The sequence below is a fragment of the Megalobrama amblycephala genome, linkage group LG19 (assembly GCF_018812025.1).
Source record: "Megalobrama amblycephala isolate DHTTF-2021 linkage group LG19, ASM1881202v1, whole genome shotgun sequence".
In the NCBI taxonomy this organism is placed as follows: domain Eukaryota; kingdom Metazoa; phylum Chordata; class Actinopteri; order Cypriniformes; family Xenocyprididae; genus Megalobrama; species Megalobrama amblycephala.
In genome coordinates, this window is record NC_063062.1 from 34,364,824 (window position 1) to 34,509,002 (window position 144,179).

The window sequence follows — 144,179 nt, forward strand, 5'->3', positions numbered from 1 at the left end:
GTGACAGATTTTGGTTTCAGTATCATTGGAAATACAGCTGTAACTAATATACCGCGGTCGGTATGTAATACAAACTGAAATTGTCCATGAAGCGGTGAGGATGACATCTGAAACCAGACTGCAGACTTTCTGTCAAGTACATACTCTCCATGTATATACACAGATGCAAAAATTCATATCAGTGTGTAACAATGCGGTCACCGTGATTTTGCCAAGTAAGTCGTGTTCCTGGATCAACACATTTTGTTGATCCTGGAACAACATTCCTGTCCAAAAATTTAGTCCTAACCCTACCCATAACTTACCCCTAAAATCAGAAGGAAATGATAGGTGAATAACACAGATGTATAAGCACCTAACCCTGGTTGTAAGCCTAAATTTGACATAAACTGTAAACTTAAAATCAGTAAATCTGATTGGTTGATTGGAATGTAGTCCCAGGATCATTTTTGTGATTTTGCCAAGTAAGACAAAAGATGTTGATCCAGGAAAAACATAGTCCTGACCCTATCCCTATCCCTACCCCTAAACCTAACCCTACCAATAATGTATGGCACTTTTCCACTGCATGGTATGGCTCGCTTAAATAGTACCACCTCGGTTGAGGTTCCAAGTTCCGTACCGATATTAAAATGTGATGTGTAAACACTGCAGGTCACTGATTGGTCAGAAAGAATTGTAACTACCAGCGTCATTGGATTTGAAACACAAGACACCAAATCCGCTAGATTTAAATAGTCGCTTAAAACGACTTGCTTTAAGCGACCATCGGCCGTATCGTGCTCAGTAGACGAAGTGCAGATGTTCCTCTCGTTGGTAGCCGAGGTGCGGATCCACGGCAGTAGAAGCGGCGCAACAATACTTTAGTACCACTGCGGTACTGAACCAGAAAAGCAAACCGAAAGTAAAGCGAGCCGTGCAGAGTTGTGCCACGCAGTGGAAAAGCGCCATTATTCACTTCATTTCCCTCTGATTTTAGAGATAAGAATGGTGTAGAAGCCCCTAACCCTTGTTGTAAGCCTAAACAATAACTATAAACCTATCCCTCAAATCTTATTGGTTGATTGGAATGTTGTTTCTGGATCAACAAGGATTTTGATCCAGGAACATGTTGTACTGGGTGAAATCACGTTCACTTAGTTGACACACAGGGGGAATTCACCAAGAATCAATTGCACCCACATTGTTTTAACATCTAATTCACTAATTCATTAACCAGGTTATCCAAATCACATAATAGTTGCAATAGTTTGCACGCTACATTTACGCAGGTCGTTCTGAGTTCTAGGTTGTGAAGGATACAGCAGACTACCGTAATCTGGCATACTTTACTGGGAATTTACATACAGGAACTCTATGCATCTGAAAAGTGCGCTCGACTACATGACACTTTGGGATAAAATGCTCTTCACCATCATTTAATCATCATTTGAAGTCATTTGCAAGAAAATTTCCTATGCATTTCTTTTACCGTCTACTTTCTGTAGGCAGTAATAGCAAAACTTTGCGGCAGGCAAATATAGTAGCACTGATTTTTGGTGAAAAGGTACAATAATCTGTCTAATTTACTTTCGTTTTTAGGTTTGCACAAAAAACACAAATGACAACGACATTATTTAAATACAGTTAAACTGGACAGTGGGTGGTTTTTGTGAAATATAGCACGTTAAGGTATAGCGCAACCATTTAGTGAATTCACCCCACAGTGTGTTCTGCATTAACTGAACCATTAAAGTCTCTCTATGCCGCTACATCAGTGACATGCTGTCATCCACTGGAATGTCCATCGAGGAGTCATCTTTTCCAATCACTTCAAGTTTTCTTCTTCTTAGTGGTTTGTTAAGGTATTGATAAGATTGCCTTTGATTTTGATGTCTGGGTCATGGTCAATGATTGCATTGCATTCTGCAAAAAAATGGATGGGAACTTTGCAAATAAGATATAGATAGTTTGTATTCCCGGAGCCGCCCCCTCGCTATCAACAGGTTCTTCCTTCATTTCTCTTCATAGGGGCAGTCGCTGGACCTTCCACTCCCCATCGTGTTTCATCAACCCAGCCTGCTCTTGGCCCTTTAACCTCTCTGATTCAATAAATAAATAAACTGCACTTGGGGAACTCTTTCCACCCCACCGCCCACAAAGCCTTTAAGAGTTCAAAAAGAGAAGCAAATAATGTTAAAAAAGGGTCAGACTGTGCCATGAGATCAGAAGGAGAGAGAACCAAAGAATGAGAATAAAAAATTCTTGTTCTTTAGTTCCTGTCTTGTTTTCTTTTAATACATCAGAAGGGGGCAAGCATTGTGTATTTTCCCTTGTAAATATGCATTCAACTTTTTAGATTTTATATGATTGATTTTATTTTGACTTACATCCTTTAATTATGTTTTTATTTTATAGTTTTTTGTTTTTTTTTGTGTGTGTGTGTGTGTATTTTTTCCAATCGTAGTTGCAACTTTTGGAAGAGTCACTGTGGGTGTCTTGTACAGATGCCTGCATCAGGCTGCGTTTCCTTTACTCTCTACACTGTCTGAAAGGCCTTGCTTTGAGCCGGGACCATGACTCCCGCCGGGATGGCCATGCCCACCGGAGGGTTGGGGGGTCTGAATTTTGGGGTGGCAGGGGGTTCTGGGGTTTTAGCCACGACCTGCGTGTAGGCCGGGGGAGACTGCGGGAAGCCGTGGGGCTGTCCGTTCTCCTTGAGGGCGGCGACAGCGGGTGGCCGTGGACGTTGACCTCGGGCTACGCTGTTGTGCACCATGGACTGTGTAGAGGAAGCACCGGAGCGGGAGCTGCCAGAGCGGGACGAGGAGAGGGAGTTGGGCTTCACCAGCTTGGCTTTTGGAGCTTCTGCATCCTCCCTACAAAAGTAAAGGAAATATAGATATTGGTTAGAGAGGTCAATATTAAAAAATATATATATTTATTTGATTAAAAATACAAACAAAAACAGTAATATTGTGAAATATTATTCCAGTGTAAATCAGCTGTTTTCTATGTCAATATATAGTAAAGTGTAATTTATTTTTTTGATCAAAGCTGAATTTTCAGCATCATTACTCCAGTCTTCAGTGTCACATGATCCTTCAGAAATCATTCTAATATGATGATTTGATGCTCAAGAAACATTCATTATTATTATCAATGTTGAAAACAGTTGTGTACAATTTTTTTTCAAAATTCTTCATTGAATACAAAGTTCAAAAGAACAGCATTTATTTAAAATTATATTAACATTATAATTGTCTTTACTGTAACTTTTGATCAGTTTAACTCATCCTTGATGAATAAAAGTATTGATTAATTTTATTTCTATCCCCCAAAAATAAAATTAAAATTCTTACTGACCCCAAACTGAACGGTAGTGTTTAATATTACAAAAGATTTAGATTTCAGACAAATGCTGTTCTTTTGAACTTTCTATTCATCAAAGCATCATGAAATAAAAATGTAAATAACTTATTTTCAACATTGATAATAATCATAAATGTTTCTTGAGCATCAAATCATCATATTAGAATGATTTCTGAAGGATCATGTGACACTGAAGACTGGAGTAATGATGCTGAAAATTCAGCTTTGATCACAGGAATAAATTACACTTTACTATATATTGACATAGAAAACAGCTGTTTTAAATTGGAATAATATTTCACAATATTACTGTTTTTGTTTGTATTTTTAATCAAATAAATGCAGGCTTGGTGAGCAGAAGATACTTCTTTTAAAACATTAAAAAATCTTACTGACCCCAAACTTTTGAACAGTAGTGTGTGTGTGTGTGTGTGTAGATATAAAATAAAATAAAATAAAATAAAATAAAATAAAATAAAATAAAATAAAATAAAATAAAATAAAATAAAATAAAACCATTGTAGTCTCGACCTGGAGCAGCCATTGTCTGAAAGTGCACTGTCATTTTAAATACATTTAAAATAATTATAAATACATTTAAAATTATGATAAAAATCTAATTAAAAATTTTACACATACATTCATACATGTATACACATGCAAGAAAGAATAAATAAACAAATAAATAAATAAATGCCAGTCTTTATACAGGATTAGTATTTGTGTTTTACATTTAAATATATTAGAATTTTATTTTCAATTTTTGAACATTTACTTAAATATTTAATGCTGATAAACAAAAAAAAAAAAACTTCAAGAACTATTTACTCTATTGATATATTTATTATATCATATTTTATTTTTTAATTTATTTATTTATTTATTTAATGGAACTGATAAAAGAAATTTCAGTTGTATGGTATCAACTGGATAGATTTTTTGACATCATGACAAACATGGCAGGATATAGACATCAGCAATCAATATTTGCAGTGAACTTCCTTACTAAGGTTACCTCCAGTATTACAAAACTAGTAAGTTAGTAGTAAAACTTGCTAAACTGGGATAATACTCCAAAACTGAACATTGTGAGAGATCATGACAGTCAGTGTGCGCAAGAACGCTCCCAGTGTAGAGCTTACTTTTGTTTGTGTGTGCATAATTCAGAGATATAGCCATGGTTTGTGGCTGCATTATTCATGTGAGCACAGACAGTAAAGTTCTGTCACTATAGGCCTGATGTCTGCTGTCTGATGTATTATGAAGATTGTCCTGAAGACAATATGAAGCATATGTTCCATCCTGAACATACACAAAAGCCTAGTTAAAGTCACTGCTCTAGGTAATATTAAGAGTGAAAGTGGAGCTGTAAAAACACAATCGATACTGAGATCTCACCTGATCTCATTAGGTGTCTCCTCCTCCTCATATTTCTTCTTCTCCTTCTTGCGGAAGACCAGCCAGATGATGAGAATGAGAAGCAGAACTCCGAATGAAACGCCAACCACAGCACCAGCCACAACACCCATGCCTCGCACATCTAAACACACAGAAGGACATTTTTGTCAAATTGTCACGCCATTAAATCACATCGCATTTGCCACATTCATATAAGTTAAATTAACTATATTTAAAAAATCATTACAAATTAAAATGAAAATGAACTTTTTACATACAAATATGTTACATTACATATTCATAAATGTGTAACATTGATTTTACTCTGGAAAGGGGTGTTTATAGGCATGATGCAAAGCAGAGAGTCATTTGACTGTGGTAAAATGACTTGTGTCTCAGTTTATATTTATATTGGGGGGAAAAATCCGTACAGCCCTGAACATGTACATCAATAGTAAAATGATTTGCTACAACATAAAATGAGCAATCATTATTCTAAACCTAATTTCAGCTATGACTGAATGTCTACAAGCCATGTTATATTTTATTCAAATGTAATTGTTTGTTTTACACCAATGCACATGGATATAAATCATTTGTGCGCCAACTTGACTCTCAAAATATGTATCTGAAAGTCAGGAACAAATAACATCTGTTTGACATGCAATGCTGTACTAACAAATATTGCATTTAGCCAAGAAAATCACATAAGTTTCATTAAAACCCCCAGTCATATTAAAAGTCTAATAACAAAAAAATGTTGGTAATACTTTACAATAATGTTCCATTTGTTAACATTGGTTAACATTAAACAACAATGAAAACATATTCTAAAGCATTTAATAAGCTTTCAATATTTACTACATCATTAATAACATCAAAAGTTTTACCTGTTAACATGAGATAACTTGAACGGTGAACAGTTGTATTTTTATTAAGTATTAAAACAAAGATTCATTGTTAACAAAGATTAATAAATACTGTAACAAATGTACAGCTCATTGTTAGTTAATGTTGGTTAATGCATAAACTAATGGGACTTTATTGTAAAGTGTTACCATTTTTTTGTTTTACATAGAGCAAGTCACCTCATGGGGGCAGCCAAATTGAGATCACATGACAGTCACATCTGGTTTGTAGTGGTATCCGGAACTATATTGGACGTTACTGAGTGCACTCATTCAATATCACAATGATATGCTCATCGGCTAGAGAATACCCATAATGCATTGTGAGAGTTGTGCGCCAAATGACTTCCCGTGTTAGACCAGAAGATGGTGCCCGCAACTGAATATATATATATATATATATATATATATATATATATATATATATATATATATATATATATATATATATATATAGGCTACCTCAAATAAATACATTTTGAAAAAAAAATGCTCAAACATCCATTGTGTACTGTTGAAAAAACCAGCATATGCTGGTAAGGTAGGTTTTGAAGCTGTATGCTGGTCAAATGCTGGTCCTAAACTGGTCCTACTGGTCCATGCTAGTCCTAAGCTGGTCCTGGACCAGCATAAACCAGCTCACCTGTCACATTCACGTAATACTGCCACAGTCCTATCAGTGGGTACCGAATATACCCGGATTCTCGGTACTACCGGTACTACAGAAATGCGGGTATCGTCACATTTTCAAAATTTCAGTACCGACTTGGTACCGAAGTACCGGTACTTTTGACAACACTAGTGGGTACAGCATAATATCATACAGGTATAAATTCCTTTTTAATTCATTAACAATTGTTTAATTAAGAGCGTAGGCGCTTTATGCACCCGCGTATAGGTGCATATTACTAACACCCCCTTCAAATAACAAAAGAAGAAGAAAAAAAAAAAAAAAACTGAAAACGACTGTGTAATTAAGCAACAAAAAACTGGTCTAAAGTAAATTTTCATTTTCAGTTGCCTCAAAATAGCAACATGCCAACAATGCGCCTGAACACACCTTGTTTTCAGACCAGCACTCCCATGGGCGAACTGATGGGCATGAGTGCATTTGCTATTTAAACAACGTGGCACTGGATGTGAAAATGATAACTGTGTCGGGCTGAAACTATCAAAAAGACACTTGTGTTGTGCCTGGCGTATGATAGGGCCCATCCAGTCTTACTACTGGAGCTGCAAGTTTCAAATAATTATTAAACAGCAAGCACAAAATTTGCCTATTTGTTTTCATTCAATCCTTCAAGTGAACTATATTAGTGGACTAATGCAGGGATTAAGGAATGAGGGTACAAGGGGTGATTTCGGACACAGCCTTTGAGTTAGTTTTAGCACTGTTCTCAGTTCAGTTTCCTGCGTTTTCTTTGTTCATGCTCTTTTGGTTTTTAATTTGCCCTCATGTGTCTCACCTGTGTCTTGGTGTATTTATAGCCCTCAATTTGTGTTCTCAGTTGTCCATTATTGTATACATTTACTGGTTGTTCCATACCTGTTTTTTGTTTATTTATTTTTATATCTGGGTATTTTGTGTTATTTTTGAATTTTGGGTAAATAAAAGACTGCTGCACATAGATCCTGCTGCAACCACCGTTGTGACACTGACCAGCCAAATATTACTTACTTTATCTCAGCAACACTCCTATAATTGGTTATTTCGCTCAGTTAATAAATGAATCATGCCTAACAACTGATAGCACATTTCTACATCCTCTTTTTTGTGATTCTACATTCATGCCACTGGGTGACAGTATTTACTTCTAAGATGATTGCCATATTGGCCAGCACAACATAAATAAAAAATTACTAAGTGCACCTTTAAGAGCCATGAATTTTTGTTTGACAAAGAGCTTTTGATTTGTTCATTGTTTAAACATTATATTAGCAGGGGAGCCCATATGGTAGTTACACTTCATTAGTGTTCTCATGAGATATCTTGCGAGTAAAACTGAATAAGGCAGACCCAAATTAAACTTTGCCAGACACAACTGTGAAATGCCTCTTTCACATTTTATTTCCTGTGTTGTGAAAGACTAGCACAAGGCCTAAATGCAGGACAGTTGTCAAGAGTTTATATAACTCTCTCCATCTTCTCCTCTGGTGAGCATTAAATTCTTCTGCCTCTTCCAAAACCATTACACACAAACACTGAAGGATGGCTATTTGAGCAAGACCAATGACAAATGGCCACATTCTGGCTTTCTGTAGCTCCCAGTGCTCAGTAAAAGAGATAGAGCATGTGTGTGTGTGTGTGTGTGTATGTGTGTGTGTTTACAGGTTTGGATATACTTGTGAAGGCCAAATGTCCTTACTTATATAGTGAAATATTATGACAACCAACTAGTGAGAGTCCTCACTGGTCCTCACTAGTTAAAAGGCTTATAAATTGGCCAAACCATGCATTTTAGTTAAAATTTAGTGTTGTGATGGGCAGGTTTAGGAGTAGGGGACGGGTTTGGCAATAGAAAATATCATTAACCTAATACATTGAAACAAACGTGTGTGTGTGTGTATTTGTGCGTATTTTTGTGACATATCAGGACACAAATTTGTATAATGGGTATGACATAGGTATTACAAGGAGAGGGTGACTTATGAGGACATTACCCCATGTCCCCATTTTTCAAAAGGCTTATAAATCATACAGAATGAGTTTTGGTGAGAAAGTAAAAATGTGCACAGTTCTGTGATGGGTAGGTTTAGGGGTAGGGGTAGTGTAGGGGGATAGAAAATACGGTTTGTACAGTATAAAAACCTTTACGCCTATGGAATGTCCCCACAATTCACAAAAACAAACCTGTGTGTGGTCTTGGTATTCCCTACGTTATGGGGACCAAATGTCCCCACAATGATGGCAATACCTTTATTGCAATAACTTTGATCTTGTGGGGATTTTTTTTTGGTCCCCATGAGGAAAACAGCTTATCTATCATACCGAATGACTTGTTTTAAAAATGTAAAAATGCATAAAGTTTTTTCTCAAGACAACAAAGCAGGAAAATGGTATTGTATTTTTAAGATAGTAACACTAACTAACTAAATAAAACTCCTCGATATTTAAACTGCACGAGCAGTGATGGGAATAACGGCGTTATAAATAACGCGCGTTACTAACGCCGTTACTTTTTTCAGTAACGAGTAATCAAACTAATTACTTTTTCTCCCGTTACAACGCCGTTAGCGTTACTGACAAAAAAATGCCGCGTTACTATAATTGAGCTCACTGAAGCGGTTTTCATTAGAGATGTTCCGATACCCCTTTTCCATTCCCGATACCGATTCCGATACCTGAGCTCAGGGTATCGGCCGATACCGAGTACCGATCCGATACCTGGGTGTGTATCTGTATATATATATATATATACTACTAGCCCTGTATGAATTGATAGAATTATTTATGGTGTGCTTCAGACTTATCCCTTAATAAAACAAGAACAAAATCATACAGTGAACTAGAGTATTTTTATTATCTGACATACATTTGTCAGTTATATTATTTATTTATTTTAAGTGAAAAAGAACTTCAAATGCAGCCACAAATCTAACACTGTAAACTGAAAAAGGTATATTAGTTTTACAATATAACTATAAAAACAGTGCAACAAATAAATCTAGGAATATAATTATATAAGAAAATAATCTCTTTAAAACTTGAAGTCCAGAAACAATTTTGTTAAATAAAAATCTCACGTTTTCGACGACTGACAGCAGCTGGTCATCCAGAACAATAAACCCGACAATTTTGTCGGTTATCTTTATTTGTCTTTTGAAAACTTTTCTCTTTGTTTGAATGAAGCTGGCACGCCTCATCCTTCTCCATCTTAAGCGCGTCAAACGCCCGAATCGCTCAATTCGCACCGCGTCATTCACGCGAATCGCGCCGCAGGGAGTCAATTCGCGTCTTTGCATTGACTTAACATGTAAATCACTCGCGCTTATCGCTTCATTCGCGTCTGGTGTGAACGCAGCATTAGCCTTTATGTAACCATCGTGTTGCGCGGGGTGACGCGTCTTCAAATGCTTTATTAAGTTATTTGTGTTAAAGTTGCCAATACTTGTGCCACTCGAAATTGCAGCATTGCATATGAGACATGTCGCCGTTTTACTGGTCTGAAATACTGCCAAACAGCAGACATACTGCTAGCGCGTTTTCACTTCTCCGCTGCTCTAAACAGTGGTTGCTTGTGGCAACACAGCACAACTTCCTGTGTTTGCATTCTGAGCCGCGAAGAAGAATTGATTTCCGATTTGCTGCGTTAAGCAAAGATAGCGGGCACAACTAGGTATTGTTTAAGAAAATGGTATCGGATCAGTACGTGAGTTTAAATACTCGCCGATACCGATGCCAGAATTTTTTGTGGTATCGGTGGTATTTCCGATATCGGAATCGGAACAACCCTAGTTTTCATCTGAGTAAGCTCTCTCTCAGCCATAGGACCTGCAAAGTTTTTTTCTCTGGTGTGTGCTGCGGTTAGTCATACACAAATATAATTTTAAACTGATAATAATGTATGATGCGCTGTGTGTGTGTCTGTCAGAGCATGCGCGCGAAGCGCGAGCTCAAACCAGAATACCCTTTTTGATGCTTGATCGGAAATATGTGAAATGAGTTTTTTTCTAGTCGACTAGTAGTTGTTCATTTAAGCTATTAGTTGACTAATCACATTTATATTAATTTAATTTCTTAAATATTGGAGAGAATAAACCATAATAAGGAGCGTTTACGTAATATAGGCTATATAGCACTCAAGGGCACGCATAATTGCCATAAAGAACCGGCAAAAGTAATGATTATGAGTGTGACAAAAACAGCAAGGAGACATTTTAATTGTTTATTAATAAAGTAATGTTTTCTGAATCAGTGTCGGCTGCAAAGATGAAGTTGACATTGCTGATTCTCATTGCTGATCATCTGCTCATATGGACGCGCCTAGAGAGATAATGCACATTTCATTCGGATTAGGCTATATAATCAGAGTAGCCTCTTTCTTTTCGTGTTTAATTACTTAATTTTCGTTAAAGTAGATATTTCAAGCATTCTATAGATATATTTCTCATGTCTGCGAGGCAAGCAGCCTCTGAGTTTCGGTTCATTTAGCCTATAAGACGCACTCCAGTTCATGCGCCAGTGATCGCGCCTGCGCCTCCATGTCATGATTTTATTGTCTGCTATATTTGCTTGTTATATATTAAATCCAAGCAATTGGTTGATGAAACATTGATTAAAATTAAGATACAATTTTTACAAAACGAAATTCACTTTAAAGAGAGGCTTTCTATAAAACAAAACTTAATGAAGTGTTTAAAATCATGTCTGACCCACTCCATGTCTCCCGATATATTTGCGCATCTTATGATGCATCTTACTCACGCTGTTCACTTTTCATAATCGAATAAATGGATTTAAAACATAACATAGGACTATTTAAACATAAATATGAAACTACGTTTTCTTTAATGGCTACCAACACAGTACAGAGAAATTTCATGTCGTGAGCAAGAGCGGATCATGAGTCAGGAGTCGCATCAAGAATAATTTATTCTTAGACTTATATGTAATATTGGGGGCATTTAATTTATTTGGCATAGTTTTATATTTATTTTTTTATTTTTTTAAAGTAACGCAATAGTTACTTTCCCTGGTAATTAGTTACTTTTATAATGATGTAACTCAGTTACTAACTCCGTTACTATTTGTGAGAAGTAACTAGTAACTATAACTAATTACTTTTTTAAAGTAACGTGCCCAACACTGTGCACGAGTCAAAACAATGGAAACAATTGTGTCATACCCATGATACCCATAATACACAAATAGAAGCTCTGTGCAGTGTGGAAACAGCCTCCATCCATCACACTGAGGCTCTAGCTCCAAGCTAAAAGCGCCACCACCGACTGATCCGAGATCAGAGTATCATAACATCCACACTAATTACACCCAGAGCACAGGCTGACCTCAGAGCAGAACTCACATTGCATTGTGACCTCGATGATACAGTTCTCCTCTCCTACATCGTTGCTGGCCGTGCATTTGTAGACCCCGGAGCTGTCCTGCGTCAAGTTCCTCAAGGTCACGATCTCTGGGTTCTTCAGATCTGAAAATAGGAAAAAATAAATTATATACCTAAACATATATAAGCTGAGGTATAACTACAATCTATCAGGTAATTAGGCAGACGTCTTGCCAATTGTCACTGTACATTGTACATTATTTAGTCACACAATATAATATAATATAATATAATATAATATAATATAATATAATATAATATAATATAATATAATATAATATAATACTACGTGTATAACTACTTGTTACATTGCGACTTTACTTGTCATATTTTGTTACTTTGTTAGTTTTCTTGTGTATTGTGTTGTGTGCATTGCTCAAGGACACAATGCTGATGAAGCAGGATTATGGTATGAGTAACTCTCCAGTTCCCGACTCACCTGAACCTACAAAACAGTGTTAGCAGTGTTTCCCGTCTTTTATGACTTCCTTTACTACGCTATTTTACAGGTTTCAATCAAACAGAGTGTTTTCATCAGAGAGCAAGCCCAGTAAAGTGTGTGCGCTTATGTGAATGAATTAGTGTTTGTGCGTGTCAGGGTGATTCATAGTTCTGCTGGAACTCCAGCAGACGAGATGAACAGTAAATGTTTCCCTGTAGCCTGTGAGAAAGTATTCGTGTCTTGAGAATCGAGAACCGCGCTTGCATCTTCAACCGAGGAGCGTTTGTCAGCCGGAGTTATTTGAGTCGCCTGCATCATTTACACATCCAGGATGTAATGCCTCCTCTTTCATCCCCACATTCCTGTCCCATCATCCCTCTTCTCATCCAGTGTCTGCAGTGAATTCTGGAGTGGTGGAATGTTTATCGGCCAAAGAAAGCTTATTAGAGTGAGCAGGTGGTCATTGATGAGGGTGGTTAATTGTTGAGCTCGGGCGACGGCACGGTTCATCTCTCTTGCAGCACTGACTGCATACGGCTAAATAGATTGTAAAACAATATGGGGCTCTGATGATCCGGTGTCAGCAGGAGAAATCACTCTGAAACAGAGCATTACTCTGTCCCATCTGCAAAGCCATATTACACTCGAATATTGTGTAGTTCTTGCACTTTTGATACGTTTTTTTTCCCAAGCAGAACCCATTAAGATCAAATTCTAACAACAGCCAAAATCTGTCAAACTTCATCTTTTGTTATGTGGTCTAGACTATGTTAACTCATTGTTTTGCCTACCCAAGGTCTATATGATGCATATTAAAGATTCAGCAGACGTGATTGCTACCCAATGAGTTAAAGGCACAATATGTACATTTTTGCCGCTAGAAGTCGCTTATTCAAAACAAAGGCATAGCTTGATGATGCCAAGACTGAGCAGAACCATTGGAGGTGTTGTCTTCACATCTACAGCTGGTGGAAAAAAATCGGGATGGGACTCGAGCAGAAATTGATGTTCATGGATGATATTATTAACGTTACTGTAGTATGAAGCAGAGCAGGGCGAGTGTTGTGCGAGCAGAAACGAGGCCGCTGGAGCAATTGCTAATGAGAGACGAGCGTGACACACATCTCGAGAGAAGCGGAAATTTTATTATGCCGCAGTGGCTGCTTCCGCTTCTTCCACTCAAGCGGATGTGGGGTAACGCAGCGCTGTTATATCATATTAGATACATTTGTGTGTTGAAAGTCGTTATAATGCTATTCTGCATTCGCTCTACTATGAGACACTTAATGCACACTGCAGTAAGCTAGATCAAAATTAGGCATGGTAAAACATGGTATTCACGGTAAATCAAGAAAACAAGATTTAAACAATAAGACTAAATGTGTTGAGCTATATAGCATGATTAGTTTTCTGTCCATTAATGTATCCAAACAGCTCACTTGTCTAATAAAACACATAATATATTAAAGCATCTTTAGTGTTTTGTGTAATCGTGTTTTAATGTAATCGACGCATGTGTGATGTCATTGATAGGCGACGCACAGACACAGTCTGTATTCTGGTAAAAATTGCTCTAGATTTCTCTAGATTTAAACATTCTTGGAAACATTTGGGATAATGTAAGTACACAAGTCAACAAAATATATAACATTGTTCTAGTGGTTTTTTTATATTTTCATCCAAAAAATTGTGCCTTTAAAGATCTATCAGCCTGCGCCATCTAGAGTTTCATGCCAGAACTAGGTAATTATTTTAAATTGTAAAAATATTTCACAAAATATTACTAATTGTACTGTATTTTTTGATCTAATAAATGCAAAAGAAACTTCTTTCAAAAACATAGCAATAAGTAAAACATTTTTACATTTGAACAGAAGTAAATCTACACACAGTATATAGTATATGTTTGAAGGCATGACTGCAAATCAGATGAATTCAGTTAGCAGAATAGGCTATAGTTTTTTGCTTGAGTTAATAATAATAATAATAATAATAATAATAATAATAATAATACGTTTTATTTACATAGTGCCTTTCCAGGGCTCAAGGACGCTTTACAATCTACATTACTAATACGAATAGACAATGATGAAAAACAATAGTTTGAAGACAAGGAAGCATACAGAAGAATAGAATCAAGCACAATAAAATACAAAACAGGACTTAAGAGACATAACATAACATTCAGAGAGCTATTAGTTAATTAAGCAGAGCAATCAATCCATCAAATCAGAGGTATAACATTCAGAAAACAAGTGAGTTTGGAGTAATGATTTAAATTCAGAGATATTATTAACACAACAGAGTGAGCGGGGGAGAGAATTCCAGAGTTTGGGTGCGATAACACTAAATGATCTGCCCCCCATTGAAGACAGGTGATGCCGAGGGACAACGAGAAGGCCAGAGTCGGAGGAACGTAGTGAGCGAGTCGGGGTGTAGGGGATGAACATATTACAAAGATAATGGGGAGCCAAGCCATGCAAAGATTTAAAAGTGAGCAGGAGAATTTTTAATTTAATACGGTAGGCAACTGGAAGCCAGTGGAGATCATACAAAATTGAGGTGATATGAGCAGAACGCTTGGTATGGGTGAGTATTCTAGCAGCAGAGTTTTGAATGTATTGTAATCTGGAGATGGAGCTGGCAGGTAGACCAATGAAAAGAGCATTACAGTAATCAAGGCGTGAAGTGACAAATGCATGGATGACAGTTTCAGTGTCTTTGGTACTGATGAAGGGACGGAGTTGGACAATGTGACGTAGATGAAACAATGCAGATTACAGATAGAATGCAGTTACATATATATAGATCTGAATCTCTACCATTTGACACATCTCACGTTATGTATCATCAACCCGCAAAACCCTATAATGCATATTGTGGGCTAATATCACTAGAGCTGTTGGAATCTGTTTAAATATCATTGCCTGTTTGACACGCAATGCCTGGGAGTCAATATGCACAGGTTTAATCTGCTACAATCAGCACTTCTGTGGAAGAACTAGGTGATGCATTTGTGTCTGAAGTTTATGGAATCAGATCTTTGAAAGACATTCAACACTATTATTTGAGACAGTTAGCAGCAAGTAACTGTACGAACCCCTTTCTGTCCAGAATAAGGTATGATATGCTCCAGTCTGTTTGGGTGTTTGACTCACCGATGAGGGCGAGGGGAGGCAGTTTTCCCACACTCTTGCCTTTATCCAGTACTCTCTCCCATTTGTACTGAATGGGGTCAGATCCGTCTGAAGACTTACAGCTCAGTTTCACATCACTGCCCTCCAGAAGCCGGCCCTCCATCCAGCACCGGGGTTTGGAGGGCTTCACTGTAAACGAGGAAACACAAATGTGTGTTAATGTTAAGTTAACTAATTAGTCATATAATATTGTTACCCAAAACAGCTTACTATAGAAACAGTTCCCAGGTTCAAGTATCAGTCCTTGTGGTGTTTGAACCAACTACCTTTTAGTTACCAGCCCAGGTTTTTGGTGAATGGGTCACACCACCTAGTAGTTAAAGGGTTATTTCACCCAAAAATGAAAACTCTGTCATTAATTATTCACCCTCATGTCGTTCCAAACCCTTAAGACTTTTGTTCATATTCAGAACACAAATGAAGATCTTTATTATGAAACCTGAGAGCTTTCTGTCCCTCCATAGACAGCTACGCAACTGAAACTTTGACGCTCCAAAATGTTCACAAAGCGATCGTAAAACTAATCCATATTAGTCCATATCTATCTATCTATCTATCTATCTATCTATCTATCTATCTATCTATCTATCTATCTATCTATCTATCTATCTATCTATCTATCTATCTATCTATCTATCTATCTATCTATCTATCTATCTATCTATCTATCTATCTATCTATCTCAATACTGTTTGACACTTTGAAGCAGTATTTTGAAATTATAATTGAAACTAAAACTCGCAAACACAGCACACTGCCATTTTTTTTTTTTTGGAGGGAAATAAATATCAAAGAGGCAATCCATCTTAACTGTGACATTTGGGGAGGCAAGGGGTCAGGGTTTGGGCAAAGGTCAGGAGTTGTTTTCCTGTGCACTGACTGGTTTGAACTCCCCTCTGACCTACGCAGCAAATCTGAATGGACACAGAAGCAAAATCAAAGACCACAATGCCTCACAACAGTTAACAAAGTGACCTCAGACCAGTCCCACTGGCATCCTGCATACCGCAGCACTGCTCTAAACTGTTCTGGGGTCAGTTAGATGAACCTGTCCAGAGGGATCTGTCTGGAGGCTGAATGGCAGTTAAGAGACAGCCTGTAGACCTCTGTGGCCTTTTCTGGCCCTAATGACCCGGTCTATAGACACACAAACACATCAGAAGGACACAGGAACCAATTCAGCTAAGATGTGTCAGGTTATGGAGTTACTGTTAGTGTATATTTCTACGTCTTTGCTCCACAGTCAAAACAGTATTTAACCAACATAGAAAGGATATACTGTTCCAGGATGTGGTCCTCATCTTATAAAATAATCAGCAAACAAGATTTTTCACAGCTTAAGCTCCATACTGAAAATCAATGAACATGCGGATGGACTCCAAGTGAAACAATGAATAAATGAATGAGCCATTTATATAGCGCTTTCCTATGTACTACTGTACACCCAAAGTGCTTTACAATCATATCAGGGGTCTCTCCTCATCCACCACCAGTGTGCAGCATCCACTTGGATGATGCGACGGCAGCCGCAGTACAACGGCACCAGTGCGCTCACCACGGACCAGCTGTAGGTGGAGAGGAGAGAGAGTGAAAGAGCCAATTCAATGGACGAGGCCATGATTGTTAAGGGCCTATGGAGGGAATTTGGCCAGGACACACTCTTTACGAGAAGTGCCATGGGATTTTTAATGACCACAGAGAGTCAGGACCTCGGTTTAACTTCTCATCCGAAGGACAATGCCCATTCGTTTAGCTCTGATAAAAGAAATCTCAGGAAACAAGCAGAGCTTAGTGGGACCATCATTTAGAGTAGCTGCATGAAAAGTTTTAGCCTAGTGATTAACACATGTGTGAATTGCATCATTTCTGCCCGCTCTGATTTTGCAGAGACGCGTTCTAAGGTCAACGTATTTTGTTGATCCTGGAACAACATTCCTGTCCGAAAATGTGGTCCTAAACCTAGCCCTACCCATAACTGATCCCTAAAACCAAAGGGAAATGATAGGTGAATAACACTGATGTAGAAACACCAAACCCTGGTTGTAAGCGTGAACTTGACATAAATTGTAAGCTTGTCCCTCAAATCTGATTAGTTAATTGAAATGTTATTCAAGGATGATGATCCGGGAACATGTTGCACATGTTGAAATCAGATCCTGCGTCATATCCTGTCAACTGCAAATTTCGACAAAAGCATAATACAGGCTGAAGATAACATCATAATTTGAACACTAACTCGCTGTAATGTGTTTATAGAGTGACGGAGAGGAAATATAAAAGAAGAGTAGCGAGAGAGACAGGGGGTGGAGAATGAGGATTATGGGAAGGCAGTATTGAGCTAATCTTCAGTGATATGCTAATACTGTACATGAGAGAAACTCTAGGGTGGAGGCCGGATTTACATCAATTCATCCTCCTATTTCTCTTTCTTTCAACTTTACACCAATATCCTGTCCCTCTGTGGCTAGCGTACTAATCTGGTAATGAAATGATTTAAGAAATAAAATTAGGAAGTGATTTACAACTTCAAACTGCTTGGCGTAAGCTGAGAGTCCTTGAAAATAGGAACTATGCAACAAAAGCATATAAAGATGAGTCTAAATAAATAGAAACATCTTTCTTTCCACTTCTTCTCTTGGCTGAGCGCTGTGGTGTCAGAGATACTGCATTTGAATGACGGCTTGGAAACCCTGCGGTCTAATAATGGAAACCAGACATAGCAAAATATCAAATCATAAGAAGCTCATCTGAACCTCATTTGGGATGACAGTAAACTGTTTTGCTAGAAGAAGAGAAATCACATAAGCTCCTAATTCTGTCTCTTCTGTTTTTAAGAGATAGAGCTCAATCAATGTTCACTCATCCCACCATTTCAAATTAACATCCTCTCGATTTAGCATCCAAAGTGAAGCAAACATAACCGGAGTTGAGAGTGACTGGCCAGCAAATGCAACCAATCATATTTCTAGATTATGTCAATGATGGGCCAAATTTTGTAATCTGTATGATCGTCAAATTGAATCACAGTGAGGCTGGCTGATGGAGGAAATGATTGGGAGCTGATTCCAGGAAGATGAGCCTTACCCAGCACAATGAGGTTGACTTGGCTCCAGTGGTATTTGCCGCCGGTCTTGACCTTACAGTGGTATTCTCCAGAGTCTGTCAGCTGCAGATCACTGATCAGGAGAGAGGCGTCTCCGTTCAGGTAGTCCCCCGCGAAGGACAGACGACTGGCATGGTTGTCGTTGGTGTAGACCTCATTGTTGAAGAATGTGATGATCTGAAATGTAACAGCAAGAGAAACAGAAAGAGTTTTCATCTAAGTAAAAGAAATCAGTGGAATCAATAGGGGTGTAATGGTACATGCATTCATCCCCAACCATCACGGTTCGAACGTCACGGTTCGGTTCATGCAGTCACACGAAAGCTTGGGAATAATATCTCACGTAGCATTATATTTACCTCAGGCATTTAGTATTGACAGCAGGCTAGTTTGCTAGAGAGAAAAAAAATCTAGAGAGGAGCATTTTCATATATATATATATATATATATATATATATATATACACACCCCCCCCAGACATCACAATATCTTTAATAAATACAAATACTGTGAACAAACATTTTTTTTTCCTCTTCTGTTACACATAGATCTACATCAAATTGTCCGGCAATGAATAGAGTAGGCTTTTTCAGAATCACTGTATCATGATACCATCGATATAATGGACAAAATTGTATTACGAGTAGGCTATATTGTAGTTGCGAGTACACCAGAGGCCTATGCAACTATTCTTGCCTCACTAAATGCCGCAAAGTGTCCTCCTTTTTGGTGTTATGGAAATGGCCACCCAATAGAAACTTGGGATGGGCTTGGGACAACCACCTAATCCAACCTAGCAAATCTAGTAGCTACATGCTAAAAACACCACAGAAACACACATAAATGCCCTCGCAACTAAACAAAACAAGCAAATGATCTAGCAACCATCCAGAATACACTAATAGCCACATAGCAAAGGATTAAAAACATGCAGAACACCTCAGAAACGCATAGCAATGCCTCGGCAGCAACCTAAAACACCCTAGCAATGTCCTAGCAAGAGTAGTTGTTGTGGTAGCAGCATGCTAAAAACACACAGAACACATCTGAAACACAAATGACCTAGCAACCACTCAAAACAGCCAATGCCATAGCAACAATGACCTAGCAACCACCTAGAATATACCAACCATATATATAACCATATAGATATATATATATATATATATATATATATATATATATAGAGAGAGAGAGAGAGAGAGAGATAGATAGATAGATAGATAGATAGATAGATAGATAGATAGATAGATTTGAAAGTTGAAATGGTTAAAGCAGTCCATGAACACTCAAGAACAAGATGAGTGTGATTCTGCAATCAAAGTTACACGCAAGTATGAATATCTTTATCAGCATAGACTTCAGCAGATGATTTTAATAGGATTTAATACAACAATACGAAGGCATCAGGTAACATGACATTAAAAAGTTAGTTTAAAAACCTGTAATATTGAGTTGATAAAAACACAAACCAACACATTTCCACCTGTGAAAGGTTATTCTGTTTCTTCGGAACCTTGTGGACTCTACATATACATATGTATGATACTAACAGCAACATATCAACACTGAAAAAAAAGCGACAAAAAAAACCCTCATTAATGCATAGTAGGCCTAATGCCTTAGCGTCCACTGCTAGCAACCCTGTAGCCACAGAATATTCTCAGAAATATTCTCAGAAACCTCCGAAAAACACATAATGCCCTAGCAACAACCCAAAACAACCAAACCTCCCAGAATATATTAATAGTCAAAGAGTGAAAAGCTGAATTCTCAAAACCCATCAGGAACTCATAGCAACGAGCTGACAACTGCCTGCAACACTCTAGTATTGTAGGGTGTAATTTAAAACACTTGTAAAAACACTTTCATTTTCTTCAGAAAATGTACAGATCTGGTTGTTTTTCTTCATTGTTCTTCTTTATCTGATGGTTACTTCGTGACAACTGTACTACTCCGTACAAAAGAGTATTTCTAATATAAAGAACCTCTACCTGAGCTGACTACCCTTGGAAAAGATGCTAAATGGCTGTTGCACACAAACACAGCTGGCAACACACACATTCACACACAGTTTGACTGTGACAGCCTCCTGAATGCCTGAGGTAAAGAACTAAACACTGATGCCACGACACATCAGCAGACCTGCAGTTGGGTTCACCTGCCGAAGCTGTCTGCGCTGACTGCTCGTTTCACACACACACACACACACACACACACATAGACATGAGAAAGCTCCGCTGCAAAACTCATTTGCATTTCTGGCCAAAACATCTGTGATTCTTATTGTGTGTATCCAGTATCACTGACAGTCATGATGCTCTTTGTCATATTTATTTATTTAGATTACAATTGATGCAAGAATAATCTTCTCTAACATAATCTTCTCTAACATGAGTAACATCTGAGTCACGGGTTATGGCTTCACTTCAAAGAAAGAGGTTGTTTGCATTAGCCAAGTATATAGCTGAAGAGAGCTCTGTTAGCATTTCCGTTCATCTCAGTAACAGCTGCATGCATGTCGTATGGATGTATGTGACCTACACGCTACATGGTACCACATGAACATGCAAAGTCAAAGACAAGTACGCATTCTGGTCGAAAACGTCTGGTTTGATAGCAGTTTTTAAATGTTTTTTTGGGGGTTCTATGCTGGGAGACCAACTTAAACCACCTAAGACTAGCAAAATTTGTTTAGGATGGCTTAAGCAGATTTTTTTTTTCAGCAGGAAGGAATCTGTTTCAGCCCTCCAAAAAAGAAAAAAAGAAAAAATGGGTACAACAACAATTTCTAGTATATAACAAAATATCTGCAGTTCACACTAACATTCAAAAGTTTGGGGTCAGTAAGTTTTTTTTTTTTTTTTTCTTGACCAATTGTGAGTGTAAAGACTTATATTTGTACAATAGATCAAATAAAAATGTCACAGATGGTTTCCACAAAAATCAAACACAATCATACATAAATCAGCATATTAGAATGATTTCTGAAGGATTATGTGACACTGAAGAGTGGAGTAATGATGCTGATTTATGTATGCTGAGTAATGATTGATAAAATAAATGCAGCCTTAGTGAGCAAGCATAGAAATCTTGGAATACATGGTTACTTAAAAAAAAAATATGGTGTAGTTACCGCATCTACCAGCAGAGGCTAACTGGGCCATGCTAACCATGTAAACCCATTGACCCACTGGCATTATCAATTGCATTCTTGTGAATACAACCCCTTAGAGTCTACAACACATTGCTAAACAAGCTGTGGCTAAATGTTGACAAGCTGAACGCTTCTAGTTACACAAGCCTTAGAGTGGAACAAAGGAATGACTTATTCATTATGCCAGAGGCTCGGTTTTATTCCTAATCACATTTTCAGACATTTGATTTTAATTAATAACTGTTTAAATCTCAACTGTTATCTTTCCATTAAATATTACATGCGGTGGGCAACCCGTCCCAGAGGTTTCGAAGACTCTTGATGCGAGATTCTTTTTAGGCCTTTCTTTCTTCTGAAATGAAATCTCAACTGATTCTTAACAGATTTGTGTTGACTTTCAAACAAAGGAAAGATCGCTGTCTGTTATGTGGGGGAATAAAAAGTCTTATCGCGATCAGATAATTAAATGAATCTGAAAGTATGTCGCCTGACTGACACGTATTGACTTCCCCCTGATGAATTATTGTGCGCTGCTACATAAAGAGTATCTAAACTTGAAGTGAGTTCAAACAATGTTAGTTTCACAGTAAAAGATTCTGACTTCAGGCAGATAATCCGAAGCTCTTTATCTGAATGTGTTTATGCGAGAGCGAGGGAGAAAGAGAGATGGGTGAAGCGTCTGTTAGGTGTACTGATACATGCGTATACAGACGGGTGTGCATTTCAAAGAGAGATGTGTAGATAAAGCTGATTTAGACCTGTGACAAGACGACAGGAACGCAGAGAGAAGCGCTGTGCTCACAAGCCTCAGACTACGAAACCGTGAAGGCAGTCATTGTGACTGCTGTGTCACCGAGAGAGACGACAGTCAAAACTAGGCGGTTGCTATAGCTGTTCTGAGAGATTGCTTGATGGTATAGCTTGCAAGGTTGAGATTTTATGATTGTTCCCTATTGACAAATAATTAAGAGTTAAGGGGAGACGTTCACTTGTCCCAGAAGAGTATATATATAATAACCACAAACCACAGCTACAGGTTTATTTTACTCTGCCCAAAATAAATGCAGAGAAAAACAGGAAAAAGCGTACATAGACTACTACGGAAGAGGATTAGGGCCAAGCAATAATAAAAAAATAAAACCGTCTAGAGATTAAAGTTGTTAAATTTCGAGAAAAAACTCGTTACATTTTGAGAAAAAAGTCTAAATAAAATGTTGAGAATAAAGTCATTAAATTACGAGAAAAAAGTCGTTAGATCAGTGTTTCTCAACCCTGGTCCTGAAGGACCCCCAACACTGCAAGTTTTGTCTTTCTCCCTAATTAAACAAACCTGATTCAACTCATCAGCTCATTAGAAGAAACTCCACTACCTGAAATGAGTGTGTCAGACACATAGACAGTAAAAGAAATGGACACAGCGACCCCATTGGAACTCAATTGAGACAAGTGAAGCCCATTTTTAGCGATTTTTAGCACTTCCTTTTCTGACGCGCAGACTCAAACTAAGCTTGATGACGTCCGCAACCTGTCTGACAGATGTAAATCTTCTAGTAGCTGTGCGTGAAAACTGCCATCGTTAATCTTGCAGAGACGGCGAGCTTGAGCGGGGAGTTCTTTGGCGTGAGTAAGCAGGAGTAAGTATTCTGATTAATTATTTTGTATAGTATTTTAAAATGTAACGCCAGTACGCCATCTCTCTTGACATCTCCCCGATTGCCTGCGAGCTTCTCCTCCTGTCTGTACGGTAATTTCTCTACTGTGCGACAGAGAGTCGAGTGGTTATGACGCAATCGTTAGCCTATTTTTACAAAAACTGTATCTACGGGGCCATAATGTAACATAGAAGGTAATGGAGCCCTTTATACATTGTCGTGTATCTTTAGAAATAAATAATGGACAAATGGAGTCTTTAAACGCCTCAGATGTAAAGTTATTCACTGTCAAAGTGACGCCAAAATGAATGGGAGTCAATGGGGATGCTAACGCAAGTGAAGTTCTGCTACAAGATGGCGGCACCCGGCCGACTTCAACTTCCGGTCGACTTCCTTGGGCACTGGTCAGACAGAGGAGACTTTCAAAATGTGCAGTGTTGGGGGTCCTCCAGGACCAGGGTTGAGAAACACTGCGTTAGATTATGAGAACAAATTCGTTAAATTTTGAGAAAAAAAGTCTAGTAATTTAACGACTTTTTTCTCGTAATTTAACGACTTTATTCTCAACATTTTATCTCGACTTTTTTCTTGAAATTTAACGACTTTTTTCTCGTAATTTAATGACTTTATTCTCAACATTTTATCTCGACTTTTTTCTTGAAATTTAATGAGTTTTTTCTCATAATTTAATGACTTTATTCTCAACATTTTATCTTGACTTTTTTCTCGAAATTTAACGAGTTTTTTTCTCGTAAATTAAAGGAGTTTATTCTCAACATTTTATTTCGACTTTTTTCTCGTAATTTAACGAGTTTATTCGCAACATTTTATCTTGACCTTTTTCTCTAAATTTAACGAGTTTTTTCTCGTAAATTAAAGGAGTTTATTCTCAACATTTTATTTAGACTTTTTTCTCGAAATTTAACAGCTTTAAAGGTCCCGTTTGCGTGTTTTTTTGAAGCTTTGATTGTGTTTATAGTGTGCAATATAACATGTGTTCATGTTTTTTAAAAAAACACAGTATTTTTCACATAATTTACTTATCTGTATACCGCTGTTTCCACTGTCATAAAAACGGGCTGATGACTTCCTTGTTCTATGAAGTCCCTCCTTCAGAAATACGTAACGAGTTCGGATTGTGCCAGCGGTTCCTGTGTTGTGATTCGACAGCAGCTTAGCGAACCTTGCCCGGAAAGGTCACGCCTCTTACCATAACGTGGAGATGCACGCGCTCAGTGTTATTGTAAACATGTCTTTAATTTTACCCTATCAATTTGAGCCGGAATCAGACCCGGTGATTGGACTTCGGGATGAAAATAACAGCGTTTCGACGACATGGCGACAAACACACTCTACAAACGCAACTCTTGTGTATTCCTGTGGGCGGAGGTTAGTCAAAAAACTGTTTTAGTGACGTCATTAAAGAAGGAAGTAGAGGGATGTAGTCCAAACTGGCCGTTCGATGTAGGCGACTTCTGTTAAATAAAATATCTCGCTTGGCATTGAACTTTGAGCTTTAAAATTTTACAGATTTTATTTATACACTAACAACAACATTACACACTAACTAAAGTTTGAAACATGGGATCACGAAGAACGGGACCTTTAATCTCGAGATGGTTTTATTTTTTTTATTATTGTTTGGCCCTAATCCTCTTTCGTAGACTACAACATAATCAGTTATCAATATTTCGTTGGTTCTAGTTTTTGCATGTGTTCATAATATCTGACAGCCTGGCCAAAAGTACATCTGCACAATTTGCCCTGTTTCATTGTGTTATCACTAATAAAACATTTGACTCCAAGCACGACTTTGCAATATGCTTCCATCATTTTAATGATATTTGAATAAAGGGTGAAGATGTCAGTTTTCCTAGGGCAGACATCACTTTTAGCCACTACTATTTATTTATTTTTGGGGCCGTGAGTACTTTCAGTAGGAAAACAATAGGCCTCTATGTACATTTTTTGTGCATATTTTGCTAATACAGTGAAGACAGTTCAGAAAAATAAATCATTAAAATAAGCTTAGTAGAATATTAGCCCTACAACTTAGTAGTCAAAAAAGATTATGAAACATTTTTTGGAACATTTGAGCAATACGACATCCTGCTACATAGCAAGTAACTCTAGTATTTTTTTCAGTGTGTAGGGACTAAAACGTTGACATTTTATAATACAAAATAAGCTTGCTGACTAGTATCTGTAAGGCTATAATCACCTCACACGTTTCTCAAACAGTTATCATCCAAATAGAACATGGTTTGACCATGCAGGTGACTGGAAGGAGACCAAGAGGACAGACAAAATGCATGAGATGTATAATGCAAAAACAAAACTCATGTCCAGAGAGAGAGAGAGAGAGAAGACAAATTGCGAGAGAGGGTTAAAAGCAAAAGATCCCTCACCACACGCTGTTTGACATTGGGTTTCTGCAGGAGCCACTCGATGTCCAGTGTTTGTCCATTCGACTGCCAGAACTGGTGATGGCAAGGCAATGTGGCGTTGTCCCCGACAACCCGCTTCATCTCGGTCTGAGCCCTAGTCGAGAGCAAACTCAACAGCACTGTAGAGAAAGACACAAACACAACATGTCTGTGAGATCATGCAATGGACTGGTGGGCAATTCCACCATTAGGTTTAAATTATCAAATTATGCATGTTTTGAAACACTTTCCAAGTGAAGCGTCCAATGAGTGGCACTAACAGCGTGTTCGGTTTTATCTGAAACAAATGAATGTGATTGTCAACGTTTTATTACGGTTGTTGTACGCATCACAGCAGTGCAGAAGTGAAATGTGCCACTAAAAAGTTAATGCTCTATTACATTCAAAAATAATGTTCCACCTACACTTACCCTAATCCTAATTGATAGTGCTAAAAAAGCCAATGCGTGATAAAAGCACATTTGTTGAAGCAACCATTCCATTTTAGTCTTTGAGCTCTTTAATTGTAACTTGTGATCACAAATGCAATGCTGTACCAGGTGAGCTACTGAGCAAGTTTACTATGTCAGAAAAGCCACACATATGGAGCTGCGTATAAAATGAGAAAGTCAAAATGTATTAGTTTACAAATCATGCACTATGGTTAAAGGGTTTTGAGGTCGTAACGTAGTATTGTACATGTAACCTATTTTAAAAGTTAAAATATAGCTGCGAGCAGCAATTATCGGGGTTAGAGCATTTTAAGGCCTTTATGCATAAAAAGGTATTATGTTTATACAGGTAGTTTACCAGGAAATATATGGTTTTTAAAGCTTTTTAACAGTTATAGCACCACCTATGGGCCTTAAAAGTTGGTGTGCTTCTTTAGAGTAATATGCTGAATGTGCTCACCTATTTCCGTTAAGTTCCAAGTTTTCGTTTAGAAATAAGGCTTGTACGAGATGCATCGGCGCTGCACAGACCGATGGGCGTGTGACTTCAAAGTACTGCGAGAGCGATTCAACAGCATAGGAGTTGTACGCTCTCCAAACACTCTTGCGGTACTTTGATGTCATAGGCCGATCGATCTGCGCAGCTATGTATCTCAAACAAGCCTATAGGCTTTTGTGTGCACTTGGCCAAGTCCCTTTTGGCCAAAACTGTGTAATCGTATTGTTTTGTGTGCTGTAGCGCCACCGTCAGGCCGATTGGGGCAATACTCTGTGATACTGTGATACTCTCTTCCCAAATTAAGACCTACCATCTGGCCAAGTTTCAAGTCTCTAGCACTTACAATTTGCTCTCCAATAATAATAATAATAATAATCCTTACAATTACAATAGGGTTTCAGCGCTATGTGCTTGAACCCCAAATTAATTGTTAATCTTCCCCTGTAATTATAATTTGTGTAAAAAGGAATAAAAATTGTCTGTGTTTTACTGCCACTAGTGGAAAGGGATACAATTCTCCGCTTGCACTATTTCTCACCAATGTTTCACTTGGGAATGCATTACATTTCAGGACCAACATGTGTTGTGAATGTCATTTCATGTTTTTTTTAACAGGTTCAACAAAATAAAGTTCAACTACAAGACTGGCATGGGCATCAGTATTTATCATGCAGTCTAACAAGAAACATGGTAGGAACACAAAAATACCTTAGTACAACTTTGGAAGGTTAGCAAGTCCCAAAACCCCCAATAGGTACATTTTCACACACTTCTACATTTACAAATGCACCACAAAACGCCAAGTCCACATCAAGTACACTATTTCAGAACCCATAGTTCTTTCTGCCACTGGGATCCTGGCTAATTTACTTGAGACTGTCGGACATTGCCGGAGGCTTGAGTAGTATTACAGTCAGGCGTCGTGGGGATTTGCAGACTAGTTAGGTCCCATGAGGCAGGAATAGGACGAGATGAGCAATTCCTTCCACCTGGTGAGAGGAGCTTGCAATACAAACAATGCAGCATAACTCACAGCTTCACCGGTCTTATACCAACAGATATTTATGGAGCTCCGGCATTAGCATAACATTACACTTAATCTGCTGTCGAATATCACAAATAGCTGCAGACTCTTCACCTATGCAACTGTTGCTAAAATGATGCCAACATACAGATTCATCCTGCATCTGTAAATATTATGACATTTCCTCATTTCAGCTCTTCAACCCAAGGGAATAGGGAAAGGACTGAGCTCTATTGCTAAACACATTGATGGACGTGCCGTTTTAAGTGTGTTTTGTCTGGCAGTGCTCATTTGGCAATCACCACGTCATGGTAAGAATGCATGCGCCACGTGTCGCTAACAAAGCACTCGTGATTAGTTGACTGACATGCATGAGTGACTGTCCACTATCCATGAGGCACCACCAGTGCCAAAACGCTGGTCCTACTGAGTCATGATACAGAATCAACGGCCTATAATGCATCCAATTTATTTTTTGGTCTTCCTGGAGATCACCAGGGCATGCGGCCAAGTGACTGCCACAACACTTCATCACAATACACAAATACACGCTTGAGTTTTAAGTTAAGATTTTGGAACTGGTTGTTAAGATGCAAAGCCAGATTTGCTTCAAAAGTATGCTGGAAATGTATTGAGCCTTCCTATTATTAATGCAAATGTAGGTGACTTGGGTTTGACATTTTTGTTAGCATGTTCGTTAGACATTTTAAGATGTTCAAACAACTATTTTTGGAGCCTGTTGTCAAAATTTAAAGCCAAATACTCTTTAGTACATTGATTTTCAGAGCTGTGGCTTAACAGTTAGAACATGAGATCCAATACATTGAGCTTTAATGCTAATGCTAATGCTAATGCTAACGGAGATGACTTGAGTCTGATACTTTTGTCAGCATTTCATATTCAAACAAACATAGTTTTATGTTAATGTGCAAAGCCACAAACACTTCAAAAGTATGTTGTTTGTCAGATCTGAGGCCTCATTTTTGACATATGCTTTGAAAGTTTTGAGCCTTGATGCTAACATGAGTTACTTGAGTTTGAGTTAGGCAAATGATATTTCCCCATCATCTCTCTCTGTTCCTATAAATACAATTGTATGGTTAAACTATTCTTCAGCATATTGTACCTGCACATATTTTTCTTCAAACAGTAAGAACTAATTTAGCATATGTTGATATATGTAGTACCTGCACTGAGTCAGCCTTTTTGGAGATGCATAATGAGAGAACCCAGAAGAGATCTGCATGGGTCTCTTCAGGGTAAATCCTGAAGTCATTCTCATTAAGGCTGTGTTTCTGATTCAGCTCTATGATCTCAAAGGCCTTAATAGGCTGCAGGCAGTGAGAAGAATTAGAGAATTTACTGCGCTGCCATGGCTCTTTGTCTCTTCACCTGAACTGCCAAACTAAAACAATGAGTCAGCAAAAAAGCAGCATGAAGCTCCCCTGCAGTCAGCCCTGCTCATGATTTTTTAATGCATTGCTTGCATCCTCCATCATCTGGTGTGAGCTTCACAGTCAGGCGTGTGAAACACTGAAGTCAATTGATTTCAGTGGGGATGGTACGGCTCAAGAATGCAAAAGAAAAATACAAGTGTTTGTGAAAGTATTGTTCAAAAGTTACAGAATTTTAAACTAACTAGCTATTTGCATCCATTTCTATCCATCAATCGCTCCATCAGAGCTTTCTTTAGGTGCTCAATGGGACTTACAGGAAAAATGTCAGGAAAGTGGTGTTGTTTGAGTGATTTTGAATTTGTTAATTTGATTTCAACAATACATGTCTTTTGCTAACATATAACACACATATATATAACCATTATTTCAGCCAGAATATTGGCATCAGTTATTGAAAAACCAATTTTAGTTGACCACTATTGATGATTTTTCCTAATTGTCTGTGTTGAGAAGAAGCAGACACAAGAGTGGTTCATTCTGTCAGGCCAGACTGGGTCTCCTGGGACGTTCTCACTGGTTTAGCTCTGTGCTGATAAATGCTAAATGCCCTTATTCTCTCTCACCCGCGTCTGAACTCAGAAATATGTGATTAAAGCTATGCTATAACTATCGTTCCTGTCCTCTTTGCACACCCAGGTCTAGAGGTGAGAGGTGTGTCTCTATGCTCAGACCTTTGACAGCATATTTTCTCAGGCACTTTGTAACTCAGCTTGCTGAGTCATTCCTCGCCTGCTACCGTTACGGATGGACATAATAATGTGTTGGAACAAGCTGGCAAGATATCAAAGAACAGAATGAAAGCAGTTTTAATTTCATCCTCTTTCAAGGAAGGTAAAGCTCAGCAGCAAAAATATCCAGCACACTGCCAGCCAGGTGGTTTAATAGCACTGCTTCACATGTTAGTCTGCTTTATACTTCAGTTCAGGCTGAAATGAAGAGCTAGGTGATGTTGAAATTGGAAACTGTGGTTTTAAAGCACGCTTTTGATGTGCGCATTATTCTTTCCATGATGCAACAAAACAATAAAATGTCAAATGAGATATCTTTGGAATCGCATAAACCAACAAACGGATCAACATCAAGAACACGCAGCATTTTAAAAGGTTATAAGCGTTGCGGTAAAAAGCCCTATTTCTTCTGAATGCTAGGTAGCGTTGCCTTCAAACTTTTCAGTCACCTTCAGGTCATGTTGATGATGAAGTCTACCAATTTGTGTGCCAATTTGTCAAAGAGTTTAAAAAATATGGTGGAAAGGCGATTGGTCAGATTCTGCAAACTTGGTATTAATGGATTCATCATGAACCAAAGATGAACCAAAGAATCTGATTGTTTTTCTGTTTTAGAGTCAATGTAAAATCAGAATGGACCCTTTGTACTTACATGTTTCTCAGCATATTTTGAATGATTCATTGGTAAATATTCTAAAGAGAAAATACTGTTTGTCCTTAAAATCTTTCATCAAAATGCAAAAACTTGCTCCAATTCTGAAATGATTTTCATCACAAATCCCTCCCCTCAACACCCTGGCTCTGGTAATTAAAGACCACTTTCAAATCCAATCAAATCCCATTGTATACAATCAAGTCCTACGTTTGTCCTTGTCAAATATCCTATTTCACTATGGAAGTAAAATGGATTGAGATCAGGGTTTCATGACAACTTTAAGCTTAAATAGCTATACATTCTCACTATTACTGTATATTTTCTGTGTACACTACCTTGCTACCTGACAACTTGGTAAAAATCTACTACACTTTTTTATGTGTGAAGCCCTGACATGAGTGAAAGAGTCTTCAAAGCAAGTATAGTAAGCATAGTAAGCTCCTGGTTTCTTTGGCTTGTGTTCCCACTTCTGCTGCAGGTGTTTAAATCGTCATTTTACTGCATTCAATTGCCCTTTGGACTAAACTACCTCTTAAGAGGAAATGTAACAAAGGAAAATGGAAATGAAATGGATTTTAAGAGAGAAAGAGAGAGAGCGAGTTCTGTGAAAATGCCCTAGGGGGAGTTGTGCTCCATTAAATTCACCCCTCTCTCACACTCAATAAAAAGCATCTCCTTTGCTAGTCACTACACCGTCACCAACCAATACCTCAAAATCTTGTCCTTAAACTCCTTAACCCCTCAACCCTGCAAAAAAAGCCTACAAATCTAATGTACGACCACATTCATCCCTGGATTACATTCAGAGCACAAAGGCAGCAAAGGAGATTCTGTGCTGACCAAAACAATGACTGCTAATAAGCAATAATCTCATAATTCAATCTGAAGCACTAGCCAACAAACAAACTTCCAGGCTAGCCGAGTCAGAATTTAAATTCGATTCTGCAAAGCACTCCCTCTCTAACCCACATGCCATTTTTGTGAATCGGCACAAAAGCAAATCAAACTATGTCCAACATAAGTCTTTCTACATTAGCTTTAGGGTCTAAACTGAGAACTTTTGACCTCTAAGAGCCTTACTTTAAGAACAGATCAAGAAGAGCTTACACGTCTTAATGCTGCTCGTCTTGTTATCTGCGATCTCTCGTGAGCTTTCTGTCTGATGGGAGGCTCAGGGACAATTGCTGGCATGTAAAGTAACACACAATGAAACGGACTTCCTGATGAATTTAACAGAATAATCAATATGTGCTGTTAACTAACATGCTGTTAAGCAAGGCATTGTCTAAACATGTTGTACCTTTACAGCATGTACTAAACATCTCAGATATAATTTAAAATGAAGTTATTCCTGGATCAAAACTGAATTTTCAGCATAATTACTCCAGTCTTCAGTGTCACATAATCCTTCAGAAATCAATCAAATATGCTGATTTGCTGCTCAAGAAACATTTATGATTATTATCAATGTTGAAAACAATGAGTCAAATATCTTTACTGTCACTTCTGTCTTTACTGTTACAAAATAATAATACTAATCGTTAAAGTTCACTTATTAGCCAGGAATCTTACACCAAAATTGTTTAAAATGAGCATTTTCTTTAATTGTTTTAAAAGGATTTTAAAAGGTGATTTTATGTGCTGTACTTTTATAAGACTTTATGTAAATTATGTCTTTTGTGATTGGCTAACCTCCAAGCTCCAGTGTAGTTCACACTGGCAGGCCATGTTTCGAAACACTGAATAGGCAATGATATGTAAATATGCTCAGTCACCCGATCTAATGTCAAGACCAAACTGTTTTCTGAATGACTCATGGTGCAGTTTTCATGAACGATCTCTGACTGAGGAGGGAGGTTTGCGTTGTTAAGTACATCGACATGGCACAAGAAACACTGTATTTCTAAAGAGCAAAGACAATCTTGTTTTCCATGGTCCCTTTAAAAGCTGTTCAACTCTTAAACATCCTCAAACCCCTGATGCTGCTTTGCCCAGTCTTACATCTCAACTGAACTCAATTCAATTCATTTATGAAAATAAATTCATGGGCGCTGCTGACATCTAGCACACATCATCTGATTCTCTCTGACACATGATAATGTGCCGTCGCAGATGAGAAAACATGGAAATATTCAGGCCTGCGGGGCGGTAGAGCTCTACAGCACTTCCAGACAGGTGGCAGAATTAACAGACAAAACAACATTTTTTGTGTCATTTAGAAGCTTGGCTGGATGTGTTTAAGAGGTCATGACAAAACCAGGTGAGAAAAAAAGTACATCAGCAATAGGACTTGTGCATGTCTGTGTGAGGAGAAACCAATACAATATAGTCCAATTATATGATTTCTGAAGGATCATGTGACACTGAAGACAACAAATGACATGTTTAATATATTCAAAAACTGTAAAATTTCACAATATTTCTGTTATTACTGTGATCTAATAAATGCAGACTTCTTTCAAAAACAGAACAATGGTAATGCATTTAAATAAATAAATAAACCTTGATTAAAAAAAACAACAATAATCCACTCATTCATGATTATTCAGATGATTTTGAATGATGCATGAAAGTTAAGTCACACTTGAATGTGCTGGATGTACAGAAATAAGTTGTGCACACACTGTATGCAAGCATAAAGTCACACAAACAGACTTTCCATCTGCTGTTTTGAAGGCTCAGAACTTGTTCTTCAGTGAGATCATCTGTAGCCTTCATCTGTTAGGAAGTTTATTAGCTTCCAACATCATCCTTCCCAGTTTTTAAAATACACATTGCAAGTTCTCTACAGATGATACCAGCAGGCACACCCTTAATCAAAAACATTTCATCAGCCAAACGTCTGCTACGGTTTACACATACACACAGGGCTTTCCATGTTATACTGTACAAACTCTATATTCTATCCCCTAACCCTACCCATCACAGAAAACCTTCTGCATTTTTACATTTTCAAAAAACATAATTCATAATTCATGGGGACCAAAAAATGTCCCCACAAGGTCAAAAATGTATGGTATTAAGGTAGCGAATACCTGAACCACACATACCCACATACTGTAGGGCTCAGTGCAAGTTGGTGTTTGTGGTCCCCCTCTGTCCTTTTGCCATGGGGCCAGTTTGCACCGCCCTAAGGACACCCCTGCACACACATGCTAGCTACTTCTGATTGGATTGAACTATTCCTTCAGAATAAGACGGTCCTTTGATGGGATAATGTACCATAATCCACTTCATGTCATGGGTGGTCACTGTAACCTCAGCAGGGTCCTCTCATTTACACTCCACTAATACCAGCAGAGCTCGTCCTTGAGAAACGACTGTGGGGGTTGTGATAGCTGTAATGCTAATAATGAAGGATATGAATAACAGACTTCAGCAGGGTGACCGGACATTTACCCTGGTTTCACAAGGTGTGTTGTATCCTCAAAGCCTTTCTAGATACTTTTTGGTTGTTTTTTTAGTTTTTTTTTTATCCCATTGTGAAAAAGAAGTGTGCTTAATTGTATTGAATGTGCACTTGTAGTGTACTTCAAATTGTAATAGTATTTAAAAAAACTGTACTAATAAAAGGCCACTTAAGTGCACTTAAAGAGAGTACACTTTCATGACTTAAGTACCTTTTAAAAAAAGTGCACTTTGTAATGATGTCAAAATACAAGTTTTACTTTAAAGTATATTTTAAATGTTTACTTGTAATAATCTTTTATTGTGCCTTAAAGAAGTACACTTATTTTGATTTGTTGACATACTAAAGCACGTGCAATACTTGATTATAATTTGTGTTATTTGATATAAAGTTATTATACATTATTTTAAATGTACTAAATTGCAACTTCATCATTGCAAATGTGTAATTACACACTTATTTAAATGAATGACAAACAAGTTCCAATAGGAATAACATTAAAGTATATTTTTGTTCACCATCAATGCTTTCGACAGTACACTTTAACCAATTTTTTTTAAATTTCCATTAATGTATGGTTTGTTAGGACATGACAATATCTGTCCGAGATACAACTATTTGAAAATATGGAATACGAGGATGCAAAAAAAAAAAAAAAAAGTTTTAAAGTTGTCCAAATGAAGTCCTTAGCAATGCATATCCACTCACAAAATATATATTTTTTAAAATATTTACGGTAAGAAATTTACAAAATATCTTCATGGAACACATTTTCGGCATAAAAGAAAAATCAATAATTTTGACCCATACAATGTATTGTTGGCTATTGCTACAAATATACTCATGCGACTTATGACTGGTTTTGTGGTCCAGGGTCACATATGAAATTATACACTTAAATCTCACTTTAATGGGTCAAAAAAACACTCTTAAGTTGAACTAAATGCAATTAAAAAAATATGAATTTAAACTATAGTACATTTATTTATAAATAATGTGCTTTTAAATGTACGAAAACATTACATTCAGTTAATTTTTTAAAAGTATACTATTTCTGTAATAAGTATTCCTTTGTACTTCCTTTTCTCAAGGGATTGCAAGTTAATTTTCTGAGATTCTCAGTCAGTGAGCTAGGGGAATAAAGGACTAAAGGAGACCTCAAAATGACTTGAAATTATATAAATTATATAATCAAAATAATAAGTCTGATCTAGATCAATTGAAATTTGCCAACTGCTCTCGGTTGTCCCATCTTTTCAGTGCAAGAAGCTCAAGAAACATAACATGAACCCTGACTGAAGTCACTTGTCTTTCTGAGCCTTCATAACAAACACACCCACAACCACTAATAGTGTGGCTTTCTTCGCTGGAACTTTCTAGACTTCATCTGTTTCCCATTAAAACACCAAACCCCCCCCAAAAAAAACAGCACAATACTTTTGCCAAAATCCATTTAGCTCACATCCAATCACTCTTATTGATTAAATACTGAAATAATCAAATATTAATCCAATCTGGATTCAATCTGTAACTAGGAAACCAGTCCATGTTTTTACTGCAATGAATCCAGCAGGAGTCTGTCCCCTCTGGAATGCATCTGGATCATGGAAAACCTGGCCATGTGGTCAAAATTCACGTCACACGGACTGCTTTGTGCACAACTCATATACAACACTCCCAAAAACACCGTCAGACTTCCCATCATGCTTTGGCACACTGCCTTCGTCTCTCTATGTTTGTAAACGTGAAACACGCTCATGACAAAATGGAAAAGGGTAGAGGACATTTGAAGCTCAATCCTCACACCCACGTCCCAGCGCAGAGCTCTCTGCCCACGGTCGTTCGGCTGACGTTTCACTCAAAGCCGGTTAGACGTTTTTTGAAATGGATGTTCGGCATTTACATTTTAATTATGCCTATGAATCTTTGAGTGTTCTGTCAAACTCTGAGACTAATCTGTGGATGCCTTTAAGCTAGGAAAGCTTTGAAACAAATGGCCGCCAAATAATGGCTGGTCAACACAACCTTGTTTTACAGATTTTAAAGCCACAGTGTGTCTTTTCTGCACCAAACCGAACTGCAAGGATATGATGCTCAAAGTTCAATGCAAAGGGAGATATTTGCCTTTAAAGAATTGGCTGTTTAAACACTACAACAAACAGCTGGTAGGGACTACAACGAGCTTCTTCCCAGGATGGTGATAACACTAACTGTAAAATTTACATAAACCCCGCCCCCGAGAACATGCAACAAAGGAGGCGAGGCCATGTTGGGCTGCTTTAGAGAAGAGGAGGAGTTGTTGTAGTAGAGTGTTGTTGTCATGCAGTCATTTTACGCCGGACTGCTTCACAAACGAGGGTCAGTTCAACACTGGATTTGTACAAAAGATTAACATGACGGCACATGCTTGAATCAACTCCACAGCAACTACATAAATTTATCCACTAACCATTCAGAAACGTCCAGTTTCATTCTAAAAGTTGTAACTTCTTCCTGAGTCTCTCCATCAGTGTCGACTCCGGTTTGAACAATGTAAGGCTGAACGCCGTTACTGACGATCCTCATTTTGGCTGCGTGAGATTCTCCAGCTTTGTTGTTGTTGTTGAGCAACCAAAGCACAATCTGTTAAAGCTCCGCCCTCTTCTGGAAAGGGGGGCGGGAGCAGCAGCTCATTTGCATTTAAAGGGACACACACAAAAATGGTGTGTTTTTGCTCACACCCAAATAGAGGCAAATTTGACAAGCTATAATAAATGATCTGTGGGGTATTTTGATCTGAAACTTCACAGACACATTCTGGAGACGTACATTACATCTTGTAAAAGGGGCATTATAGGTCCCCTTTAAAAATATACTCAAAAAAGTTCTTGCAGATAATATAATATTAATGAAATAAAAGCCACTTAAGTGCACTTAAAGATTTTCAAAGTGCACTTTGTAATGTCAAAAGTTTTAAATCATCATTTTAATAATCTTTTGTCATGCTTTAAAGAAGTACACTTATTTTGATGTGTTGACTAACACACTGAGTAACTGTAGTGTGTATTTAAAGTAAATGTACAAAATTGCAACTTCATCATTATAGCAATGTGCAATTTTAATAATATTAAAATGAATGACATACACAATTAAACAGAACAGATATTAAAGTATATTTTAGTCTCCGTAATAAGTGCTCTTTTTAAAAGTATGCTAAAGTGTACTTTTTCACAATGGAAAATATAAAACTATCAAAGCAAACATTTAAACTTAGCTATAATTCAGGTAACCGTGTAAACATGTGTGTGGGTCAGAAGAAATAAAGCTCTGTTTAGAGACTCTCCACATACTCATCATCTGTGTAAACGGTAAGCTTATTTCTGGAAAGGACACATTCCTTTCATCTCCTCCCTGTGACAAAGCAACATTTTTTTCCAGGATATCTAGACACTTTTGTTTTCAGTAAAGCACCACCTCAGGATGACAGTCTGTTATTTTCCCTGGCAGACATTTAGTTTTGTGAAAATGAAAAGTAAATATCCATTACTGGAAGCTTATTGATGAAGGAAAGCTCTACAACAGCCTTTCCATTTCTCACTCCTGGTGTCTTTTTCTCTCTCACACACTTGTCTCTCAAACACGTATGTCCCTGCAAAGTTCAGGTTTATTCTTGACCGTGACACCCAAACAGATGGTCTGGCTCTGAGGAGGACAAAGAGAGCGAAGCACACTCTCCTGCTCACCTGGACTTCACTTGTCAGCCAAAATACTGTTTGGGGGGGATTAGAAAACTAAAATGGAAAGACATAAGAAATATGCATATACCCACATTGCAGGGGGAACAGAAGTTTATTTTCTACACATAATATCTCAGTTGTTTCTCTTAGATAATATAAGTTTTATTTTAGTATTAATTATACTTTTATAGTTGTTATTAATATTTTGAATCAGCTGCTATTTTGATATTTTCAGTTTTTATTTTAATTTTATTAAAATTTGTAGTAATTTTGTTTTGTGCTTCTTTTTAAATATTATTTTATAGGTTATTTATTTTATTTTATTTTTTAATTCAGTATTCAGTTCAGTTTTTACTTATTTCCAGTCAGTCATTTTAGTGCTTTAACTTAAACTTTTTTTTTTTTTTTTTAATTTACGTTTTTCATCTAATATTTATTAGATGATATATTATTTTATTTTACCTATATTTATTTTTACCTAGTTTTAGTTAAAGATAATAACAAGATAGCAAGGTATAGCTCACCAAAGGAAAAAAAAAAAAAAAAAAAAAAAAAAAAAATCACAATTCTGTCATCACTGAAATATAGCACATAAGTCATATTAATCATTTTTTATGATCCTTTTATGGTGCTTTTTTCATAATTTTAGAACTTGACAGCCAATATCCCTTTTAAAGGGTTAGTTCACCCAAAAATGAAAATTATGACATTAATGACCACCCTCATGTCGTTCCAAACCCGTAAGACCTCCGTTCATCTTCAGAACACAGTTTAAGATATTTTAGATTTAGTCCAAGAGCTTTCTGTCCCTCCATTGAAAATGTATGTACGGTATACTGTCCATGTCCAGAAAGGTAATAAAAACATCATCAAAGTAGTCCATGTGACATCAGTGGGTCAGTTAGAAGTTTTTGAAGCATTGAAAATACATTTTGGTCCAAAAATAACAAAAACTACGACTTTATTCAGCATTGTCTTCTCTTCCGGGTCTGTTGTCAATCCGCGTTCACGACTCCGCTTCTTCTTCTTCTTCTTTCCTGTTTTACGGCGGTTGGCATCCAGCTTATTGGTGCATTACCGCCCCCTTCTGCTCCGGAGTGTGGTTCACGACTCCGCAGTGACGCTGCTGACGTGTTATCTGGTGCGCCCGAGCTTCGTTTACAGTCTGAGGGAGACGCACGCTGTATTCAAGCTATTCTACATTGTTTGTATTTTCGTATTGCTATATTTTTTAAAATGGTGCATAAGTGTGCATGTCGCGGATGTCCTAATCACCAAAAACAACGACGTAAAAGTGCATTACCAACGCCGACAGATGAAAGGATTCAGTGGAATCAATTCAATAGAATCAATTCAATGGAAAGGATTCCAGAAGAGAATAAAATGCTGAATAAAGTCGTAGTTTTTGTTATTTTTGGACCAAAATGTATTTTTGATGATTCAAAAACTTCTAACTAACCCTCTGATGTCACATGGACTACTTTGATGATGTTTTTATTACCTTTCTGGACATGGACAGTATACCGTACATACATTTTCAATGGAGGGACAGAAAGCTCTCGGACTAAATCTAAAATATCTTAAACTGTGTTCCGAAGATGAACGGAGGTCTTACGGGTTTGGAACGACATGAGGGTGAGTCATTAATGACATCATTTTCATTTTTGGGTGAACTAACCCTTTAACTCGTTCCCCACCATTGACAGAAATTTCCGGCAATCCATGTTTTCACTGTTATACGGTAGGGGGCGCTATCAAAACGAGCGATATAAGCAAGTGCAGTGCATGCTTCAAAATATCTCCTTTTTCAATGGAAGAAAGTCATAAATGTTTCCAAAACTATGAGGGTGAATGTTTTTTGGGCAAACTATTTCTTTAAATATAGAAAAAATGCAGACCTTTCTCAGATTCATCTCACAAATTAATCTCTACAGTTTCAACAATGTCTGTCTCAAACTGTTCTGAGGATTTCTCAGAGAACTCAACATGACCTCAAACATTTCTCATAAAATTCTTCTGAAACCAAATTTTCTGAGCTACGCTATCCTCATTCATATTACTCTGTGTCAACATTTGTCTTCTTTGGGTCTATTTTTATTTCTCCTAAGGAAATTGTTGCAATCTTTGAGCCATAAAAATCTCCTTTGGGTAAGTTCAAACCTGGCTGCAATATCATAATAAAGTTTTGCTGTCAAGAAAGATGGAAGGTGGCCTCTCAGTTCCATGACTAAAAAGTGCAAGCACTGTCTGCGGCACAAACAAATTTCACTACTGAACATCTCTGAACTTTTTTCATGACTTCAGCAGAATCCGTCAAAAAACGGATTCATTACCCAGCACAGAAAACACTCAAACCACTGACACAGGCCGTTCTGTTTCCATCTCCCACCTGACGTTTAAAGCCACAGTGGGCACCGTTCCACCTGATGTGAGACGCCTGAAAGAAGGACACCTCCTGTTTTTTTATTGATAGTGTCTCATCTCCATTTCTGGCGGGCGGTGTCTGATCCTGTCGCACATTGTAGGAGCTGAATTTCAGCAGTGACCTCCCTGGATCGATACTTAATAAGCTTTTGTGCAGTCGAGCCCATTTTGCTGCAATCTGCAATTTTTTTTTTATTTTTTTATGTCCATTATAGGAAATCCAGCTGACTAGGTGTATGAAGTGGAGTTGCAGAATGTATCTGCATCTCACAGCTATTGGTTGATGGATGCCCCGTAACTGCAGCAGGCCGATGCAAACTTGAAATACTGTCATCCTTACCACTGCTTCTCTCTCTCTCGCCCGGTATTATGAGTAATTCAATACTCTGGAGGGTTTAAAAATGAGCCAGTGGCACTGTTCACACCTCATAAACAACTAAGTAAAAAAAATAAAAACGAGAAATGTTTGAACATAAAAGCTAATTGACAGTAAGTCCCATTATTCATATCTGATTGAGTCTAGGACTGGGAAATATATAATGGAATATTTGCATTATACAGTATTCCTGACCATTTTGCTGATTATATAAAATGAATGCACTTTTTATTTGAATGCACTTTTTGATTTGCCCTTTCATAAAGATGCAAGCAAAAGCGGTGTACCAGTTCTAAGGCCATGGCAAAAGTTCAAGCAAAGCATGCTAACTGTTCTGTGGTTGGCTGCACAGACGAGCACTGAACACTATTTAGAGTCTAGTTAGCTTGAATAGCCTGCAAGTTGACCCAGGTACGCTCGATTGCTAAAAAAGGAGCGTTTCTGTCCGAGCGATATTTTGGAAAAAATATTAGACCATTCACATTATTTGATAGCAATCATAAACGTTAACCTGGTGCACCCATACAGGTTTTGCACAAAAGATTAACATGACGGCACATGCTAGTCGATGAGTTGAATCAACTCCACAGCAACTACATAAATGTATCCACTAACCGTACAGAAACATCCAGTTTCATTCTAAAAGTTGTAACTTCTTCCCGAGTCTCTCCATCAGTGTCGACTCCGGTTTGAACAATGTAAGGCTGAACACCGTTACTGACAATCCTCATTTTGGCTGCGTGAGATTCTCCAGCTTTGTTGTTGTTGAGCTGTTAAAGCTCCGCCCTCTTCTGGCAAGCAGGCCGGGAGCAGCAGCTCATTTGCATTTAAAGGGACACACGCACACAAAAAATATATAGGGGCAAATTTGACAAGCTATAATAAATGATCTGTGGGGTATTTTGAGCTGAAACTTCTTATCACAAACACTGATAATAAGAACTATTATTGAGAATTATTGCGAACCAATAATAATTGATCATTATTTTGCAGCAAATCATCATATTAGAATGATTTCTGAAGGATCATGTGACACTGAAGACTGGAGTAATGATGCTGAAAATTCAGCTTTCACAGGAATAAAATACATTAAAATATATTCAAATAGAAAACAGTTAATTTAAAATGCAATAATATTCACAATGTTGGGTGCTGTCCCTTTAAGGACATCAATTCTGTAGGCTCATGTGGTCACCTTGGCAATAGGCATGTTCTAATTTTGTTTCATGTTGAGACCTGCTGAATTTCTGTAACAATTCCAGATGAATCTATAATCGAGAAGGATCTATGTCCAGTGTGTTTGACCACATAAATGTGCATATAAATACTTTAAAGGTGCCCTATATTCAAAAATTGAATTTACCTCAGCATAGTTAAATAACAAGAGTTCAGTACATGGAAAAGACATACAGTGAGTTTCAAACTCCATTGTTTCCTCCTTCTTATGTAAATCTCATTTGTTTAAAAGACCTCCAAAGAACAGGCGAATCTCAACATAACACCGACTGTTACGTAACAGTCAGGATCATTAATATGTACGCCCCCAATATTTGCATATGCCAGCCCATGTTCCCAACATTATGAAAGGCATTAGACAAGGGCAGAACGTCTGGATGTGCACAGCTGAATCATCAGACTAGGTAAGCAAGCAAGGACAATAGCAAAAAATGGCAGATGGAGCAATAATAACTGACATGATTCATGATAACATGATATTTTAGTGATATTTGTAAATTGTCTTTCTAAATGTTTCATTAGCATGTTGCTAATGTACTGTTAAATGTGGTTAAAGTTACCATCGTTTATTACTGTATTCACGGAGACAAGAGCCGTCGCTATTTTCATTTTTAAACACTTGCAGTCTGTATAATTCATAAACACAACTTCATTCTTTATAAATCTCTTCAACAGTGTAGCATTAGCCGTTAGCCACGGAGCACAGCCTCAAACTCATTCAGAATCAAATGTAAACATCAAAATAAAATACTTACGCGATTAGACATGCTGCATGACCTGTTGCACTTTGTAAAGAACCATTTTAAGGGTTATATTAGCTGTGTGAACTTTTTTTTATGTTGTTTAAGGCAAGCGCGAGCTCCGTGGGCGTGGAGCACGAGATTTAAAGGGCCACACACCCTGAATCGGCTAATTTCTAATTATGCCCCAAAATAGGCAGTTAAAAAAACTAATTAAAAAAAATCTATGGGGTATTTTGAGCTGAAACTTCACAGACACATTCAGGGGACACCTTAGACTTATATTACATCTTTTAAAAAAAAGTTCTAGGGCACCTTTAAACTACACGTAAACTACAACAACAACAACTAAATGTGTGCATAATGAGTTCTGCACAAGAGGAATAAAAGACAAATTCAAAATCCAAATTAATGTTATCATTTAACACAGTTTTACAGTTTTTAAATGCAGCCTTGGTGAGCATAAGTGACTTCTTTCAAAAACATAAAATAAATTATAATTATTCCAAACTTTTGACCAGTAGTGTATATCGCTCAGCTCTAGATGACTGACAGGTACGTGTTACATTATAACGATGACTTTTACCACATAAGCAGTCCTGCCTCTAACTGAAGCCTATCAGTGCTGGACTCATAGCAGCATAGGAGAGTGAGACACGATGACAACGCGACAGGACAGTTCACATGTTGCACGTCTAACCGGCTAATTAGCAACAGACGGAGCATCAACGTTCCCATTACCCAGCGTGAGGGAAATACTGAAGCTGTCTTTGACTCCACTCATCTGTGGATCATTTCAGCGAGATGGTCACCTGCAACAGGAGCTGGGAGTTGGGAGAAGAAAGCAAACGAGATTGATGAGGCATGTTCAGTTGGTGGGTTTCATTGGCATCAGCTGTGCCCCTGGAGTTGAGCTGATGTCAAGGCTTTGTGTGCTACAAATATGAGCGCGTCTTTAATGTGAAGGTAGTGTGACAGTGACGAACTGCCACCTGTCCTGCCATGGCAAAGAGAGGTTTATATGAAGGTCCCATTAAAGCAGAGATGATCACTAATAGAGCAGGTTACCATCTGTCCTGTCGACAACTACTCTTTCACACTCTTTTTCTATTTCGTTTATACCACAATCTTATGGATGGTCCAAAACCCCAATTATTTTAGATTGAAATGCCCTTTTTTTTGCGAGAAAAAAGAAAAGAAAAAATGATTGTCATTTTTTGCCACACAAATAGTCCAGATTTTCATTTTTGGTCAAGAATTTACTATTTAAAATGGGTTCTTTACCATTGTGAGTAATTAAATACAGAGGGTTTAAGAACCACGGAGGGTCGTTCACAAAGAACGAATTTTTGTAATCCTCTGTGCTGCTTTTTCTTAGTTTTTGTATGTAAGCATGCACTAGACAGACATGTTGGACTGCTGCCCTCCTGTTGTGTGCAAAAATGTGGCACTCAAGTTTAAAAAAGTTCAACTCATTTTTCTACACCACACATTTTAAAACGCAAAAATGAGCTCTGTGTGAACGTCCCCGTCTAACTGTCTTTCGTCTTCTCATTGACCCGCATGAGTCCCATCTCTCTGCTGCCTCCCTCTCTGTCCCTGATAAGAATGCCCACGCGGCCACATCCGGAGGAGGAAAGCCGAGAAGATTGAAAGCAGATGAAGGAGGCGCTGGAGCGGCGGGTGTGGCAGCCTCATATTTCACTCCCTAAAGGCTGATTAAAAGGCCACGCGGAGACTCTGGCTCTCTGGGCAGACTCTGCTGCTTTCTGACTGACGTCCCTGCCGCTTTGATTCCTCAGTGTGAGAGCGAGCGAGCCATCCAGGCTCTTTCGCGCTTTCTCTCGCTCTTCGATTGGCCCTCTTGACCTTCTATTCCAGTCTGAGAGGATGATAAACACTGAAAAACAAACCAGCCTTCACATTTAACTTGGAAACATTGCTGCTGTGTACGGGAGACATTTTTACATTTTCTTTTAAGACTCTTTGCCATTTTAGCATAAAAGCCATACGTTGTATGTGTGCCGTTTTTTAAGTCAACTTCAACTCCTAACAAAGTAAAACCAAAACAACATTTCTATCATGATGACTTGGAAGATTTTTAGCATGGTAATGAATAAGACAATGTTAATATTTTTGGTCTTGGGGGAGACGATCTGCTATGCTGCTGCTTAATTGCTGCTGCTGCTGCTGTTGATTATTGCGGCTGCTGCTGCAGCGCAAGTACAGGAACTTTCTACATCCAATACATTCACTGATACGCTGCTGTGTATGTAAGACATACTGCTGGTGCACAAATAGCATATATATATATATATATATATATATATATATATACACATAAAAATTACCCATTGCAGATCTATACAGGTGGAGCTGGGGAAGGTGGAGGGTTTCAGAGAAATTCTGAAAGTGAATGCTAACTAGCCATTTAAATGTTGAGCAGCAAGCTCATTGGCTGCAGATGCTACATGAACCAATCAGCTTGTGGCAAGTAGTTAACGCTGTAAATATCTTCAGCTTGCGTTAAAGACCCATCAGCCTGCGCCATCTAGAGTTTCATGACAGAACTAGGCATTTATTCTTTGTTGACGAGCTAGACATACATCCACAAAACTGTTTTGAAACTGATTCAAATGCTACTCTTAAAAAGTAAAGCATTCAATACCAGCTACTGTACCAACGTCTGTAGTTACTTAGCATCTGTTTTTCATGTTAACTTTTAGAGGGGACCTATTATGCCCTTTTCTAGAATATGTCTGTGAAGTTTCAGCTCAAAATACCCCACAGATCATTTATTATAGCTTGCCAAAATTGCCCCTATTTGGGTGTGAGCAAAAACACAGCGTTTTTGTGTGTGTCCCTTTAAATGCAAATGAGCTGCTGCTCCCGGCCCCCTTTCCAGAAGAGGGCGGAGCTTTAACAGCTCAACAAAAACAAAGCTGGAGAATCTCACGCAGCCAAAATGAGGATTGTCAGTAACGGTGTTCAGCCTTACATTGTTCAAACTGGAGTCGACACTGATGGAGAGACTCAGGAAGAAGTTACAACTTTTAGAATGAAACTGGACATTTCTGAATGGTTAGTGGATAATTTTATGTAGTTGTTGTGGAGATGATTCAACTCATCGACTAACATGTGCCGTCATGTTAATCTTTTTGTGCAAAACCTGTATGGATGCACCAGGTTAACGTTTATGATTGCTATCTGTGAATGCTGTAAATGGTCTAATATTTTTTTCCAAAATATTGCTCAGACAGAAACACTCCTTTTTTAGCAATTGAGCTTGCCAGGGCCAACTTGCAGGCTATCCAAGCTAACGAGACTCTAAATAGGTGTTCAGTGCTCGTCTGTGCAGCCAACGAGAGAACAGTTAGCATGCTTTGCTCAAACTTTTACCATGGCTTTCAAACTGGTACACCATTTTCGCTTGCGAAAACAAAATTACGGTGCTGTGGGTGGAAACGTACAGATCAAGGGGCGGTAATATTATAATAAGATTCCCATTCTATACGTCACAAGGGGAGCGAAATCTGAGTAGCTTGTTTTTTTTTTCACATGCTTGCAGAGAAAGGCTTGCCAAAACAAAGTTACTGGGTTGTCCTTTTTCACGTTTTCTAGGTTGGTAGATGCACCGGGGACCCGATTATAGCACTTAAAAACGGGAAAATTCAGATTTTCATGATATGTCCCCTTTTACCAACATTTACATTAAAAACCCCCTCCAGAATCATCTTTTTCTCATAAAGTGATATGATCACAATTTTTTATTTTTTTTCAGGTAGTGTGAGAACTTCAGTGGGTATATACTGAATAAACATCAACTTTTAGAAATTTAGGGTGCTACAACGCCCCCGGTCTCATGAGTTTAATTTAAAAAAGTTGGTTTAGCTGCATAGCTGCATGCTGCATTGTGTTCTTTTTTCTAAATGTAGGCCAATGGGTTGGAAATAATATGATGAGATACTTCCATAAAATTGAGGACAAACTGTAAGAATTTTTGGAAGTGTTCTTTAAACTGGAACGATTGGTTATGAAGTGAAGTGGCAGTGAATAGAAGCGTAATTCTGTACAAATGTGCAGTCTGGTTCTGAGAAGAACTTTTACTGTTTCACACCTCAGCAACTCCTTTTCTTCTTACTAAACAAAGCGTTGCCCTCAGGACACATGTTTTCTGGCCTTGTGGTGCAAAGTTTGACTAGCAGACGTTCTGTAACCCAAAATTGCAATGGATTGAGCAACTTGGCCTATTTCCTTCTGGTCTTTACATTCCCTGAAGGACAGAAGAAAACAAATAAAGAGTGGAGGTCTTGTTTTTCCAGTCGGCTGGCCAGTGGATGGCCGAGCAGCGGCTGCCACGTGTCCCTGTGTGGAGGCTGGCGTGTTGCCGGAGCTCTGTGCACACAGAACAGCAGCGCTGGGGTTGGGTGTGGGTGACTGGAAGTCTTGTTTGCAGTGCCATTGCACAGCCGACGGCCCCTCTAGGGAGGCACTGCTGTGTTTTTTTTTTCCCCCTCTCTGGATCCAGGACTCTTTTCTCTCACTTACTTACACAGCTGGTCTGAGCAGCACCACTGTGCAGCTCGTACCAACCAGCTATGCACATTCCTATGACATTGCAGCAATGTCACGATGCAGCCGCTGCAGCACAGCATAGAGATGCAGCCATCTACTGTACCTAACACTCATGAAAAAAATATGTTTGATGTGTTCATTAAAAAAACAAAACAATGGATTACAAGATTAAGTATACTGGGATAAACTATTTCTTCGTGGTAACATTTAATCAACAACCTAGAAAAAAAAAAAACATTTTGAGGTTTACATTCAAAAGTATAAAAATGAAGATATTTCTCTATGGCAACACTTAAAAGAGTTTCCATGGCAAGTTTTTGCCTAAATACTTTTAATAAATAATAGTTTCTTTATTAAATAATAGTTAATAAATGCTTCTTACACTGAAAAAAATATATTTATATAGGGATGTCCCGATCAGGTTTTTTTGAGTCCGAGTCATTTGATTTTGAGTATCTGCCGATACCGAGTCCCGATCCGATACTTCTATAATACATCAAAAAAAGAATAAAGAAGAGCGAAAAAAAACAGATCCAGGACGTTCCTTATTTTTTATTTAATTACAAACAGAGCACTTCTGTGAGGTAGCTTGAACAATCAAGTAATAAATAACATAAATTGTTCACTTCACTTCACTTTAGTGCAACAGTAAATATAAAAAAGGCTAATATAAAAACAAATATATTTGGTTTGATTTGGGTATGCTGCAGTCTGTGTAATAACTAAAATAATGTTTATATATATCATATTTTCTGGCTAGTTTACTTTAGTTTTTTATAATACACCATACTTTAACCCAAACTGAATAATAAAAAACAAGTTTAAATCTTCTATTATTATTTTTGATTCTTAATTTTCTTTTCTGTCATACTCAAATTCTTGTTAAAACATATTAGACATGCGTATTGTGTGCATTTTGAACACTTTTTGTGTGAAATTATATTTATTTTGTCCATCAAAAGTGTGCTTTCACTTTAATTACGCGTCAGCAGCGCAGCGTGTGTCTCAATCAGCTCCCTAGTTCAGTAGTCAGGGCACTGATCAGGGTATCAGCCACATTCACTTTCATTATATACTGATTCACGACCTAGGGAGCTAGGGAGCTGATTGAGACACAGGGATAGACTCGGTGCCGAGACGATCGCGGCACTGCTGCTTACGCGACGCTCCTGCCTGACGCTTTACGAGCTGCTCCTGCTGCCTGTGTGAATGCATCCGTTGGTTGACATGCACGCTGAAAAAAATATGCGCTACTCACGCGCCGCTTACGCTTGCAGTGTGAAACAGGCCTAACTCTGTGCCACCGCATCACTATAGATGTGTTAAAAATAATGAGAATATATATACATATATATCCGAGTCCTGATCGGGAGGTAACGTCCGATTCCGATCGAGTCTGAAACCACATGATCGGGCCCGATTTCCGATCACGTGATCGGATCTGGACATCCCTATATTTATATATATGATATGTACTACCTGTAGCAGATCTATACAGGTGGAGCTAGGGAAGATGGAGGGTTTTTGAAAGCACAAATGCTTACCAAGTATTTAAAGGTTGAGCAGTGAGTTTATTGGCTACTTATACAACAGGAACCAATCGGCTGTGCCCTATAGAGAATGATGTGATTGTAAGCACATTGAGTTAAGGACCTATCAGCCTGTGCCAACTCCTCTCTGAGGCCTGACACCACACCAACCATGCTTCCCTCACCACACTTGGGTATTCAATTTTATTGACTCTATTTATTCATTATTGAGTGTGCAATATTTGGCTCGTAAATGGAAGGTTAATCACATTTGTTTCTGGAGAAAACCACAGGCATTGCTCTGTCATGAGGAACACAGTGCTCTAAACATGCTGTTGTTTTGGAAGAGTGCTACAAGTCACAACCCCTTAAGTGAGCCCAGCACGTCAGATCCACAAGCACTTGATCCAATAAAGATCACAGCCCTCCACGCCACTGAGCCAAAGAGCCATTCACTAAAGCTAATGACTCATTACAAAAGCAGAGCAGAGAGACAAGGAGTTTTCCCAAAGAAGAAGTGAGTAGAAGATCTGTCCATGTGGTTCCCATCATGCCGAGGGAGAGGAAGCCATGCTAATATTCTACCTGCTGAGAGAAACTGTTTTACGGGAGTCTTGTTCCCACAATACAAGTGTAGGCCAATTAGTCTTCTAATCAACTTAATAGGACTAAGGGCTGCTTCTTATTCACCTTCATCCCTATTTCCTCCTGCTATGAATCATAGCCGAGCCTCAAGCGTTTTGTGGGTTTTAATTCATGTCTGTTAGCTTTGAGGTCATTACATGCTAGTGTACTTTAAAAAGTCAACAAAATAAACCACGGCTGTTCTCTTCCAGGTAAATGGACTACATCATTTAGCATGCAGGGACCTATACAACACTGTGTCCCATTCACTTCAATAGCAGAAATAGCTCATGGATGCTCACTTCTGGCCTATTTTGAAATAAATGCGATGTGGTTAAAAAAAATATGTCCTTATAATGCTGACTAGCTGATGGTACCACAAGAGCAGTCCCAAACTCTTCATTAGTGACCTTTCTGCCAGTGAATACATGGCAATCAATGATACCGAATTATAAAGTGTATTATGCCAATTTATTGGGACTTCATTGACAAGCATAAGCGATTGTATATCAATCCTAAAAATAATTACTATAAAATACTGTTCATTGTTATTATGTTATGCTTGCATTACAGCCATTCATTTGTCAAAACACATGAATAAAGAAGGCCTTTCCAACAGATTTCTACTAGCCCTTGTTCTGTAACCAGCAGAATCCCAAACTCAACATTTTCCCAGTAAAATGCTGCCATAGAAGACTTCTGTACAATCTGTGAAAACTTTAGATTTCTATCTGCTCCATCACCAAAGATAATCAACCCGAAAATGAGGGGAATTTTAAAAATGGCTCTCCTACACTTTCCCGCCCCAACCATTCAAACAACCAATCGACCAACCAACCAATCACCCACCCAACCAACCAATCACCCACCCACCCAACCAACCAACCAACCACCAAACCAACCAACCATTAAAGAAAGCCATTCACTCAAACTTCCTCTTTCAGTAGTAAACACAGCAACACATCGGGAAAACTGCACTCGTCGAGCAATAACACAGGATCAGCCTGCTTCCCCTGTGGCACCACTGAAGAAAGATCAGTGAACAAAGCTAACATCTCCCTCCATCTCCCACCAAATGAAGCTCTTGATTATTAATAAATGCAGCTCATGTGCTCATGCACTGCAGGAATGAAAAAGAATACATTTGGAGATGATCACATTTGTGATGCATTCGTAATGTTGGCTTTTGGGAGATAAAAGAAAACATAATTATCGCTTCCTATCAGACTCTGTCTTTTCCTTCCCTGATGTATGTCGTCCCTTCACTTTTCATTCCTTTTGTCTACTTTTATTGTTTTATAATATAAATCAAGCCTTTCATCTTCTCATTTCAATATGCCACCCCAGCCTTAAAAAAGCGACAGAGAACAGAAAGATAGAGAAAGGAAAGCACGTATAAGACAGAGCAAGAGAAAGAGAGCGAGTGCATTACGTTAATCAGAGCAAGCCCCCTCTCAGCCATGAGAAAGCATGCCCTGGAGTCCTACATAAATGAGGTTTATTTTTGGCAACAGAATGAAGAATCTTATTTAAGGCTAGACATTTTAAATGCCTTGTCTTTTATGTATCAGCCCAAGGGTAATGTTTTTGGCTGAATTTTAAGGGAAATAAGGTACAGCGGCTTGCAGCCTAAAGCTGGTGTGGCGACTGCTGGCTTTGTGTGAAAAAAAAAAAAAAAAAAAAAACAGCAAAAAATGGCATCTTTGGACACAGTCCCTTCTCCCTCCTCGGCTCAAACCTCGATTCTGCTGATGCAAGAGCTTTGTCCGAAGATTAATGACAGGCATTTCGCTTCCCGAATCCAACACAGAGGTTAAAAAACAACCCCCCTCCAGAAAAGCCCACCGACTTTGTGAAGCAATTTCTCCCTCTCTACCATTTTATAGCAATATCAAATAAACAACAATAGAGCAGGTCTGCTTCAGAGGCAGGAAATCGGATTTGGACTGCACTGAAATGGCAATGACAGTCAGATCCAATAATGTTGTATGTTTGAGACCTCCCTTCAACTCCATCGTCTATTTGACATCCGCATAGACGTGTTGCGTTCCACAGAGTCAGATAGTGGGACAGTCCTACTGTGAGACCACCATTGATAAAGGTGTTCTGCATTCAGAAATTACATATAAAGAAAACATGAATCTAGTTTTTCTTTTGCAGGTGTGTCCGTATCAACAAAAAAGATAATTAATTGTGTTTCGCAAGCCTTATAAAACTTGACAGAGCTCAATGGTGTAGGTGATTTTTTCTACCTGTCCATTCGGGGCAGTAACAACATTTTTACTGGAAAAAGTAAAAAAACAAAAAACAGCAATCTGCTATTTCTGCTCTCATAAAAGTTTAATATTTTACATTTTTCAAACATGCGATGCTATTTTCTTTGCTAGTTTTTACATAAATATTTCATTGCTGTTCACATCAACATACCCGTGCTGTTTTCGGAAAACATATGATAAGATACATGTTCTTTCAAAAAGTTTCAAAGCTGGATGTCCAATATCAAATAGTTTCAAGTAGATCCGTTGCACTTTTACAAATAGGAAGATGGGATTTCTGCCTTTTGACTGAATGCTAAGCAAAGGTTTGTGGGTATTGTGGTGTATTTATTTCCTTCTCAGCGGAAGGCAGAATCATACAGAATAGTCTCAAAGGATATTTATTAATTCATAGCAAAATAAGTGCAATTCAGAGAGAAGCAAGGAGAAGAACGGAAGGATTGACCCTAACAGTATCAGATAACTGAACCCTGGAGACTCTCACTGCGTCCTTCATAGAGTATATCAAGTGCATACTGCACGGTTAAGGTATTATGATATTATATAAGTGTATTGTGATATTATCATCACAATACTTCAATGCATATGTTTTCCTCTAACACTATGGTTATGGGTTGTCTATAGAGTCAAAGCCTGGTTCTCATTGGCGTCTTCTCACTGTCATCACCACCAGATGTAACATTTCAAAAGAACCATATACTCTGAGATTAATCTGCCTCTTTTGCTCTCCTTTTTTCTCTACCTTCCCTCTCTGTTTGCTCAGTTGCACAAATCCATCTTGAAAATCTGCCAAACAAGCCCAGTGTCATACATTCTTCGCTCCTCTGGTCCAGACTGTATTTGTGTCAACACTGAGTAACATTACTTTTGGCTGAACATGCATGGCTGAGTTTACTGCATTGACAACACTCCCAGTGAGCGATTAAATACGCCATCAAAACAAAAATAAAAGTTTTGTGGCTTTTAGTCCATGTGTATTAGCTTTAAATGTCATCAATATAATAGCGTACAGTTAAAAAAATGATTTAAAATGACAGTCTTTCTGTTCCTGGAAAAGGACCAAAGGTATTGATGACTCATCCTGCACTGAAGGGCGTGTCCAAATATTTTTCCAATCAAATGTGCTCTAGCCACTGACTATCAATAAAAAAATAGCATCATGCCTCAAACATACACTATTGTTTAAAAGTTTGTGGTCAGTAAGATTTTTTAAAAAGAAATTAATACTTTTTATCAACAAGCATGCATTACATTGATCAAAAGTAACAGTAAAAACATTTATACAGTTAAAAAAAATATTTCCATTTCAAAAAATAGTTTTGAATGCAACAAAAACGTATCACGGTTTTCACAAAAATATGAAGTAGAACAACAACGCTTTCAACTTTGATATTGAGAAATGTTTCTAGAGCAGCAAATCACATATTAGAATGATTTCTGAAGAACGTCATAGCTTTGTAGCAAAGGAATAAATTATATTTTAATATATATTCAAAAACAGAAAACAGTTATTTTCAATTCAAATAATATTTCACAATATTACTGTTTTTGATCAAATAAATGGAGCCTTGGTGAACAAAAGAGACTTTTTTTCAAAAAACATTAAAAACCTTTACCAACCAATTTTCGAATGGTCAAGCAAATTCATAGGATCTTAAGTCATCATGTGTTCGGATTTCTCGGACCCTTACAGGGACGATCAGTTCCCCCAACATCCCTCGCCCTGTTCATATTAATCACATGATTCCCAGGGCGCAATTTAGATTACCCATATTCTCGTTGGATTAGTCGGGCCTAATCTGCTCAGCAGCCCAAGCATCGCTCCAGTATTTGTGTTTCCATCATTCCAGGCACGGACAGCCTCCTGTGCAGCACGTCACAAGTCGCCTCGTGCGGAGGAGTCCGCTAATGGGGTCGTGAGAGGAGAAGCTATATGTTACAAGAGACTCAATTTTCTTGTATGTCGTTATCTCGGCCCTTTTTCATTAGCTGTCTCTCTTTTCACTCTATTTCTGTAGGTCTGGGGTTCTCGCTTACAACCCGTCTCATTTGTAAACATGCCTGCGCTCCATTCATTCTCTCTTTCCCTCTGTGGTGCTGATGTAGCTGACTTTGTGAATGTGGCTTAAGAAACATGTCTCCTCAATTCATGCTCACAATCACAGTGAGATTACCCAGAATCCCTCTGGTGAGGAAGAGGGAGACACAGCAGGCATGATTTAATGAGCAGCGGAGGCTTCCCTAGAGCAAACACACACATACCACCATGTTTACACACGTGCACGCACCATTGGCCGGAGCTGTGCTGAGGCCTCTGGGGAAAGAACAACACACAATATGACCTTCAAGCCCAAGTGTCTCTCCTGGTCCAGATAACGGTGGGGTACTTGTAAACTGCCAGTCAAACAAAAAAGCAGGGATATTTGCATAAGTGTGAAGGGCAGGGTGATCTTGACTTTCTGTCATACTGCGTGAATCAAACTGGCCGCTACTGCGGATACGGACAACGAGTGTCATATGCTGCCCAGAGGAACAATTTACTGTTCAGAGCTTGCTCTTTCATATCTCTGGAGACTACTGTTTTGTTTACAGTAGGTATTTTGTCTCAGACGTATCTCCTAAACTTCCTTACTGACTCCAAACTGACTCAATTTGCTCTCCTTTTAAGCTCATTGTTGTATAGGAGAAACAATTGAGATATCAAAGAGATGTAAAGAATTTTTTCTATTGATTATGGTTTCACTTGTTTTCACTTTAGTTAGTGTGTAATGTTGCTGTTTGAGCATAAACAACATCTGCAAAGTTATGATGCTCAAAGTTCAATGCAGGGAGATATTTTATTTTGTAGAAATCGCTTTTTCAGGACTACAACAAACGGCTGGTAGGGACTACAACGAGCTTGCAACATGTAACAAAGGGGGTGAGGCCATGTTGGGCTGCTTTAGAGAAGAGGAAGAGTTGTTGCCATGCCGTCATTTCATGCCGGACGAGGACCAATTCAACACTGGATTTGCACAAAAATATTTGTTGTTGTTGAACAACCGAAGCGCGAGCTGTTAAAGCTCCGCCCTCTTCTGGAAAGGGGGCTGGGAGCAGCAGCTCATTTGCATTTAAAGGGACACACACAAAAATGGCATGTTTTTGCTCACACCCAAATAGAGGCAAATTTGACAAGCTATAATAAATGATCTGTGGGGTATTTTGAGCTGAAACTTCACAGACACATTCTGGGGACACCAGAGACTTATATTACATCTTGTGAAAGGGGCATTATAGGTCCCCTTTCAGCTTTGGTCACACTAGACTTTGAGCATGTAAAATTTCTATGGATACTACAACGGTTGCGATATGGACGCTACACTCTGCAGCATAGATAATTCAACATATAATACATCCAAAATGTAAAAAATGCAATCTACTCCATTTTACGGCAACACTGAAATCCTACAGATTTAAAGGTTTATTTTTTTATTTTATTTTATTTTTTTATTCAGCTAACAGGTCACACTGTGATGTATCAATCTTATATTGGTCACATGTTTTCACGTGATATGAATTCACAGGGTAGATTTCCCTGCTGAATAATCCAACATTAACCAGCAAGAATTCCATGTTGGTCCAAGCTGGTTTATGCTGGTATAGTGCTGGTGGAGTCATGCTGTTCTCAAGCAGAACTGAGCAGATGTAGCTGATCCACCAGCACTCCTTCAGCAGGGCTAACTAAACTTCGGAACACAGCAAAATTCACATGAGATTGTATTTCCTGTCTCCCACGTTTGCATGCTTATGAATGGAAGTCAATGGAATGAAAAGTGTAGTGTGACTGCCCCTTTACATGAAAAAGGAAAGAGTAAGAAAAAAGCATTTTTTGATAATCTAAATTTGTTACACATGCACACTCGAGGAACAGACTTGAATGACATTTGCATCAAAATCATCTTGACGACTCAAAGATAAACTCATGTAGTTGCCTGGAGTGGGACAGTGGTAAAGGTGTGTGTGCGCTTTCAGCGAGTGATCAGTGGCGTAATGTCACTGGCTTTTATAAGAAATTAATCTTAATGTCACTCTGCTCATATACTCTGAATGTCAGTGCCGTTTAATTGGCTGCTCAAATGGCAATGTTGTTTGTGTCCAAAGGCAACATGAGATATGGACAAATAAGGAAACTTAAAAAAAAAACAAAAAAAAAACAATCTATATTGGGCTTTCTAGTGTAGCGTCACACTCCGCTGGCTCGCTGCTGCTGAGGTGAATGTTTCGATGACAAAACCAAAAGGAAAATGTCACTGCTGCTATGATTAAAATAGAGGTCACATGCTGTTTATAAGAGTCTGCTTTACAAGGCCTGACAACAAGCAATCTGTATGAGTTACAGTAACATTTCATTTTACCACCAAATAATAATTAAACAATTAAAATGTATCATGGGTAAGGGTTTGTGGGATTAATTCCCTCAAACCGAATACATATGTATTTATTATTATTATTAATATATTTTTTGTAGATGTAATATAAGTCTGGTGACCCCAGAATTTCAGCTCAAAATACTCAGCAGATCATTTATTATAGCTTGTCAAATTTGCCCCTGTTTGGGTGTGAGCAAAAACACGCTGTTTTTGTGTGTGTCCCTTTAAATGCAAATGAGCTGCTGCTCCCGACCTGCTTTCCAGAAGAGGGCGGAGCTTTAACAACTCATGCTTTGGTTGCTCAACAACAACAACAACAAAGCTGGAGAATCTCACGCAGCCAAAATGAGGATTGTCAATAACGGTGTTCAACCTTACATTGTTTAATGCAATTTACAACATTACGTTGTAAAATAACAGCATGGCAACAACACTCTACTACAAGAACTCTTCATCTTCTCTAAAGCAGCCCAACATGGCCTCACCCCCTTTGTTGTGTATTCCCGGGGGCAGGGTTTATGTAAATTTTAGGGTTAGTGATGCCACTAACCATGGGAAGAAGCTTGTTGTAGTCCTTAAACAGAGAATTCTTTAAAGGTGCCCGAGAACTTCTTTTTAAAAGATGTAATATAAGTCTAAGGTGTCCCCTGAATGTGTCTGTGAAGTTTCAGCTCAAAATACCCCATAGATTTTTTTTTTATTCATTTTTTGGGGCATCATTAACTATGCACCGATATATATGTTGCGGCCCCTTTAATTCTCGTGCTCCCCCTCCCCCGGAGCTCGCGCTTGCCTTGAACAGCATAAACACAGTTCACACAGCTAATATAACCCTCAAAATGGATCTTTACAAGATGTTCGTCATGCATGCTGCTTGCATACATCGGATCATGTAAGTATAGTATTTATTTGGATGTATTACATTTGATTCTGAATGAGTTTGAGGCTATGCTGCATGGCTAAAGCTAACATTACACACTGTTGGAGAGATTTATAAAGAATAAAGTTGTGTTTATGCATTATACAGACTGCAAGTGTTTAAAAATGAAAATAGCGACGGCTCTCTTGTCTCTGTGAATACAGTAAGAAACGATGGGAACTTTAACCACATTTAACAGTACATTAGCAACATGATAACGAAACATTTAGAAAGACAATTCACAAATATTACTAAAAATATCATGTTATCATGGATCATGTCAGTTATTATTGCTCCATCTGCCATTTTTCGCTGTTGTTATTGCTTGCTTACCTAGTCTGATGATTCAGCTGTGCACATCCAGACGTTCTGCCCTTGTCTAATGGTTTGAACATGGGCTGGCATATGCAAATATTGGGAGCGTACACCCCGACTGTTGCGTAACAGTCGGTGTTATGTTGAGATTCGCCTGTTCTTCGGAGGTCTTTTAAACAAATGAGATTTATATAGGAGGAAACAATGGAGTTTGAGACTCACTGTATATCATTTCCATGTACTGAACTCTTGTTATTCAACTATGCCAATATAAATTCAATATTTAATTCTAGGGCACCTTTAAAAGAAAATATCTCCCTTTGCATTGAACTTGTGTGTCGTAACTTTGCAGACGTTGTTTATGCTCAAACAGCAACATTTCACACTAACTAAAGTTAAAAAAGTGAAATCATAATCAACCACCCCTTTAAGCAAATCAGGTGTTAGCAATCAGGCTAAACAAATACTGCCGCTTTGTCAGACTGTCCGGTAAAAAACAATTATTTTTTAATCACAGTTTTTGAGAAACATGTCTCTTTTACTTGTTGTCATGGCAGTGCCTTTAAAACAGGTAAGAGCATCAGGCCTAAAGACTCCAATATGAATTTGCAGTGAGACTCCATGGGACATTTCCACCTTTGCAAAACAATTTCAAGTTCCCACAGCTGTAGGTTAATGGCACCCAAAAAGTCACTTAGCCGTGACAATTACCTGTCCTTTCCAGTATCCATAAATGTGAATTAAACACAGCAGGCCTTTATTTAATCAAGCTTGGAACAAATATTGTTTATAGAATAAAACGTCCTGGACTGTATTATCAACTTAACAGATACTATAGAGGAAATGAGGTGAGAGTGTGAAAGGGCCAAGTCTTCACATCTTCAGTACCAGACTATACACAGACCAGTACTGACAATACTGAGGCCTACGCTCACATCAAACAGTCACCTGAACAGAACACATTGTAGAAATCACAGTCTTAACACTCTTCAGTGGCAGAATAATTTAAAAAAAGACACAAATATACTGAAAACACACTCATGTGCGCTAACACAAACATTCCCGTTGCTGGATTAAACAAAGCAGACCTGAACCTGTCAAGGGGAACAACATGGTGTCTGTGAGAGCTGCACATTTCCTGTTAAGTCTCACAGACACACACACTCCTGTCACACAGCTGAACAGCTCCTCTCTACTCGAACCATATACAGGCATGATGGGAAGCCCTTGCCTTTCATGGGAGAGAAAAGGCTGGAAGGAACAGGGGGAAGAGAGAGAACGAAAAAGAGAGACAGCGAGAGATAAGTCTAATCAGACAGGACTTTTGTCATGTGTTATTTTCCATTCTCATATCAATCACGTCACACAGAAAGGAACTGAGGTAAGAGGTAGGTGAAGGGAGAGAGGAATACATGAGTAAAGAAAAGGCCTTTATTCCATGCCTTCTTCTGGTTTACACAACTTAGTACTTTGCAAACTTGAAATTCAACCAATGCATTGTGTGCAATACCGTTTTGGATTTTTGAATGTTGCCTTATCGCTGCTGTATTTACATAAACTTGGGGGTGAAATAGCATTTCATTTAATATAAGCAAGTCGTGAACAGTACCAAAATCCTTCTTTTTCTTCTCTGCCTCTCTCCTCTTTTCTAGCTTGCTTCCTAATCTAGTGGTCTAATAAACCTGGCATTGTTATGGATATCACTGGCTTTGCTTGTGTCATTTTAGATTAAAGCATCTGCTAAAATGGATAAATGTAAATGTAACAGCAATCGCAGCAAGTTTCAATAATCAGAAAAAGTCTCCTGGCAGGACTGACCCCTGTTGAAATGATGCTAGTGTCTTTAACTAGCTTAACCATCAGGGCTATACTGGTCATCCAGCTTCACCAAAAACACCATGCTGATTCACCAGCTTCACCACCTGAGTATTGTTATCGAGCACTTATTTTGTCCAAACCTGCTGGAGACATGAGAAAAGGGACTCTTGGAGTCGCCAGTAGACTTCTTAACAGCTTAACCAGCAGGTCTACCTGTTCTACACAGTTATTTTGGTAAACAGCATCACCTTTGCTGGTTCAGAAGGCAGACCAGCGCCAAATAAGCAGCCTGGATTCCCAATTCAATGTAAAACCGATCGGTGAATTTAATTAAATGAAATGAGTTTGTTTCACTCAAATAATAATGAAAGTTTGTTGTACTTAATAGAAAAAAGTTGTGTGAACTCAAAATTTCATTGTAGTAAGCTGAACTTAACATGATTGAGTTGATGCAGTTGATGTCTAATTCCCAGCATGCTTTGCATCAGACTGTATAAATAAATGTTAAAATTAAGTGTTATTTTGTGTGTTTTTGCACACGATTAACATAGTGAGACATACATTAGTGTTTAATGTTGTGTTATGTTGGGATTTACATGGGGTTCTGTTACGTTAGTTTTGTAGGGTTACTGTTGTGGTGAAGAGTAGAAGAGCCTGTGGTTAGGTTAAGGATGGGCTGTAAAACTTTTAAGACCACATATACTCTATGTTGTTTGATTATATACATGCAAGTATATAATGACAATCTCTTTGATAGTTATAATAGCATGTGTTATTTGCTATCCAACATTTACCCAAGATCTGAATGTGATGTTTATGTAAATGAACTGTATGTAATTAACATTATGATAAGTGGGGCAAGGCTGAGAACTGTGGGAGTGAAGGGATGCCAGTGAAGTGACTGTTAATGAGACACACCTGTTTACCACACTGACCTTGTTCCTCTTCCAAGGCTCTCGGCCCCACCCCACTTGTCTACTAACTTAAAAAAATTAGTTAGGTTACTTAAATGTTTTGAGTATTCTGAACTTATTGAGTTTTACAGTGTACAACAGCTGCTCCGTCTCAGCAAGAATTGTGACTTAACCATGACACAGAGCAGATTCTGCTGTCCTATAGGACGATCTGCCTGACTGCACTTTAGGAGTTTGCTCTCCACACTGCAACTCTGGGGAACAGCGCGGGCTCATTATAAATGGATGACAATAACTGCTGCCACGCATGCACATTAGAACTGACATACCTTAATGGAGGCAGTTAAAAAGCCACAACATTTTAAACAAGTTATGGGAATTACAACTGCCTTATTGATTTGTGCTCACAGTAAAACAAGTGGCTTCACTTGTTACAGCAATGATAAGACATGATTGCACAGATGTGGAAAAGACATGAGCGCTGCCACTGTGGAACAACAGCACAACAAAAATAACCAAACAAAATCTGATTATTTATTGCATAGTACTGTAGATACAATATGTGCATGTCAATGATGCAGGAGGGGAGGAACTAAATCGACTCCTGTCCTGAGGTTAAAAGGGCCCAGAAATGAGACAGAAGTGTGTGATGTCTTCCCAGTGAACACAATACAATCTGACAGCTCAAGCAGGACTTTGGCAATGCAAAGAGGGAAATTCTACCATTTCGTAACTTAAATCCCCATTTGCAAAGAACTTCAAATAAGGAATAATCTCCACGCTCAGTTTATAACTCTCCTGCTATTCATATAGTTTGATTAAACATATCTGACATTTTTCCCAAAGTGTCCCACAAACTTTGGGAAATCCTGTAATCACGGTACTTTCTAGTTTAAGGCTAGTTCACAGTGTCCAAAAAAACAGAAATCCAATGGTTGTGGAGTTTTGTTGGATCAATGTTGACCTCTTTGCTGTCCGTTTACCTTATCTACCCCTAAAAGGTACATACTCCCTATTGAAAAAAAACAGCATATGTTGGTAAGGTATGTTTTGATGCATGGCAGCTGGTTTAAGCTGGTCCTGAGCTGGAGCTAGTTGCTTAGGACCAGATTAGGACCAGCACTTGACCAGCTTAAACCAGCACATAACCAGCTGTTTTTTTTGTTTTGTTTTGTTTTTTTAAACCAGGCTGGTATGTCAGTCTCGATAAAACAGAAGTAGCAACAGATATTTTCTTACATATTTCGATGTACATCTGAGTTTTCATCCGTGATTATGGAGAAAAAGGCCATTGCACGCAAAAGTGGAGGTAGATGACTGCAAGCTTTCAATTATCTTCAAATAATCAAAGAAGTCTTGCATACGTCACCAAAGAGAAGTCTGTCATTTGCCCCAGTAACATGCTGTTGCACTATACAAAATGCTGTTGTACTAAGGGTAATTTATTTTTAACAGCATAGATTGTACAAGGTACTGGCATATATCAAAGTATCATGGCATATATCAAAGTGCGCACGGATGCACTATCACTGTACCATATTTTTTTTGTAAGTTGCATGGGTTGTTTCACCTACCATAGTCTACATTTCCCCCTACAGTCCTGTTGAGAAAATAATGTACCTTCCCATCAGTCATCTGAGGCTGAGTTTCCCAGCTGCCCTTCCTTGGATTCACAACCATCCATCTCTTTAGCTGCTGCCTGGTGAGCCACAGCAAGTGGTGAGTTTCTATCTTCCTCTCTCTCTCTGCTCTCTTTCTCTCTTTCTCTCGGTGTAGAGTGAACAGATGGATCGCTGGCATCAGCAGTAAGTCATGAACCCACAAACAGGTAAATGGGACCGCAAGGAGTCTGACTTTACATAGTCAAAACCGCCTTGCTCTAATGTTTAGCATGGATGTAAGGGATATTTGTGCTCTTAAAACTGGGGCACATATGGTTTTGGTATGTCTGGCTGTGATATAGTTTGGAAAATTCAATTAGCCATTAGAAGAATCTATATTTTTCCTCTTCACCAGACTTGGGATAATGGTCAATCCAATTACAAAAAGTAATAAAATTACAATTTACATAAATTTACAAGCAGAGAGAATTCCATAAAAAATAGCCTGGGCTTTCTTGATCCCGGTTGGAAAATCCTGTTTAAGCTAGTACTGTAGCTGAGTTTGGAATATGGTAGCTGGTTTCAACATGGTCCATCTTGATGCAATAACAAACCAGACAAGCTACCGGTTAGACATACTGTACCAGTCAACTGTGGTCAAACTGTTTTTTGGCACATGGTGGCTTGGAACCAGCTAATGATTAGTTTGGACAGGTTAATGTCTAGTTTGAATCATCTAATGACCAGTTTGGACAGACTAATGACTAGTTTGAACCAGCCAACGGCCAGTTCAGATCGGCTAATGAGTTGCTTAAAGTAGCCAATGACCAGTTTGGATCAACTAATGACTAGCTTGAACCAGCTAATTACCATTCAGGATCAGATAATGACGAGGTTGAACCAGCTAATTACCAGTTGGATCAGCTAGAATTCAGTTACCATGTTGCAAAAAACAACTACCATCTTTAAGGGATAGTACACCCAAAAATGAAAATTATTCCATGATTTACTTACCCTCAAGCCATCCTAGGTGTATATATCTTCTTTCAGACTAACACAATCAGAGATATATTTAAAAATATCCTGGCTCTTCCAAGCATTATAATGGTAGTGAACGGGGGGGCATGTTTTAAAGCCCACAATTTTGCAGTGAAATATCCAAAAACCACTAGGACAGTGTTATATATTTTATTCACTTGAGTACTTACAATATCCCAAATGTTTCCAACTATTTGTAAATCTTGAGAAAATTGCAATTTTATCCAAGGCTCCGGGACGTGTGAGGCGTCAACTGTCAATTGCGTCATACCCGTCATTGCGTCATCCGGTTTTATTTTGTAGAAACCATGGAAACACCAAAGACGCTTTAATATATTACATGTTTTAATAGACAAATGAACAACTGTTTTGATATATTTATAGACAGAAAACTAATTATTGTCATATAGCTCAACACGTTTAGTCTTATTGCTTAAAAATTTTCTTGATTTTTTGTGAGTACCATGCTTTACCATGCCTCAGAGAAAAACACTATTTTGAAGTAGCTAATATAGCATTTCAGATGCAGCTTTATTTTTAGTAACAGTAATACAGGATTATCTCCATCATACAATACTTTTTAAAATTAATTGCATGCCATTTATCAACACAAGCCATCCAGCATTTAACATGATATTCTAAAATCGATCTATCTTACTGCAGTGTGCAACAGTGTCTCACAGCAGCCACCGAGCGAACGCACAGAGTAACATTATAACATCATTTTTAACACACATAATTTTCAAATGTTGTGGCTTTTTCAACACAAATGTATCTAATATGATAAAAAGGGCTGCGTGACCTCATACTCATGACCGGAAAAGCGGAAGCAGCACCGGCGACTGCGGCATAATAAAAGATCCGCTGGCCAATCGCTCCAGCGGCCTCGTTCAGCTCCCACAACACTCGGTCCTGCTCTGCTTTATACTACAGTAACGTTAATAATCGCATACATGAACATGATTTCTGCCCGAGTCCTATTCCCGATCATTTCCACTGGCTGTGAGGTGAAGACCACATGTCCCAAGATTCTGCGCTCAAACTTGCCGTCATCAAGCTACGCCTTTGTTTTGAACAGGCCTCTAGCGGACAGAAAATTTTACATTTTGCACCTTTAACCCACTGGAGCCATATGGATTATTTTTTATGATGGATGGATGTATTTTTTGGGGGCTTCAAAACAGGCCCCCCGTTCACCACCATTATAAAGCTGGGAAGAGCCAGGATATTTTTAAATATATCTCCAATTGTTTTCGTCTGAAAGAAGTTAGACATATACACCTATGATGGATTGAGGATGAGTAAATCATGGGGTAATTTTCATTTTTGGGTGAGCTATCCCTTTAAGATGTACTTTTTACTGGTCAGGCAGGTATAAAGCATGATACACTCTTAATAATGTCCTCTTTGATTACTGCATCAGCCTTCTTCCTTCATCTTCATTCTTTCCATTATCTGTCTCTTCTGAACATTCCTCCACCCTCGTTCTCTCATTCTTTCATTAGCTGTCACACAGAGATGTTCCCCTGAGAGCTGCAGATAAAAGCTAGCGAGCGTAGCATGTTGCAGTGACCCTCCCGTAACCGTGTGGACCATTATCAGTGACAAGCTTTCATCCTCAGTCCTGCTCTCACCTCGCCCGAGGCCCAAGGGTCTCATTCTCATCGTAAATACTGCACTGCTTAACCCTGCCAGAATCAGTGAGGCCACAAGGTTAACAGAGCAATTGGTGGCCATCTTTTTTCCCTCTGCTCTTACCACTTGGAGTCTTAGGGTGGAAATCAGATGGGGGCTGGAAGCATCGTAGTGTAAGTAAGTCCTTGAGGTTTGGCCATAAATACAAGGCTTTACCTTCTGTTCACATTAGATGCTAGGACTAATAGCCCCATGCTGTGACATAAACAGCTACCATTTATCACTGGGGACAGGAGCTTTCACATTTATCAGGCATGCTTAAGTAACTCCTATGACCCCGGGAGCTTTTGCACGGGTTCAATGACCAGGTGACAAAGATCAAATTTGGGTTATCTACTGTTAACAAACTTTTCATCAGCTCCTTCATCACATCCAGGCAGTCTAAGGTGCTTTATTAGAGCCGAGAGGTCTGTGACGGTAAATCTTCATTTCTGATTAATTCAGTTGCCACACCAGGACTTGATGAGACTTGAACCAATTTAATCACACAGATGAGAAAGCCAGCCATCCCATTACTGCATTCAAAATAAAAAGAAAATCCCTGAATAGGGCCCCTGAATCAGCAGTCATTCAGAGCAGCAGAGCCACAATGTGCCAATTAAGAGTCGCTTTTCGGTAAGTTAGCCTGTCTTTAGAGGGGAAAGGGACACGCATCTGAATAAGAGGGGGGTTTAATTGCTTTTGCTTTTAAGTCTTGATTTGGTGAAGGAGAAACCCTGATTCAGAAGATGAGAGGATGAAAACAGAGGGACTGAGAGAAAGTTGGCATCTCCTAGATTGCACCGCTCAGGCAGAGAGAAGGCCTTGCTGTGCCAAGGAGAAAACACAGTGAGCCGTGCCAAACCTTCTCACATCTGGGACTGAGAGCAAGTGGGCTGCGTACACTCATCCCCTCCCATCAACCATTCCTCCTCACACTATAAACATCTGGTGTCCAAACCGCACATTGAAACCTGATCCCCAGACTAGGACTTAAAGCCAACACCGGGTCATTTGATTGGCTGAGAGTGGGCCGGGGCATTCCAATGATTCAATCCCACCAATAAGACTTGATGATTCTGAAGGGTGTCATTGGAAGGCTAGTTGTTATTCTGAATGTTCCAGGCATTAAGCAATGAACCAATGAAACATGCTCTCTCTGAGGACAAATGCCATAAAAAATGACAGAGTAAGCCTAGCATACTTCATTTTACTCAGACATTCTCACACACAAATGACTGTCAATTTACACATTTAGTAATTTTGTGAACTTTGAATCATTCTCCACTGACAGTGATGAGCTTCACAAATTCCTCAAGGGGTGAATAGCTTCAGCAGTAATTTCTTTGCAATTACATTGCCATGTTTCTGCTCAGTACTCTTTCCTTCTGCATAGAGACGGCAATTGTTCAAACAGTTGATTTGCTGCAAATGGTATTCCTAGTAAAAGCATCCGGAGACAGAAGTGTCCATCATTCCACGTCAGTCATTCCCAGTTTTTCCATGATTAGCGCATTAGTCTGTGATGATAATGAGGAACGGCATCTGCGTCGTGATTATCTGCCTGAAGTCTGTACACGAATTGACCTCGCAAGAGAGCAGATCAGTCTGATTTCTCATGACATGAAAGAGGGTAAATTATCAAAGTTGATTTATTTGATCTATTTATATCTCAGCTCAGGCTAAACTCGTAGCTTGTCAAGGTCTACAGGTCCTTACTAAATCAGATTCATTTATGATAGGCCCAACTAAACTAAATACAATCCATATTTCATAATTTCATAAAAAGAGAAGTCTGGGAAGAAATACTACATCAGATTCCCACACGTAACCGTTTATGCCGATGAATATTTAAAAAGCCAATAAAACGATATCCTGAAAAAAAAGTATTACCACATGCTATTCAAAGGGGTCCTTGATTATGATTTGACTTTTTTAACTTTAGTTAGTGTGTAATGTTGCTGTTTGAGCATAAACAACATCTGCAAAGTTACGACTCTCAAAGTTCAAAGCAAAGGTAGATATTTTCTTTTACAGAAATCGCTTTTAAAGGACTACAACAAGCAGTCGGTAGGGACTACAATGAGCTTCTTCCTGGGTTAGTGACATCACTAACCCTAAAATTTAAATAAACCCCGCCCCCGGGAACACACAACAAAGGGGGTGAGGCCATGTTAGGTTGCTTTAGAGAAGAGGAAGAGTTGTTGTAGTAGAGTGTTGTTGTCATACCGTCATTTTACACCGGACTGCTTCACAAACTAGGGTCAATTCAACGCTGGATTTACACAAAAGATTATCATGACGGCACATGCTAGTGGATGCGTTGAATCAACTCCACAGCAACTACATACATTTATCCACTAACCATTCAGAAACGTCCAGTTTCTTTCTAAAAGTTGTAACTTCTCCCTGAGTCTCTCCATCAGTGTCAGACTCTGGTTTGAACACTTGAACGACTTCCGGTTTCTTATATTTCTATGATATATTTTGTAATTTGCTCTCTATCATCACATTCATGCTTCTTCGCCGCTCTCAGCAATCCTGCCCACTACACAAATAGATGTACCATATAAGCCACCAAAACACGTGAGTTCACCAATCACAGCACTGATTCACGAACCTGAACACTAATCTCTCTCAACACGATCTCTCTGTCTGAACGAAGAGACAGAAACTTAATTAATTTGTTCTTTGGTGTCTCTCCATGTTGTCTTATGCTAATCTTTTCATCACCACTCCCTGTATCATTTCGTTATCATTCATTTCAGTAATAATCCTCCGGTGAAGCTGCAGCTGGGGTTGTGTGCTCTGCTGAACCGCACCAACCCCACACTCACACTGCTGTAGACTGGTCCAAGGCAAACACAATCAGATTGATTCAGAAGTCGCTGAGGTGCACAGATGTACTTGTTTAGGCTGGATTACACTCCATTAAGAGAGGGTGAGGACAGAGGTGACCTGCCACACTTCCCACAGTAGTAAAGGACAGTGTGTCTAAGTGATGGAACATAACAGGTACTGTTTACTTTGTGTTGAACAGGGATTTGCTGCACAAACACAACATGTCTTGGGACACACACGTCAGAGAAAAATTCTTTCTTTAAAAATGTTTAGCACCAAAAGTTGCCAAAGTCAAAGAATATGTCCACATTACTGTATACACTGCAGAGTCTTCTTTTCCAGGACAAAAAGACCTAAAAATCCTTAAACAAGATAAAACTACTTTTAATAATTACTTTTATTAATTAGAGAGGACCTATTATTCCTTTTTGTACATATTCAAATTTCTTTAGTGTGTAATGTTGCTGTTTGAGCATGAAAAGGTCTGCAAAGTCATTCCAAAGAGTTATTCTCTATGTCAGTGTGCAATGTTTCTTAACTCCCTGAAAAGCCTCCATTGTAGTCTTGAGTTTTCTTCTGGGAACGAACACGTCACAACATTCCTCATTCAAATAATAAATAAAATATATAAAATAAAGGGGTAAGGCCTGGTTGAGTTAGTTAGTGTGTTGAAACTTGGATATGGTAAGGGGTGTGACATTTCCCAAACATGCTCAAAGCAGTGGACCTATCACAACAGACTTGTCCAACTGACCAATCAGAGCGTACTGTGCTTTTCAGAAGGAGGGGCTTCATAGAGACAGAAACTAAACAGTGTTCCTGGCAGACTGGGAAGAGAGGAGCTGCAACAATGTAAAATATGGGGAAAATAATGTGTTTCTGAACATTCAATCATGCAAACCTGTTCTAGTAGAGCCCAAAAACAAAATCAAGACTTTGAAAAATGGAATAATATGGAGTCCTTTAAAAAGAAGATATTTTGAGAATATATCTTGAGTTTTGAATTACGTTTAACACTGGCAAACTCTTTTTTTTCTTTTAAGGAATAAATATAAGAAAACTTAGTAATGTTTATGCTTACAACAAGATTTATCAATAGGATTAAACAATTACATTTCAGTTTTACTACATGATTTTGCTTCTTAAGCAAATGTTTCTTTAAGGATGTTTTGATATTTTTAGACCAAAATAAAACCAAAAAAACCTAATTAAGAACATAATTTTTGCAGTGTTATTTAAGAAAGTGAAAGAGAGAGCCCAATATCACATTCTACAACCAATACTGGGCATTTCTTTTCATATCAGCTAGTGCAGACCCAAGCCCACTCAGTTGTGTCTATAACATTGCAGTAAATTGAAATTTTATTGAGAAGCCAATATAAATGTCCCTATAAGCCCACCCATTTTTGGAGGCCCATCCAAATGGCAAATCCACTCTCTTGATACGCGTGTTTAGAAACACTGCAAAGTAAGTTTGTTTTCAAAAATACTGCATTTTGCTTCTGGTTCAATAAATGGAAATATTAAAGCTGTTAAAATGACTACAGGGATTTTTCTTGCAAACTAAAGACCTTGCTGTTTTAACTCATGTGTGATGGTTTTTAAGAATTATGAAATGAGTGAACAAACAGCGCTAAACAAAATGTTCCAGTGTTCTGCACTAATTCATTTAGAGCTAAATTGCACCGTTGTGAATGAATCCCCCGGGGCGTCTCTCCATGAAGCTAATTGAGCACTTGAGGAGCTCAAACTTGCAGCTACTCCTGATTAATGTACCTGTGACCATTTGTAAGAAGGGGAGATCTGAGAGAATATGAATGAGTCGGAGTGCTGTAGGAAAAGGGGTCATTCAGACTGTTAAGAGACAAATTAGCATTCCCGTTAATCGCACAAAGAGGCAGACAGGGAGACGGAGAGCTCTCGAAGGCGCTATCATTAAGAACTGCTAAATAGCTTTTCATTAGCGCGTGAAGCGCCGAAGTCCGTGTGTCTGCATGGCCGACCGACTGAAAAGACTGAACTCTGTGACCGAAGAAATGTTCTGGACTGGCAACTGCCATGAGAAACGAGAGATACGATCGCTTTCCCACCGAGGGACATTTCGTTATCACACCATCATTACAAACGGCTCGCTACAACACAAGAAAGCCAGGAACCAGCGCACAATGAGGTCTTTACTCACGTCTCCACCCTGCCTCTATAATTTATTTAACTATTTACTGTGGTTAATGATGTTACTTTTAAAGATGTAATTACACACTCCTCACACACACACACACACACACACACACACACACACACACACACACACACACACAGACACACACACTATATTTTCCTGCAAACAAGGAAGCAGGAATACAATTAGGCAACCATCAAAATAGACTTGGTCCATTTTATTGCTCTTGCAGAGGTTATTCTTTTATTGCTCAAGATAATTAATATGTTTCCATACTTTGTCTCAGAGGTTGCTCCTAAAATTGCTTAGCATACATAAAAATACACAGTAGTATTTAAGATTATTGCCATATCAGCTTCAGGCTATTTCATGGTCGATACGGATTCAACATTCAGTATACCATAACAACACAATCAATTACAAACATTTAATAAATGTAGAGGAGAAAATAATAATAGAGCCATAAAAGAGCTATAAAATGAATGTCAACTGCATAACAATTGGTTTTGGAGGAATCTGATTAGAAGTGTTTGAGTTTGTATTGAGATGTCTGATAGTAGAGACAAAAACAAAAGTCTCCATTAGCTAAGAGAAACAATTAAGATACTACACCACAAAAATGACTTGCTTCAATTAAAGGCAATAGGTAAGATTTTTGGATTAAAATATCCAAAAACCACTAGAACAGTGTTATATATTTTATTGACTTGTGTACATACATGATGTACACAATCATGTTTTTAAGAATGTTTAAATCCAGAGTAATAAGCAATTTTAACCAGGATACGGACCGCGTCCGTGCGTTGCCTATCAGTGACATCAGTTACCCTTGATTTCCGGTTTTATTTTGTAGAAACCATGGAAACATATTATATACTTTAATATATTATGTGTTTTATTAGACAGGTAAGCAACTGTTTGGATACATTCATCGACAGAAAACTAATCATGTTATATAGCTCAACACAGTAAGTCTTATTGTTTAAATCTCGTTTTCTTGATTTACCGCAAGTACCATGTTTTACCATGACTAATTTTGATCTAGCTTACTGCAGTGTGCAACAAATGTCTCATAGTAGCCACCGAGTGAACGCAGAGTAGTATTATAACAACTTTCAACACACAAATGTATATAATATGATAAACAGCATTGCGTTACCCCACATACGCTTGACCGGAAGTAACAGAAGCGCTCGTCTGCAGCGTAATAAAAGTTCCGCTGCTCTCGAGACGTGTGTCGCGCTCCTCTCATTAGCAATCGCTCCATCTGCCTCATTCCGCTCCAACGGCCTTCAGCCCCACCCTGCTTCATACTACAGTAATGTTAATAAATCTTTAATACATTAGCTCATCCATTAATATGATTTCTCCACGAGTCCCGTTGGATTCTTTTCCACTGGCTGTAGACGTGAAGACAACACCTCCCATGATTCCACAAAATCAAGGCGTCATCAAGATATGCCTTTGTTTTAAATAAGCGACCTCTAGTGGAGAAAAATTACATATTGTGCCTTTAAATTACTGTAAAATAAGACAAACATACTGTTTTTAAGAAAGAATTTTTGCAGTGAAGACAGAAAATATCATTGATGTCAAGGATGTCAAACATTTGAGATTTGTCTTTGCTTTGGGCAACAGTGTGAATATCGAAGCATTTCGATTTTTCAGTCTTTGAATTCATTCTGATTGTGGATAAATGTCAGCTGGAGTTCAGCATCTTAAGTTTGTTTTGTTAGTACCACAGAGCTGAGATGGAGAAAATATGGAGCAAATGGAAGAGAAAAAACACAGAGGAACATCAAAGGTCTGCTCCAAACCCAAGAAAAACCCATGTTCTCCGATGAACCCCAAGAGACAGACAGAAGAACAGAGCGCTGTGACTGTAATATGTGATATTTAGGTGAATGGAGAGGGAATAAAGCACATACACACATAAACAGGGCTCAGCTCTTTTTTGAAGGGCTCAGCTTTTGTCCTTTAACGAAACAGTTCCAGCATATCAACCACACAGACTATCTGTGTTTATGAGAGATGGCCACGAAATTCCTTTACTGTGTATCTGTTGTGTGTTGTGAATGGCTCAGCGTGAGGCAGCAGGTGCACCAGCACTGTTCATTATGACTGACTGACTGAACTGACAACTCCCACTTAACTGACACACACACACACACACACACACACACACACACACACACACACACACACACACACACACACACACACACACACACACACAGTATGCACTCTTTGTTCTCCCTGTTTCTGTGATTGAAACTGTACACAGCATGCAGGTCTCTACTCAAACAGTCAGTTTTTAGGTGGGCAGTTTTCCCACACAATGCAACTATGCACATTTAGGACCACAAAATTACCTATTAAACCTCAAATCATTGCAGAGACGATAATATATGTATATACAATATCTAGGCTATGTTCCAAATAGCATAATAGTATTACTGTACTATAATTATTGCAGTATACAGTATGCATACTGTACATAGTACGTAAATATTCTCTATGCAGACAAATTTAGCAAAAAGTGCAGTGTACAACAGGGCACACTGAACTGGAGGTAATATCTGACACAGCCATCTTGACGCATTTCACTGGACTGCCAAAAGTTAACACATTTTACACAAATATGCCATAAAATGCGAAATAAGCACATTTACGTCCTGCATGACAACTAGATTCCATTTGAATAATTGAATATGCAATGTGATGAGGTCATTTGGCTGTAATGTTGCATGCTACAGTTCAAAAGCTTGTTGTTGCATAATGCATGATGTTCTGTTTCATGGTATTTACATGGTATTTCACAGTAAGTAGCAGGCTTACTACACTTACAGTAGTTGTATTTGAATATAGGGTTCAACTGGGTTTCCCAAATGGGGGTTTGTGAAGGAACTGCAGGGGTATGTGAGTTATTTTTTTATTATTTTTATAATTTTTTTATTATTATATATTTTTTAATTTATATATATATATATACATATATATATATATATATATATATATATATATACATATATATATATATATATATATATATATATATATATATATATATTTTTTTTTTTTTTTTTTTTTTTTTTTTTTTTTTTTACAGAATGTTGCAGTGTTTATCATAAATGATTTATCTGTGCACTTACTTATTTATTTTTTAAATTCATGTGCACTCGTAATCTTTGATGAAAAAGATCAGATCCTCCCCTCCAAATGGCATCTGTTCTCTTCACGATGTGTGTCTCAGCGGAAAGTGGGACTGGGTATCCTCCACAACTGACTGCAAACTGACATTTAGATCTGCCTTCATTTAGTAAGCAACACTCAACTTTCTACAATCCAATCAATTCTCGAGGATGAAATCAAATCCTGAAGCCATTTCACTTGGTTATACATCACAATATGGCAGTGCAAATTTGCGTAGGGTCACAAATGAGGGCAAAGTGGCTTAAGACATGTTTTTTGGGGCATTAAATAATGGCGAAAATACCAGAAAATTGACTAGTAAATCACGCTGCATGATTCATTGAAATACTCTTCTACCATAAATACTGAGTCTGAAAGGGAAACTCCTACAAATGCATATGCAATAAGGTCAGCCGCAAAAATAACTGTTCACGCCTTTTCAGGGCTAATTTCTTACTGAGTGTCTTTAGTAAATCCTGACAGTAGTTTTTAACTCTAAAAGGGGTTTGCATTGGCGTAAGCTATTAGTACATTTGGCCCTAAATATTTTATCTGTTTTTCTGTATATAATTTGACCATTAACCAACATCAGAGAACCGTGAATATGCAAATATGTTTTTGAAATTATTGAAATATTAACTTAATATCTCAGTAAATTACATCTAAGGCGTTTGGCTGACAAAAAAAGGTTTGGAACCCCTGTTACAGAACATTGATATAAAACATGCTGGTGTTCCTGAGATGGACATTTTTCCTCTACATTTCTGAAATTTTTTCGGTGGAGAAAGATGACTGACAGAGCGGGTGGATTAACGCACTGATCCCCCTGCTCGTATCATGACCTCTATCCTTTAAGTGCATTGTGGATTATCCAATGAAGTGACATATGCCACCCCATAAAAAAAAGATTAATGTTCCTCGATAAGCCAATGGCATGTGCTATTCACCACTTTGTTACACATGACTGAAACATGGAGCCTCTTACGTCTGGAAGGGAGAACTCACTGAAGGAAGACGTGTGCATTATTTATTCCTGAAGCCGTTTCAACGTTTACAAAAAAATCAGCCGCATTAACGTTCGGACGTATGTGCGGATCAGGGGAAAGCCTGGGAAATTCATAGACTCTCGAAGCTTGGCGAAGCTATCTAGTATTGATTCACGGGCAGGAAGGAAGTCTTTTGAAGTTACTCCCCTGGCGAACTAAACACAACTGTGCAATTGAATCCAGATCAATTCAGACAACCAAAGAATTTTGTGTAGTAAGAGGATGGGTGAGAGAAAATGAATAAATGTGCATGTGTGGTAAAACCTGGAAAGGTGTACTTGACTTGAGGTTGAATTCTGAGCAGATAGGCCAGGATTTTAACGATGCATCTATGACCAATAATCTGTTTTGCCGCAAACATGGAAAATTATGGGGTTGAGACAGAGAAGTCAAAGAGACAAAGGGGGTATAAGAAGGACTTCATGTAAAGGGGATGGATGGATGGATAGATGGATAGATGGATAGATAGATGGATAGATAGATAGATAGATAGATAGATAGATAGATAGATAGATAGATAGATAGATAGATAGATACATAGATAGATACATAGATAGATACATAGATAGATAGATGTTATCTTTTCATTTCATTGCTTCAATTTCTGTTTCCATCCCCTACAGTGTGTCTCCTCTGGATGGTGTGAAGAGGAAAGGGCATTGAGCATTCAGAGACTAGCACTGACCTTGGCCCACCCATCCCATCTGAGGCAGGAGGAATGAATTTCATATCATGCACCTGTACAGTACGTGTACACACACACACACACACTTCTCTCCAGTGACTGGGTTTTGCTGATTCACACATTGGTTGGAGTGGGGAACGTGACCTCCCAAGGTTGCCACACTGCCTGCACATATTTACAAACACAAAAGAGCTAAAGCTGGGCAATATATGATATACTTAGGATAAATTCGCAATCATTTTGCTGATTATATACATTTAAGCAGCCTTTTTAACATTGCAATGATTTGTTTATTTAAGACTTTGTGAATCAGTTCAAAATTCTGATTCAATTAATTGTTTGTAACATTACTCAAAAATCTCTTTAACAGTTTTCATATATTTAATTTGACATATTATAAAGTAAAATATATGCAGATAAACAACTGCTATTTATTACCATGCATTGTAATATTATGATTTTTTACTTTTTACTATATTTTTTAGTATTTTTGTTCATTATAAATGAATTTTAATAAACAATCTACAAACTACTGAAGAGAGCTGTTTGGTTAAAATAATGGTTCATGTGACTGCAAAAATAAAACTATTATGTCCTTTTTCAAAGTTTTGTTTTTGGGCTCTAATAAAATAGGTTTTCAAGCTTGAATGTTCAAAAAATGAATGTTCACATATTTCACATTGTTGCAGCACCTCTTTACATAGTCTGTCAGTAACTCTCTCTTTAGTTCCTGTCTTCTTGAAACCCCTCCTTCTGAAAAGCGCAATGTGTTCTGATTGGTCGGCTGGAGCAGTGTGTTGTGATTGGTCAACTGCTTTGAGCTTGTTTCAGAAATGTCACCCCCCGACCATAACCGCAACTTTCAACACACTATTAACTCAACCAGCCCCCTTTTTTGCATATGCATTGGGCAGGAATTATTTAAATGAGTAATATTGTGACTGTTCGTTCCCAGAAGAATACTGAAGACTACAATCAAGGCGTTTCAGGGAGTTCAGGGAATTTCTTCATGCTCAAACAGCAACATTACACACTAAATAAAGTTGAACATGTACTATAAATAAGCATAACAGGACCCATTTAAGTCATATCAGAGATCAAACAGATATGAGAATTCTTCTATTCCTGTAGCGATCTTGTTTTTAAATGTCTTATTGTAATGTGTGTGTTGCTGTACGTGTTTATACTGTTGTCTACATAAACTGCCTTTCAAGGAAGGACAATAAAGTGAAGAGCAAATACATTAGATATTTAAAATTCAAACACTATTATTTTGCTATATTGCCCTTCCCTAATCTGAAACAGTACAGAGTCTTGTAGAGAAGATTTTTTCATACACAAACGTACACAACTTTTGTTATTTTCTTTGTACGACTCATTTTTCTGATCACATTACCAGAATGACAGTGTGTGTGTGTGTTTGTACAATTTCTCAGAGGGTTCTCAGGCCAAGATGCCATGTGATGGATGATGTTACATGACTCTCTCTCTCTCTCTCTCTCTCTCTCTCTCTCTCTTGATCATGTCCACGTATAACTGCACACAGCCTTGACTTGACGGTACCTGTTTTCATCCCCATCAAATCGACACGTGAGCTGCTCTGGTAGGCAGGACTCAAAGCGATTATGAGGATTCATCATCATCATTTTCATTGCTCTGCCCCCTGCAGCAGCATGTATCACACACAGCGGGAGTGCAAGAGAGCGGCGGCCGCATGTTTGAGATCAGAAAAATGTGGCGATGGAAACGTTTCCTCACACAGGTGTATGTCAAAGGGAACAATACCAATTCAGAGAGTGAATCGGGGCTGTCCCTTCAGATTGATGGAGTGAGAAGTGTGATACAACAGTGTGTGTGAGGGTCACGGGAGTGTTAATGTGGATATTTTGAAGTGTGGCACCCTTGAAATGACATATATTCGCCACAGCCTGATGTTTTAAGTACACAGGGGAATCAGGTCAGACCCGAAACCCTGCGGTCATTGAGCACAGGCGCCTATGAAGGGCGAACTACAACGAGCCTCATTTAACTGTGTCCTTCCTGCCACAACACACATGAACACATGGGACTCCTCATGATGGGGTCTTTCTACCAATCAATTCACAGGAAGGTAATTATTTGCTGCTCAATACATGAACGACCTCCAAGAGCACCTGTGATAAGCACAAACTAGTGCAAAAATGAAAAATAGAGGGAGAAAATAATAGGTTCTTTGAAAACCCAACATATCTCGCCCTGTGGTCAATGGATGCTAATGCGTTCACATGATAATGTGTCGATTGATAAATCAAAATGTCTGCCTGCTGGACATGATGGGTTAAATGCTTTTCCCTATGCCGCAGGAATATGCTTCTCACCTAATAGCAGGAAGTGATTAAATATACAATAAAATGCCAGGGAAAAAAGGTCGAGATTTGTGTTAACCATGTCAACCTAGTCATAATTATTTATTTTTTTTTTAAATGGAGCAGCTTAGAACCTTGAGACAAAATATCAAGGAAAATGTCTGCATAAGTGTTTTTTGTTTAGTATCATATTTGATGCATCAGGCTTTTATGGTCCTTAACCAGAAGCAATGAGATTCCATGGCAAGCAATTTGTACACACCAGACGCGACAAAATCAATCAAAATTCACAGCCAATCAGAAGAGAGTGTGGGCGGAGTCTCTTGCAGCGCACTGCACTCACAACGAAATGGATAAGTACATAAACAAATTCATAAATATTACACCATTTTAACATTATTTAAATACATACTGAGTAACTTAAACAATCTTTGTCATAGATCAGAGTTCACAGTTTGAACGTTATTGTTTCTTGAACGTTGTTCAGTATGACAATAACGGTCATGCAAATTGATATTCAAACTCACATTGGATGCTTTTATGCTTTTAACAATAAATAAAACACATAAACAGCCCCTGAGATTATCATTAACATACTTTGCATGTTGTTGTTCCAGCCACAACGTTGCAGAAAAATAGAAACTACTATTTATACTCTGTTAGAACGAATAAAAGTTCGTCTTTTGTAATAAAAGTTACAAAAGATTTTTTTTGCCATAGATTAGAACAACCATTTTGGCTCCCCAAAGAACCTTTCAATGAACAGCTCATAAAAGTATAATTTTCTTCTAGCGTGAAGAACATTTTAATATTCTAAAGAACCCTTTTCACTCTAAAGAACTTTTTTTGCAATGGAACGATTCCATGGATGTTAAAGGTTAATCATGGAACCAACGATACCGATAAAGAACCTTTATTTTTAAAAATGCAGAGGCCAAAATTTAGCAAAAATATTTCATTTGGTGCAATTGTTGTTATTTATATGGCCAACAAGTAAGATGAAATTCTGATAGCTTGCAATGTAAATGATATCTGTATAACAGTATAGCAGGCTAACAGAAAATGTATATAAATATCAGTTGTCACTCTATATCTCCCATGTCTGTAAGATGATATTTAAATGCTTAGTTTTATTATCAAAGCTCTGTAGTGTTTATTGTGTTGGGCAAAAAACATTTAATGCAATGCAATACAATGATGACAGAGATGAACAAACAAACGTTCCTCAAAAGCCTGATGTATCATATTTCATACACTTTAACCAAAAATGGGTAACACTTTATTTTAGTGTCATTGTTACAAATGTTACATGTAGTTACTATAGTTATAACTATAAATTTTGTATAATTACATGCAACTAACCCTAAACCAAACCAAACCTTAATCCTAACCCTATAATAAGTACATGTAGTTACTTAATATTACTCAGTACTGTATAATTGCAGTGTAACAAAGACACAAAATAACAAAATAAAGTAACCAAATATTTTATGCTTCAGTCCAGTAAATGTTCATCTTTAAATATTTCTAACAATATAAAAAGATATTCTTACACGTTGACTTTGAAAGGACAGGTTAGCGATGTTAGCTCCCCACAACAATGAGGATGCTGTTGTTGGAATGAATTCAATGCTTCCCGGTAGAAGTCTAGAGCGGTAACCAGCTGGTCAATATTCCCATCCCCTTCATGCCTCAATGTGCCTGTTACTGATGCTGCAGCTAAAAAGGTGCCGTGTTGTCGATCCATCTTCAAGTCGATTGTTAGATCTTGCTAACAAGTACATGTCAATCACTCATTACAGCCGGGACTCCAAAGTCAGGTCTTGACATACCCAAAGAGCAAGTAATGTCTTACACTGTTAAAGGCAGACATACATCTAACTCTCCAAGGCACTTCAACTCCAATTCAAGTCTTTTGTAATGAAACAGACCAACACAGCCATGCTATGAAGCAGAACCTTGGCATGGAGTCGGATGTTTCTGTGAAACTCAAGAGGGAATAACTTCCCAGAATGCCCTACAGGGCCATAAATACATCCGTGCTGGAAGGATGACCTTCCTCTTGCCATGATAGAATTGATGTGCTCAGCCTCTGCAAACCAGAGCACTTTCAAGGACCCGTCCTTGCGCCCTAAAGCTGACCTTTAGAAGCCAGACCGCCTTTCCGTCCCCTCTCTGTCACTGAATACAGGGCAGTGATTTCTGGGTATTGATTCAGGTCACATGATCCAAAGATCAATAGGCACCATACATCACCCACAGGGTGTTCTGAGATGCTAAATGCATCCAAGGATGAATTAATTGCCTAGCATGGGTCTAAGGAAACAGACAAATGCTAATTACACAGATCTTTGCAACTTCAAACCCCAAAACTGGTGCACGCTGAGACGTACAAGTATTCTGTGTTCTGTGTCAATGACAAATAAGAGTGTCCATGATAAAGAAAAGGAATAAATAAATAAGGTAACACTTTAGTTTTGGGTCCAATTCTCACTATTAACTAGTTGCTTATTAGCATTCATATTACTAGGATATTGGCTGTTTATTAGTACTTATAAAGCACATATTAATGCCTTATTCTGCATGACCATAATCTATCCCTTAATCCTACCAAATACCTAAAGTTTTGAGATTATTGAGGCAAATGTTATAGTTAATAGTTAGTTAATAGTGAGAAAGGGACCCTAAACTAAAGTGTGACCATAAATAAACAAAATGTAATGTTGCAATAGCAAGTGTTTTATTACACATCACTAAGTCATGTTATGCATTTGTTTTCCCCTTACTTTAAATCATCAAAATAATCTACCATTGTCAACTTTCAACATTAAGGTACATGAGATTCAACAAGAAAAAAAAAAAGTTAAAATGACTTGTACAGCCATTTCATTTACGCCAGCAACTGAACTAAACTTGAATTAGGTGGACTATGCAGTTACTCTTTGTATTTACGTTTGTTTCATGTGCCTTTAAAAAAATGTGCAACCATAAAGTAAAAATGACTAAGATAATTTATTATAGCTTGTCAAATTTGCCCTTAGAGGTGTAAGCAAAAACACACCATTTTTGTGTGTGTCCCTTTAAATGCAAATGAGCTGCTGCTCCCGGCCCCCTTTCCAGGAAAGGGTGGAGCTTCGGTTGCTCAACAAAGCTGGAGAATCTCACACAGCCAAAATGAGGATTGTCAGTAACGGTGTTCAGCCTTACATTGTTCAAACCGGAGTCGACACTGATGGAGAGACTCAGGAAGAAGTTACAACTTTTAGAATGAAACTGGACGTTTCTGAATGGTTAGTGGATAAATTTATGTAGTTGCTGTGGAGTTGATTCAACTCATCGACTAGCATGCATTGATCCTTGTTTGTGAAGCAGTCCGGTGTAAAATGACGACATGGCAACAACACTCTACTACAACAACTCTTCCTCTTCTCTAAAGCAGCCCAACATGGCCTCACCCCCTTTGATGTGTGTTCTCGGGGGCAGGGTTTATGCAAATTTTTAGGGTTAGTGATGTCACTAACCCAGGAAGAAGCTTGTTGTAGTCCCTACCAGCTGTTTGTTGTAGTCCTTAAACAGAATTCTTTAAAAGAAAATATCTCCTTTTGCATTGAACTTTGAGCGTCATAACTTTGCAGATGTTGTTTATGCTCAAACAGCAACATTGCACACTAACTAAAGTTAAAAAAGTGAAATCATAATCAAGGACACTTTAAATACACACAAATACAGTATTCACATCATGACATCAAAAAATGTTTCAAGATAAATATAATGAACTATTAATTCATAAATATAATTTTTTTGGAGACTCTCACCACATGGTGTTCACACAAAAGTTCAAATTATCTGATATATAAGAGATGTATTAACTACAGAGCATCATGAAGTTTTTTTTTGTTTTTTTTTCTACATACTGGTTGCACCATATGACTTTTATATTGTGGAAACTTTTGCAGAAACAAAACTCTTTAAAATGCTCTGCAGTGAAGAAGATTTAATAAAAATGTTGTTTTCCAAAATAATGAAAGACTATGCCAAAATAATCTGAATGAAAAATAAAGAATACAAAAATACTTTAAAACAACAACAGATCTGGATTTAAAAATGGAAATCAAGCCATTTACCCTCTAGAGACTGTCAACAGAAGAAGACACAATAACACAACACAATCTTGTGACATGCAGGACAGACAACAATTCAGTCTGTTCTTGACAGGTTCTCCCGTCGCGTGCTGTCCAGACCCCACCTGTGTGGCGATAATGAGCCCTGCTCTGCATCACTCAGCACGAGACGCTGCCTTTCATACATTCCGCCTAAAGATACGCCACACCAGCCGTTCATTACCGCCAGCAAAAGAGAGTGAATCTGTCGGATAAGCTGCACATTATAAGACAGACAACTATACTCCGTAATTCCTTCAGAGTAGCTGTAAGCCTGTCGTTATCAGTCCGCGCATTCGTTTTAATTGTGTCTGCTTTAAACACATTAGCCTGGTGCCCTAATGCGAACCCCGTCATGGCGTAACACTACAGTGAACCGCACTGCTAGCAGCTAATTGATGTCACTAATTAAATCACACAAAAGGAGGCACTTTATTTCCACAATTCTCAACTTGCGACGCGGTGTAAACAATCAGAATCAAACTATGAATAATATCACATGGCCAGATGGGAGAGAAACTGCTCTGCAATACTTCTGTCCTGGAGTTAAAGTGCTGTAGAGGTCAGAATGAGGTGAGTAACAAAAGATGAAATACAAAAAAGATTGCTTCCCCTGCCCACTGAGGTGCGGACGCTGCGGTTTACATGGGCATACGTTTTCTTTCTGAAGTGTAGCGGCTCGCACTGTGCTATGAATAAGTCATGGAGGTAGCGGGAGGGGAGGTAAACACTCTCCTCGAGGAGCGGAGGGCTCAGTGACCGCTTCCTAGATGCTTCGGCTGTGTTTGCCTGGGTCAAACGCTCCTAAATAGCCAAGTACACACAGACCCAAGGACAGCAATCGGGCAGAGGAGATGATGTGCTAAACTGGCTTCGGCCGACAAACACCAACTGTGATGCTCAGCGCCTGTGGGAAATGTTATCCACTTAAAAAGCTCACTAAAACTACTCTATACCCAAAAAGAAGCATTTGCTGTGACAACTACAAGGATCTGGATTAGGACATGCTCATTACAAATAACATCAGCTAGAGAAGAAAAGTTACCAGCACTTGTCTTTACACGATATGGGCCCTGTCATACGCTCGGCACAATGCGACGCCAGGTGCAACGCAAGTGTTTTTTCCTAGTTTTCCTAGTATCATTTTCACGTCCAGCGGCCACATTGTTTAAATAGCAAATGCACTCACACCCATCTGTTCACCTATGGGGGTGCTGGTCTGAAAACGAGGTGTGTTCAGGTGCATTGTTGGCGTGTTGCTATTTTGAGGCGACTGAAAATGACTGTGCCATTGACCAACTGAAACCTGGTCTAAAGTCAATGGCGCAGTATTTGGTGAACGTGATTTCATCAAGTATGTCATGTTCCTGGATCAACATCTTTGAACATTCTAATCAACCAATCAGATTTGAGGGACAAGTTTACCATTTATGTCAAGTTTAGGCTTGCAACCAGGGTTAGCCCTCTACAGCACAGCGTTGCCCTCAGGCGACGGAAAGTTTTCTTAAGCCCTATGTTTAGTACATTTTTCTTTAAATGATAACAACCAATTAGAAAGGTCGAGAAAGTACCAAAGAACAGTTCAGTAAGGTGTTGGAGTCAATATCAAGTACCATTTAAAGGTGGGACGTCCTGTTCTGACACATGGTCACAGGAGCACATGGTGTGAGAAGAAGGTAATATTATTTGCTTTAGTAATCTTATTTAAAACGACATGAACTGTAAATAAAAAATATGTGTGTGTATGAAGGTGTAGAGAAGCCTTTTGTCAGGTTTTATGAAGTTTTTTTTATTTTGCATGTTCAGAAATTCAGTTTTTCTTTTCGTTGCCTCAGGGCAACATTGTGCGATAAGGGGTACTTTTCGAGGAGGTTTTAGACAGTACCTCTCATTGGCCACAATGTATTATAAGAAGGGAAGATGCAGGGTTCCTGGGTGTGCAGGAACACCCAAAGTGATGTGCAAAAATTGTAACATACACCACTATGTCACAGCAGAGAAGAACTGCTTTTTGAAGTTTCGTACGGAGTGAAATCTTATTACATGAAGTACATTATATTGCATAGCACACTACATGATACAGACATATGCATGTATCAAATTCAATATATCAATGTCTTTCAAGTGTTTTTCCCTTTTTGCTTAATGATTTCTTGAAAAATGTTTTTAAAAAAATTGATTTTGATGATAATTTTCTCTATGACTCTGTACCAATGTCGCACAACGTTGTCCTGAGGCAACGAAAAAATATTTTGGGATTGGGGGAGGGTGGGGGGAAAATGTTTTTTTTTAATCAATAAAATGTTCCCAAATGAACCAAAAAATTATGTGGAATATTTTTTTTTTCATGTGCCATCAACATGTGTGCAGTAGAGGGTTAAGTGCTTCTACATCAGTGTTATTCACCTATCATTCCCCTCTGATTTTAGGGATAATTTATGGGTAGGATTAGGTTTAGGGGTAGGAATAGGGTTAAGTCTAAATTTTAGGACAGGATTGTTGTTCCAGGATGAACAAAATATGTTGATCCAGGAACATGTCTTACTTGGCAAAATCACGGTTACCGAAGTATTTTGACCATTTTTTTTCGTTGTTAAACTAGCAAAAGTGGATTTGCGCACCATGACCATGTACTTAGATCGTTAAAATAGGGCCCTATGCCTTCTAATTGTCCACTTTTTTACTAATAGGACCACAAACCCTGCAGTACAAGACAAACTACATTACTAATCAAGAATGGTTGTCACCAGTAGTTAGTCTGCTGAAAAGACTAGCTGTTTACCATCAATGTTTTGGTGATTTTTGTTAAAAGTACTGATCAACATTGTTCTGAACTGAGCTGAATAACGACACTATTGTCTTCCGTAGAGCTGCTTTATACCTGAATTGAACTCATTTCATACTGTAATTGATGAATTTACACATTATTGAACTGACTTGAGCTGAAAAATGACACTATTGTCTTCTGTAGAGCTGCTTTATGGCAGAATGCACATTTTTCTTTTACAATATTTGATAAAGATTGCATAATGGATCGTTATTTTCCTGTTTATACTTTAAAGCTGCTTTGAAACAATCTGTTTTGTAAAACACTTAGAAATAAAGGCGACTTGATTTGACAATCGAACTTCTGCATTTTTGTATTCCTGCCCAGAGACAGTCAGATCAGGGGTGGAGCCAAAATCAAAAGTGCATTATGGGAGTTTAAGGCTTTGACAAAATGGAAAGCCACAACACCTTTTTTGTTTTCTCTAGTCACGTATCAATGATTTCAAAACAAATAGGCTTTTCTATTGCATAGACAGTCACATTTTATTAAAACTCGCCTGTGGTGAATTACTACTTTAAAGGTAAAATATGTAGCTTTTGCAACACTGGTAGCACCTAGCAGAATTACAAAAATAAATCTAACGGTGACTTGTGATGGCAGGTAAAAGTAGGCTACTTATCTGTATGTTCATGACCTGTTCATTTTTGAAGATCTAAAAGCAGTGACTGTTGGCTTGCACTTCTGTAACCAAAGCTGAATGTATTTTCCCATGTAACGCATCAGCCGTGGTCCCACACCGACTAAACACTCCCTGGCTCCACCTACTGCAGTAGCCACACCCCAAACTCTCGCTACTGGTTGAGCTGGAATGAGATCTTAGCAAACCGCTCTCAATGTTTTGATGGTGCCTGAGGGACTCGATGTTTACACTTTTGTGGTTAAACCTATGAATGGCATTCTAATAGTAGTCCATGAACTATAACGACAATTAAGAGAATATATTTTTATCTTACACGCTTCACATTTGACTAGCAGTTACTTTATTCAATCAGCAAAAAAACATTCAAAGTGGTACCAACCACCACTAAACAATAAGGTCATTCATGTGACAATCTTGTTTGCTGTTGAAAATCTTCATTGACTTGGTTGAGCTGATATCAGTCAAGAACATGTTCTAAATTTTAGGATTGTGAGTGGAACTTGGCCATTTTGGTGGTTGTCAGTGTGCTCTGATTGATTAAATGCATTTCTATGTGGTTTCTATGGTGTTCTGGGTGGTTGCTTCCTGGACAAAATCAAAAGAGAGCACCTCGATGTGGCTCAAGTCCCTCTTCCTATGTTTTATCTTCTATCAGGTCTGAGAATTTAAAGTTGTGCAAATTTGTAACCTTGGGTATAAGCCATCATATAATCATTTGCATACTAACCAGGGTTCGTTCTTAGACTAACATCCAGATCTCATTGCAATAAGCCTAGGAATTACAGAAGAAAAGCAAACCGTTCAATTCAAGTACTGTACGTGGACAAGTGACGGGACTGTGTAGCACCTAACAGAGCTCCACTTCTGCATTCAGATGGAATTTAGTGGTGCTCTGGGCTGTTCTTTGCTGAGACAGCACACTCCCTTTCCTCCCTCATTCCCAGCCCTCTGCACCACGACACCAGGGATTTAATTGCCTCATTAGCACAGAGCATGGTGAAGAGCTGAATTCACCACATTGCTCAATGTCAAAAGAGCATCCAAGAGGAAAGGTTAACCAACTAAGAGATCACATGCCCTTTCACATCACAGTGTGTTAGTTTTGCATAATCAAGGCAAGAAGATCCTAAGAGCAAACAAAGACCAGAACAACTTTGAGTTAACAGATGTATGGACTCCCATGAGGAACTGAAAATAATGAAATTGGCACTGGTGCTCCATATGTTGCAATATATCAAAAGTCAGAGTCAATAAGACTGTTTACTGAAGCTGTAAAGCATTGTTTAAGGTCCGCTGCAGTACTTGCTCGGGTTTTAATTATTCTGAAAGCCTCGTTTTGCAAACGTAGCTATTTTTCCCTCCACCAAATCTCTCTGGACCAAGGCTAACAAATCATGCCAAATCAGAGTACTCCACATCTTTTGTCTATACAAAAATTCACATAAAAAAAAAATGAAATTTAAAATGGGATTTAATTTGCATCTAGTCCTAAAATGTAATTTCAAGTCAGTAGTGAACAAGAACAAAGTGTGAGAGCTTTGAAAAATTAGATGTCCAAAAATACAGCTGCTTCCAAGGCAGCAAAACAACAGTGTCAAAATTGTAAGCGTAGGTTTAAGGCTTCGGTTCTTTGTAAATGAAATGCCACATCAGATCCGCTTTTCTGTTGTCATATGAGACGGTGTCATCTGAGCACAAATATCAACCCCATAATTTCTTCACAGTGTAAATGTGGCTATTAAAGAAAGAATGCAAATCAGTATGCAAATAAATGCAAGAAAGAAGACCAACCTCAATTCAGTATGCAAATATTACATCGACTGTAGATTACATTTGGAGTGTCAAGCATTCTTTTAGGTCAGTGCAAGATTTTAAACATTTCTTAAACTTTTATGAAGTTTACAAAAAACTGAAATCTGTATGTTAAGTGGTTTTTTTAAGTAGTTTTTGGAGTAAAGTTCTAACTAAAATGTTAGAAAAAAGATCATACAGTGTTGTCATATACTCAACACAACTCTGCTGAACCACTCTAAATCAAATTTCCCATATTCTGCCAAAAACTTCATTCTGTCTGTTTTTCCTGAGAGAGCAATAGCTTTTTAAGTAGAGCATTTGCTTAAATTTTGCTAATTTCCTGACCAATACTTTGTGGTTAAAGAGGACATATCATGAAAATCTGACTTTTTCCCGTCGCATCTAACAACCCAGAAAATGTAAAAAAAAAAAGGACAACCCAGTAACTTTGTTTTGGTAAGACATTCTCTGCAAGCATGTGAAAAAACAAGCTGTTCAGATTTAATATTATTATAATATTGCTGCCCCCTGAATCTGTATGTTTCCATCCACGGAGCCACCATTTTGTTTTCGCAAATGACAACGGTGTACGAGTAACACTGGTCCTGGAGTGCAGCTGTCCTGCACAGTTTAGCTACAACCCTGATCAAACACACCTGAATGTCTTCAGGATTACTAAAGCTACGTGAAGGAAGCAAAACTCAGCAGGACAGCAGCACTGAAGAACGACCGTCTCTGAGCTCCTGATATATGTCTCAGCTATGTAAACATTATCACTGATCTGTTAACGGCTATAATAGTAAACATATGAGTCTCCATAAACTCCTGGCATCTGAGCCACTAAGGATGCAGTGGTGTAATTTATGAAGGGAATGTGTCCAAATAAATTCATATACCAGTCATTTTACACCAGACTGCTTTGCACACGAGGGTCAGGGTCCCACTTTATATTAAGTGGCCTTAACTACTATGTACTTACATTTAAATTAATCATTTGATACAATGCACTTATTGTGCACATACATGTTTTTACATTGTACTTATATTTTAAAAACACCTGCATGTAATTACATCTTTAATTAATTTCTGTAATTACATTTATAATTACACTGTTGACCCATCCCTTACCCCTACCCTTAAACCTACCCATACCACCATACCTGTCTCCCACCTCAATAGCAGCAAATGTGTTTTGCAATTCAATATGAACCCAATAAGTACATTGTACTTATTTTTTGATGTAAGTACATAGTAGTTAAGGCCACTTAATATAAAGTGGGACCAGGGTCAGTAAAACACAGGATTTGATTCTCAAAGATGGATCGATACCAACTTTTCATGATTCAGTTTCATATATATTTCATGATGTTTGCAAATTGTCTTTCTGAATGTTTCGTTAGCACGTTGCTAATGTACCGTTAAATGTGGCTAAAGTTTCTTACTGTATTCACGGAGACCAGAGCCATGTCGTTATTTTCATTTTTAACCCAAAAACACTTGCAGTCTGTATAATTCATAAATGCATCTTCATTCTTATTGAGTCTCTCCAGCAGTGTGTAGCTTTAGCCACGTTAGCCATGCAGCACGCTATCAAACTCATTCAGAATCGAATGTTAGCAAACATCCACAAAATACATGCCATACCCATGTGATCTGATATGCTGCATCAGGAACAGTTTATAATGATCCATTTTGAGAGTTATACTTGCTGTGTGAGCTTCTCAGGTATTGTTTATGCCTCAGTGTATTGGAATTGTGAGCTTGGGGGCGCCAAATCAGTATATTTTTTTCTCCCACCCAAAAACAGGCAGTTAAAACATGGTATAATACAAAATCCATGGGGTATTTTGAGCTTAAACTTCACAGACATATTCTGGGGACACCTGAGACTTATATTACATCTTGTGAAAAGGGGCATAATAGGGTCACCTTTAAGACATTTAAAAGCTTAGTGTTTACCCATTTTTTTGGCCAGGAGTGTATATATAACATTTTATATAACATTTTAGCAAAAAACATGTGGATCTGGGAAAAGTTTCAAAAAAAATAAATAAAAAAAATGCAGTAATTTATGTGTAGTCTAGGCGAGAGTACAACTTTAGACAGTGTAAGGAAATGTTTGCAGAGAGTGATGAATGACTGAACAGGAGAGGTTGTGTGGTTGTGTGGAAAGCCTTTATATGGAGATAATCGCATGCACCGTCATTTAGAATAATCCAGATTCATCAACATTAAAAGAAGGCCAAGAACAAATTCAATGCACGTACGTACCTGTTCCAAAAGAACATTTTCTCCACACATAAGAACACTTGTGTGCAATTAATAGTCAATGTGTGCAAATATGCATTATGCATTTTTAGAATTTCTGACTTGCAAAACTGCACTGCTTATTTTCCATCCATTCCAAGCATAGCTCCCGCTGAAATTGTACTGTTTTCTAGTTTGATGGAGACAGCTATCCTACATGAAAATCATAAATAATCAGCTATAAAGAGACACAAGGGAGGCCAAAATGACTAAACAATTAAGCATGTACAGAGGAATATGGCTGCAGGCTGGGACTCAGGAAGAGAACGGCTTTAATGTTTGATCCCTGAGGTGCGGTAAGCTTGTTATGCCAGACGCAGACCTAGTCTCAAGGTCTCGATGTGGGAGTGTGCCTGTTTCAACCAAACAGAGTAACAACCAAAGGCATTGGCTGCATCTCTAAGTAAATCTGCTGTGTTTAGACGCTAACAGCGAAGGCCTTCATCAGATGCTGTTTAATGTAGGTGCTGTCGGCTACATGGCGCTTCCTGCACCTGGTATGCAAGGACACGGAAGATATATTAAACCGTATAGATACACATCTGTATGAGCAGGGTAGCGGAAGGTCTCCATTTCATCAACAAGTCAAGTCTAACGACTCGTAAAAAAAAAAAAAAAAATGAGGGTGAGTACGCCATCTGTTCTGAAACCATTTCCGAAGAATAAAGAGGGAAGGTGGGTGCTTTTTACAGCAGGGTAGTGCACAATACTGTTTTTCAAGGTGAAAGCTCCTGGACAAGGGGCTTAATCTTGAGTGCAAACAGTGAGTGTGTGCAGTGGCTGGCTGTTTAAAAGGTTGAGGCACTTAGTTAAACGGGCACACTGGAGTCGGTGTAATCAGGCGCATTAGGGAGTTAATTGCAGACAGGCCTGCGATTGATCACTGATACTCCTTTATGCAATGTTTTTGCTCTAGTATGAAGAACGAAATGTCTGACACTGAGGCCTGATAATTAAGCCATTCATCACCCAAGCCTATTACTTCCGTCTACAAGTACCATTTAGGAACTCTCCAAATTTTCCAAATAAAATCCATTTAACTTGGATGAACAAAAAGTGACCATCCATCAAATTATGAAGAAAATATTTTTAATTTGTTTTTTATATATATATATATATAAAATCAAATATGAGGGAAGAACAAAACACTAAACTTGGTTAAGGTATTTATCTAACAAAATTATATGGCAAAAAAAAATTCAAACTACTGTATTTTACTATGCAAGAAAAAAAAAGCATGGAAAAACAAAAAGTGTACATTGACTACAATATAATCAGTTATTAATAATTCATTGGTTCTCTCTTGTTTGTGTTCATAATTTCTTTATATGACAGCCTGGCCAAAATTACATCTGCACAATTTGGCATGTTCCATTGTGTTATCACAAATAAAACAATTGACTCCAAGCGTACTACGCAATATGCTTACAAAATCTTTATCAAATTTTCACTAGTATTTGAATAAAGGGTGAAGATGTCCATTTTCCGAGGCCAAACATCACTTTTGGCTACTACTGTATTTGGTTTATAGCCAATATTTTATATTATAATATAAGTACTGTTATATCAGTGCACTAAATATTGTGGTTTAAATATTACGTCCAAACAGCGTACTACACAATGCCATGACATTCTACGCAACACCATGATGTCCTATGCTATAACGCGTAGTACCTCATGTCATCGTGTACTATGTTGCGGAAGTTAACGCTTTTTTGACATATGTTAAATGTGTATGGCTGTCGCACCTGAAGCTCATTATTTTAAATAAGGATATTTGTCTAACACAAATACAACAATTTGCTTCAGAAGGCTGCTGCGATTGTCCATTTATATCCCCCTTAAAGGGATAGTTCACCCAAAAATGAAAATTTGATGTTTATCTGCTTACCCCCAGGGCATCCAAGATGTAGGTGACTTTGTTTCTTCAGTTGAACACAAATGATGATTTTTAACTCCAACCATTGCCGTCTGTCAGACGTATAATGCATGTCAATGGGAACTTCGTCTATAAGAGTCAAAAAAACATGCACAGACAAATCCAAATTAAACCCTTTTACCTCTAAAACACCACTATGTCCAACTGCCCTGCGCATCCGGTTAGTGAGGTCAGAAAACTCGTTCTGATGACGGAAGTGATCTCTTGTGCTTTGCTTCAATGAGTGCGAGACATCATTTCCATTGTCAGAGCGCGTTCAGACCTCACTAACCGGATGTGCAGAGCAGTTGGACATAGTGGTGTTTTAGAGGTAAAAAATGATATAAATACTGTTCAGTTTCTCGCACAAACCGATCGTTTCGTGTCTTAGGACATCAATGTCCTAATGTCGTCACGAGCCCCAGGGTTTAATTTGGATTTGTCTGTGCATGTTTTTTTGACTCTTATAGATGGAATTCCCATTGACACGCATTATACGACTGACAGACGGCAACGGTTGGAGTTAAAAATCATGATTTGTGTTTAACTGAAGAGACAAAGTCACCTACATCTTGGATGCCCTGACAAAACGAAACAAAAACGAAAGTAACGAAACAAAAACGAAAGTAATGCCGGCAGACCCTCGCGGACGTCTGCCGGCCACACAAACATAATAAAACATAACATAAAGTCCAGGCCTGGTCCTCTCTCGTCCTTCACGGACGTCGCTCCTCCTTTTATGCCTCCGGAGCTCCTCCGTGAGAGACTCGAGGCCGGCGCGCCTCGCAGGTGATGCTCATTATCACTCGCGCCACCGGCCTCGCGCCGTTCCCTCACGGCTCTCGCCCGCCCTGCTCGTCACAATCAACTTTAGAACAAATATTGTAAAATCTTCAGTCCTGGCCTGCATCTCATCAATCAGTTCAAAAACAGATCAATGCAATCATATTCTGCTTGCGCAGATCTCTTTCACTAATTAATGACCTTTCAGAGGTAAAACAAAGCATTCGCCAACAACAAATGAGTCATTCCAAATTCCTTTTCCATTTTGCAGTGTGATTTTTGAAGTAGCCTATACATTTCTGTAAGAATGCTTTATAAGTTTGAATGTTTTTGCAAGATTTTAACTTGACTCTATGATATCATTCATTATGTCACTTAAAATGACAGTTCACTATTATTTTGAGGTCAATACATGGTTTTAAGCAAATCTGTATGACTGGCTACAAATGCAAAACATGCACGTACTCTTAAAACAATTAGAAAATAATTAAAAATACGCTCTCATCACATGAGATAATAAGGTTTAGGCATGGAATGACTCAAATGCTACCTTTCAACAGGTCATGACTAAATTTACTGTCAATGAGAGGAAACCTGTGGACCAGCAGATAGAAACCAGGTGGTCAAGGATGAGCACAAGTGAGGTGGAGGAGATTTTGGCTAGAACGATGGAAATGAAGTGAGACCCTTGAGCGAGCCAGTTCAAAACAGCAAATGAAGTGGCCTGCTAGCAGAGCTAATAGACTGTTTCAAATTGAAAGGAACAGCAGGTGTCTAAATAGAGCGACGTGGAACATTTCCCCTCACATTCTGTCTCCAGAACAAAGAGAAAAAGATACGAGCAACAAAACGAGTCTAAAGGCCGCGCACTGCATGGAGAAACATGCATCTGCAGTGGAGAAGATATTTATCTATCTATAATCAATTCAATTCAATTACAGCTGCCTGTCAAACCAATGGAAACAAAGCTGGAGTCTCATGCTAATGAATTCCTGGTGGGAGACAGAAGATGCTTTCCTGCCTGAGGATGAAACATCCCTTCCTGCTGTAATAGAATATCTCGCTTTGAGGCATTCTGTGCATTGGCAATGAAAACATTAAACAATCAAAACATAAGCAGCCTCTTCTGATTTCCCTGTAAGCAGACGGCTCTCGTATAGCAATTATCAGTGGATTTGGATGGATATACAAAAACTTGTGGCAATGCTACAAAAAAAGAGGGAAAAACTAATTTGGAAGACATTGCATCTTTGCAACAGACACCACTGCAGGTGCATGCAATCTTGTCAGAAAATACATACAAAAGTACAGTGGAAAGCAGCAGGAAAACAAAGAGAAATGCCAAACTGCGCAAGTAAATTAGTGCAGAGCATCAGTGCAAAAACACATTATGCTTGTGAGTGCAAAACAACTGCTGCATGAAATCAGATTAAAGTAGCAAATAAAAGCTTAATAAAAGAATAAACAACTCTAAAAGCTAACCATATACCTCGGAAATGCCATCATCCATATTTTAAAAGAATAGCTCAACCAAGAAACTTTATTTTGACATCAAATTAAATCATTCTCAGTGGGAAAAAACAGGCCACAAGATAATCTTAAGAAGTACTAAAGAAGATCTCTGTATTTAAAAAATATATTTAGTTACCACTTGTAGTACACTAGTGTTGCTTTTGTCAGCGAAAATTATGACTAAATATCGTCGTCACCGAACCTTTATCACGTGACGAAAACGAGACGAGACGCAACGTAAATGCTGGTCATGTGACGATGACTAAAATTAAAACGAGACTAAATGTGGTTTACAAAATAAAAACTATACTAAAATGTCTCTTCATTTCGTTGACCAAAATGAGACGAGATGAAATGTTATAACGTTATTTCGTCTTGTTTAGTCGCGTTATTATTATTTTGCAGTATTTCTGTTTCCTGTGTCTCACTTCAGGAGCTGCATCAGGTCGCACTGCGCAGACGCAAGCGATGTCACTTTCTCAAGCCTCACTCGCGGCATTATAGAGTAACTCAGGGATGACGTGTTTTTGTAGGCCAACCCGGAAGTTAGCGGCGCACGGGTTCCCTCGATCGAAAGCCTATGCATTTTCCCATAGACTTTTGGAAAATCGCAGAAAATAAGCTCTGTGTTTAACAAAGGGTTATGACACTTACACGTTTTGTCTATCAAGATAATCTTTACAAGCTGAAACAACATTTACACATTTTGAAGCCTAAATAAAGTCGTCAGATATAAAAAGCTAACAGTAGGCTATAAACGGACTACAGCACACCATGGTCGTGGATCAACGTCGTCACCACCAACATCCTCAAACTGCATTTAAAAAACAACTCTATTTAAAAACATGCTCGCTGATTATGATCTATGCTGTGTATGAATACTTTTTCATGAGCAATGCTGTCCAAATGTCCTGTTTGTCATGATGACGTCTAAAGTCCCCACCAAAGGAAGTAGTCCGTTTTAGCACTTTGTTAGCAACCGCCGTTTTTAAGACACAGTAAAGGTTTAAAAAAATCACAAGCAGGTTATAACTGGTGTGTTTTATGTTATAGATCAAAACGTGAAAATAATTAGAGGCTTTGTTAATCCACAGACCTTATTTCAGGCGATTTAGCAAAAACCCATTCAAAAAACCCCCTGACTTCGGAGCGATGGAACCAGAAGTCCTAAAATGCTAACTCACTTCCGGGTTTTGCCTACAAAAATGCGTCATCGCTGAGGTACTCTATTTAGAACAGTGGTTCCCAAACTGGGATACGCGTAAAATGCAGATCATAGAAAATGCACGTCATAAAGCAGATTCTCATGATTAAAATGAATATAAAATCAACATAATATATTGCGTTCATCACAAGATATTACTCACGGAATGATTTAACATACTTGGCTGAAACATGTCTGTCATCTTTCCGGGATGCAGTGTGTATCCAATGTTCCTGGAACCATCCATGTTCGTTTTCCAACATGGAATAACACAAAATAGGTGCTATTTCCACAAAATTTGAACCAGATGCAGCTCACATGTAGGAGCGCATCACCAAAAAAGAATTTTTCTCTGATCTTATTGCCTTCCTGAGTTATTCCATGTCAAAAAAAATTAAAATGTTATATATATATATTTTTTTTTTTTTTTTTTTTTTTTATCAGCGTTTTTTCAGCATGAAAATGTCTGAATGTAAATGTAATTTATATTTTCTAAAAATGTTAAAAGTTTTGACTCTCCTTGCTACAGTTTTGGAGTTATGAGTCTTTACTGTAAGAGACATCTCAAGGCATTATAAATTATCTATAAGGTAACAATAATATAATAAGATAGCCTTGTTTGAAATGGGTTTGGCTAAAAGAGAATTTTGGTTTCGTCTATACTACTAGGTACTTTTACTATATTGACTGGGTTAAATAGAATTACATTACTAAAAAGAAACTAAAATACAATTTTCATTGACTAAAACTAGACTAAAATGTCAGCAGTTTTCGTCGACTAAAACTAGACGAAAATAGACATGGATAATTCTGACTAAAATAAGACTAAAATGCTCAGACTTTTAGTCGACTGAAACTTGACTAGACTAAAAAGAGTATGAACGTGACTAAAACTAATAAAAACTAAAATGACAGCTTGACACAAAGACTAGACTAAAACTAAAATTACAACAGTCCGCCAAAAACAACACTATAGTACACTATGGGTTCAAATGTACAATAAGGGTTATCTGAATATGTTTTTTTAAATACAGAGATAGTATATTAAAAGCACATTTTAGTTCATATTTCATGGTGTCTCAAAATAGCACGGTTGAGTACACTTAGATGTTCTTAAGATAATCTTAAGAAGTACTAAAGAAGAATTTTAAGTAGTACTTTAAGTACATTATAGAAGTGTACTTTTTTCACCTGGGTAGTCTCTAGCTTCACTTACCAGGCAAACCCATTTCTCTAGCTCCAACAAAACCACCTCGGCGGATCAACAAAGCTGTATCTCTCAGAATAGAGTAGGTTATCTCCTGGGTATTCTTTCCTGAGCAAACACTTACTTTTATATCCATGATCCTTGTGTACACTCTTCAAAATTTGATAAGATAGGCTTTTTTTTTTCCTAGCGCATTTGCTATCTTTTTGGCAATCGGTTTTATTTATTTATTTTTTTGTCTCTCTGAATAGACAGATCACTGTTCCTCACTGAAAACGAAAATATATACCTGCTTCCCCCCCCCCCCCCCCAAAAAAAGTCTAGATCAAAAGCTGCTTGAGCTCAGAATAGACAAGCACGCCAGCCTCATCCATGTCTGCATGGTTTCACTGAGGTACTGCTTCCTTTCTCGAGAGGAAGTAAGCAAAGCCTCTGCTCAGGCGGAGAGTGTTTAGTCAGTATACATCCATGATGAAATCACTCCTGTCAACATGATGCAAAAGCTGAGATACTGTTCTCATTTGGTCTTTCTGGATGTTTTAAGAAAGCGAATACATGCGAATGGTGTTTTACATCACCATATGGATGATGAAAGAGATTCACATCTTAAACACAAAAGGGGGAATTCGCTAAGGAACTGACAGCATTGTTTATTTACATAAACTGTGCACGATAACATGCCTGCGAGTGTGATATTTAAAAAATTAGTTCACCCAAAAATGAAAATTGTCATTAATTACTCACCCTCGTGTCGTTCCACACCCGTAAGACCTTTGTTCATCTTCAAAACACAAATTAAGATGAAATCCGATGGCTCAGTGAGGCCTCCATTGCCAGCAAGATAATAGCTGAAACACTTTCAGATGCCCAGAAAGGAACTAAAAACATATTTAAAGCAGTTCATGTGACTACAGTGGTTCAACCTTAAAGGGCACCTATTATGCAAAATTCACTTTTACATGGTGTTTGACCATAAATGTGTGTTGGCAGTGTGTGAGCAAAACCACCCTAGAATGAGAAAAATCCACCCAGTGGTTTTTTTACAATCTCAATAATTCATAAGCACTGTCTCAGAACGCCCTGTTCTAAGATTGCTCTCACTGTGACGTAGAATTGCGCTAAGCCCCACCCACGTGGTTTGATTGACAATCTGGTTTTGGCATAGACCCCGACCTCGGTGATCTGTAAACCATCCTCCATTGTTTCAACGACAGCCGGTAATGTCTCCTAAGAAACATAAGTGTTCTGTTGTGGGATGTAATAATGAACATAGTAGTTTTCACTTACTTCCAACATTAGAGCCACTGAAAACGCAGTGGATGGATTTTATTTACGAAGGAAAGGCGCCACTCAAAATTCCAAAATACGTTTATGTTTGCGCGAATCATTTTTTGACTGACTGTTTTGAGAACGAGGGTCAATTCAAAGCAGGTCTTGCTTCAAAGTTAATCCTCAAGTGTGGATCGTTGCCTACTGTTCGCGATCCAACGTCACCTCCAGAAGAAGTAAGTGTATTTAATGTTTTTTGAGCAAATAGTCATTTCAGTCGATGTCAGCCAGTTCAATAACAAATGCGTCTAAAGTTGTTGTCGTCGTCGTAGAATGTCTGTGTATATAATTTAAACCTTGTTTGTATAGTGTGTATCCACACGTATATATATATATTTTTTAAAGATATTGTATTAAAAACTGTGTATGTTTTCTGTAAAGACAAGACATCAAAATTGCTATGTTTATACAAAGGCCAGCACATCGACACGAAGCTGTAGAACGAGAGATATTGGCGTGCAGCAACAATTACAAATGTAAATAAATTAATACCTGTTCTATCTCCCTGCAGCATATATTTTCTGGTTCTGTAGCCATCCTCTCACATTTGCCACATAAGCACCTGTACGACAAGTAATGTCAACATGACGCAACCGTTCCCTCGCATAAATAATTTCGTTTGTACTTAGCAAACGTTATCACAGTATTTGTGTTTGTAGTTTCAAAAAATTGCGCGAACGTTATCACAGTGTGTGTGTGTGTGTGTGTGTTGCACATCCATAATTGCAAAGGGGACGCGATTAAAACTCTAAGTACATAAATGTATCAAATAACCATTCAGAGACGTCCTGCTCCATTCTCAATTGTGTTTCTTCTGCCGGAGTCTCTTCATCATCTGGGTCTGATTCCGGTTCAAACATGTACGGCTGAATGCCATACAAAACAGCGGGTCTCTCACTCTCAGCCATTCTGCTTTTACCGACTGTTTATTGCCATAGGTATGCAAGTTACGCCCTCATCCAAAGGCAGGGCGGGGATATGCAGCTCATTTATATTTAAGGTGGTACACACCAAAACAACTCTTTTTAAAACAGGCCCCAAAAATGACATTTTCAAATGGTTATAATAAATTAACTGTGGGGTATTTTGTGCTGAAACTTCACAAATACATTCTGGGGACACCCAAGACCAATATTACATCTTGTAAAAAGGGGCATAATAGGTGCCCTTTAATATTATAAAGCAACAAGAATAATTTTGCGCCAAATAAATAAATAAAATAACGACTTTTCAACAATATCTAGTGATGGACGATTTCAAAACAAAAGATTTGTAAAGCTTCAAAGCTTCATGAAGCAGTGTTTTGAAATCACTAGATTTTGTTGAAAAGTCGTTATTTTGTTTTTTTGGTGCACAAAAAGTATTCTTGTTGCTTTATAATATTAAAGTTGAACCACTGTAGTCACATGAACTGTTTTAAATATGTTTTTAGTTCCTTTCTGGGCATCTGAAAGTGTTAAGTATCTTGCTGGCACTAGAGGCCTCACTGAGCCATCGGATTTTATCAAAAATATCTTAATTTGTGTTCTGAAGATGAACGAAGGTCTTACAGGTGTGGAACAACATGAGGGTGAGTAATAAATGACATAGTTTTTATTTTTGGGTTTTATTAACTAACTTACATTTTACTTTGCCTGTTTTAGTTTTACCCATGAAAACAGCTCCAAACAAAGCCAAAGCCAAATTAGCGCATCTCCAGACAACACAAAGTACTGTTGATCCTGGATGAATCAGGGTTTTTGAACGAATCGGTTGAGTCAATGATTCACTCAAAGACAGTATGTGCATTCCGTTCGACCGTAAGTTCGCTGCAAAGTGGACTTCACAGGGTGTTTCGCCATCTTAAAGTCACCATGAAATCAAAACTGACAATTCTTATTTCTTTATGGAATATTGCAGTATTTATTGTAAATGATTTATCTGTGCAGTTCACATAATTATTTTTGCAGTGTCATTTCTTCTCATGGAACAACCTGTCACTCACATGAGATCCACCAATAGCAAACCACGACCATCCAATCAATTCCCCAAAAATCAAATCCCGCCCTACATTTTTTCTTGTTCGAGAAGCCGTTTGACTTTGATACACATCACAATGGGGAAGGAAAGACTGTTGCGACTTCCGTTTCATGCTGAATTTAAGTGAGATTCCAATCCGAAGGGAGCGTTCAGCTCAAAGGACACGGCAAACGACATAGGGAATAGGGAAACATCATACATCACTTCACATGAAGTGGAGAGGGAAATTAATCATTGCACAGCACTCCAAGTTTGAGTAAAAATAAGGGCAATGAAAAGGAGATGAGACTCCAGCATTATTATTATTAATGAGTCCTAGGTGTAGTTTGTACGAGACTGTTCGCGGGTATAAAGTATGAAAGACACAACTTACAATACAACTATCATGATTATGGTTAAATAAGAAAAAAGGATACAGCTAATGTAATCAAATAGCAATTATTATCATGTTAAACATTGCAACTGACATTTGTCGCTCTTTTTAGTGCTTTCAAATATGGCAATTTATATTAAAGGTAGGGTAGGCAAATGTAGAGAGGCTAGCAATAGCAAGTTAGCTTTGAAAGCATAAGATCCCACCCTCCCTTCAGAACGTCTCCAAAGCCACACCTCCTTCAAAACGCATGTCTCAAACCATATAACATAAAATCCATAATACTTTACAACTTACAGAGCTTTTGTACCACCTGACTGCTGCAGATTCATTACAGCGTTGATAGTGTTGACATAGAAACGCATAAATCCGAGTCTGAGGACGTGAACAGCTCCGTGTAGAACATCTCGGGTTGCTATCTTGTAATTACGATTTTTGTGGCGCTCGGTAGCTGTCTGTCTACAACTCTGCATAGCCTTACAGAACACGCTGATGACGTGTGATGTCTGCTTGAACATGGGCGCGGAGATTAGGGCTGTGACGGTGGCAATTTTTTACTACCGCGGTGGTAAGTCACCAACAACCGCCGGTGTTGCGGTGGTGGGGTCCAAAGGGGGCGGGGTTTGATATATATATATATATATATATATATATATATATATATATATATATATATATATATATACAGTACAGTCCAAAAGTTTGGAACCACTAAGATTTTTAATGTTTTTAAAAGAAGTTTCGTCTGCTCACCAAGGCTACATTTATTTAATTAAAAATACAGTAAAAAACAGTAATATTGTGAAATATTATTACGATTTAAAATAACTGTGTACTATTTAAATATTTGTCAAAGTAATTTATTCCTATGATGCAATGCTGAATTTTCAGCATCGTTACTCCAGTCTTCAGTGTCACATGATCCTTCAGAAATCATTCTAATATTCTGATTTGCTGCTCAATAAACATTTATGATTATTTTCAATGTTGAAAACAGTTGTGTACTTTTTTTTTCAGGATTCCTTGATGAATAGAAAGTTCAAAAGAACAGCATTTATCTGAAATACAAAGCTTCTGTAGCATTATACACTACCGTTCAAAAGTTTGGGGTCAGTAAGAATTTTTATTTTTATTTTTTTGAAAAGAAATTAAAGAAATGAATACTTTTATTCAGCAAGGATGCATTAAATCAATCAAAAGTGGCAGTAAAGACATTTATAATGTTACAAAAGATTAGATTTCAGATAAACACTGTTCTTTTGAACTTTCTATTCATCAAATAATCCTGAAAAAAAATATTGTACACAAATATTTTGTACAATTGTACACATTAAATGTTTCTTGAGCAGCAGATCATCATATCAGAATGATTTCTGAAGGATCATGTGACACTGAAGACTGGAGTAATGATGCTGAAAATTCAGCTTTGCCATCACAGGAATAAATTACTTTGTGAAATATATTCAAATAGAAAACAGTTATTTTAAATTGTAATAATATTTAACAATATTACTGTTTTTTACTGTATCTTTAATTAAATAAATGTAGCCTTGGTGAGCAGACGAAACGTCTTTTAAAAACATTAAAAATCTTAGTGGTTCCAAACTTTTGGACTGTACTGTATATATATATATATATATATATATATATATATATAGATAAAATCAAACCCCGTCATTTTGATAGGCAGGATCGTAAAAAAAATCCATCATAATCAATAATTACCCGTCATTTTAATTTTTATATTTTAATAAGATATTTAATAGCTTCTGGTTTTGTCCACATTTTCATTTTTATTCACGAACTTACAGGATAAGCAAATAGGCATAGGCTATTTATATTATGAAAAGAAAGTTGATCAAAGACTGCGTCACTTTTCAGTTTTCATCTTGAACACTTGTCACGGATTGTGAGTGAATGCGATCATCCTTTCCTCTTTACTACTGTACAGAACGAAATAAACATGAATGAAAATAAAAAAAAGTTGAAAGATACAGTAGCTTACCGAAATCTGTATCACGTCAGTCAACAGTGTTGCAAACAATGTCACGTAACATTATACCTCAGAAAATTTGTTAACCATAAACTCAGTCTGCAAGAAAAATAACAAAACTTAATTATGTAAGTAAGCGTAGGTAACTTTATTACTTTAAAACTGACTTAAACTAGGGTGCTCGCCTGTGTGTAATCAAACGCATCGTTTTCATTTTATTCTGGATTCTGAACTTGCGCTCTGCTGCCACACTGGAGCACACTCACCACCTACTGGACGGGGTGGGAATTACAGTTACAAGCTACCGGTAATCTGTCAAAATGACGGACGGGCTGCAAATGTTTTCCGTCAGTGCAAAAAAAAAATCAAAGACGCAAACTTTTCGGTTAACGCAATCTCTGAGATATATAAATACATATTATATATGATGTCACACTACCGCCGGTGACACTCCACGACCGCGGTGGAAACTTCACCACCGCGGTGGCGCGGCTGTTATGCCTACCGTCACAGCCCTAGCGGAGATATGGAAATACTTGAGTTGACAGACAGGTAGGACATTGGATCATTGCTTTCGGACCGGTCCTGAGACTTCCACAGAAGGTATATGTACATGTTTTAATATTTAGAAATCTTCTATTATTGATTTCTATCAGGATGTGAAGAGAGTTTCAACCAGTTTCAACAAAAAAACGTGTTTATAGAACAAATTGCCTATCCTACCTCAATATTCATTGTTTGGTTCATTGGCAATTCTTCAGGCTATATTGTTTATCATTGTGCTAATCTCAGCTCCTCATTGAGGACCCTCATCAAACTGTTTACACTCAGTACAAACAAAGTACTTCCAGGAATCAGGGAAAAAGTAATTGCCCTTGCGCTATTGACTTTCATAGTTATTTACTGCATCAAATAATGCATACAATCCTCTGTTCTTTCCCTTGCAAATAAGCATGGAGGTGGCGATTAGCAAAATCCTGTTGGGCCATGCAATTCTGGAAGCCAAAACCTGCATATCAGGGCTGAGTGAGGGGCGGGGGCCGCTCGTGGCCAATGACTTATGTAAGCGAGCTGGGCTTTGCTACACCAAGATGCAGCTGGATTGAATTATTGTCAAACCGGACCATTCATGAACATCTGTCAAAGGTTAGCCATAAAGGAAAATAGGCAGTTCCTGTTGAGCGGCTCCAAAGTAATCTGGGAGTAATTTAGCCAAGGGAGTCAAAAGAGTCTGAGATTTATAGGCTAGAGAACGACTCAAACCTGGCCTGGTGTTTACTGTGGGTTCCTTTGATTTTTTCAGTCAAGGAGTGTGTTATAGTTGTTCATTGTTGAAAATGTTAAGGTTTTATTTTTATATTTAAAATAAATACAGCTAACATTTACTTATAGATATGAGACAGCAGCTGAGGGAAGGGTAGTTTGAAATGCCAGAAATGATTAAACAAATATTTCCTTGAATGAATATGATGATTATTATTATTATTATTATTATTATTATTATTATTATTAAGGAATGAAATTCCTTAATACTTCTATGATTGGCCATTGGTTGGACAAACAGTCCTGTCCAAAACAAATATATATATATATATATATATATATATATATATATATATGTATATGTTTTTTTTTTTTTTGTTTGTTTTTTTTTTTTTTTTAATAAAGTAACTTTCATTCATCAAGGATGCATTAAATTGACCAAAAGTGACAGTCAAGACATTTATGATATTACAAAAGATTACAAAAGACTCAAATTGAGTCGGTTAATTATTTCTGTTAACTTTTTATTCATCAAAGGATCCTGATAAAAAAGCATTAGTTTCCACAAAAATATTAAACAGTACAACTGTTTTCAACACTGATAATAATAAGAAATGTTTCCTGAGCATCAAATCAGCATATTAGAATGATTGCTGAAGGATCATGTGATGTAATGATGTTGAAATCTTGCCTTGATGAGCAAAAGAGACTAACATAAAAAAATCTTTCTGACCCCAAAGTTTTGTTTATATATATATATATATATATATATATATATATATATATATATATATATATATATATATATATATATATATATATATACATATATAATTTACATCTTTAACATATTAAATGACGCACACGACCTTTAAAAAACATCTATAATAGATGAAGCACCTCCCATACCGAGTCACAGCATACTTACAAAAAGAAACAGCGCCACATGTTCCTCAAGGCCAAACGAGTAGAATAACACATCTGGAGAACTCTTCAAGCTGTTTATCTGCACTGTGAGGAGCAGTGGCGTGACAGCACAGGGAGAATACTGAATTTCAGTACAGAGTTGAGACAATGTCACCTCAGATGTGCTGCAGCAGGAGACAAGCACACTGTCTTTCAGGAGAAGGTTGTTAGAACAGCACTGCACCAGCTAACTAGAAGCTCTGAGTCCATAATGACAAAGAGAATATCCAATAGCCGATATAAGGAGGAAAAACATAGGTTAAACCTGAAGTACTGTGTTTTTGTAAGGCCCTAAATGCAGATAGACTTAATTTGGATAATATCCTGATGGAAAACCTCAGGAATGTTCATGTCACTGCAGAGCCAGACACCCAAACCACTTCGGGAAAATCGCAACGCTATTTATGTTGCCTAACCTAACATCTGAGCTTCAGTAAACAAGGCAGACAAAACTCCAAATCTCCAGATGAAAATTTCAGCCACTTGAACCCACTCAAATCATTCTGAACATACTAAATTAAAGTCTGCAGAAGTTTTCTCATAAATATTTATTGTAGCAAAAAAAAAAAAGCAATCCTCTTAAAACGTAATATACATCCTAAGAACGTTGTTTCACCATGTTTAGAAGAAAAATGTATTAAAATGCCAAAGCTCTCATCACTGCGCAACATTTTATCGTAAAAGTTTGTAAGTGTTTCGCATTGCTTATTCATTCTGTGCACATTTCCTGTGATTCAGGGATGTGCGCACCGAGATGTCATTTTATAACCTCTGGGTCTGCAGTGTCCTGTCATTCTCAGATGTGAGAGATCTTCTTACTGCCTGAGGATATCAGCCAAATATAGCACAGGATGAGAAAATGAGTTACTTTAACCAACACTTTTCCATGTTAGCGTAACTAATGACAACCTGACTTTAAAAACAGTACCCTGATGACTGCATTCATTCAATGCATTATGGAAAAGTCAAATATCTAGTGGTCGAGCCACGTTCACACATCAACAGAATACAGTTGTTAATCATGTATTTGGTTCACACTGCAGGTAAATGTGGCCCAAATCTGATTTGTTTGCCCAAATGTGACTCATATCTGTTTTCCCCATGACAGTGTGAACAGTACAAACCACATGGAATCTGATGTTTTCAATTCTGATTTGTGCTACTTCTATATCCGATACAGGTCAGATGTTTTGTAATGCGACCACAGTGTGAACAACAGTCATATCGGAATTCATGAGATTTTTACGCCACTCGAGATCAAATTTCGTCACGATTCTGCACTCATGGGAGTCTATTCAAAGATTTTACATACCCAGAGTTATCAAGACAGTTGTGAAACGTAGTCAGTAGAAGGACAGTGATGTGTCAGAACTCGTAAGTATTACAAAGACAGCTCTATAATACAAGCAAACATGAGAGCTCATATCATAAAAGTTTAAAAACTTTGCTATCTTTCGTCACATCACTGTCTTTATTTTTCATATTGCCTGCGCAAAATTTCGCTGGCTTCCACGGCAGATCACACTTTAAATAAATGCCAAGTCTGTGATTTTCCTGCAGAATTGGGTTATATTTTCACCGTTTGCCGCAGATTGTTTTGCTACTCCGTGGGTTGAAGCGACCGCAGTGATGCGATATTTAACCCCCAGAACATGATTTTTACAGGGATACCCCACGGGACGCGATTGGGCCAGATTTGGACTCATTTTGAGAAGCAATTGAGTGAATTTTGTGGTAAAAACCTGGCAACCCCATTTGTATGAATCTTTAGCGCATGCAGGTCAGTTCAGAACCATGATCTGTTCACACTGGAAGTCTGACATTGGCCACATTTAAAACAACAATGTGAACAGTCAGCTATATATAAAAATCAGATCTAAGTAAAAATCAGAATTGAGCATTAAGGCTCGCAGTGTGAACATAGCTAGCCTTTGAGTCCTTAATACGGTTACATTCACACACAGTTCAGTAATTTACCGAACTCACACCCGTAAATTTTCGTAAAACTGACTGGACAACTGGGTGTCTGTCTTGTCATACAGTCCGAGAAAGCCGCTCTGCGCTGCACAAACGCATGTCTACCGTGTTTTGTGGATTTATGTGTGTAGTTTCGCTTTCAGTAACTTACAGTGACGGAGATATGATGAGCATCTGAAGGTTTTGTTCTCCACACGTCAGTTTTGTGTTCTACACACAACTCAAACGCTCTGCTGTCCACACAGATATAAAAGCTGCTAATGAAAATTTGACGGATGAACTTGCGGCTCGATTGGTGTCAAATGTGATCAAACTTTTAAGTTTTACGGACATCGCCATCTTTGATATTAGCTACTTTGGTCATTGTCGTAATGGTTACTGGTAAGAGAATACGGGCTTGACTCCTGTTGCACATTAATTCAGAACATTTCGAGACCCACACCTTGAAGTAGGCTAAATGCAGTTGTCATATCTCAAAAACTGACAGTCTGACGAGTCTCGGCTGTGTTGGATGAGCATTAATCACGTAACATGGAGAAAGTTCTTTATAATGGTTTCAATACATTTCTGACAAGTAAATTACAATCTGTTATTACTTCCCGTTTTTCGTTTTTCATTCAAGTCAGTCGGTGTTAGAGGGGTTAGTCTAGTGATTTATCATCCATGTGGTTTGCCATGATTTCTGCACAGTTTGGTTGGTTTGTCCTTTTTTTTTTTTTAGCTCATTTCCAGATAGAAACAGCACAAGCTCATTTTTGCAATAAGACTTTTAAATAAATATTACTTTCCTCCAGGGTGCTAGACTTAAGTAATATAAGATCTTCGAAAGCATCAAATGAAATGAAATGGAAATTACCCCATTATGCACCATTGATTCAGTCTATCATTGAAGATATTCTGCAATGAGATGAGCTCTACACGCCAAACATACTAGTTTAAAAGCTTTTTTTCCATTAATGGAGTTATACATTCTTGAATAAATTGACTTATAATGACACTACAAGGCTATTTCATTTAACTAATTTAATGCACAAACCAATGGGATTTACTACAAGCACAGTGCCAGTTCTCAATCCATTCCTCTCTCACAACACAGACCAAGATCATCATTAACTAAATAACATCAAATATTATGTCTGAAAATAATTAAGGCTCAGTCGATGCCTAAAGACAAAAAACAACGACAAACAATAGCAAATAGGCATGACCTTTAAAATGCAGTAATCTGATTGATAAATCAATATCACAATAGTGCATGTGCAATTAGATTGAATTTAAATAGGTAATTATGCTTAGAAATTATTACTGTGAATTTGAATATCTGTATATTTTGGATATCATCATCTCACTTAGCCTAAAGCAAATGCGCAAACATTAAAGATTTCATTCTTTACGCTGAAAAATATTTCCCATGAACTAGATGCACGTGTCAGTGCGCATGTAAAACACCCTCCGTCTTCTTTTGCCATTTTGCCATTACCCTATAATGGGATTACGCCAACTAGCAGCATCCCATAGGTGTGTGGGTTACAGTTTCAGCACTATAAGCAATGCACTGGTAACACTGCAGTGTAGATATTAAACATGTCATATGTAAATAAAGGTTAACTAATTATTATAGCAATAATGTCATATTAAGTATGCAATTAATTGCAAATTAAGTCATGGACACTAATGTAAAGTGTGACCATGCATTTTATATTCCTGTAAGACAGACGTGGGCTTGTTAGTTGTAACATGCCTCTTGAATTACAAAGATTTTATCCTCCAAATTAAAATAACAGTAACATTATATTTATCTGTATAGGTTGAGTAAACAAGCAAATGCAATTAAAACATACTGAGTTACATTAAAACAAGGGTTTGTGTATAACATGAAAGAAGATTTTAACCCGAAGGTTGAACTATTTATTGATTTTGATGTTTAGCATTGGAGAATTGTTAACCCAATAATTGTTTAAAAATGACTATATGGCTGTTTTAAAATGAACCCAAAATATGTTGTAAATTAAAAATCAGATGCATAATTACTAGAAGCAACAATAATAATCAAAAAGTGAACATTCATTAATAAGCAATTTAATAAATGTTTATTGTTTAATTATTATTCATTAAACTTATTAGTAAATGTTCATTTCCAACATTTTAAGCAAGCAATACAGTAATCATTAAACAATAGTTGAGTTCAATAAAACTACCCAGCAGGTTGAGCAAACATTTAACCCAACCGCTGGGTTAAAACAACCTAATCGCTGGGTTTGTCCATTTTCAACCCAACTTGGGTTGTTTTTAACCCAGCATTTTTTACAGTGTAATTACAGTGATATTAGTTGGCCAAAACAATAGTTTGATATTTTGGTATTACCTTTTACATTTTTGCTCACCTATCATTTTGTATTTCGTAATTGTTCTACAACTATAGCTGAAAACTCATGAAAGATGTTATTTAGGCTCCCAACGTGACAACTTATCCCAGAACATGTGACAACATGCCTGTAGCCCATATGGATGTAGATGTTATACAGCTTTTTATGGTATGTAACGACATAGAGAGATATTCTGAGCAATATTCGTAGGAGTCAAATAACACTTCACTGAAACCTTTGAGAAAAACTAAAGCATGAATTATGTTGATATAAAATAATAGTGTGAGGAGATGTTGTCGGTAAGCTGATGCTTCTGTCACGGGGGTTACAGCAGCGTTGACCTTCTCAACACGCCACGGAGAATGCGCGAGGAATTTTAACACAGCGTATCATACATTTAGGAAGCACAATAGCCAGTTACTAGACTCAACACACACCGCTTTAATCTTGCATCATATAGACGCGCAGAGGACACGAAAGATGGGACAAAGTTTGGCGCAGTGATTATAATAAACGATGGGTCACGCGCACTAAACTCCCGTTACAAACGTGCTTGCAGCCCGAGAATCGGACAATGAACCGCGAGCGAGACGGTGGAGGACTCCGAATGTGACCCATGGATGCATGCATGCTTTCACACATCCTCCCGGGGTCTGACTCCAGCACACGCGGACACGCGAGACCCCCGTGCCCACCGGACACCAGCGGCTCGCGCCACCGGCTCACCACTGGACGTTTAACATGAGGATCTATTTTTGCCATCCGATGTCACAACAAATTAAGAGATCTGGATTGGGCGACGTGCCCTGTCTTTGTTCCGCTCTGCAAAGAACGTTAAATTTAGTGCCGTAGCACAAATATAATTAGGTACTGGCAAATGCTACAATTTGTTAGTATTTGGATGGAGCATAATCATCATCAAAGTCAAACTATATGCTTTAATATTTCCATAAATGCACATTGTATTGTCTCTCCCCGTATCCTTATGGTATTGGGGTCTCAGACACAAACACAATAAAGGTCTCGTCACAAATTCACTGAAAAACTCATTTTTGTTATGCCATTTTTGAGTTGAGCTAAATGGTTCAGACCTTGATATTTCATTAGTAGTTAGGATCTTCAGCATTTTGGTGTCTGGGTTCATTAAAGCACCAGAACATGATGGTTTTCTAAAGAACTTGTGAATTAAAAGTTCTCCATGCAACTTCTGGTTTTGAAACCTTTTATTGCCAAGAGTTGTCTGTCTGAAGGGTGTAACTCATCAGAACCATCTGGATTTGATTTACTCAACTGGGTGGGGGTCTTGTTATGAACAGTACTTCTGACTATTCTGTAAAGCTTAGGTAAAATTCGTTACATTTATGCCTTCGTATTGAAGACTTTGTCCACTGCTTACATGCTTAAACTTATTTGACATGGATGAAGGTTAAGAATATGCTGCTAAAGAGCAACTTAGAACATAAGGTCAGATTTCCAAAAATGAAACAGCATACTCTAAAGAAATAAATAACTCAGTTTACTTACAAAGGAATAAGGAGCGGTATGTTGCAGACATCACGAATCCCGTATGAACTGGAAGTCCTTTAATATAATGAAAAATTGCGAAAAATAAACAATGCGCCCCGCTTCCTTCACTGTTCTTCACACCGACTCAAGTGTTCAATCACAAAAGCTGTAGTAAAGCAGAAGTACTTGAAAAGAAAAATGGATCAGCAGTCTATTAGGAGACGAGCACAAGGACAGCATAGCTGGACATGCTGAAAGACGAATCCATCATCAACGACTGGAACATCATCTCCACGTTTCCATCGGTTTCACCGTCAAATCATCAAAGTTCCCGTTCGCACTGAGGGAGGACACGCGTCTCAGGTTGCCGTTGCGCGGTGTCCTCTGTCTCTCCCTTTCTGTCTCTCTCTCTCCCTCCCTCCCTCTCTTTCTCTCTGAGTCTGTGGCCGATGCAGAAGAATGCACAGCGCGTGTGTGGATGCTGAAGGATGGAGACCTCTAGAGTCTGAAGTACACTCGCACTGTCTGGATGGAGAGGGGCAGAGCACATGTGCTCTGATGGAAGCGGATGCAAAAACCACAGTGTAAGCAGGGCCCGATTTACCTCATATTGTGACATAGGCAAAATGCCCCCCCTGTAGCTTACATACATACTAAAATATATATTGTCGCTATTGGGCGGAAACCACATGTCCCAAATCTACTATAAAGAAATGAAAAAAAATAAAAAAATAAATAAATAAAAGCTGTGTTGTCAAAGTTGATATTTTGGTTTTAAATATGGTCAGACATTTGCATGTGTCATCGTATTATTAATATTCTACCAAAATCAAGCTGGAAATGGAGTTACGAATTTCAGAGAATTTTGGACATAGGACTATGTAGCGACATCTAAAAAGTGCAACGCTTTACGCTTTCATCAACTTACAGGTTATAAAGTTTACTGTAGCTATGTGGGTGCAAAAATTCTCATGTTATCAAAAATGAAGTGTTACGCACAGGTGGTGTGCACAGCATTTTTTGTAGCTTTGCACGTGGCTCCACATCCGAAGATGCACGACTTCAAGGCGACTCTGGCCGAGCATGTAGGCCTACATCTGTACAGGTGTTGTGCTGAATTTCGACCCCCTGCCAAATGATTACCACCCTCATTGAAGTTGCTATCTGATTGCCTAATCTTAACCACACCCCTAATCCTAACCCCTCCCCCTCACCTACTCATAAACCTACCAATACAGGGGGTAATAATCCGGCAGGCGGTCGAAATTCGGCACAACCCGTCATCCGGCACCCATTTTGCTCTTGTCTAAACATTAATTGCTTACATTTACAAAATGAGTCAACTCTAGCAGAAATAAGCACTGAAAATAGTAAATAGTATTCTCATTTCACGACTCTCTGCTCTTGGTATTTCTGGTACTTCTCTATCCTGGTTCATTTCCTACCTGTCTGAACATCAGCATTACATCTCTATTCACCAAGCCAAGTCTAATACTGCCCCTGTTTCTCACTGCATGTGTTCCCCAAGGTTCTGTTCTTGGGCCTTTACTTTTCCTCATCTACATGGTCCCATTAGGTAACATTATCCGTCATCATGGCTTCAACTTCCACTGCAATGCAGACGACACCCAACTCTATATTAGATTTCAACACATTTCTCCTTTTCTCATCAACTCCATATCTGCTTGTATTAAAACGCTTGGATGACCAGTTCTCAAACTCAGCACAGATAAAACAAATCTACTAATTGTTGGTTAACCGAAAACTGTAGCTCGTTTCTGTCTTGACAATGTTAACATTGCTGGAGTCTTGATTCAACCTTCCACCTCTGTTAAAAACCTGGGTATAATCATTGACTCATCACTCTCCTTCCTTCCACACATCTCTTCACTCATTCAGTCTGCCTTCTTTCACCTCCGTAATATTGCACGTTTATGTCCCTACTAATACCAATGATGCTGAGACTCTGGTTCATGCCTTCATTACTTCCCGACTCGACTATTGGAATTCTCTTTTCTATGGTTTACCAACCACAACAATTAATAAGCTCTAATATATTCAAAACTCTGCAGCTATGGTTCTCACTTATTCAAATAAATCGTTTCACATTACTCCCATTCTACACAGACTCCATTGGCTACCTGTTCGTTTTCATATTCAATACAAAATACTCCTCATCACATTCAAAGCACGTCATGGTCTTGCCCCTCAGTATATTTCTGATCTCATTCATACCTATTCTCCTGTGCACACATTAAGATTCTCTGATACTGGTCTGTTGTTTATTCCACGTCACAAGCTAGCATCATTTATGCATTTATGCAATTATGCATAATTTACTGTTATTACTATAGTAAGTACATGTAAGAAGATGTGACACTTTATTTTACAGTGTAACCTAAAGTATATTAGAGAATAGATTGTTGAAATGATACTCTGTAATTTTAAGAATGAAGTCATTTATCTATTTTACTATACTATTTTAAAAAGCTCATGTTGCTTATTATGACCAAATTATTCATGAGAATTTAAAACATGATTGGAGTGAATTATATGTAGCATCTTCATATGGAAAATGTCCATGATCAACGCAATTAGCAACTATATTTCACAATCAGGAGGAGGATGAAGATGGAATAGCAATTAAGTGAGTAATTAAGTATTAAGTAATCAAATACTCATTTAGTACATGGCATGTATGCAAAGCAACTTCTAGTTCACTTATTTGCACCATTGTTTGGGATCAAACAAACAGCAAAAAGTTTGAAGCCACACCTTTCAGGAAAACCAACCTAATATGGCTAACTTATAGTTGTTTTTGCATATTAAACTGGAATAGAAAGTATTTTACCCATTAAAAAGTGACATCAGGAATAGCAATGAGAGTTATGATGCATTTTTGTAATGTCAGTCACAGTTCATGTAGGGCATGATTAGAAAAATGACATTCAATAGAATCCAGCTTTGATCTGTATTCAACATGTTCCTGAGAGAACTAACGTCCCACTCTACCACATTCCCTTCAAGGCAGTTTGGGCTGGTGATTTATTTATTCTGTTTATATGAGAATTGAGATGGAAGGTTTGAGCAAGAACAGGCTGAGAAAGGCACACAAGCTGAATGGAGAGAAGAACACAGCGGTGTGCTTGTCTCAAGGCACACAGAGACTGACCTCTCAAAACAACTTGCCAGCACTGCAAGACACCTGGACTCTTCATCTCGCTGGACGTCTACACAGAAGTGCATAATATACATACATACATACATACAGTATATATGCGCACACATAAACACACACAAGGTTCCTTTTGACCTTGCCTACAGCTTTTCTCAGGATTGTCTTTCATCTGGCCATTATCAGCTGAATAACCGCTAGTATCATCACATATCACAAGTATCTATTTCGGCATCTACATCTGCGTCCTTATTTAACATATTGAACACCGAATGCTATTTTTAAACTCTTGTCACAGGGGACTTTTTTTGGGGGGGAAAGGACTTATTATGGTCTGCATGGGAAATTGTTTTCCATCTTCTTAATCACATAGCTTCGTAGGAAGAAACCAGTCTGTGATGCATTCTGTGAAGTTCCCTTTCATTTTGTTCAAGCTGTAAGGAATAAGAAGCATTTCTGTTCTCTCCTTTTCCCTACAGGACTACAGACATAGAGTGATTTTTTCTAGCATAATGACAGACCCAAGGACACACTCTAATTAGTAAATCAAACATTTTGTTCAGTTGTTACTTTCAACAACTTTTTACTTTCAACTATTTGTTAACATTTAGTATTATTTTATTTCCTTTGGAGTCATGTGCCTTTAAGGCTTCCCCTGTAGTATTTGGGAGTAACTAACTAAAAGTAGCAGTAGCAGCAGGTATTTTTTTAAAGAGATAAATTGCCATATGAAGCTCTCTAACAGAGTTGATTGTAAAGCATCATCTATTGAGAAGGCTAATTTCATTATGGCTGTTGTTGACCTGTGCTGGAATTTATTTTCAAGTAAGTACCGTGTCTTTTAATGGGTATAGCAGTAACTTCTTCAGCCAGTCAGCAACTTTGTTCAGTAGTTACTTTCAACACAACTTTTTACTTTCAACTATTTAGGGCTTTTCACACATGAAATACACTGCGTGCAGAATTATTTTGTTATTTTTTCCTAGGCACATTTTACAAATTCCAAACCACATCAATCGTAATAACTACTATTAATTTTGTATTTAATCATTTATTTGATATATTTATTTGATATCAAAGTCCCTTTATGACAAGTCATTTCACTCGGCGGCCATCTCTGAAACGCCTCGCGGGCATCCTGGGCATCATGCAGCTCCTATCTCTTTGAATGGGGAAACATCAAATTCTCCAAAACTACGATTAAATTTCATATTTGAAATCACCAATGAAATCTGACAACAACTGTCTCATAAATGTTTTTTCCAAACTCTCGAATCATGACAAAAAACTATTTTTCAGGCTGGATCAAGCTAATGCGCATGCGCAAACCTAAATGCGCGTCTCTTGTGCCTCATTTCGGAGGCGCGCGTCTGACTGTTTCTATAGAAACCAGTGCTTCTAACGGCCGCTGCAGTGACGCGATGACTTTAACAATCGGCGATTGGTTCTTATTTAGAAGGCGGGACTTATTCCGCCATATTGCGCATTACACTTTCTCCCATTCAAAACAATACGAGTGACATGTCTTGTGTTATTCTATAGTCTTTGGTGATATATAATTGTTCATAAAGGCTGGAAAGGAAAAACACCTTATATTCAGGTGTGCATAATTATTTGGCAGGTTTTCTTTTACAGGCAAAATAAGCCAAAAAAGAGATTTAACTCAGACTGAAAAGTCAAAAATTATTAAATGCTCATGAGAAGGATGCAATACTAATGCAATACTAGAAATTGCAAAGTTAAGGCATGACCATTGGACAGTGAAATGCTCATTGGGTCAGCGGGGTCATACAAAAACAGGTGGAGAACAAAAGACCCATGTAAACTGCAAAAGAATTAAGAATTAAGGTGAAGAATTAAGTGTGAAACCATCAGGAACCTTTTAGTCTCCAGCGCCACCATTTTCCAGAACTGCAACCTTCTTGAAGTCTCCAAAAGTGCAGGGTGTCAGGATCTCAGAGACTTAGGTTAGGTTAAAAAAAATAAATAAATTAAAAAAAAAAGAAGAAAAAAAAAAAGACCCCAACTTAATAAGAATCACAAGCTGAAGTGTTGTAAAATACATGAAGACTGTTTTTTATAGGCTTTATAGACAGATAGGTTTAGAGTGGCTCTTGAAGGACCAGCACCACATCCTCTTGTACCACTGTTTGAAGAATATATCCTCCAGAATCTGGCAGTACGTTTTGGAAGATCATTTTTAAGATGGAGATGGACTAAAAATGACTTACTGCCAGATTCTGGAAGATGAATTCTTCAAACAGTGGTACAAGAGGATGTGGTGCTGGTCCTTCAAGAGTCACTCTCAACTTTTTTACAATACAATTTGAACACAATAAGTACATTGTACTTATTTTTTTGATGTAAGTGCATAGTAGTTAAGGCCACCTAATATAAAGTGGGACCCAATGTTCTCCTGCAAAATGCAAAGTTTTGTTTTTTAACTGCTAGAGGCCTCAAAGTTACACTGTGTACCTTTAAGTACACTTAGGATTCCTTCCCAGGTATTTTACTTTTTTTTTTTTTTTTGCAGTTAAATGCTACTATTTGCCATGTTTTCAGCTTTCAGATTTTGAAACTGAAGTATTTTACCCTGTTCAATTTTAGCCATAATCTGTCCTAAATGAGAATCTCAGTGTTTTTTTTTTTTTTTTTTTGTGCCAGATAAACACTACTGAGATAATCACTTTTAACCATTTTTAGCATGTAATTAGCTGACTTGAATCTGTGGCTGTCAAATTTGGATTTAGGTTGTATCTTCAGAATTTGTATGGATTATTTTATTTCCATTTTGCTGAGTAAATCGATTACAAAACTAATTGCACTCTCACTGGATGCATAGATGGGACTCAGCACCAGGTATGATGTATTAAAGTCCAGCCGCTCTCTAAACATTACTCTAAATCACATATGAACAACTCAAGGGCTGCTTCAAAACCAATAAGTCTTGGATTATCCTGCCTCAAGGAAAAGCAGGAACAGAGACTATGAAAATAGTTCAGGTCTCAAAATGGAGGACCAATATGAGGGTGTTGGGTGGCTTGGCCTTTGCACTTGATGTAGCATCTGAATGCAGATGGTCACACAGATGGTTGATATTTATATCGCAGGTCCCAAAAACTCATCCGGGTGGAAAGAGCTTTTTAAAACCGATTGGTTTGGAATACAATGTGCCACATTCTAGCACTAAACAATGACTCTGGCCTTCTGTCTATCTAAAAAGGGAGAGTGAGTCAATTGCTTTCTGATTTAACATACAAGCAATGACTTGTGAGTTTCTGTGTTAATGTTGAGAAGAAATCCTCTTCATAAGTAATGTTTGGGAACTCTTTCCACACATGAAAATATAATCTTTCCTAAGTGCAAAGGGAATCATTTTTTAAAAAGTCCCAGGGATCTATTTTAGTTTCGAGCCCTTTTTCCTTACATACCTCAAGCGGCTTCATGAAGCTAATTGTGAGATGCGAATATACAGTCAGTAGCCGGTCGTGCCGCCGCGAAGACTTCCTGTCTCCTCCAGCACGCATACACCTCTCTTCGTGACATCTTTCATAGACGTGTGAGCATTATTCTGACAAGAAAACGAAAAGAGACACATTTGCACTGAGGGAAGGAGAACGCATGTCTTCGGTGACCTCTGGGACTGAGACAAAGTTAAAAGGCTTCTGAAGAAACAATACGAACGGAAACGTCTGTAGAAGTCTATTTTTAGGCACCACTGGGATCTTTCGGCCTCAGAATTTCACGGCTCATGGATCTTTTATAATTTAATGAACGGGTGGCCTTCTGAGATTTATGGACAGCGGCTCAAGGCCTCAGTGGCCACAGGGCTTATTGATCCACATCATTTTGTTTGTTTATGGATCAGCAAAGAGCATTCCCATTCATTTTAATAGAGCAGGGTCTGGGTCACTGCACATTTGCATCCAGCACCTTTTAATCTAATATAAAACCATTTTTCCTTTCATGTCACCTGTATCATTTTATATATAAGATTTTCTGACCCAAAATGTGTGTTGAGATAATGTCAGTAATGTGTGTGGTGAGATAATATCTATAATGTATAATGTGTATAATGTATTACACACCTATATAATACATTATACACATTATACATTATAGATCAAGAAAGTGTGCTTTCAAAAGATGGACAGGAGCTACAAATTTTATTCGACAGTAAAAATCCTAATTATTACTTCTCAAAAAGTATGTCTGCACAAAGTATGGATATGGCTACTGTTATAAATGGTTGTGTTATTAAAAGTTCAATAGGTTAACAGAGGTTACAGAAGCAACTTATGTAACAGTAACTTAAATCTTGTATAAAAATAATATTGTACTAATTTTAAAGGGTTTAATTTTCATATATATCAAACATCTACATTATATTAAATTTATTCATTATGCTCCTTCCCATGTGTTATTCATAAAGTGATATCCATCCTATTTGAAATTGAATTAGGTGAATATTCATGTAGTTCATGAACATCTTCTCTTCCACCATCTTGTTTTCGCTCTCTTTACATTCCTTCTACAGAACCTGATGGTGAACAAAGTGCTTCAGCACACTGAGACGACAGAGACACTAATAAGATGAGATCAACTGAGATTGTGGCCAAATTGAGTTACAGCCTCAGTGGAAGATCCCACCACCAACCCCCAACTCCAACCCTGACTGAAACCAGTACTCTTCCCATCCCGTCTCGCCTCTGGGGATGTCCTGTTGGGAGTTCATTCGCAATTAAAAGAATCACAGCCAATAACATTTTCGCTCACTGTACCTTGCTGGTGGAATAATCTTCCCAACACTATCCAAGCAGCCGAATCCTTGACGGTTTTCAAGAAACAGCTGAAAGCTCATCTCTTCTGTGAGCACTTTACTGCAGCCTGCTGAAGAAAAAAAAAATAAAAAAAATACTATTCCTTAATTCCTCCCTATAGCTTTTACTATACTGAACAATTGCTGAAACTTTGTATTAAGAGCACTTCTTATGTTTATTGCCTCTTTAGATGAATCACTTGTTGTATTCCTCAATTGTAAGTCACTTTGGATAAAAGCCTCTGCAAAAAGAATAAAAATGTAAATGTAAGCAACACTCAAAAAAGATGTATGCATTTGAATTGCATATACATTTTCCCCCTTTTTGGATTACACAGTTTTAACATAAACTAATAAACATAATGTGATGCATATTTGTCAGTCATACATACATGAAACAGGTATACAATTTCTGAAATAGTACTAATAAACTGAATGTGTTTTACTGAGGGACTTGAAATGTTGTAAAAGTGACATGGAAATAGTGTTTTTATTACTCAAAAAGTAAGTATGGTATTTTATTGAACAGAAAAATTGCCAAATGTAGCTCTCTAACAGAATTGATTGTAAAGCATTATCTATTGTGAAAGCTAATTTCATTATGGTTGTTTAGCGCTGTGCTGGAATTTATTTCCAAGGAAGTATCGTGTCTATTAATGGGTGAAGTTACAGTAATGTCTTCAGCTAGTTAGCTTGAGTTCTTTTCCATCTTAATTGGTAATATTTTTTTGAGTGCAGGTTGCCAAACCTAACACCTCAAGCTCACTCAAATAAACCAAGTGAATGAGGGTAATTGGGAAAATGGAAGCTTTTATTCCTACAAGGACTTTTGAGCAGCAGCAGCAGCGACTGACTGCACAGCTTAGGCTATTTTATTGAACCAAATGAATGACTAAATTAATTAGCTGATTAGCCTTGGATTTAGATGCAAATTGAACGCATTGATTCCTTAGCTGGTGTGTTGATAAGGAAAAGATTTGAACAGAATTCTGCCAAATCCTCTTTCAGTTATAAAGCATTTCTGTCCTTTATGAATACGTTTACTGATGAGAGCGACTCTGCTTATGTTAATTAAAATGTCTTAATCTTTGAATCACAGACGGCTGTTGATGTACAGAATTATCGCCCTTTTTATTTATTTAATATTTTTAATGCCATGTCAGCAGTAAGGCTATCTTCATGGTGAGAACAAAGTAAATAACAAAAGTTGTACAGATAACAAAAAGCTATAATAGACATTTAAGATTAATATAAGACAAAAATTCTACAATTCTTACAGGCAATACTTTAAATATATCAGTTAATAAACATATTTTAACAGTCATTGGAGTTTGACAAGGAAGACATAATGGTGGTTCTTCACCTTTTAATATATGTGAATCTTGAATGACCTAAATTCAAGGACTTTTATTTTGACAGCGCTAAGAACACCCGAGCCTGAGCACACAGAGCTCACATTCTCCGTCTTCATTAGTTTACGATCTGTTTAACAGTCCTATCTAATAAGTTATTAGAAAGAACTGTTAAACAAAGGAAGTAAACGGTATAAAAAAAAAGTATAATAGCGTTTGCCGTGTGGTTGATGCCCAATGTCGCTAGCTGAGCAGAAATGCTTACATGTAATCATGTTTCACTTGGTCCTTTCAAAGTCGCGTTGGATTTCCTCCTTATAGCGTAAAGGTTAATAAGTGCCTGGACTTCAGCGTCGGTCCTTCTATCACTGTTTTCCATGTTCGAGGAGTTAGTATAGCCTATGTAAACTGTCGCTGTGTCCGAAATCAAATACTTCCCACTAATAACTTATGCCGCGTTCCAGGCAACCCGTAACCCGTGTTTTTACAACCTTCTACCCGTGAAAGTACACTGGAACGGCAGTCATACCCGCGACTTCCCACCCGTGAACTCGTAGTAGATCGATGTACTCCCAGTTCCGCGCTCTGACATCACATAGTCCGCGAAATAACAATGGCAGCCCCCACGGATGCAGTGTTTATGCAAGTGCACGGTAAAATAACGTAAAATAAAAGGTAAAACAGCTTCTCTTGCCTTATGCAGCATTTTGCTCCACTGTTTCCCTCAAATAATCAAGGAGTAAGCACCTTTGGCGATCTAATGATTGTAAATGAGCATAAGCCCCGTACGGTCCGCCATGCTGGATTGTTTACACTCAGGCAGTTTGGCGTGACTTGCCTGGAACGCTATAAAGTCGAGAATCATGGTTTGAAGTCGTGACTTACGGGCTCAAAAACCCGCCTGGAACGCAGCAAGAGTAAATATATGAATACATAGTATTCGAAAAGCATTAGGCGAAAAGTCCCTGGATGATCTACTAATTCCGGCGAGATTTTGAAGTGCGCATTCGATGGACATTTTACTATCCCATGAGGCCCCGGGAGAGGATTTATGGAGGTGAAGCGACGTAACTGACACTGGTAGGTCACATGATAATGACAACATGGAATTACATTCATACTTCACACATTCATACTATATAGATCGTACTTTTTTAACGGTCGTGAAGTAAGTTCAAATTCAAATGTCATACTTACTCCGACAGTATGCGATTTCAAATGCACCGTGTGTTTGCAGAGCTTTTTAAAAACGGCGAATCATCATACACTTCCATCAATTGTAGTTATATCTACACCTATTGTGCTCATTTAAAACGTACTCTGAAATAGGAGCTAATTTAGTCCCCCAAAAGGCGTTCAAGCAGTTCCTGTAGTACGAACACGCCAAAAAGCAGGTATTTCTGCCAATAGTTATAGGAACTACTGTAAGAAAATGTTCCTCTGATGCGAAAGCCCCTATATTATTTTTTCAGAGTTAACTATGTGGGATTGCAGGAGGATGGAAAGGCCTCTAAATCAACAAGTCAGCATTGGAGGGCAAACTCGAGCACAACCAATCGCTTTGGTTTGTCAGTCACTTCATGAATCAAATGGCTAAATGAACTATCCAGCCTTGACCACAGAATAAGGTGCCTGTGATTTACACACTAACCAGGCGGTTCAGTCCAGTCAACAAAACCTAGGAAGCACTCGTGTAATTTATGGCTTCGAATAAGAAAATCAAACTTGGCAAAGCCCATGACTGAAACTGAAGAAAACTGGCAGAGTTATTATTTCAGGCCACAAGGGTTTCCTCTTGCAATTCACCTGAAGGGGACAGTGCGGACGGCAGTTGTCTCCTCCCTGGAGCTTTTCTCTGGGGTCATTGGGAATCACCTGTCCATGTCGCCTCTTTCTCGCTTAAACTAGCACAGACAGCACTTTTCTTTACTGCTGTCTCTTAACCATCAGAATCACCAAGGTTAAAGGTGAGATTGCATTTCTGAGAGTTTCGACCCCGTGCACAACGGCAGTGTGATGAGACGGGCAAAAAGGGCCAGCTTTCAATTTATGGAAGTGAAGAAAGACGAGACGACTCACATCTCCGCGTGTAAAGGCTCACGGTCACAGAATTTAAAGATAACTGTGAGGTTCACCTTTGTTCACCTCATAATTCCAGCAGAAGGGGAAATGACATCATATTCTCACATCTCATCAATAGAGGGAGCATATGTTGTAATGTATCATGGGTTTTTAAGACGTACTTTAAATACTAGTACATTAAATACTAAATGTCTGAAAGAGGCTAAATGGACTATTATGTATAGAAGCTTGTTTCAGTCATGGAATAAAATGTTTTAAAATATAATTGCAAGTTTTATATAAACTCAATATAAGCTCGCAAATTCTGACTTTTTTCCCTCACAATGCAAGTTTACATCTTGCAATTCTCAGAATTATGAGATATAAACTTGCATTTATATCTTGCATTCGAGTTATAAAGCCCATTCTGAGGGGGAAAAAGACTTTGAAGGCTTCCAGTAGCATGATAATTATGAATTTTGTTTTCATTCCCTCATTCTCCATACAATGCATTATGTGCCATTCACTATATAGAATTACCATGAAAAGCATGCACAGTATTCAGTTTATTCCACTTCTAATTCATGTGGTATTTGGCAAAAAGTGATTGTACAACTCTTGACATCAATTCAATGACATTAAGGCTATAATGTAATGTGGGTTATCAGGGCACATGTGAACCAAGTTGACCATTGCAGATGGTAGAGCCACAGAGGTTGGTATCTCCCAATAATAAGAACATCTCTGAATGATCTAGTTCCTCAATCACCGGCCAACATAGATGACATCATCAGCAAACAGCGAAGAGACCAAACAGATCTCATTACACTGACAATGCAGGCAGAATTATCTGTTTGTCTGACCAATGGCAGACAGAAGGAATGTTTGGAAAATCAATTCCATTTTAAGGTCACCATGAAATCAAATTGAACATTTCTTGTTTGTTTTTTTAAACGAATATTGCAGTATTTATTATAAATGATTTTTGTTAAATTCATGTGTCCTCATAATCTTTAATCAAAATAACTTCCCCTTCCTCTTGCAGCAACATCTCTCATCTAATGACGTTTACTGGCGTGAGGACGGGACGACCTGTCACTCACATGAAATCGGCCAATAGCAAACCACATCCATCCAATCAGTTCCCCATGGACAAAATCAAGTCCCGCCCTACTTTCATTCTTTTTTTAAAAGCCATTTCACTCAGATATATACGTCACACAATAGAAAAGAAAAGATTTCCGTTTCATGCTGATGATCATCAGATTTTTAGAGCTATATCATTATCTCTATCTTTATAGTTATCGTCCTTGGTGTGAACAGGCCTTTAGTTCGTAAAAAAAACACAGTCCAAAGGAATTTTCCATATTGATTTTTCACAGGTGTTTCACTCACATTTCGAATTACGCTTTGCACTGTGTTGATTTATAGGGATCTGTCCATAAACATAACAAACTTAAGTTTAAACAAATCAGTTTTTCAACTGATTTATTTCACAGCGTAGTAAAGAATGGAAAGAGTTAAACCAAAAGAAAAGTGACAGCGCATCAAAACCTCAACAGGATTAAAAGATGCTTTATCTCCAAACACTCACACAACTGCAGAGACTCATTAGACGGCCCTGCAGCATATGATACAGAAGATTATACGATTTACATTCGCTCCTAATGAACGTACAGCAGAGCCGCTGTTTCACAATCCCTTTGTATGCTGAGCTTACTCTTGTGAAGTAACAGCCAGTGCTGAGCTAAAAATAGATTTCCTCTAGTCTGGGGTTCAAGGAGCCATGAATTCCTCCTCACAGTCTCTGAAAATGCAGTCAACGGACAATTAAAGAGGAAAGAATGGCTTTTTGTGGAAATACCAAAGGTTGCTGGGTCTTTCTAGGCAAAGAAGATTTTCAAGGTTCGCTATTTAACATTCTCAGCAGCCGTGTGTAGATTACGCTGGGAGTCCACAGTCTCCCCACAGGTTTCCAGCACTCACACATTTAAAAAAAAAAAATCAATAAATCCGCCCTCGCTCACAGACTCTCCTGGAGACCGCATACAGATTATATCCAGAGATAAGGGCGCATATGAACGATTTGTGACACTTGAATGTGAATCAGTTGACAGATAATATGCGTGTAATTGGTTGTTTCAAAGGCTTTGTACTGGAAAATAGCACAGACATTATTATTTGATGTCAGTTGAATGATAATGGCAGTCTTTGGTCTTTCCAGCTCAATCACCCCATGAGTGTCATCCTAAACGTGTCAGATTTCTGTGATATACATATGCGACAGCACTCGGTCAATAGAGAATGAGTGAATTGCCTAAAGGATATCAGATGGGAGAAAAACACTATTGTTAATCCTATTTCAGATTATAACCGTTTAAATTTACAAGTCTCAGACACAAAACCTGCCTCTTTTTTTTTTCTTTCTTTCTTTTCTTCGTTCTGACTATCGGTTCTGGAACCAGTTTAATTTATCACCAAAATAAATCTCCATAGATTTTCTCACTCTGCAAGGAATTTAGGGTGTTTAACAGCAATACTTCTGGCGTTTGGCAGAATGGAGAAGTAAATCAAATCCCTCCAGTCCACGGCCTCCCTCATGTCAGCTCAAATGCCATTCTGATTTAATTCCCCCATCTTTTACCTTTTATTTCTCATAATGCATCAGTCTTTTTGTCTCATTTTCTCTTATCCTGCATTTCACCCGTAACGTCTCTGAACTTTTATGACTGAACTTTGTTTTCTCCATTTCACCACTAGCTTTTTATGAAACTGAAAGCCAACAGCTGTGACAGTCGTTGTGGCTCTTTGCCCATAGGAAGTGAACATGTCAACTTTGCAGGCATGTTTTCCAATCAAGAAGGTAAGGAATCTGACAATAGCAGCCTGGTCGCTAAGTAGGGAATAGAGGACTGGAAAGGATAGCGCTTTGGGCTGCATAAATTGAGGCAAGAGCCCCTAAAGACATGCAATGGAGAGAGAAGAGCTTGCAGGCTGAAATTCAGCACTCATTTAAGTGGAGCTCTCCTGCTGGGATCTGAAAGCGCTCTTTGAGGAACTGTTGTAAGAGCTAAGTCTTGTTCTACTTTAATGTTTCTCACGATTTTCCAAAGAAAATGAAAATAACAGCCTGTTAAGAAGAAGCCCTTAAAATCTGAATTGCAAAGTTGTTATTGTAGGTCTAATTCTTTACTCAATCACCAAGAGTAGAAGGCAGTTTGATGATCGTTCAGAGCTCTGACCGGCCATATTTATACTACATAAAGCAAAGCATACATACATCAAGATTTAGTTATTTTTTTGCTGGAAATTAATTGATTTCTTTAGGTTGATATTTTAATAACCACAGGGCAATGCCTATTTTGGATAATCCAATAAATTATATACTTAACAAATTAAATATACTTTATAAAACAGATAGTTCTGTTTCTTGATTCTGAATGGCTGAGCCATGTTTAAAGCCTCATTTTGTTGAATTGTTTCTAAAGAATTAAGGCCCGTTCACACCAAGAGCGATAAAGATAACGATAAAGATATAGTTCTAAAAATAGTTCTAAATATAAAAGAATAGCTGTTAAACGATAAAACACTGACAGCCAATCAGAATCCATTCTAATTTAAGGGTTCGCGCATTTAAAATGGCAAATAACACTGCACAGATATCGCAGAGGTCCAGAAAATCCACCACTGTTTGACAAGTCAAACCCCCTTTTCAAGAATGGACATTTTAAAAAAATGGACATATGGAAAACAATCGGTCATATCCTCGGAATAAATGGTGAGAAATATTAATGATTAGATGATTATGCCAGGCTAGCAAACAATATAACATAAAATTACCTCAGGTATCCAGCGCTAGTTTTGACAACATTGTCTTGCTTCCTTTGACGTTGTAGTTTTTATTCCACTATATTGACTACGTCAGCTAAATTCATTGTTAGATTAGATCGATTACACTAGCTATTCACTCGAAACATAGCATGCTGAGGACATCTGCTGGTAAAAGCTGTGTAAATGCAACAAGAACAGCGAAAACACATTGTACACACTTTGAAACAGCAGTGAACTGAGAATAAACAGACCGTTATCGTTCATTGGTGTGTGGATGCAAATATAGCAAATATAGTAAATCGTTATTGGTGTGAACGAGCCTTAACTTTGACTCATTTGAACCAGATTTTTGGATGGCTGTCCACTAGTATGCCATTTATGGCTCAAACATATTACTTTTTGGCACTGTGACTTTGTTTTGAACATCTAAAGCATCAAAACTGCTTTTCCTGCCCATATTTCTTCTTCTCACATTGACTTTAGCTGCCCACCCCAGGATGGCATCCTAGTAACGCCACTCAGTAAGAGGCCTCCGTTGATCCCGCTGAGCCAAAACCTCCATCAGCCACTCTCAGACATTCACACTTGGGTTTCATAAAATACAAATGACATCTCCGCATGCCAGCAGACATGGAGCGTTACGAGAGCAGAGCACTCTCATTAAACGCTTGCCGTCTCTTTGCTCATTATTCACATCAGAGGAAAGCAGGGCTGCACTCAGACGCTCTGCTTCATGGGTTTTGTCATGTGTATACTCTAAAACTTTATATATTGGGATAAGCTAAGAGAAACTACTTCTTACAAGTGAGTAATTGCTACTTTGGGGATTTCATTTCAATAGCAGGCTCAATGAACTGTGCATGAATTGTTTATAACATCATAAACTGAATATTTGTTTTTACTGCATACACTACCAGTCAAACATTTTTTTGAAAGAAGTCTGTTCTGCTCATCAAGGCTGCATTTGATCACAAAAAAGGTTTTACATTTTAATATATTTTAAAATGTAATGGCATAGCTGAATTTTCAGCATCATTACTTCAGTCTTCTGTGTCACATGATCCTTTAGAAATCATATGCTGATTTAGTGCTCAAGAAACATTTATTAATATCATCAATGATGAAAACAGTTACAAAATGTTTCAAATGAAAAAATCTATCACGGTTTCCACAAAAATCATTAAGCAGCTAAAACTTAATTCAATAATAATAATAATAATAAATGTTTCTTGCAGCAAATCAGCATATTAGAATGATTTCGGAAGGATCATGTGACACTGAAGACTGGAATAAATTAAATTTGAAAATATATTAAATAAATATATTAAAATAAAATAAAAATTGTGAGCAAGAGACTTCTTTAAAAAACATAAAGGATGTTGATTCCGTTTTAAATCATTCCAACACTGTAAAACATTATTTTCATGATTTGTTATCACAAAATTTTTTCCATAATTAATGTGGCTCAGATAACATAATATTTTGTTTTTGTTGATTAAACCAGTCACATTCATTGTATTAACTCATTTTTATTTATTTATTTTTTCATTTCAATGAACTCAAAATTTTAAGGCAACCTGGTAACTTACTTTTTTAAGTTAAACCAACAATCCTTTCTTACAGTGAAACTATTGTTTAAGTGACACAAAATTCAAAAAGTGATCCACTTACAAGCAAAGATCATTTTCATACAGAGCTGTCACTCGTTGCAGATTTTCTATATCAATGCAGCCTCCTGTTCACCTGGCACACACACACAAACTTACACAAACGCTGATGTGTGGGTCTGCTTCAGTAGGTGAGTTCTGGCCTTGTGCCAGCAATGCAGTCTCCCTCCAGCCTGGCTGAAGACTTCCTTCGCTACAATGTGAGTGATTGCTGGCTGCAGGCGCTCTCTACAGGAGAACAGGCAGGGTCCAAGACTCTGGATGAGGGAGCCGTACACTCGATTGTGCCAACGAGACCTCAGCGGCCACTGTTTGTTACAATGAGTGTGTTTGAACAATACATGCTCTAGGTTTCGTAAAGGAAAAGGTTTGTTAGTGCTTCTAACAGTATGTGTCCATTGATGCAGAGAAAAGGGAAGCGTAAGCGGCCATTTCCAATTCGTTCTCTATGGAAGCTGAGCTCCAGGCTTATAGAGGGATTGTGGGATTGACAGTGGAGTGGAGCCGGCGGTGAGTGCATCAGAGTTGTAGATGCTATAGGTGAGGTGAGGTAACCAATAGTTGCATGCCAAAGTGACGTCTGATAATCTGCTGCAGTGCATAAATTGTTAAATATTGCTACATATTAGTTTATTTACTTCAGATTTAGCCAAAATGTGCTATATATACACACACCTGATTGATCCCAAGCAGAGCTAGCTTCAAAATAAGAAAGAGGGAACAGGATGTTCACGCAACAGGCTGACACGCCACATGCTGCAGCCTTGACAACACAGCTAACTTCACAGATGCTCATGGTTGGCAGGGTGACCTCCAGCCCTTCATCAAAGCAACACAGAGAAAATGACATATGCAAAGGATAATTGTATATGTCAGACTACTAAAAATAACTGACTTACTGAAGAACAATTATACCAGAGCTGGTGCTTTAATTGCCACTTTTGTACTGAAGTCCAGAAATAGCACGGTGGAAATGTAATGCTATATTAGCCAGATACATTACTAATTAACGGAATTATCATTGAATGACAACCTGCTGCAACAGGTTGGAATTGTAAGCGATTCTATGTTTTAAGTTTTAGTGGGGCTCTGCGTTTTATGTAGACAGGGTAAGCTGTTGAATTTATTTTATTAGCTTCTTTCGTCAAAGGTGACAAGAGGTCACATGATCATATAATTTAGAGAGTTATAAGAACTACTTCCACAGATCTATGGGGGTTGAGATGTAAGATATGGTCTAGCAACACCTGTAGTCAGGATAATGAAGCCACAAGCAGAAACATGTAATGAAGAAATTCAGTTGAAAGATGAGTCCCTGTTAAAGCTGAAGAATGAAAGGAGAAAAGGAAAACAGCGTAGGAACTCAGAGGTTGCTGTGAAAACAAAATAGGAGAAGGTAGAACAGGGAGGTGAATGAAGAGGACATGGAGAACTGATACAAGTATGAATCGATAACACCAGACCTGTCAAAGAGGAGAAGAAACACATGTGTAGGTCAGAGAGAAGGAAGGAAGGAAGGAAGGATGAAAGAAAGGAAGGAAGGATGAAAGAAAGAAAGAAAGAAAGAAAGAAAGAAAGAAAGAAAGAAAGAAAGAAAGAAAGAAAGAAAGAAAGAAAGGTAATGGAAATGGAAGGGAAGGGAAGTGGAAGGAATGAAGGAGGTAAAAAGGAAACAGAAGGAAGGAAGGGGAAAGAAAACAGAAGAAAAAGGGAAATAAAGGAAACGAAAGAAAGAAACAGAAAGAAGGAAGGAAAGCAAAATAAAAGAAACAAAGAAAGTAAAATAAAAGCAAAAAATGAAAAGGAAAGAAGGAAGGGAAAAGGAAACGGGATGAAGGAAGATAAAAAGAAAAATAAGACATGGAAAAAGGAAGGAAGGAAGGAAGGAAGGAAGGAAGGAAGGAAGGAAGGAAGGAAGGAAGGAAGGAAGGAAGGAAGGAAGGAAGGAAGGAAGGAAGGAAAAGGAAACGGAAGGTAAAAAGAAATAAATAAAGGAAAAGTAAGGAAAGGAAATAGAAAGTAGGAAGGAAGAGAAAGGAAACAGAAGGAAAAAATAAAAAGAAACAATAAAGAAAGGGAAAATGAAACAGTAGGAATAAAGAAGGAAATAAAGGAAAAGTAAGAAAGGGAAAATGAAACTGAAGGAAGAAAGTAATAAGGAAAAGTAAGAAAGAGAAGTAGGAAGGAAGGAAGGAAGGAAAGAAGGGAGGAAGGGAAAGGGATATGGATATGGATATGGATGAAAGAATGATTATTGATTAGAAAAGATGAGTGGTTAGGAAAGGAAAGGAAAGGAAAGGAAAGGAAAGGAAAGGAAAGGAAAGGAAAGGAAAGGAAAGGAAAGGAAAGGAAAGGAAAGGAAAGGAAAGGAAAGGAAAGGAAAGGAAAGGAAAGGAAAGGAAAGGAAAGGAAAGAGTGGCAGGAGGAGGTGTTTGCTGCTGGATAGCAGTTATAGAGAGAAATGAGAGGGAAGAATAGAGTTTAAAATGAAGAGAGAGCAGAGACTGTGTTATTTCCTGATACACGCTCACACTCTCACTCATCTCCTCCAGCCAGCCCAGAGAAGGAAACATCACGCCCCTGCATTACCACTGCAATGTCAATGAGGACTATATATCATTGACTGTATGAATGGATTTATTTTTGCATAGGTCTTGCAAGAAGCTATTTAAAGTCTGAGCAGCAGCATTCATTTGTTTTGCAAACCTCAGCCCAATTCAAACACATAAAGCAGAAGTCTTAAAATAGCTTCAGGCACAAGGCAGTAACTTCAGGCTTTTTTTTTTTTCTCACGTTTATATTTTTAGAAAGCACCGCTTTTATTATTGTTGATATCTAGTGTTAAGGATTTCAACAAAACTCTATAACCAAAGAATTACACTTCATAACTCACACTGCACTGTTTGTGCTACAGGCATAAATGATATCTGAATGGTGAGCTATTACATTTGTAAGCATGCAGTTTTTGCAAGGTACATAATAAAAAAAAAACGAAAAAAAGTGGGACCAGCTAGAACACCCCAGCAACCATATAGCAACGGCCTAGCAACATCCTGCCAGTCACCCACAACACCCTAGTAACAACCTAGCAATTCCCTAGTAACCTCAAAGAACATCTTTGCAACAATTTTACCAACACACTATAAATAAATCAATCAATAAATAAAGAGACAAACAAAATGAACACACACTCTGGGAAATGAAGTGATCTTCCAACATAGTCCATAAAATTACAGTTAATTTGATTAAACATAACGAAATAGATTTAAAATCAATTTTAATCAATCAATGTACACTATTATACTAATATTCTGAATTAGATTTTATTTTATATTTTGTTTCCATTTTAAATTTAAAGGATTTGGCAATTTTGTTGTGTTTTTGCTATTATTATTATTATTTTTTTTTTACTATATTTACTGTATATAGTAGTTTATTGAGTTTTTAAACTAGTTTTTAGTTTATTTAGAGTTATTTTAGAACTTCAACTAAACAAAGTAGTTCTCAAAATGAAAATGAGAATTGTCAACTAGATGAAATAAACTTTTTTAAATATAAAACATTTTATTTTATTTCAGTTCAAATTTATTTTATTTCATTTTTTTTTTTCAAATGCAGGTTTAGTTAAAGTTTTAGTTGACAATAATAACACTGTTATCAATATCATCTAATATTTATGGAAATAGCCCATTTGTTGTGTGTATTATTACTTGTTTATTCGTACTGAAAAATTCAATATATTATTAAAAACCCCGGCTGGCAATCATCCACAATACAGTGGCAGCAACTTCTGCATAGGCAAGCATCACTCCCGTTTTCTTCAGAATGTGTAAAAATCATTTTTAAAATGTTTTTCAGTCATTAAAGGACTGCAGGAGTGGTAGAGGTGGAAGGATATAGACAGTGGACAGACACAAAGCAATAGAGACAGTTTTGAGTTTTGCCTTACGCAGTATGCAGCACCACTAGGTGAGTGCACACATGGCCACGCGTGGGCAGGGACTGGGCAGGAACAAGGCACAGACCGACTAGTAAAAATAGCTGCCCTCCCTGGCCTCTCTTTCTTCTGCCTCCAGCACTTCCACTAATATTAGTAAATACACAGAGCTCACGGCTAGAGCAAACACACAGCGCACTAACTCACGCCTGGGGCTCGGCTCTCTCACAGCCGGCATCTCCTGCCTTTAACAAGGCCTCTGCTGAATCTCCTCACGCCGTAATGAGCAAAGAAAGACTGTGGAAGAGAGCTTTAATGACAGAGGGACTGAGATATGGACAGAAAGAACACTTTGATTTATGTCTGTTAACGTAAATGTTTGCATTCCATGAATGTGTCAGTGTGATTCACCTTGTTGGCAGTCGTGTTACTCCCCTGTAACACAATGCTCAAGCGTGTGGTGTTATTATAGAACAGTTCACCTGGGAACGCAAATTCTATCATCATTAATCTTATAAATCTGTATGATTTTCTTTATTCTATGGAACACAAAGCAGAAGTTCAATACAATGAATAGTGACCAGGAGCCGTTAAGCCCCCACAATGAACCATAAATGTATCATAAAATTAGTTATTTTGAATCTAAGGCCCTGTTTACACCTGCTATTAAGATGCGTTTTGGATCAAAAGTAGATGAGGGAGACCATTCCAGTTTATACCTGGTGTTGTAATTCATCCCTTTTGTCTGCTTTCAGCCACTTCTGTCCTAATTTTTTTGAGGGGAGGGTCTATGGGCAGGTAAATCGATGAGATTTTTTAGATCTGTCATTCTAATGGACGAAATAAGCTCACGCAATTTACATATGAATGTGACCGGAGATGACAGAAAAACATACGGAGAGCAGCAGCTTTCGTTTCTGCTCTGACAGCAGCAAGACCACGTCGAACACCTGTTAGAAATCAGCAATGGTGAGAGAATGTTGTACTTAAGGGACAATAAATCCCTTAATTAAAAAAAAAAAAAAAAAAACTCCCTAAGACTTCCTAGCTCATCCATCCAGATAGCAAAATTCTCTGTTTTTACTTTTATATCTATTCCTTATGTTTTATTTTTATTATTCCTCTTTATGTAAATCACTTTGAATTACCATTGTGTATGAAATGTGCTATACAAATAAAATTGCCTTGCCTTGCCTTAAATCGATGCATCACAAATCGAGAAAAGATTCTGGATCGATTCTGAGATTTTCCGAAACTTGAATCGATTCTGAGCTTAGTTTTTAACAGCAGATAGCACTGCATGCTTTAGAAACAGCCGTACTCTGCTTGCTTCCAATTCCTTACGAACACCACTTGAACCTTCTATAACATAATCATTCATAACATTTTGAAAAGGGGGAAGCAATTTACAAGTGTGTTTGCAGTGGGCTGTTTACATTAATCTCGCATCATAAAAGCATTCTGAGGAGCTAGTACATTCTCAGTCTCAGTCGAATGCGCGAGAACTCTTCAGCACTCTTCTTCATGAGCATTTGAGCGTGTGGTTAAAAACTAGCCTAGAGCGCCATCTGCTTTTAAAAACTAAGCTCGGAATCGATTCGAGAAAGAATCCCTTTGCATTCGGAAAATCTCAGAATCGAGTGACGTATCGATTTATTGTCCCAGCCATAATTGTGCTTAGTACGTTTTTCGTATTCAGCCGACAAAGATTTGGGGTATGATTACACGACAACGATGTACTAAAAATGGAAAAGTTTTTCCTTAGCATTTTTTGCGTACAGACAACACCATTGTCAAAATGATCCCCGTTTACAAGGATCTGTGAAAATGATTAACAATACTGTGTTATGCTGCCAGGCCAGTAGTTGGCGATGTCACTTTGTAAAGAAACATTATGCGCCTATTGAGTGAAAACGTAATACACATGACCTCAAAATCCTATTTTTGTAGTTTACACTGAGAAGATAACAGTGTCATTTTCAAAAACTTGCACTATGAAACCAGTTTTCAAAAGTTTGCGTCTTCAGGCCTCCAAACCGCCATTGTCGCGTAAATGAACGGCCAAAACGCATAAAAAGTTTTCAGTTTTTTTTTTTGTTGTGTAAACGGCCCCTAAATCACATCTAGCTAGCACACATTAGGTCAGTAGACAGAGAGTAGGCGGTCTTTTGTGGCTGTTCCAACGCATTTGACCACATGAGCGTTTACACTATGAAAGCAATCCGGTCAGATACGTTTTCGACTACCTCTGGAAGTGGTCGAAAGTGGAGAAGAACATTTTAGACCCTATTTACACCTTTATTTAGTGTCGTCCACTTGTAATCTCATCGAACAAAACGCATCTTAATACCAGGCGTAAACAAGGCCTTAGAATGGACTATTTTCCAAGGTCATACAACAAGTTCCTTCTTCTGCTCTTTTTTCTGTTATGGCGGTTAGCAAACAGCATTGCATTACCGCACACCCCTCCATTCTGGGTTGGAGCGTTTATCGCCTGTGACTGACTGTATCTGTCATATGACTGTATGCACCGAACAGTGCTGTCCGTACCGTGACGGTTCGGGACGAATACATGTACCATTATACTCCTAATATATACACATATTCAAATTGCACAACTGAGATTTTAAAGCTATAACGGAAGTGAATTCAATTTTGGTTTGTTCATACAAATGGATGAATTAAAATACAGCACAGAAGTTGTATTAAACCAACTTTTGGACCTTGACAACCCTTGGTCCTCCTATTCACATTCATCCAGCCTAGAATTTTGTCTCCTAATGAAGAAAGTATAGGTAAACTATCCCTTCAAAGTAGAACATTTGTATAAATGATGAATGTGGGCGTCATTGGACTTTACTAAAATCGCCCAAATTCACTAAATACTTCATCTACTTGGTTATTAGACTTGCAGACGCTACAAATCCGCTACAAATTCCCAGAATTTATCCCATATTTGGCTTCTGAGCTCAGATATTTCTCCATCACATGGGGTTTAAAATATTAGATGAGTGAAGAAACAAGGAGTCTTCCTTCACTCTGGAGCCAAATATTGCAATATGCACTGGAAGTGAATGTGAAATTCAATAGAACAAAATAATATCATTTCATAGGAACATTTTGTAATGACTGCGAAGAAAGCAAAATAACCAGGGCTGATCCACATCTTTTGTTTGTATCCCCAGCCGTTTTCATGAATATATTATTCAAATTCCACCGAATAGCTGTGAATATAAGACTGAGAGCCGTTTCTTGAGAGACTCATATGCAAAAGCTGAATCAAAGCTGAAATGTGCTTGTGTTTCCTATGAAAGGCCATAGATCATCAATATCAAATGGTACACGTTAACCTGTCAGTAAGCATTTGTTGTTATCCAGGGTGGGCATGGGGGATTTATAGTTGCACATGATGGCAAAAGAAATCACTCCCATGTCTTTCTCACCTTGATGCAACAGAAGGCTATAAAGCGAGCCAGGCTCCAGAACACACGCACCATTTCGTCTGGGCCAGATAAGACCGCCTCAAATTGAATTGTCAAAGAGAGACAATATTTCAATAAAACTACAAGACAAGGGGAAACAATGAAATAGCATATTGCAAAGTCATATTCATAGTAGACTGCGTATAGCAAGAAATGATGAGGAATAATTTTATTTAAAGGAGACTAGGGAGTTTAACAACAAACAAACAAACTTTGAAGTATTATTACCACATTTGTCCCATTTAATTAATCAAATTATAAACTAAATTATGAACCTTTTTCTTTTGGTCCTATAAATTCCATATAATGTATATTTGTTCACTCTTGGCATGTTTGGTTTGATTAAAATGAACTCTAGTGCTCATTTAGCCCAGCACACAGCATTGTTTTTGGTGTTCAGTAAGTTCCATTGCAAAATATATACGTCATAAAAGCCATTCTGTTTGTTTTGTATCTTTAGGTTCGGTTTTTAAAATGACAGCGTGAATGCTAACCGAACCAGGACTAAATGTATAATTTTCTTTTTGGTCTGGACCAAAAGAACCAAGAGAACCAAACTACAAGTGTGAACACACTCTAAAATTATGATTGAAACTGAAGCACTAAAAGTTATTAAATCAATCTCAGAGGGTCTCAAGATTTGACTACTTTAAGACTTCTTAATTTACAATGTCCGAGTCCAATCAGTCTTCAGCACATTATATTTTTTCCTCCCGAAACACCCAGAGTGCCTGGTTTTATACCATGTGGGCAGAATCATTCCAAAAAAAAAAAAAAAAAAAATCCACAGGCTGGTCCCATAATCCTATAGATTCAGTAATTGGATTTTTTTTCTGAAAATTGGTTTCTGGTTTGACTGACTTGATGAGAAAGTCAACTTTTGTGCTGTAAGGAAGAAGTGAGAGGTCACTTAAGGATAGAACGGGTAAACTGTGTCTCAAACATAAAAGAATGTGATGTTTCTTTACAGGTGAGTAATAGGAAGGAATGAATAAATGACAGTTTTGGAGTGGCCATTGACTTGTGAACACACTAACTAAAACAAACACACCAAAGGTCAGATGTTTTTTTTTTTTTTTTCTTCTTCTGTACAGTGGCGATTATTGGATGTTGCCAGCAGAGATTGGCTAAAAGGGCTAACACTTTAAAATAAAACCTCTTGACCCAAATCTGTTATATAAATAACCACATGAACACCAAATCCACTGTGCTTTATGACAGCCAGAAACCTAAATCTTATTACATCTTCACCATGGAGTCTGAGATTCAGTTGCCCATTCCAGAACACAAAAAGAGAGAGAAAGAGAGAGTAAAACAACATTAAAAACAAGAAAGTTTGCAAAACATTTGGATGGATGTTTCAAAAAGCTGAAAGTGTGCAATATGATCAGATTTACAGAAAGACAGTAAAGCTAAAGCACATAAAAAGTTTAGTTACAATTTATTTTGACTGTCCTCTAACTAGACATTCCACTAACTATAAGTAACTCTGCAACTGTCAAGTTTGGGTTAGTAGAATAATTTGACATGTAGTTGCAAAGTTACTTATAGTTATATCTGTTGGAGAGCATCAAAATAAAGTGCAGATTAAGGATTAGTTCACTTCAGAATTAACATTTCATTATAATTTACTCACCCCCATATCATCCAAGATGTTTATGTCTTTCTTTCTTCAGTCAAAAAGAAAGGTTTTTTCTCCATGTAGTGGACTTCAACAGGGTTCAACGGGTTGAAGGTCCGAATGTCAGTTTCAGTGCAGCTATAAAGTTCTCTACAAGATCCCAGATGAGGAATAAGTGTCTTATCTAGAGAAACAATCGATAATGTATATACTTTTTAACCACAAATGCTTGTCTTGCACTGTTCTGCGACGCACCACGCATTACGTAATCACACTGGAAAGCTCACACGTGATGTAAGCGGAAGTACCACGGTAGGGTGAAAAACTTCAAAATTGTCCGACATCGTTGTTTTACCATTTTATTTGCAAAGGCCATTTGACTTAGTCTTTGCACGTTCACTTTGTAGACACTGGATCGGTACTTCCACGTGAACTTTCCAACGTGATTATGTAATGCGTGGCACATTGCAGAGCAGTGCAAGATGGTCATTTGTGGTTAAAAAGTATATATTTTTTTGTAGAAAATGACCAATCGTTTCTCTAGATAAGACCCTTATTCCTCATCTGGGATCTGTCATGATCACCAGTTGGAGTGCCCTAGTTAGCCACCAGAGGGCACTCCAACCTGGACTGTTCCTCACCACACCCGTGAACTCCATTTCCCATAACACACTTCCCGGACTCATTATCCTGTTTCATTGCACTCAGCTGTTTTGTGTTTCCTTGTGCCATGTGCTCACCTGTCTATTGTCTGGACCCCGCCCATCTTGTTATCTGTTCATTGGTTAATTTGCCCCACCTGTTCCACATCATTACCTGCCTTGTTTGTTCCCTACTTATTCTCCTTGTGTTTGCAGTCCTGTGTTGGTTCGTTCTGTCAGGGTTTGGAAGGAGCGAGGACTCAAATGCAGGATGGGTCTTTATTAAATGAATAAAAAATAAAACAAAACACAACAACAAAAACTACCCCGTGGGGGAAAACAGACTTGACCTAGGCTAGACTTGACTTGAATTGACAAAGAGGGAACACACATGGGAAAACACGACGACTGAATATACAACAACGAACCAACACAGGACTGCAAACACAAGGAGAATAAGTAGGGAACAAACAAGGCAGGTAATGATGTGGAACAGGTGGGGCAAATTAACCAATGAACAGATAACAAGATGGGCGGGGTCCAGACAATAGACAGGTGAGCACATGGCACAAGGAAACACAAAACAGCTGGGTGCAATGAAACAGGACAATGAGTCCGGGAAGTGTGTTATGGGAAATGGAGTTCACGGGTGTGGCGAGGAACAGTCCGGGTTGGAGTGCCCTCTGGTGGCTAACTAGGGCACTCCAACTGGTGATCATGACAGGATCATGTAGAGCCCTTTGAAGCTGCACTGAAACTGACATTTGGACCTTCAACCCGTTGATCCCTGTTGAAGTCCACTATATGGAGAAAAATCCTTTCTTTTCGTCTGAAGAAAGAAAGACATAAACATCTTGGATGACATGGGGATGAGTAAATTATCAGGAAATTTGAATTCTGAAGTCAACTAATCCTTTAAGCAGACAGTCTACTATTACTCTAATGACTGCTAGTTGACATGTAGTTGCAAAGTTACTTATAGTTAGAATGTCTAAAGTGGCTAATCGAAATAAAGTGTTACCAATGGTATAATTCTAAATTCTGGTTGGAGAAGCCATATACATGCATACCTGTTATCACATGTACATGAAATTCTAAAAATAAAAAAAAAACTAAATTTCGACAAATTTCTATGTTTTGGCTTATTGCTGAAATATCTTATTATTAAATACTTTAAAAACATTTTAATATTAAACACAGTTTTATTATAAATAACCTGCATTTACGTTTTAATTCATGTTAATTAAATGAAATAAAACCTTCGGTACACTTTGTGTGTGTGATGCATTGTCACACTGTACCTCGTCTACTTTAAAAACACCACAGCCTCTCTGTCACTTGGTTGCCATGACAGCTTATTCTCTGAGGGCATTTTGCTTTAATTAGAGAGAGAACCTCGGCCAGGGTGCGAGCCATCTCTTCCTGCATATCTTAAACACATCAATGAGGAATGGCTCAGGGAACCGTGTGATTATCTTGGACGGTATCTAATTGCACATGATTATATTTTCTGCATAATGGCTGTCTTATTCAATGACCTAGAATCAAAGGTGCAAGTATTGAAGTGAAGTACCTTCATTTCACACAGCTGATAGAGAAATCAGGCTCTGATGAGGGAGAATGAAAAAAGTAACGACTGGGAATAAGAGGGAAGACAATGACTGACGATGAGACAGAACGACAGAATGGGAAAAGATGAAAAATGGTGAAAAAAACAACAACAACATGAAATTTAAACAAGTGAAGACATTTAAATGATAGACAGGGAAGATATTTTGACAATCAGGAAATCCTACACTGAAAAAAAAAAAAAGTAAAATTTACTTAATTTTCTTTTTCAAATTTTTGCACGCATGTTTTTTAAGTAAACTTCATGGAATTAAGTAAACTCTACTTAACTAAGTTAAGTAAAATTAACAAAGAAAATAAGTAATTTCAACTTGGCCAGCGGGCTACAAGGTTGAGTAATTTCTTGAAGTTTTCTTTGCAATACATTTTACTCAAACAATATAACACTGAATTAAATTACACTTTTTAAGTGTATGCTTTACTTGTGAATAATACATGTAGAAAAATTGAGTTTTACTTAGTTTTATAATGTTGATATTTACGCTTTAATTTTTACAAATTTGAATTGAGTACTAATATAGAATTTACTTAGTTTTTATTAATTCTTGCCTGAACTAACTTTTTCATGTAGAAATTGAAAGTTATCATGGACATTTTAATGTTTGAAGTGAATGTCATAACTAGGAAGCTTGTTTCTGAGCTGAATAAATTTTTTTTTTTTTAAATCATTTTGACTTTTTTTCTCGCAATTACGAGTTATGAAGTCAGAATTGTGTGATATAAACTTGGACTTTATAACTCACAATTGCGAGTTTATGTCTCTCAGTTTTGAGAAAAGAAGTCAGAATTACTATATTATCTCGCAATAGTGAGAAAAAAGTCAGAACTGTGAGTTTATATCTCGCAATTCTGACTTTATTTCTTGCAATTGCGAGATTATAACCCACAATTGTGAGTTTATAACAGAATTCTGAGATTAAAAGTCGCAATTACCTTTTTTATTTTTATTCAGTGGCAGAAACAAACTTCCATACATAAAAAATGTCAGTAGACCGGGAAGATTTTGAAACGAGCGGTTCATTCATAAATCCATAAGATCTTATCTTCATGCTGTAGAAATACAAACCGGAAGACAGAACACAACAAGTGCAGTGCTGAAAAGGGGTGGGGCGGGGCTGAAGGACCACCCCTAACCCCGCCCCTAAACCTACCCGTCACTGGGGTTTAAACAGATCTTATGAAAACATAGGAATGAGGTCATACACATTAGCCAATAATTCAGCAAAACGTAAAATAGTCACGAATTGCAGTGAGATTGTGTTGATAGTTCCATTAAGAACTTTTACCATCCATGGAACCTCTTTATTGCACAAAAAATTCTTTATAGTGGAAAAAGATTCTTTAGAATATTAAAATGTTCTTCACAATAGGAAAAAAGGGGGTTCTTTTATAGTTTAATAGTTCTTTTATGGCATCACAATGAGAACTAAACTTTTGGAACCTTTATTTTTAAGAGTGTGTATGGAATGAGGTGTTGCCAACATGTCTATTTTCTTCATATTTTTCATTAAAAAATACATGCTGCATTGTTGGACTACAAAGGACTTGAATAAAATGTGCTCAAAAGTATAAGCATGAATTTAGGATCAATATTGAAGGATAAATGACAATTGTTCTCTCAGTTTGAGTTTAAAGTGTACAAATTCATAAATAAACAAACATGAATATTTAATTAAGTAGTCATTTATTTTAATATTAATGTATTATTATATTAATAATTTATTTTATAGGTTATAATAAATAAATACAGATTCTTGGTATGACCTTTAAATAGTCATAGAACAGTAAACGGCTTTCTGAGCTTCAGGGTGACAAATCCTTGAGGGAGGAGATGGTGGTCTTAGCGTGGAACATCCAAATGGGACACCTCACGGTGTGAGCTTGAGCCAATGCTATTCCAGTCCTGCTCCTCTGAAGAGTGCAGGAATGACCTACATAGTAAATGATTATCCTTTCATTCGTCCCTCCCTCACTCTCCTTTCCTCTATCCCGCTATTCTGCCGGGGCTGAGAGGAGCAGAGGGCAAACGCCCCACTTCCACTGCAGAGGGCAGATAAAAACACCATCCGTCTCAGATGAATCCCCTCACCCAACACGCACCATCTCTTTCTTTTACACATGGCTTCTTCACTCACTATCTCTAACTCTCTCACCCCAACTTTATCAGTGTCCTCTTTCCCCATGTTTCTCACACTCTCTCAATCATCTTTGAGGGGGGATTAAGTTCTTCATATGCTGCTTTCTATCACTTCTCTCTCTCCATTACCTCACCCTTATCTTTTCCCCACTCACTTATTTCTTTGCCCTAATTACCTTTCCTCTTTCATCCTTTTTGGTTTTCCCATCCAAGTTCTTCTAGTATTTCTCTCTAATTCTCTTCCCTCTCTTTCCCAGTTTTTTGGTCTTTCTCTCCTCACCCTCTTGTTTACTCCTGGCTGATTGAGTATCATCTCTGTTGTGCATCATGCCAGTTTGAGTTGGCCCCTTTTCTCGTTCCTGTTGTCTGAAATCTATAAATAACACTTCATCGTGCGCTAGCCGAGCCGACCACTCTGCACTCAGTGAGATAAAAACTTTATTTCCTGCCCGTAGGGAGAGAATTACATGTGCACGCAAGACTTTGACATCACAGTTAACCAGTTGCATTTTAACGTTTAGCGCAGTTTTTGTAAGGGGCTCTGTTCAACTTTTTTCTTCAACATTGATATTTGAGTTTATAATACACTTTAGCTTATTTTTTGATTATTAATGGTGAAAATCTCCAATTTTGTGGAGGCATCATACAACACATATATACACTTTATTACGTACACCTTGCTAGTACCTGGTTGGACCCCTTTTTCCCTCAGAATTGCCTTAATTCTTCATGGCATTGATTCAACAACATTCCTCAGAGGTTTTGGTCCATACTGACATGATAGAATGTGAATCTCCCATTCCAGCACATCCCAAAGCTGCTCTACTGGATTGAGATCTGGTGAATATGGAGGCCATTTGAGTATAGTGAACTCACTGTCATGTTCAAGAAACCAGTTTGAGATGATTTGAGCTTTGTGGCAGAGCGTCATCCTGCTGGAAGTAGCCATCAGAAGACAGTACGCTGTGGCCATAAAGGGATGGACATGGTCGGCAACAATACTCAGGTAGGCTTTGGCATTTAAACGAAGCTCAATTGGTATTAAGGGGCCCAAAGTGTGTCAAGAACATATCCTTCACACCATTTCACCACCATCAGCCTGAACCACTGACACAAGGCAGGATGGATCCATGCTTTCATGTTATTTACACCAAATTCTGACCCTACCATCTGAATGTTGCAGCAGAAATCGAGACTCATCGGAACAGGCAACATTCTTTCAATTTTTTTTTCAATCAAACTATGGCTGTTTTTAATTGCATGCAATTTATACCAAAACACACTGAGAATCACTTTACTTAAAAAGTGTTTCTAAAACTGAAAGATGAATCAAACTGCTCCTGAATCAGCAGTCATGCACTGTAGAGAGAGAGAGAAAAAAAAAGATCTGTTCTTGCAGCACATTCAGTTTTTTGTCTTTTTGTGCGCAGGCTGAAACTCATTGTGTAGAGGGAGATCTCCCTGTGAATCTGTGCAATGACTCACCCTTCTCAAAAGATTCAAATAAAAAAGGAAAAACCAAATGGTAAGGGAGAAAATGCCAGTAGCAAGGCATCTTGCCTTAAATTTGGAAACGATGAAATGAAAGAACACGAAATGGTGGGTTTTTTTTTTTTTTTTTTTAGTCGTCTTACTTTTTAACTCCTCTGTGTAATGGAAATAGACACAAGTGCCTTAAGTTCCTTGATACTGGCAGACAAAGCACTTTAGGAAAAAGAGGCAGGAAAAGCCCCTTCAGCTCAGATCATCTGAGTGTTACCAGTGATGGGCATACATTAACTGGGATTTGCTGATTGTGGAACATGGCAAGGCTTAGAATGGCTTTGACTTGTTAATGGGCAAGTACAATTGCCTAATAGCCCACAAGACATGCCACCAATGCATTGTGGGTGCCACATTCTCAAATGTGGCAAGTAATTTTTTTTTATTCCCTCTTTGTATTCTATCTCTTTTCCTTGGCAGCACTTTACTGTCCACAAAAAATGATGAATAAGCCAGCATCCTGCTACACTGGTTAACTGATTGTTTTTTTTTTTTAAAAGTCATATATTTACTAAAAATGGAAATGTTTGTAGTTATTATAAGCCTGGGATGGTGATGGGTGTAATGCTTACAGGAGCATAAATGAGACTGCTGACAGGGCAAAATTAATGTTATTAGTGTGCATTACCACGGCTCATATTAAACACCCTGCCCTTTTTAATGCAGTGATTTTTTTTTTTTTTTTTCAAACTCCTGCCTGATGTGCACAGTGCCTAAAATAACACTATAGTACTGCATTTATTCATCTGACTGTAGCTGATCTGACTTAAAGCACAGAGGCTATATGAATGAGTGATTTCACACTGATTTAACCACAGAAATAACCAGATCTCACTTGAATGTATGTGTTAAGTCCCATTGTGTAAAAACACTGTAGGCTACTAGACAAAACCACTCCCCTGGTTTGTGTCTTTCTATAAAACAGAGACTCTATAAATAGTGTTTGCTGCTCCGCTATTCAGCTGCCGTGATTCCAGATCTGACCCGTGGGTTTTTGAGGCTCTAGGCGAGATTATGAAAGTATGAAAATAGGCTGGTCCACTGGTGTTAAAAAAATAAATAAATAAATACACAAAATGAATAAAATAAATAAACAATACAATCACTGCAGGCCTTAAGTTGTTTTTTCTTCATCTTCTTTTCTTTTTTTAAGAGAATGCACAAAAATAGCCATAGTATTATCACAACAGCAGGTCAGTCTGTGCATGGCTATATGGACTACAGTTTTTTTTTTTTCTTCAGTGTGCAGGGTGGAAAGCAGCATGAACACATTTCATAATGATGTCAAATGGGGACTTTCAAAAGTGATGCGCTAAAATATTGTGTTACTCCATAAAAAAGTAACTAATTGTGTTACTTGTTTACTTTTTATGAAAAGTAATGTGTTGTGTTACTTTTGCATTACTTTCTCTCATCTGGGCTGGGCTTGCTTGTTTGTTTTTTTAATAACAAAAAACCCAAAAGTTCAATTTTGTTTTTGTTTTTCAATAACCATCATGTTCACACAACTCCTCTGCACTTACTCGCGATTTCTCTCAACATGGGGACAGGAAAGCTGTCAGTCAATAAATGGGGAAATAAAGTAACTTGCATTACTTATTTGAAAATGTAACTCAGATATTTTGTTGTAAATGTAAAAGTAATGTGTTACTTTATTAGTTACTTAAAGTAATCTGGTTAGTAACTCACGTTACTTGTAATGTGTTACCCCCAACACTGTTACCAAGTCAATACTAAAATAGCAAAAATGCAACAACACCAGTCTTATCTACCATCTCAGGAGGACCTGAGTTTTATTCGCAGATATGACAAATTTGGTAGCTTCAGGGTCAACACAAACACTATTTCAAAAAACAACAGTGAGAATGGAAAATTAACTGACTCTAACTAAGTGCACCAGAAAGGGAAAAGATAAGCTGAGTTGGATAAGCTAACAATTCTAAAGACAAACATTTAAAAAGGACCTATAATGCCCCTTTTACAAGATGTAATATAAGTCTCTGGTGTCCCCAGAATGTGTCTGTGAAGTTTCAGCTCAAAATACCCCACAGATCATTTATTATAGCTTGTCAAATTTGCCCCTATTTGGGTGTGAACAAAAACACACAGTTTATGTGTGTGTCCCTTTAAAAGCAAATGAGCTGCTGCATCATTAACAGCTCATGTTTCAGTTGCTCAACAACAACAAAGCTGGAGAATCTCACGCAGCCAAAATGAGGATTGTCAGTAACGGCGTTCAGCCTTACATTGTTCAAACTGAAGTTGACACTGATGGAGAGACTCAGGAAGAAGTTACAACTTTTAGAATGCATGTTTTTAGAATGAGCGTCGTAACTTTCCAGATGTTGTTTATGCTCTAACAGCAACATTACACACTAATTAAACTTAAATCATAATAAACCATCCCTTTTAAGACTGGAAAAAGGAAACCCACAAACAGGAAACACAAAAGATTTTACGTGGCAAAACACATCAAATCAAAATAAATAAAGGTTACTGAAATCAAGTGAGCAGTATTGACTGGTTATGTGATCTCGACACATCTGCCCCCATGAGGCAACCCAATCCATCTACAATAAAATGGCTTTTATTAAGCTAGCAGTCACTAGGATGGCACCCTTTCAGAAGGATATCTTTGTACCTTTTTTACCCATAAAGTGTAAAAAAACATTTTTATAGCCTAACTAATGAAAATTCTCAAATTAATTCTGGAGTTACCATGACCCTTAAAAAACAAAGAGAACCACGAAGTAGATTGTAGCATGATTGCGAGAAAGTTTTGTTTCGTTCCTAAACTTTCAAACAGCAGGGCCCCGGGCAAGCAATTCCACCCCAGGCAAGAAAGTTTGCTACAGGGCATCTAACTCAAGTCAATTCTGATTCCTGCCCATGTGCTGCATGATTATTCTTGACACAGAACAAACAGAGCATTTTTATTGCCTTTGTTTCTTTCCTTTGTATAGTACTTGTATGGGGTTACACTACAGCCTGTCAAAATGGTGGGGAGATACAGGTGAAAATGCATTTAAAATGACAGTTACTACATTGTTCTTTTAGTGTTTAATAGTGCATTCAGTAGTTTGGTGCTAAAGTTTTACACACTATGAAATAAACTGTGATGGTGACATTTGAAACGTGTAGATTTAAATGAGATGAAGACTGTACTAATCATAGTTTTCTTTATAAGTTGTTTTAATGTGGTCCATTTCCAACCAAATCTCATGAAAAAAGGAACTTTTTTTACAAGGTGGCAATTTTGAATGAATTAATATAATTGTGATATTGGTACTTAAAGTACATGAAATGTCAGTACAGTGATGCTAAAGCTTGCTAGAGAAGTACTGAATGCACCTTTAATGTAAAATATAAAAACTTTCCAAGATTTTTCTCCATAGAGTGGACTTCACTGGGGTTTAAGAGGTTGAAGGTCCAAATGTCAGTTTCAGTGCAGCTTCAAAGAGCTCTACACAATCCCAGACGAGGAATAAGGGTCTTATCTAGCGATACGATTGGTCATTTTCTAAAAAAATAAATAAAAAATTATATACACTACTCTGTGACGAACCACACATTATGTAATCATGTTGGAAAGGTCACGCGTGACGTAGGCGGAAGTACCGCGGTATGGCGAAAAACTCCATCTCATTTTCTCCTCCAACTTCAAAATCTTCCGACATCGTTGTTTTACCTTTTTTTGTAAAGGCCGTTTGACTTAGTCTTTGCACGTTCACTTTGTAAACACT

At 37.8% G+C, this 144,179-nt stretch overlaps 1 protein-coding gene across 1 annotated transcript; it reads right to left on the reverse strand.

The window, feature by feature from the left end:
* Positions 1-746: 746 nt before the first annotated feature.
* Positions 747-109,176, reverse strand: clmpb (CXADR like membrane protein b). Its single transcript, XM_048167794.1, has 7 exons — positions 108,561-109,176; positions 25,682-25,839; positions 18,446-18,641; positions 15,323-15,490; positions 11,684-11,806; positions 4,750-4,891; positions 747-2,858 (listed from the first exon to the last, which is right to left on the reverse strand). Exons 1-7 carry the CDS (start codon positions 108,589-108,591, stop codon positions 2,519-2,521), a joined length of 1,158 nt encoding a protein of 385 aa, XP_048023751.1. The 5' UTR covers positions 108,592-109,176; the 3' UTR covers positions 747-2,518.
* Between the last annotated feature and the right edge of the window lie 35,003 nt (positions 109,177-144,179).

What these genes read in the sequence shown, in the direction of transcription:
- clmpb (XM_048167794.1), bottom strand. Translation starts at nt 108,591, where the DNA reads ATGTCTGCAACATACCGCTCCTTATTCCTTT. An exon ending in AGTCAACCTCATTGTGCTGG is followed by an intron (nt 15,491 to 18,445) that starts GTAAGGCTCATC and finishes CCTCGTTTACAG; the next exon opens with TGAAGCCCTCCAAACCCCGG. An exon ending in GAGACACCTAATGAGATCAG is followed by an intron (nt 2,859 to 4,749) that starts GTGAGATCTCAG and finishes TTACTTTTGTAG; the next exon opens with GGAGGATGCAGAAGCTCCAA.